Here is a 144,179-nt window from a genome sequence, read left to right on the forward strand (position 1 = left end):
CCTCAAATCGGCAGTCTGCAGCCTCCTCACTCACTGCAGACCTGGACAAAATCACAGACTTGTCTAATAAGTGGAACATGTCTTTCAATCCTGAAAGATCTCACACTCTCACTATGTCTCTCCGAAAAGACCGACTGGACAACCCTCCCATCTACTTTCTGAACAATCCTCTCCAATAAGTTCTGTCACTCAAGCTTTTGGGTCTCACTATCTGCCATGATCTTTCTTGGGAAAACCACATTTCCAAACTGGCATCCAACGCCTCCGTCGTGCGAAGTCCTTCCTTGGCACACCTGAGCTCCTCACCACAAATAAGGCTTTCATCCGCAGCTCAATGGAATAATGCTCTCCCCTCTGGGCCGGTGCTCCTATCTCACACCTAGCTCGGCTTCACGCTGTTTAAACCAAAGCTTTCAGAATCATTGGAATCTCCCACGATGAAGCTAACTCCGAGGGCCTTTCACTCACTCACCGAAGGCAGGTTGGTGGTCTTTCTGTCTTCTACCGACTCCTCTCCGGCCTTGCTCCCCCAGCTCTACCTGTACTCTGTCCCCCAAATATTCCTACAGGTCGCACAAGATCTGCCAGCAACCCTCTTATGGTGAAAGTGACAAAATCAAGACTCTCTGCTCACCTTCACTCTTTCATTCCTCTTTTCTCCCACCTCTGGAACAAACTCCCTCACTCTCTTCAATCCCACTCCACCCTCCAGGTCTTTAAAACAGCTGTTCACCACCATCTCTTATCTACCCCCATCCAAAACCTTGATATTTTCTACCCCCGTTAATTAACCCCAGATCCACTTTTTTAAATACAAACTTCTTTCCTGGAAGTCCTAGCAGTGTCCATGTGTTTTGTACCCCCCCCCCCACCCCCCCCCCCCCACCATCCCATTCCCCCTCCCCCCAAGCCTTCTCCCTCCCATAGATCTCCCGATGTCCTTGTTCTCTACTGTTGTACTTGTGTGCTTCCCTCTCTCTCCCCATCTTGTCTCCCGCTCCCTTTATCATATGTTTTATGTGTCAGTTTGTTTTTATGTGATTAATGTTTATGGTACACTTTCCTGGGAAAACCTCATTTCAAACCTGGCCTGCAAAGCCTGTCGCCGACGGGGCATCCTCCGTCCTCCACTTTTTTGAAATACCAACTTCCTTCCTGGAAGTCCTTGCAGTGTCCTTGTGTTTTATACTTCTCCCACACCTCCCACTCTTCCCACGCGTCCTCCCCCCAAGCCCTCTCCCTCCCACAGATCTCCCGATGTCCCTGCTCTCAAATGTTGTGTTTGTGTGCTTCCCCTTCTCTCCCCATCTTGTCTACGGCTCCCCTTATTATATACTTTGTGTATCTGTTTGATTTTTTTGTGTGATAAATGTTAGCTCTTTCACGAGCCTCGATTCTGTACACACACACACAAAAAAAATATTAGCTCTTACACGAGCCTCGATCTTGTATACAAAAAAAATAAAAATGTTAGCTCTTACACGAGCCTCGATCTTGTATACAAAAAAAATAAATAAGTAAGAGACGACCATTTTTTCCGAGCTTACGGAGAAGCAGCATTAGAGTTTAACGCGATACAAAGGAAAGCAACTGCCTCAAAGTTATGATCTTTGACTGATCGTATCTCCAAACTGGCTATCTCCAAAGCAAATCACTGATTATTTTTTTTGTGAATACGAACAAAGCCTGAAGAAAAGAGGACAACAATGCCTGGAAGAACAACCTCACCAAGAAAATGGGATAAGTAAAGAAAGCACAACTTAATTGAATCATGAAAGGAGTTGGTGCCTCGTAAATGCATCAGCGGAAGAAAGGCTTCCCAAAAAGGTTATATCAAAGGAAGTATCAATGTGGAAAGCATTAACAACTGGTACACTCATTTTCAGAATATTCTTGGCAGCCCAGCGATGATAAACGACGAGCAGGAGGAAAGCAAAACTGTCTTAGAAGACCTTGCCATTAAGATTGATCATTTCGACATTGAAAAATATCATAAAGCAAATCAGAAGGAAAGAGTTGTGGGGAAGATGGTAATTAAACAACCAGAACTTAAACAGCGTGATGTCGATACTACCATTATCGACTTTTAGAATGCAGCACTAATTGAAGAAGATAGGCCTAAATAATGGTTAATCTTAAATATAATTCCCATTCCACCAAAGCCAGTCGACAACTGGGCATTGTACAAAGTCCTTCCTTGGCACACCTGAACCCCTAACCACCAATAAGGCCTTCAAATGCAGCATGATGGAGTACTGCTCTTCCCTCTTGGCTGGGGCCACCTGACTCGTATCTTGTTCTGCTTGACCCCCGGTAGCCACACCCCCGGACAGACATATTACCTACGGAGAATATTATAATGATTTTCCCACTCTTCTTTCCCTTTCTCTCTCCTTTCCCCGGAGATGAGCAAGGTTAGAACGAGAAATAATAATACAAATAGGACAAGAAAGATCAATCAGAGATTGCAGACCCTCGCCAGGACGTGTTTGTGTGGTCTATTTTGTGTGGTGTTTATTAGCTGCTGTGTATGTGTGGTTTATTGATGACGTAGAATTATGTTCAATCCAAAATGGTTGCCAAACCACGTGACCGATGATGTTATCAATTAAATTCTCCCATACAATTTTTGTGTAGCTCATGCTTAAGAAATTTCAAACTGATCGGATCAAGCGATCTACTTGTTTAATTTTGAAGTCATAATGAAGGCACCGATGACATCATCATGAATATAGAAGAGTGAAGGTGAGCAGAGAGTTCCCCATGTGGTGTACTGGACAATGAGCCATGTTTCAATTTTTTCCATGGAGCGGTTTCAAAGAGAAAAGGTGCAAAAAAAATTCGGTTTTTCCAAGATGGTGCCCTACCATGTGACCTATGACGTCAGAATTATCACTGAAGATTACACAAGAGGAGGCGCTCCTATGGTGAAAATTTCGTATTAATAGGACCAATGGTTGCAGAGAAATGCATACTCAAGTTCTGTGCTGACAAACAAGCAGATAGACAGACAGACAGACAGACAGACAAACAAACGGACCCAAATGCAATAACCTCTTCTCTTCCGGCGAGGATAAAAATGGTCCTGTCAACATAGTACGTGCAAGGGAAGGAAGCCAAGGGGAATTAAGTGAGACGTACAACGAAGTGAAAAGAAGTGAAGGCCACAAGGTAACAGTGACCTTTCCTCAGAGCCGGAGCAAAGAATGAGATACATTCAGCTACATTCAGCTGTTACTTGTGGAAAATATTTAGTTTGCTAATATATCTCATTCTTCAATATCTATATTTCTCAACATTTTTTACATGGAACCTTGTACTCATTTGCACAATATAATCTAAACATCTGAGGACATTATCGAGGCACATGGCCACCACCTCCCTCATCACAGATAAGTCATTGACCTTTCAGTGTTATCGCACGTCTCACCGAGCCGAGCAAGGAGGCGCTCTCCATCGTTGCACCTGTTCATCAACGGACTCACCTCTCATCCAATATTATCACTCTCGTTCCCATTTCAATCCTCTGTTCTGGTTGTTGATTTAAACTTCTGCAAATCCACTTGACCAATGCCGACTAACTCTGTTGACAGATGAGAGAAGCCGGTGGAAATATTTTCCCTGTGAAATCATCATAGTTTGTTCTGCAGTCCATGCTTTTTCCTGTACAACTTTCTAATGTGGCAGTTCTCTATCATTTCTTTTTTTAAGCCTCCTCTGACAGGACAAGGGGAGGCTTAAACCTGGTGTAGTGTTTGTTTCTACAATTAGTCCCCCAGCTTTTAATGGTATCTCAGAGTTTCTTAGAAGTACCAAACCACCATTTAGGGTTTTTTTCATCCTCCATTTTTTTCTGCCAATTTCTGAGTTGAATCTCGGAGCTGGCTGGAACTTTTGGAATGAAACTTTGCATCAATAATGGGAATAAAAAGTATGTAGGGTTGACATTTTTTTACCTTTACCTCATTTTAAGGTCATGGCCTAATTATAGACAATTTAATTTTTCTGCCAATTTCTGAGTTGAATGTCAGAGCCAGTTGGGACTGTCGGAATGAAACTTTGCATCAATAATGGGAATAAAAAGTATGCGTGGTTTACGTTTTTTTACCTTTACCTCATTTTAAGGTCATGGCCTAATTATAGACAATTTAATTTTTCTGCCAATTTCTGAGTTGAATGTCAGAGCCAGTTGGGACTGTCGGAATGAAACTTTGCATCAATAATGGGAATAAAAAGTATGCGTGGTTGACGTTTTTTTACCTTGACCGCATTTTCAGGTCATGGCCTAATTATAGACAATTTAATTTTTCTGCCAATTTCTGAGTTGAATGTCAGAGCCAGTTGGGACTGTCGGAATGAAACTTTGCATCAATAATGGGAATAAAAAGTATGCGTGGTTGACGTTTTTTTACCTTGACCGCATTTTCAGGTCATGGCCTAATTATAGACAATTTAATTTTTCTGCCAATTTCTGAGTTGAATGTCAGAGCCAGTTGGGACTGTCGGAATGAAACTTTGCATCAATAATGGGAATAAAAAGTATGCGTGGTTGACTTTTTTTTACCTTGACCGCATTTTCAGGTCATGGCCTAATTATAGACAATTTAATTTTTCTGCCAATTTCTGAGTTGAATCTCAGAGCCGGCTGGGACTTTCGGAATGAAACTTTGCATTTGCATCTAAGAATCGATACAAAAAGTATATGGGGCTGACATTTTTTTTACCTTGACCTAATTTTAAGGTCATGACCTAATTATAGACAATTGAATTTTTCTGCCAATTTCTGAGTTGAATCTTGAAGTCGGCTGGGACTTTCTGAATGAAACTTTGCATCAATAATGGGAATAAAAAGTGTGGGGTTGACCTTTTTACCTTGACCTAATTTTAAGGGCATGACCTAATTATGGAAGATTTAACATTTTTCACAATAACTGGACTATAGATTTTTTTTAATCATAACTTGACTAAACACGAAACACTTTTTTTATGATAACTTGAATAATTTTCCTCTGATTTTCATGGTATTGAGTTTTATGGATCGATTGTAGATGCGGACACATTTTTCCTGAATATTGTTAGGGTTAGGCCATCATTATCATATGGCGATCATATCATATCATATCATAGATCATATGGCGGTCCAAAACGAATATGGTCATCATTGGTCCCGGGTGTCGGAGGAAAATCTACCCTTGGCTTTGGCCTTGGCTCTGATCGCAGATATCTAGTTTCATTTGTTCATTCGAGATCTGCCTGTTCCTCACACCATTTGAATAAGAACCTCCTTCATCCTTTGACTTTTTTCAAATGCCTCCATAGTTGAATACTAGAAAATGCATTGGAATGAAAATTGCCCAAATCCCTATTCACTGTAAAGTGTTACTAAGAAATTGTGTACACTTTTCAATTTCACCAAAGTAAAAGGAAAAATTTTTTTAAAAATGAGTTGCATTTTGCAATTAAGGGTATTGGGCATTAAAATTTCTCAAAGCAGTTAATGATTTAGGCTTGGTAAAGAAAAGGTAGTGAAATACTTTTGTAATACATAATAAATGCCAAGAGTTAAATTAAATTGTGTTGAAAATGAAAAGACTTTTCGTTCTTTTTTTTCTTTACAAGATCGAGGCTCATGGAAGAGCTCATTGAAGTGCAAATGAATTGAAGTGAATTGCAAATGAATCAAATGAAATGACAGTGAAGCAATAGCTGGGCACTATCAGCAAGGGGATTAATGAATAGGAAAAGAGGAGACAGAGGAGGGGAGGAAACAGCAAAGCATTGGGAGAGGTAGGGTAAATGGGGTAAAAGAGAAAAGAAAGATCATGGTTAGTGATGGCCAATGACATTGGATGATAGTACACTGAAGCCCTGAAAACAACAGCTTCTAGAAAACAATTCCCCAGATGGGAAAAGCGATCAATTAAAGAGTAGGGTTGTGCAGTCAAATTGGATTTTGAAGATTTAACTAGGTAGGGTTACTGGAAAAACGTATACTCTCTGGATTTCCTGTGGATGGTCAGATTGTTGAGAAAGCAGAGGGAGCAAGATGTAAGAAGAAGAAGGGAAAACATAGAGAGGCCACCAACCTGCCTGTGACCTGAGAGCAAAATATTTAGCTGTTTTTGGAGGGTTTTTACAGTGTTGCCCCTAGGGAAATGCTGTCTGGAAGAGCGTTTGTCTGTCCGTCCTGTATGTATGTATGTATGTATGTATGTATGTATGTATGTATGTATGTATGTATTTATGTATGTATGTGTGGATGTACGCATGTCCCTTCCACCACCATTTTGTGCATTTATTCCCTTTAGAATTCGTTTGCTCTGCAACCGTTGGTCCAACTGACACGACATTTTCACCAAAGGAGCGCCTCCTGCTGTAGAATTGTTGCATGATAATTATGATGTCATAGGTCATGTGGTAGGGCGCCATCATGGAAAAACCGAAAACAACTTTGCACCTTTTCTTTTCGAAATCGCTTCATGGAAAAAAATTGGAACATGGCTCATTGTCCAGTACTCTGCATGGGGAACGTGTATTCATGATGATGTCACCAGTCCCTTCATTATGACATCATAATTGGACAAGTAGAACGCTTGATCCGATCAGTTTGAAATTTATTGAGCGTGATCTACACAAAAATTGTATTTGAGAATTAAATTGATGGCGTTATCGCTCACGTGGTTCGGCAGCCAAACTTTTGTGCGGCGTATGCTGTCGGGCAATGCCATCTGGAACAGCGTTTGTCTATCCATCTGGAATATGTATGTATGTATGTCCCTCACAAACATCCACCAATCAGAGCTAAGGATCTGGTCACAGAAGGGGGACAGAAGATCCTCAACTCAGCAGATCCAAGCCTGGCTGCGCCATTTCTCGACTATCGGTCTTGTTTTCTAGTTGCTCTTTTTTGACAAGGCAGCTTGCTGATTTTTTTTTTTCCTCATTGATCTCGCCCTGAAGGGGATGGGAGACTATTGGAATACCCCTGTGTGTGTATGTTTGTGTGTGTGTGTGTGTGTGTGTGTGTGTGTGTGTGCATGTGTGTGTGTGTGCCTGCCATTTTGTCCTGTGTTCACATCTATATATTTTTGCTTTAAATATTTTTTTTGTGTGTAACCGCTTGTCCGATCGATGCGAAACCTAAAACATAGGAGGGCCTCCCCATGGACAATATTTTTTTTGCTAACTCTGATGCCATAGGTCACATGGTATGGTAGTGCGGGGATGATGTTTTGATATATGGGCCATAATAGTAGTTGGCCATATTAGTCGCGTATTTGGTTAAGAATGTTTTTGTTCAGAATAAACGTGTGTGGCCAGACGATGCGCTCTACAAATGTCGATGTAGTTGAACACTAAGTTCAAAGGGCTGACAAGATGGCCTCGACCATAGAGGTATGCACACTCACCTGTAAGCTGTCTAGCCTGGGTTTGAATCCAGACCCAGCTATAAACTGTCATCCCGGTGTTTCATAGGCAGGGTGATTCATCAATGGGTGTGCCGTCCCTCAGAAGGTCGTTAAATGGCCATCCCTTCTGTCAGCATTCGTTGGTGGACGTTAAAGTGTCCTTCGCGAAGAGTAGATGAGCTATCACTGACACCATGGCTAAATTTAAAATTCCTGTCCCAACCAGCAAAGGGCATTGTATCAGTGGCAAAGCCACACCCTCAGCCAATAATGCTGCATTGTGCCAAATATGAACAAAGAAGTGTTTAAAAATGGGAATTGATGAATAAAATGTTGAAGAACTCCTTCCGGTTTCTGGTTTCATGGTCGTAGTTGCTTCTCTTGGTCTTCTGAGTGATCTGCTTCCAAAAAAAGCTAAGTAATCGTTCTGGATCATTCTGTGTTGCCATCTATTTTGTGTTCTCTGTTTATGCCGGATTTTCTTCATATTGTGCGCTGGCTCTCGTGTATTTTGTCATGCTCATTCTAGTTATCTTAATGCAGCATCTCGGGCTCATATAGTTATGAGCCTACCCATTATTTTTATGGTGTAGCCCATAAGGCAATGCTGTCTAGAACAGCTTTTGTCTGTCTGTATGTCCCCACAAACGTAAACCAATCCGACCTGAGGATCTGGTCACATGACAGGAGGACAGCATTTAGTAACCATTACAGCTGCATATTTTGCTAAAAGGAAATATAATAACCTTCTGTGGAACGTTTTGGGGTCCCAGCGGGTGTCGTAAGGTATGTCGGAGGTTTCAGAAATTCCTCAATACAATTATGATTTTGAAATGCGATCGACACGGACCTTGCTCCCGAATCCGGAAGTGAACAGATGATGATGGTTTGCTGGTTTGATATCTCAATACAATCGTGATTTTACATTATATTTTGAGATATTAATGTTATAGTATTAATTTGTGATTGGACTGATGAATGATGCTGTTTGGAATGAAAATATAGAGAACCTGCTTTCAATGTCTGATGTTTGACTGAAGGTGGCACAGGAATGTGGAATTTATTGGTTCATCGTTTGCCATTTGCCGGTTTTTTAGCGGAGTCATTCACGAACCGGCGGTCCATGCCTGAAGTCAAAAAAATTTAATACTTTTTTTTTTCATTTGATAGTTGTCGGTTTGTTCCTTTTGTTTCGTCCCCGCTTATGTCATCCGATGTGTCTTTCTACTGCTCCTCATGATCTCACTCTCACATCTACTCTGCTGTCGGTGTTTCCCCCTTTCCATTTTTTTTCCATTTAATTGTGCTCTAGCTCTTCTACGACAACAATGTACATACAATTGTTTTTATTGTTCTTCAACCTTTTTGACATTAGCTATGTCTTTTCACTGTGGGCAGAGTCAGTCTCAGTCTCAGTCTCTCTCTCAGTCTCTCTGTCTGTCTGTGTGTCTGTCTGTCTGTCTGTCTGTCTGTCTCTCTCTCTCTCTCTCTCTCTCTCTCTCTCTCTCTCTCTCTCTCTCTCTCTCTCTCTCTTCGTCACCTTGAAACTGTAGAGGCTACAGCCCATCATCATCATCATCTTGTCTATGGAAGTGAAGGTAGTCCTGTGAAGCTAAGTCTGTTGGACTTCTACATAACATTTGTATAATGATAAAGAACCTTTTTCTCTTACTCTACCTTAAGTCACTTGTCTTATCTTATTCGCGTTGCTCTTATTCTCTTTGCTCACAGATTCATCAATATTTGTACAAAAACTCACCTAACCAGCTAACATCAAATGGGTGAGAGTAAAAATGTGAAAAGAGAATAGAGGGCAAACAAAAATAAGTGATTGATAAAATAAGTGATAAATAAGGCAATTGTGTGTGTGTGTGTGTGTGTGTGTGTGTGTACGTTTGAAAATCACTGAAAAAAATCATGGTTGGGCCGATCTCCACCAAATTATGCATATGTGTTGGTAGTTCACAGTGTCAGGTAATGGGCACACCCTCTGCGAGTGGTGGGGTAATCATTTTTGGCCATATACATGCCACAGTGCAAGTGGTTTACTGACCCCTGCTGCAGACAGGGGGCATTATTAGCCACGGCACAAAATATATATTTGCCACACTTCCCCCACTATCCTCCCTGGCTGTAGATGCTTCTAGTTCATGAAAAAGCAAGACAAGAGAAATGCAAAATCAAACTAGAATGGCACTTGGTAGAGTGCATAATCTCGCCTCGCGCACTCATTACGAACAACATCATCAACTGAACACTGCTATTGTGGTCTATGCACCCTGTTACGTCACATACATTGCCATTATCTGCAGCTTTGTTGATAATTATTGATTGATTATTAAGATATATAACAACCACTTTTGTACATACGAAAGCTAAATTGCATAAATTAAGGTGAATATGAAAAAAATCTCAAAGTGTATTCCCAATGGATATTCGATCATATGTATGAAGTTTTGCATCGATCTGTTCAGCGGTTACGTTTTTATGGAGAAGAAGAATTTTTACTTTTATTTTAAATCCAATATGGCCACCACACCATATGACCGGTGATGTGATAAATTAATTTTTTCACTGACATTGGGTCATAGATCAGATATATGAAGTTTCCGTTTTTTCGGGTAAGGATTTGAATTCAACCAATTACAGCTGGAATACCACTTCACCAATGACATCATCGTTATCACCCAATATACCTCCATGGAGAGTTGATGACATATGCCAAGTTAAAAATGTATTCGTTGAGTGGTTTCGGAGAGGTCCAATTTTTTTCCTTTAATCCAATATGACTGCCATAATACGTGACCTATGACGTTAGTGCTATCAAGAAAATATTCTGCATGTGGTGTCTCTCCTATGTTTGAAGTTTTCCATCGATTGGACAAGCGGTTGCAGATTTAAAAAAAATTAAAGCGAAGATATATGGACATGGACATACACAGACACACAGACAGGGGCGTTGCAATAGTCAGGCAACCCCTTCGGGCGAGATGAATAAAGTAATCGAGTAGTTATGTCATGATCAAGTTAGCTAGTGTTTAGATACCAGTGATGTGAAAATTAAATTAAGAAATTCTGACAAACAATTATCAAATGGTGACATAATATATGAGGTAAATGCATATTCGATCAGGATTCCATAAAATTCTAGCTGGGCACTATAAGCAAGGGGATGAATGATCAGGATTCCGGTTGCATCACGCCGAAGGTGCTGATATGCTGCTGATCTGGTTTTATATTTTATTTTTTATTTTTTTGGATACAAGATCGAGGCTTGTGTAAGAGCTAACATTAATGAGAAAAAAACAAACGGACACATAAGTAGTGTAATAATGTTGGTTCTGGGACACCCCAAATCCCCATTCACTTCCATGTTAATTTTTCCCCTCCCTCATTGCCCCTAAGCACCTCTATTTCTCTCACCCTGTTCTTTACGAACCTTCTAACCTTTTGACATGCTATCCTTATTCATTAGACCACTTAAACAATGGTCCTTCTGTGTGAACCTGTGATTCTTCTGACCTTATAGACCTTTTAACCTTTTACTCTTAATATCATCTGGTGAATCATCTTTGACCCACTCAAACAACGACCCTACAAATATTTGTTTTCCCTTATAGACCTATAATCCTTCTTCTACATATCATCTGGCAGATTATCTTTGACCCACTCAAACATTGACCCATTCACTTACATGTTAATTTTCTTCTCACCTCTTTACGAAACTTTTAGCCTTTTGACACTCAAACAATGATTCCCCCTTGGTCTTATGGTACTCTTACTATCAATGATCCCGAGTAGACCACTCAAACATCGATCCTACAAATATTTGTTTATGATCCTAACAATGATCCTAACAACTCAAAAATATTTTCATCTTTTTTACCCAACTCACCGGTATTTAAATTAATTCTCTTATTTGTTTTGTGAACTTTTTTACCAGTTGCCTTTTCAATTATACCTATTTGATATTTTTCACATTCATTAAGGATGTCATACTTAAACCTCGAACCTTTTTTTAATTAATGAAAGAAATGACATGTTGCTTAACTTTACAAGAAATGACGCGTTGGGAATTTCTCATTGTCTTATTTCCTGTTTCCTCGAAATGTTAAAGCTGAGTTCTGTTCCCGAAAATACATTTTGGACATTATAAAAGTCGTGTTGCCGTGCTGTTTTTATCATTACGAACCGAAGAACATGAGCATCAACATGTCTTATTTCACTCTCTACTGTGATGAAGAATACTCACCAGGGTACGTTTCATTCAGAATTAAACTGTTAATGTGAGCTTTGTATGTGATTAATTTAAATTTATATGACTCATGATATATTTTTTTATTACAGCAATTCAGGTTTTCAAAATGACCTGGTCTTGGCAGAGTTTCAAGTTGTTCCACAAGAGGTTTACAATGAATTGAACACGGGTTGGAACAAATTAAATGTTTCACCGTTCTTAGAAGATAACCACCATCGGAGTTTGTCTCAGGTAATTCATTATTCATTTCTCTGATGGCACCATTAAATGGGAGCTGACATTTATTTATTCATTGTGTATCTTTTGTGTATTGTGTATCATTGTGTATACATACAATGTATCTTTTAGGAGAAATTATTGACGTTTTTTCTTTCTTTCTTTTCTAACAGAATACAACACCTGTTGAGATCGATGACCACACCTATGAGTGTGATACCCTACATTTTTATCTCGACCACTTGAACTCAAAGCTCGATTTTTTAGAGGTATGTATCCCCATATTCTCATATCCTTGTGTGTGTGTGTGTGTGTGTGTGTGTGTGTATGTATGTATGTGTGTGTATGTATGTGTATGTGTGTATGTGTGTGTATGTGTGTATGTGTGTGTATGTGTGTATGTATGTGTGTATGTATGTATGTGTGTATGTATGTATGTGTGTGTATGTATGTATGTGTGTGTATGTATGTGTATGTGTGTATGTGTGTGTATGTGTGTATGTGTGTATGTGTGTATGTATGTATGTGTGTGTGTATGTATGTATGTGTGTGTATGTGTATGTATGTGTATGTGTGTGGGGTACACCGTTTAGAATGGGTACACCAAAAATATATCATTCATATTTTTCTCTCCCCCTTGTCTCAAACAGAAAGAAATACAAGACCTAAAGAAGGCATCTGGAGAAATTACCTTTGAATTGAGCGAGGGAGAAATTGATGAATTGTGCTGGGAAGAAGTTGAATGTGTAATACCTCAAGGAAAATGTTTTAGTAATATGAAGATTTTAATGTTTTCACTATTATTTATATATATTTGTTTTGTTTACAATTATTTAATTATTAATTACAAAAAGAGAATAAAGGAGGAGGGAATGGGGAGATGCACCCCTGCCAAAGACCCTTCACCCCCCTCATCCCACCCCTCCCCTCCCCTTGTGTGTGGGGAAGGTGGGGGTGGGATGAGGGGGGTGAAGGGTCAAGGGTGGGGGTGCACGGAGGGTGGGGGATGATGGGTGTGGTCTGTGTGGGCGGGGTCTGTGTGGGCGGGGTCTGTGTGGGCGTGGCTTATGATTTTTTATTTATTTAATTTTTTTTTTTTTTTTACCACTAATTAAATTAGCTAATCTGGGTGGGGTGAATAGAAATGTTGTTTAATGAATTATTAGCTTTGTTTTTTGTAATTCTTGTGAATAAAATGCCCCTAATATTTCTTCCCCATTCATATCATTTAATTTGTAAGTCCAAGGAACTGTATCCATTACATCAATGATTTTAAATAATTCACGAGTCCATTTTTGTGTATAACCTTTTTCAAAATGGCTTTTCCATTTGTATATTCTAACCATATCACCAACTTTGAACTTGGGTTTTTTCAAATTAATCTCCATTTCATATTTTAATTTTGTAAATGTTTCTGATGGTTTTGATTTTGTTGATGAATGAACTGTATTATTGTAATTATCAACAATATTCTGGATTAAATACACCCATTGTTGAGAACCGAGTTGTGTGAATTTTTTATATAATTTTTCTTTTAAAGTACGATTAAAACGCTCAATAACAACTGCCTTTCCTTCATTAAAGGTGCTGTATAATTAAATTCCTCCCCCTTAAGAAATTTCATAAATATTTTGTTATAGAACTCTGTTCCCTCATCAGTCCATAACTTCGTTGGTTTCCTTTTATCCCTATGAAATATTAGCTTAAAGGCTAACATTAACGTATTACCTCTCTTGTTTTTCAACGGAACAACCCAGGCAAATCTACTCCTCAAATCAATAACGGTTAAAGCATACCTGTATCCCCTGTCATTATTCAATTCAATTAAATCAGCGGACCATATGTGGTCGGTGTATTTAGAATAAACTTTCCTTCTTTTAAACTTTGTGATTATAGGTTTGTGTAATTCATTAGCCAAAAGCTCCTCAGTCTTGATGACATCATTGGAGTCTAATAGTTTTTTGAGGGTGAATAACCAAGACCAAGTTTCAATTTGACACATCATTTTTTTAACAATAAACCGATCAACTTTCTCTCTCAATGTAGGATTTTGTATCAAAGGCAAATTATATAACATTTCTCTGTCTGCTTCATGTTTTTCATCCAATGTAGTGGTTTTCCCATAAGCAATATCATGCTTCATACACACTTCATCAACCCTATTTATAGGTTTAGACCAAGGTTTAGGATTGTCAGCCTCATCTAATCTTTTATCTAGGTTTGTTCCAGGACCACAGAACGAATATCCAGGTAGATGTAGTTCCCCAGGAATTCCAGTTGTTGTAAATTTACTTCCTGACAGAAACCTTTGTATGTCTCCTCCTCTTTTAGGAGAGATGAATTGGCACTTTTTAGAGCCACACACTTGACATATTCCTTTTTGATAAACTCTATTATTTTTAGCTTTAACATAAGAGATATTTTTAGATTTAGTTTTCTTTTTACATTTGAGACAATAACTCATATTTATTTATCAGAAAAATTCCGACAGAGGATCAAAACCTTTTTGGTTTTCAACATATACATTTCTATCTTAATTTTTAAAACATAAAGAATCCTAAGGAATGCCTTCACTCTCTCCTCCATTTATTTACAAATAAAACTAACTAAAGTCAATAACACCAACATCATCAACCACATAATCTTTTCCTTCTTCTTCTTCTTCTTCACCACTTTCTCATTTAAATCTCCTCCCTGAAAGTGAAGACATTGACGTCGTTATTCTTGAAAATAATATTTCCATTAGACTTTTCATTTCTTTATTTTCCTCCTCAGTGCGTTGTTTGATTTATTTGCTGTAATACCTTCAATCTTTTACGAATCTCACTGATTTCCATCTTTTTATATTTTTCCTCCCTCTCTCTTTGCTCCCTTTCCTCCCTCTCTTCCTTCTCTCTTTTCTCCCTTTCCTCCTTCTCCTTTTTCTCCCTTCCCTCCCTCTCCTTTTTTCCCTCTCTTCCTTCTCTCTTTTCTCCCTTTCCTCCCTCTCCTTTTTCTCCCTCTCCTCCTTCTCCTTTTTCTCCCTCTCCTCCCTCTCCTTTTTCTCCCTTTCCTCCTTCTCCTTTTTCTCCCTTTCCTCCTTCTTTTTCTCCCTTTCCTCCTTCTCCTCCTTCTATCTTTCCTCCTTCTCTTCTTCAACTCCTTCCTCATCCCTTGCTACCCTTGAGCTTGAGCCCCAAAGAATATTATACATATACTCATCTGGATTTTGAGATATTCTTGTATCTATAATTATTTTTCTCATAATAGGATACCAATAAGATTTGTTGATGATTTCTAAAAGAGTTTTATATTTCATAACTTTGAGAAGTTCATTTTTATTTAATACTTTAAACAAGTCTCTATTTGTGGGTTTAACAATATCAGTATAAGGCCAGTTTTTTATGACAAAATTCCCATGTATATGCTACAAATCATAAGGTATGTAATACCGAGCACCCTTTTCTTGTAGGTATCCTTGAATACAAAAATTATAATTCTCTTGTAGTCTTCTTCCTGCCATTTATGTATCAGAAATATATGTGAGATTAATATTATGACAGGTAATACCACCCCATCTTCCCACTACCAAATCGGTTTGTATTCCTCGGCTTTCTATCCTTATCTCATTACCTTCCTTCTTTGTCATGCTAACCATCGCTATACTATCATATATTTTTCTTTTCTTAAAACCATGTATTTGTTGTTTATTAATTGTACTTCCACATAAATCCTTATCCTCACCAAGTGGATAATATTCTTCTTTACGAGACATTCAAATCATGTAGGTCTTCTATGTTCATTGAAAAAGACCAATTATACCCTAAATCAGGCATATCATACCCCCATTTATTAATTCGCATATTAACTATATGTCCTTCTTTATAAAATTCAATTGTAAGCAGGTAGTTAAATTCAATGAAGAAAGGTGTATGGTCAGTATAACCAGGTGTTGTGGTTGTAAATTTTACTTGTTTAACAAAATGTGCTGTTTTCTTTAAAAATATATATTGTGATAAATCACTAAATCTAATTAAGTCATTCGCATCTGTAGGGTTTGGATAATTGATTAATTTATAAGTATTCTTCATATTAATATTTTTACTTACACTATATTTTTGTCGTTCAGCCTGTGCCTTTGTATAATAATTTGATAAATCAATATCCTGAGAGGATTTTTCAAAGATAGAACCATCTTTTCCAACATAAGTCATTTATATTAGATTTAAAATGATATCATAAAAATTTTCATTATTGTTGAGTTGAAATAATACATATAAACATAATTGACCACAACATTTAGAATTAATTTCTTGAACTTGAAACGTTTGATAAACACCATTCTGTAAGAATTGTATTACTTCAACAGGTGGTGGCATACCATAACTATCAAAATAATATTTATCCTGACTATTATGAATACAAACCCAATGACAACCATTCTGTGTGTCTAAATTCATAATAATATTCTTTGTATTCTTATTTATATTGTTGCGGATATGGGATTTGGCCTCCATATCCGCTTGTAAATATTCCCCTATTTCCCCAATACTCCCCAACTATCCCCAATCCCCCATTCCCTAGTCCCATTGTCTGTAAACAACACTCTGTAGAACCGACCTTCCCCTTTTTCCCCCATTAACTGTCGTGCCCAGGTTCACCGCATCTCACGTAGACAACTATAGGACCTCTTGCTAGTTATTCTTAGTCAATGGCAGTTAAGGACTCGTTTCCATTAATTCTGACTCTTCGTTGCACCAGAATGTGATTGTATGGCACCAGTAGCGAGTTTAGGACCTCCCCATACCTCCTCCCATCTTCCTCATGAAACAATAACAACAACAACAACTACAACCACAGCGGGGGCGGCGCGGCCGCGGTGCGGGGAGTGTGCGTCCTCACACCGGCTTGGTTAGCCGCCATTGCCATGTGCGCCCACGGGGTTACCACGAAGGGGCTGGCTGTCAGCTCGTCAAGGGCGGAGCCCGGTAACCCCCGCACCCAATAAGAAGCAACGGGCCGATTCCATCTGGGGCGGAGCTAACGAGCCGAGGGCGTGTCACTCCCCGCCGGATATACGCAGCGACTTACCGGACGTGACGTCAGATGCGCCCCGAGCTTGAAGTAGAACCAGTCGCGACCTCCGAGCGCTGAGAGACCTCCCTGCATCTTTCGGACCGTGTGGATCCTGTCCCTGAGCCAAGAGTGCACCTTGTGCTGTCCACCGACTACCTGCCCTTCCTTGCCATCAATCCCCGTGTGAGTCAGTCTTGTCCCGTTTATCTGTCGTCTGTCAGGGTTACTATAAGACCGTATTTAAGTGCCTATCTTCCTATGCTGTCTCTCTTGTCCTTGTAATCTAACGTTCCGAAGTATTATAACCTCCTCCGGAGGTCTTGAGAACTGTACCCCTGGTGTCGTGTCATTTTAACCCAGCCGTTGTGTCCTTTCCTCAATTGATTTAGCGTAGCGCGACTCGGCCAACGTTCGAGTATAATCGGGTAAACTGTGCAGACGCGGTCATACCAAACCGCTCGGTAAACCAACATCCACAACCGCGTCTGTAACATTTGGTGTCGAGGAGTTGGATTCGGACCTGGGACTAAATTTGTTAGGCCCAAATTTTGGAACACCAATTGTACCATTAGGGTAACATTTTGGTGTCGGGAAGTGGAATTCGATCCGGAGCGCGTTTCACGCGCTCGAAATTATAACGGCGAAATTTGATTTTGTTTTACGAAAATAAAAACCCGAATTTTGAAAGTCGCGCTATGGCAGACCAAGACGGCTGGGTTCCGGTAGTAGGGAGTGAGGCAGGGTCGATCCAGGACCAAAATGAGGGACAAGAGGAGAGCGAAGCAGTGAGGGTAGCAGATTCGCAAAATAGCGTCGTCACGCACGGGGTAGCAGACGCACAAAACGGCGCCTCGCACATGGCCACGGCGACCGCGCCCGCGACCGTGGTAGCGCCGCTGGTGGATTCGAACCTTTTCCTCCTGCAAATGAAGGCCCTTATGGAACAAATGGGAGACCAAATGGTGGGAATGAGGGCTGATAGTGAGCGGTTGGGAAACCAAATGGGGGTAATGGGAAACCAAATGGGGGTAATGGGGAACCGGATGGATGCTCAGAGTGAGCAATTGGGAGTAATGAGGGACGAAGCGAGGAGTACCGGTGAGGGGTTAGACAACGGGATAAAAGAGGTGAAAAATGGGTTAATGGGGGTAGAAAACAGAATGGCCGCTCAAGAGAATCAAATGGAAGGGATGCAAAAGGGGTTAGAGGGGTTAGAAAACAGGATGGAAGGCAAATTGAGGGACATGAGGGACCAAGCGGAAAGGGAAGTTAAACAAATGGGGCAGCAGATAGAGGGGGTCAGAATGGGGGTAGAGACCAAACTGGATGCTCACAGGGAGGAAATGGAGCAGATGAGGGTGGCATCTGGGCAGGAGATGCAAGTGATGGGAGCGGAGATCAGAAGAGGTGTGAGTGAGGAGGTCGGAGGAGTGCGCGAGGAGGTGAGGCACTGTAAGGAGCACATGGAGAAGGAGGTGAGAAAGGGGACTGTAAAATTGCAAGGGGGCATAGAGGACCTGACGCAGGAGGTGGAACAGCTGACGGAGGGACAAAAAGGACTAACGGAGCAGGTTCAAAGGAACACTGCGGTATTAGGAGGGTTAAAGGCGACACAGAAAGAACTAAAAGATGACTTGATAGCGACGAAGAGGGAATGTCAGATGGTACGTGAGGGACTGACAACGAGGTTGGACGAGGTGGTAGAGGTAATGGAGACGAAGGACCGGCAGGTGAGGACGCACATGGAAACGGTCAAGGTAGCCTTGGAGGACGAGCTTGAGGAGACGTACCGGGAAATAAAAGAGGTGAAGCAGAAATTAGAAGAAGTGGAAGAAGGGGTGAGCGAAATTAAGAAGCGACGGAGAGGGGATAAGAAAGAGATAAAAGAGGAGATAAAAGAATTGGTCCAAAGTCTGTGTTTGGATCGTGATGATGTGCTCATTAACCGGATGAGGGATTCGCAGGTGATGGAGGAGAAGCGAAGAGGAAGAGGACCCGGTGTAAGTGGTGACCAATATGGTCGTGCGTATGATGCGCCAGGGGATTTAAGAAGCTTGGGGGTCGAGATGGACCCGGGTGTTCGTGAGAGGCCGTTGGTGAAGTGTGCGACAGGGCAGGTGTGCGAAAAAGGAGGTGTGCGAGAAAGTCCGACTCTGGGGTGTGTGAGGAAAAAGTGCGTGCCAAGGAGTGAGGGTGCTGGCAAGAGTGAGTCGGTCGTAGCGCATGTGCGAGGGAGCACATGGAAGCGCGGTGTGGTAAGTGTTACAGAGGGTGTGACGGGAGAGTGTGCGCAAGAGTGTGCGCGAGAAAGGTGTGTGACGGACAGGTGCATGGGGAAAGAGTGCGCTGTCAAAGGCAAGGAAGAATGCACGCCTGTGGTGAGTGTTACAGAGGGTGTAACGAAAGAGTGTGCGCGAGAGGATGCGCGAGAAAGGTGTGTAACGGACGGGTGCATGAGGAAAGAGTGCGCTGTCGGGAGTAAGGGTGAGTGCGTTGTCAAGAGTGGAGGTGAGAGTAGTGAGAGTGACAAGGAGCGTGAGTTGGTTGTGACAGGTGAGCGAGGATGCACACCTGGAATGGTAGAGCGTGAGTGGGAATGCACGCTGGAATTGGTAGTGAGGCACGTGGTTGGGTGTGCGAATGAGAGCACACCTGTGATTGTCACAGAGGAGGTGACCGAGGAGGGGGCGCGAAGAGGTGTGTTGGTGAGGTGTGCGACCAACGAATGTGTGCCAAAGTGTTCGGTGGTCAGGTGTGTGACCAAGGCTGTGAGTGGAATGAGGGTACCTGGGTGTGTTAGAGAAGGTACGACGGGGAGCATGGAAACGGTTGGATGTGTGAGCAAGGAACGGGCTGCGGGGTGTAAGCATGCAGGTGAAGCATCGACGTTAAACGGAGCAGCGGTTAGAACGACTTATAGCCGAATCGGGCCCTCGGTGCGTGCCGGGCCTCGCGTGGAACGGCCGCGTCCAGGCTCCACTAGGTGGAGCGGGCAGCTGGATAGGAAGGGTCGTCATGGCGACCACTTTTTGTTGAGGCATTCCGGCAGGTCGAGATCGGGACATTGGATGGCTCCGTGCCGAGATGGTGCGTGGGACCTCGGCCCGGGTAAACCTCCTTCCCTGCACCGAATGCGGGACGTATCCAGCCGCTGGCACCAAACAACCCGCATTCATTGCTCGGCTTTACGAAGCCGGGCTTTGGACAGGAATTGGCGCACCGAGAGGCATTAGTGAGTAGACTGTGTGATGAGGTTAGTGTTTTGGACCCAAAATTAGAAAAAAACAAAATTTGATGATTGGCAAAGGATTGGCAGTAATGATTGGCAGATGATGGGTAGTGATTGGCAAATTTTTGATTTGTTGAAATTTGATGTTCAAAATTGGTAGTGGGAGATGCCCGATGTGGTGGGATGGCAACTCTGTCATCCCTCACAAAAGTGGGGCAAATGCGCTATAGCTTATGGGGTGTATGGCAGTGAAAACTAGCCCGGGTGGGTTAGGATATTGTTAGGGATCTAGAGATTGACCTTAGGTAACGTTAAGTTTAGTTAGTGACTGGTACCTGTAGTGGGGACGCAGGTAGATTAGTGTGGATTATAATGACGAGGGAGCGCAATAGTTTAAAGGGACGACTGGGAAGCGCAAGTTTCAGAGGGGAGTAGTTAGATGAGATGATGCTGTGTGAGAACTGGACAGGTGTGTGGAGCAGTGTATGAGTAGTGAGTGTGTGGATCAGCGTGAATGCGCTTGGGGAGAGAAGGGTGCAGGCAGCACCAAGAGTGAGAGCACAGGTGTGCAAGTACAGGTGTGTGGAGAGAGTTGGAGTAAGTGGTACGGAGTGGTGTGCATGGTGCGAAGGTGTGAATGGGGGAAGAGTGGACCCCCATCACGGATACCCGGGGCGGGTAGTGTAAGTGTTAGGTAGAGGGTATAGGTAAATTGTGGTTGGATATTGGCATTTGTGGTGCGGTTGCAGAATGGTATTGCGGATGGGTGCATTAGTGTTGTGGAAATGGCTGGGCGTGTAGCCTGTTAGTGTGTGTAGTTGGTTGGGCACTCCACCACTGTGAGGATGTCGGCCAGGTGAGGCCGCAGGTGGGCTCTGGGAGCCGTTAGTGTCAGTGGGGCCCGAGGATCCGGAGGACGGACCCGGGTAGCCCAGTGCCAGAGAGGGCACCGAGTGGGGAGAGCGCCAGAGGGCCTTCCCCAGGTAGTTAGGTTAGGGTAGGGAGCAGGTAAGCTCGGAGGCAACTGCAGTGGTGGGGGTGTGCAGGTGGGTAGACCCGCTGGGAGAGGTACACGCCACAGCCCAGAAATTGTGCGAGGGCACCGGGAGATGAATCGGGGGAGTGAGACCCCAAATTGAAAAGCACCACAGTTTGGTCAATGGGAATTGGTTTTTAGAACCCATAGTGTAAGAGGGCCAATGGTTTGGCAGGAGAAAGACCCCGGGTAATGTAAAGTTGTTAAAGTCATTTAGGAAATAGTTAGGATTGATGAACCTGTCGCACCATACGCAGCCACTTACCTGAGGTGATGATGATGACTCCACACCTGTGTTTTCTTTGTTCTGTTGCAGGAAATGAGAATTGCCGTGAGGATTTGTGAGACGCATCACGACGTGGATGAGACATTGGGGTGATTCCATCTCTCCCTCCTTAGGAGGGACTGATGATGAATTGGTAATGGCAAATTTTGATGTTCAGTTGGAGATGGCAAATTTTGATGGGAGTTGAAAATGGCAAATTTGATTGGTTAGGAGGGAGAGAAGACGAATTTGGTTTATGGGAGGAACGGGGAAGACAGTAGGGACGTTTGTTGATTTGTAAAATAGATGTTTATGGGTAGTGTTGTGTTTTGTGGATACAGTAAGGGGTAAGGGAGGGGCCATGTAGGTTACCTGGTGGGGGGGGGGGGCGTACGGTAGGAACGTACCTGTCTCACCTGGTTCCCATGTGCCCCTAGTGTGCATTACCTAATGTTGCGTGCACTTTTGCGCCCTTACCACCTTACTCACTTGTCTGCTTCTTTTGTCTCCCACCTCCGAGGATCTGGCTTTGGGGCAGAGAGAGAGGAGAGAGAGGTGCTGGCTCCGCAGTTGTGGGCCTGCACTTTCGCTGCTTGCTGCCGGGATCGATACACCATATGGACCGCAATTTTTGTGGCCGCCCACCATGGACCGCAGTTCTTTTGCGGCCAAGCACCACCCGTGGATGGACCTCTGGGTCAACGTGGCACCTATGCCATACAGGTGAACCACTAATAGTTGGCCCCCTGACGGCCACAATCTAGAAATGGACGCGGTTGGCGCCTTTCTTTATTTTTGAAGGGAGCCAGAACACCAAGTGCACCACACGAAGGCAAGACCAGCGGCAGAACATCGGCCGGCTGCGACACCACACCATGATTATTAAACATTTTATTGGTGCACCGGATGGTGCTGACTGTGTGATGGGGTGGTGCTTTTGGTGCTTGGAAGGGGTGCTCTGCACATTATTAAAGGCCGTAAGGCCACAGAGCACTCGTGGGTTGGTGTATCGATGCTGGCATGCGTGCTCTCTCTATGCATAACATCTGCATGTGTTCCTCCGAAAACAGGTCCTGGATCGTAGTGTAAATATCAGTGTAGTATTGTAAATAATGCTCCCTACCGGCTGTATGTTTAGTTTGCGAATTCTTTCCGCGATTCGGTTATCCTGTGGGTGTGTTTCTGTGAGAAGGGTGCAACGTCGCAGGGGGACATATTTACTCATTTGTGAATATCTGTAAAACTGTCGCACTCAGGGTAGAGTTAATAGTAGAGGGAACTACATCTGAGTGCCACACTAAAATAGGTAAAAATTTATCGGGTCGGGACGCCCCGAGGGTAGAGAAGGGTGCAATGTTGCGGATATGGGATTTGGCCTCCATATCCGCTTGTAAATATTCCCCTATTTCCCCAATACTCCCCAACTATCCCCAATCCCCCATTCCCTAGTCCCATTGTCTGTAAACAACACTCTGTAGAACCGACCTTCCCCTTTTTCCCCCATTAACTGTCGTGCCCAGGTTCACCGCATCTCACGTAGACAACTATAGGACCTCTTGCTAGTTATTCTTAGTCTATGGCAGTTAAGGACTCGTTTCCATTAATTCTGACTCTTCGTTGCACCAGAATGTGATTGTATGGCACCAGTAGCGAGTTTAGGACCTCCCCATACCTCCTCCCATCTTCCTCATGAAACAATAACAACAACAACAACTACAACCACAGCGGGGGCGGCGCGGCCGCGGTGCGGGGAGTGTGCGTCCTCACACCGGCTTGGTTAGCCGCCATTGCCATGTGCGCCCACGGGGTTACCACGAAGGGGCTGGCTGTCAGCTCCTCGTCAAGGGCGGAGCCCGGTAACCCCCGCACCCAATAAGAAGCAACGGGCCGATTCCATCTGGGGCGGAGCTAACGAGCCGAGGGCGTGTCACTCCCCACCGGATATACGCAGCGACTTACCGGACGTGACGTCAGATGCGCCCCGAGCTTGAAGAAGAACCAGTCGCGACCTCCGAGCGCTGAGAGACCTCCCTGCATCTTTCGGACTGTGTGGATCCTGTCCCTGAGCCAAGAGTGCACCTTGTGCTGTCCACCGACTACCTGCCCTTCCTTGCCATCAATCCCCGTGTGAGTCAGTCTTGTCCCGTTTATCTGTCGTCTGTCGGGGTTACTATAAGACCGTATTTAAGTGCCTATCTTCCTATGCTGTCTCTCTTGTCCTTGTAATCTAACGTTCCGAAGTATTATAACCTCCTCCGGAGGTCTTGAGAACTGTACCCCTGGTGTCGTGTCATTTTAACCCAGCCGTTGTGTCCTTTCCTCAATTGATTTAGCGTAGCGTGACTCGGCCAACGTTCGAGTATAATCGGGTAAACTGTGCAGACGCAGTCATACCAAACCGCTCGGTAAACCAACATCCACAACCGCGTCTGTAACAATATGTATTAATTCATCTCTCATACAAATAACCACATTATCAATTTTTAGTGTTTTACAATACTTAGCTAGTTCTATATTTGACGTTGTATTCTTTCCAAATTGTTTAAACCATTTATCCATTTATTTATGAGAAAGATACAATCCATTACCCCGTTTAGTTAGTTTAACACCTGCTTGAGTGATAGAGGAAGAGCATATCTCCAACCAACAATCTAGCTTTATCAGGTAGACTTTCAAGTTTTTGAGCAAAATCTACAATTACACCACTTCCACTAATTTGTTTCTCCAACTCCTTGTTATGTCTTTCCAATTCTTTTTGAGCTTTTAGTTGTGCCTTCCTTTCGTTAGCAGTTTTTACCGCTGCTGAAATACCACCAGTCAATGCTCCCGCCGCACTTAAACCAGCAAATAAAGGAATTAGAAACGGGAGAAATCCTCCTCTTGACTCGTCTATTGAATATTTCTTTAACATAGGTTTCGTCATTTTAATTTTAAGTGAACCAGTATCATTTAGTGTTTTTACTTGTGTGTGTGTGAGTAAAACATCAATTCTTACAGCTCCTTTTCTTTGAATTGTATTAACATTAATAATACAAGGCTTTTGATTTTGAATACAAGATGTTAATTTATTAAGATTGATTTGATTAACATATACCCCAACCATTTATTTATGAGAAAAAACCTATGTGATATTAATCATAACACCATTATCTGTATTAATCTGTAATTCTGTTTCCTCCAAAAGCAAACAATATGCATTAACCTCTTCACTCTCCCCTCTTTCAATGTATAGAGAAGTATCCACTCTATTAGACTTTATAGTTTCCTTTTGAGAACTCAGGTCAATTGCGTAGATTGTATAAAGTTTTTGAAACCCAACCATATCCAAAATAGGATCATTATTACCGTTGCTTTCACACACCTTTTGGTAAGACTTGTAGGCTTCCGCATAATCATTTTTTTCCCAATCAATTTCCAATCTATCTCGCGGATAAAATGTGCCATCAAGAGAAACCCGAAGTTGTTTCACCTTAGCATTATCACTCAGCGCATTATTCTTATTAGTACCGTCCTCTCCATCTGGTTTTTAAAAAATGAGCCAGAGGTATCGTGGCTTTCCTTGAAGAACACCCAAATTCCAAGTGTAGGTAGTGTGTTCCAGTTTAACGTGTTGACATCTTCTTTTAAGGTATGATACATTTAGCGGTTTCTTTGAGTTAAGTCTTCTATTTAACATCTCTTCCGTTTTAAGATTAGGAGTATATTCACTGATATACCAACACAAATCATTAATAACAAATTTATTGTTGTCTCCAAAAGCATTTTCAACCCCAAAAAGCAACCTATTTACATTATCATTCCTTTGTAGTTGAAATCTAATTTTAAGACCATACAAAACTTTGTCATAATCGCAAAATCCAAATATTCCTTTCAGAGGTACTGCTACGGTAAAACTATTCTCTGGTTTTGTGTCATCATTATACATTGCCTTCCTTTGACTATAACCAGGGTCTGTGTTTGTACCCGTTGACATATCAGGAATAAAACCTTCAACAGCTCCCTTACCCATTCTATCACTAAACGAATATAGTGTAAATTTCATCATTTCAGATGTAGCAGAGACATAATCAACCGCCTCAACCTCTTGTGTTCCAATATACAGGCGGACACTATCAAACATTTTCCAGAAGAAATCATTTACGAGTGTAGCATTAGTATTATTCGCAGCCTTAGTGAATTTAAATTTACACAGCAATAAACTATCAGCTATATTCAAGTAAGTTTGTTGATTATTTATTTCAAAACTTTTTGTTCCGTTTGAATTCCAGTCTGTTCCTGTTATAGCATTTACCTTAAAATAGTCTTCCTTTTTCATGGAGTTTGAAATGATAATTGTATCATCCAAATCATAGATACTATCAATCGCTTCCATACTTGTATTTATATAGCATTAAAATTGTTGAAACCCTGACCCAAGTATTTTAATGATTTTTTGTCGTTCTTGTGAAGATAGTTGAGTTTTACCTTTTTTATTTCTTTGATTGCTTGTAATTTATGAGACTCCTTTTGAGCATCTTTTATACTCTTTATAGCACCCGCAACTGAACCCATGGCAGAAGCAGTTGAACCAATTAGGTCTTTATGTTTAAGGATGGTTGAACCAATACCCATTAGAGTATCAATTATCCCATCTCCTTTATTTCGAAATTGATGACCTACACCTCGTTGTCTCTTAGGTTTATAGTATCCTCTCCCAAGAAACATACCTTCACCCTTATAGTATGGTGAAAGGTACATGCCCTCCCCTGTAATTATTTTATATTTTCCCAACTCGTGTTTTCTCACAATAACCATTATTTATTTATTGAAAAACTTCACGTAGGTGAATTCTGATGGATATAATTTCATCATTAAAGGATATCATACGATTATCTTGGTCGGTTATCCTAAAATTTACTCTGTATATGGTTTTTCCTGACACAGGTAAATAGACAAGATTTTTTGGTTCCATATTAAATTTATAACCAATCGGGGTTGAGTATGCACTGAATGAAAATATTGTATTTGTTCTTATTCCATCGTTATAAGCACCATCAATCAAATCACAATGAATTAATACTGAATTTATACCGGAGGATATTTGGATAATATTATCACTGTAAAATGTCCCGTTATTTTCAATCTTTTTTGAAGAGAAACCCAATAGCTCTCTAAACGAATTTTCAATCGTGAAATCAACTTTATAATTATTTTTAAGTTTAATAGTTGATTTTGAAGTGTGTTTTTGAATATCTATTACCATATTTTTTGGTTCATCACCTTTTTCTTTCATAAGGCGAGAGACTTCAGAAGATATTTGAGAAATCTCTTAAGTTCCGGGTGAAACGGTTATAGTTTTATATTCACTTCCTGGATTATAACTAAACTTGTTGTTTTTCTCTGTGATATTAAAAAGTGTATTATAAGTTTCCATCGACAATAAAGAAGCCTCATATGAGACAAGGGGGTCAAGTTGTAGTGGGTAAGGGAATGAAGCTGTGTAATCACTCGTTGTGAAATTAAAACTAAGAATTGTGCTTCTCATCTTATTTAATATCTAATAAAATATCTTTGTATTGACATTTATTAATTATTTTCATATTCATCAACTGATCTAAAATGGCGGATGCTTCATTAAAACAATTGTTGTTTCCAGCCTTCTTACTACCTAACAACAATAATAACCTATTAACTAATTGTGATGGGTCATTTGGAAGAAAGCTAACACCCGAACCAAGCTTACTTAAAGCATCAATAATATGTTTCTCCTTCTCATTCTTCTTACTTTTACCAGCAACAGAAACTCTATAATCAAGTGCATTTAGTAAATCAATATATACCCTATCTTCCTCTCTTTCCATATCAAGTGGTTCCTCAAAATATTTTGAACCGCTGAATCCGGAGTTTGTTAGAAGAAACATTAATCTTGGAGTTAATTCAACATTTGGTTGAGCAGACCTTAAGAACACCAATTTATCATTAAATATCAATAACTTTTCTTTCACAAGATGGAACTGTGCTGGTTCTTCTGTTGGAATGAGACCTGCTCTGGTTTTTGAACCCGCCGAATACTCATTGTTTTGAAGAGCTTCCACAACATAATTAGGGGGTTGATTTACCTCCTCAAGTTTCCGAAATAATCCCTCGTCATCATATTTTAATTCTCCAAGTTCTTGCTCTGTCATTTGACTAAAATCTTTGATCATTTGAAGTTTTTTTGGAGTACATTCTACTGTGGGAACTGTAGGTGAGTGTTGAGTTTTCAAAAGTGGTTTAAAGAATTTCTCTTGTTTTCTTTCAAAGACTTCTTCGCCAGTCAGTTTTTGTCTCCGTTTCTTCTTTATCCCTTCCTGTTGTTTAACAACTTTTGAAACTAATTGTTGATGTTCCTTAAACTTTCTTGCTCTTTCTTCGGCATTCATTTAGTATTGAAAAATATCATTTAATGAATTGTAAAGGTCAATGGGAAAATTTTCCTTTTCTTCATCATTATAGTAAATGTGTTGAAATAAATCCTTTTCTTTAAATATTTCATCAAATTCTTTATTGGTATTAATACGAGTTGTTATTTCTTCTTCACTAATACTTGTATCTCTGCTTTTCATACGTTTGCGTTGAGTCTCCTCATCGATATCAAAACCGAATGATAAAATCTTAACTCCATCACCACACAATTGTTTAATAATTTGTCTCATTCCTTCAGGATTAGTTTCTAAAATCCCAAGACCATTAGATTTTACTTTATTTAACTCACTCTTACAATGTGAATATTTTGTAGAACCAAGAGAGACCTCCTCAAATATTTGACCTTCGTTCCTCAATCGCATATGTTCCTCCATTGAAATGTAGAAATAATCTTTCCCTTCTACTTCTCCTGGTCGCTTTGCTCTGGTTGTAGTACTCACAAAACGAATCATAGGGTGTTTTTAAAAAAAAACTTACAATCTTTTCATTTTTACTATTCAAGAGTTTAGATTTATGAAAGTTCTTTCCTGAAGCAGATTTACCCACAAGATTAATAATAATAGTTATCATTTATATATGTAATTATGTTTAAAATAAAAATACATCCTTTAATATCTCATCTTGTTTCACAACAATATATTTATATTTTCCAATTGTGTGTTTCATATAATTTTCAAATTCTTTTTTATTACATAACGTAGAGCAATTATCTCTCCAAAAATTATTTACATCTATTGAATTTAACTTAAATAAAATAAAAGTATTGGCATTGTTTCTTATTGAGTGTCGAGGGAGTTGAAAATATGACTGACTAAGATATATACAATTACAAGAAGAATGTCTCCCTCTTGTATAGTAGCTGTCCATTACTCTTTGGTTTCTCTCATTAACACAATCATCAAAGATGACGAGGTTCTTTTTTGATTTATCTAAATCTTGAGGTGAAGGTATATCATCCGTATTATCACTGAGAATACAAGTTATGGGTTTTGGTTTCGATTTTGATTTCTGTGTATCACAAAATAATTGTATTATATCTTCAATATTATAATCATTTAGTTTGTTTTGAAGTTTAAATAAACCGATAATGTCTTCCTTTGTAAGACCTGCATTAAAACCCTGTGAGAGTAGTTGATACTCGGGTTGAAAACTAGACTTTGTAAAAATTATTAAATTATCATAATCTAAAAAATTAGGACCAAGGAGCATCTTTAAAAGTAAACAGGTTTTTCCACATCCGCTTGAACCAACTATTAGACATCTCAATGAATTTGGAATGTTTTTATGGTTATTAAATTTTATCTTATTTTCCCAAACGGGTAAAAAATCATTCATTTATATATTTGGAAAACAAGTCATCTAACTTTTTTTGAGCTATTTTAGAAACTCTATATTTTATCCTGAGTTCGGGTTTAATTTCAAAATAATTCATTATTTTATTTATATAGTATCTTGTATTAACATTTCCATTAAAATTATTTTGAATAATAAATATCATTAAACCCTTATACATTTCCTCAATACAAATAGTCTCTTCCCTTGAAAGAAATGGTGTATTATCATCACAATACTTAACATTCATCTCTCTTATTAATCTTGTAAAGTAATTCATTTTTGGTTCTAATTTAAAAGAGTTATATATATTTATATATTTTTTATTATCATTAATTAAAATTAAATCACAGAAAATACATTGTTTATATGAACCCTCATTATTAAGCCCTATTCTATCACAAGCCGGACAATTCTCTAATTTATCATATGGAGAGTCTGGAAATTCTAAATATCCTTCAGAACTTATCATATTTATATGGTAAATTTTTACTTAAACTAAACGCAAGTTTATTCATTAATAAATACAATGTTTCAAAGCACAAAAGACAAATTTCAATCAATCTCTACTTCAGTGAAAGATATAGAAAAATATGTCAAAGATGTTAAATTGAACAAAGATAAATATGGAAATTTTTGGGTAAAACCAGTTATGGAAAATAACATGAGCCCCTCTATTTCATTTAAAGGAAGAGCTCTAACTATACCTGGAAAGACATCCATTAAAGTAAATCTAACAAAAGTTTCTCCTTTACTCCTGGCAATTTATTCAAAGCTTGAAAAAGTGATCGATCGCGATACTTTGAAAAAGAATGATAAGACCATCAACAATACTCGTGGAGAAATTTGTATTTACTTTAATAATCCAAAGGGTGTAGATCTAAGTAAAATGAATGCCGTTAATATTTCTGGTGAAATGTCATTTCGTTCTATGATAGTTAGAGATTATTTAAAGTTAACTTTTGATATTAAAAATGTAGAGATTGAATCTGTTAATGAAAGAAAATATATAGATATTGATGGGAATATTTTTCCTGCTAATTAAATATGAGTCATTACAGCAGTGAAGATTTTACCATTTTATTGAACTCGGACAATAGTGATGATAGTATTTCATTGAACTCGGACGATGGTGATGATAGTGTTTCATTGAACTCAGATGATAGTTATGATGCTAATAGTTTGTGCTCAAATGATAGTTATGAGAGTAGCTTTATTGATGACTCTGAGTATGATTCTGAGTATTCATGTGATAGTTATGACTCAGATGATTCTGAGTGAAAAAGTGTTTTAGTTTAAGTATAGTTTCATATATAAAAAGCCTGTAAAAAGGCACTTTCTTCTATAAGTGTTTTACTTTAAGCACAGTTTCATCTTTAAAAAAGCCTCTAAAAAGGTGTTTTACTTTAAGTATAATTTTGCTATATAAATATGATCAAAGCAACGTATTGCGACGTTTGTGAACAAGAATATAAACAATACAAAAGACACCTTAAAGCTAACAAACACACATTTAATCTACTTCACCTACTATCTCCTATTCAGAAGGAAACAAAACACTGTTCTGCCTGTAATATAAATATCCTCAAGAAAGGCTTCGAAATACATCTTAAAACAAATCAACATTTATCAAATTTTATCACAACTAAAAACTCTGATGGTGCATTCAAAGGACATATTAAAATAAGAGTCTTTAACTTCAAACTTTAACACAAACTTCAAACACTCTTACAATGTCTCTCCGAAAGGACCGACTGGACAACCCTCCCATCTACTTTCTCAACAATCCTCTCCAAGAAGTTCTGTCGCTCAAGCTTTTGGGTCTCACTATCTGCCATGATCTTTCTTGGGAAAACCACATTTCCAAGCTGGCCTCCAAAGCCAGTCGCCGACTGGGCATCCTCCGTCGTGCGAAGTCCTTCCTTGGCACACCTGAGCTCCTCACCACATACAAGGCTTTCATCTGCAGCTCAATGGAATACTGTTCCCCCCTCTGGGCTGGTGCTCCTGCCTCACACCTTGCTCGGCTTCACGCTGTTGAGGCCAAAGCTTTCAGAATCATTGGAATCTCCTGCGATATAGTCAACGCCGAGGGCCTTTCACTCACTCACCGCAGGCAGGTTGGTGGTCTTTCTGTCTTCTACCGACTCCTCTCCGGCCTTGCTCCCCCAGCTCTCTCTGTGCTCTGTCCCCCCAATATTCCTTCAGGTCGCACAAGATCTGCCTGCAACCCTCTTATGGTTAAACTGCCAAAGTCTAGGCTCTCTGCTCACCTTCACTCTTTCATTCCCCTTTTCTCCCGCCTCTGGAACAAACTCCCCCACTCCCTTCAATCCCACTCCTCCCTCCAGGTCTTTAAAACAGCTGTTCACCACCATCTCTTATCGTCCCCCATCGAAAACCTTGATCTTTTCTACCCCCGGTAATTCACCCCAGAGTCCTTGCAGTGTTCATATGTTTTAATCCTCTCCCACCTCCCCCCAAGTCCTCCCGATGTCCCTGCTCTCAAATGTTGTGTTTGTGTCCTTCCCCCTCTTCCCCCTCTCTTTTGTGTCCTTCCCCCTCTCTCCCCATCTTGTCTGCCGCTCCCCTTGTTTTTTGTGTTTTGTGTGTCGGTTTGTCTTTTTGTGTGATTAATGTTAGCACTTTCACGAGCCTCGATCTTGTATACAAAAAAAAAAAAAAAAAAAAAAAAAAAAAACCTCCTGAACCAGAGTCTAAAGTTGATGCTGTAGAAATAGTTAAACCTGCTGTTCAAACGTTGATTGAAAAAACACTAAAAGAAATGAAACCACTTAAATTTTATATGGGAGTAAAATTAGAAATGACAAAGGACGAAGGAGTTATAGATACACCATACATGAGAACTGAGCCACACTTTATATCTTCATATCAAGATTTTAAAACATCAGGAGTCTATGATGAACTTATTAAACAAGAGCAAGATGTGGATAATTCAATCGTAGGAAGTGGATTCAATATAGGAAAAATTATTTGCATAGACATTCATATTCTTAAATCAGATCCTCTAAAAGCTTCTTCTTACATTGATTTACCCAGTGTTATCAAAAATAGAAAAGCAGTTATCAATATCAAAAATAAAGACAATAAATGTTTTCTCTGGTCTATTCTAGCACACTTACATCCTCCACATTTTCATGATGAAAGAGTATCTCATTATAAAAATATGAGAATACATTAAATACGAAAGATCTAAAGTTTCCGATGACTTTAAATGATATTCCTAAATTTGAAAAGTTGAATAATTTATCAGTTAATGTTTATGGTCTAACAGAAACAAACAACATTCAGGTTTTAAAGCTTTCTGACAATTGTAAACAAACTCATATTAATCTTCCATATTTTAATTCAGACGAAAATTCACATTATACATACATCAAAGATATTACAAAATTAATAAAACCACAAGTATGTAAAAGAACAAATAAAATATATATTTGTATGCGTTGTCTTAACTTCTTCCATACACAAGAAAGATTAGATAAACATTCAAATTATTGTGGTGAACATAAATCAACGGTAATCAACATGCCTAAAAAAGGCTCAAAGATCACATTCAAAGATGAAAAGAAAACAATAGAACATCCATTTGTTATATATGCTGATTTTGAAAGTATTCTAGAAAAAATGGATACTGCTTCTCCAGATCCAAAAGAATCATACACAAATAAATATCAAAAACATACTCCTTGTGGTTTTTGTTATTATATCAAATCATCCGTTGGTGATAAATATAACAAGTTAGAGGTGTATAGAGGCTCAAATACCCCAGAGGAGTTTGTGAAACGACTAGAAAAAGACTGTGTCCGATTAACCAAGATAATGAGAGAAACCAATAAACCAATGTCCTTAACAAGTAAAGAAAAAAGAGAATTTAGACAGCCATAGGTTGACTGTCATATTTGTGAGAAGAAAATTGGTAAAGGTCTAAAGGTTAGAGACCATTGTCATCTCACTGGTAAATATAGAGGTCCGGCTCATCAAAGTTGTAATATTAATTATCAACTCCCCTCTTTCATTCCTGTATTTATTCATAACAACGCTCATTATGATACACATCTATTTATCAAGGAACTCTCAAAGACTTCTGGAAGTATCTCAGCAATTCCAAACACGGATCAGAAATACATTTCATTCACAAAAACAATTCACACATCTCCTATTACTCATATCAGATTTCTTGATACATTTAAATTCATGGCAAGTCCATTGGCTAACTTGGTTCAAAATCTAAAAGAGTTTCCATGTCTTTCAGAGTATTTTTTAGATAAAGATTTTCTAACACAAAAGGGAATTTACCCCTATGACTATATGGACTCATTTGAGAGATTCAATGAAACACAACTTCCTTCAAAAGAAAATTTCTATAACAAATTAAACAACAGTCATATATCTGATAAAGATTATGTACACGCACAAAATGTTTGGAAAAAATATAACATCAAGAATCTTGGCGAGTATCACGATTTGTATCTCAAAACTGATGTGCTTTTATTGGCCGATGTATTTGAAGCCTTTAGATCTGTTTGTCGCACTGGATATGGATTGGATCCTGCTCACTACTACACAGCACCTGGATTGGCCTGGAGTGCGATGTTGAAAATGACAAAACAAGCTTTGGATTTGATAACCGATGTTGATATGCTTTTGATGATTGAAAAGGCAAAAAGAGGTGGAATTTCACAAGTCTGCTCGAGTAGATACGCAAAAGCAAATAACAAATATCTTCCAAATTATGATTCAACGAAAGAGTTCTTACTTGATGTACTATGACGCGAACAACCTGTATGGCTGGGCAATGTATCAGGCTCTTCCTTATGGAAAACTTAGATGGGTAAAGGAAAAAGACTACAAAAAGGTTTTACAAGATGTATGTATCTCCACACAAAAAGAATTGGATAAAGAAAAAGTTGGTTATTATTTTGAAGTTGCTTTGAAATATCCAGAGGAACTTCATAACCTACACAAAGATCTCCCATTTGCTTGTGAAAAGGAAAGTCCAAAGAAGGAGTGGTTAAGTGATTGATTATCAACAATCATTTAATATAGGTGAATCAACAGAAAAATTACTTACTACATTATATAACAAGAAAAATTATGTTCTACACCAAAGAAATTTGCGACAATATTTATCAAAAGGTCTAAGAGTAGAGAAGATCCATAGGGTTCTAAAGTTCAATCAAAGTCATTGGTTAAAGGGGTACATTGATTTTAATACACAAAGAAGAACAGAGTCAAAAACAGATTTTGAGAAAGAATTTTATAAATTGATGAATAATGCGGTCTTTGGTAAGACCATGGAGAATGTGAGGAAAAGACAAAATATCAGACTAGCAACATCTTGGGAACAAGCATCAAAATTAATTAATAGACTGAGTTTTACTAGAGCTGAGGTCTTTACTGAGAACTTTTGTGTGATCCATTTGGTTAAAGAGAGTATTGAAATGGACAAACCTATTTATATTGGAACATCAATTCTTGATTTATCAAAGTCATTAATGTATGATTACTTTTATAATAACTTGAGGAAGAAATATCAAAATGATGTTAATCTACTTTATATGGATACAGATAGTTTTATTTTGCAAATTAATACTGATGATGTTTATTCAGACATGAAAAAGGACATTAATATCTATGACACTAGTAATTACAGTCCAGAGAGTGAGTTGTTCTCTTCTAAAAATAAAAAGGTGATTGGAAAGTTTAAGGATGAATTAGGAGGAAATGTCATGAGTGAATTTGTGGGATTGAGGTCTAAGGCTTATGCTTATAAATACATTGTGAATAACGTTGAAAAGACTGATAAGAAGTTAAAAGGTGTAAAGAAAAATGTTATTAAAGAAACAATAAACTTTAAGGATTATTATAACTGTTTAACAACAAAGAAAGAAGAGTTTAGAAAGATTAATGGAATAAGAAGTTATAAACATAAATTATATTCAGAAGAGGTGAATAAGAAAGCATTGGGGGCTTTTGATGATAAGAGGTTTATTTTAGAAAATGGAATTGATAGTCTCCCTTATGGTTATATAAGTATATAAGTGATAAGTTAAAAAGAGGGGTTAGGGATTTTAACGGGCTACCGCCGCCTTTTTACTATTATATAAATGATAGAACCAAGTACCAACCAGACTAAAGAGTGGAGGTGTAATCAACCTTGGTATATTAATGGTAAACATAACGAATGTGAAAAATATCAAATAGGTATAATTGAAAAGACAACTGGTAAAAAAATTTACAAAACAAATAAGAGAATTAATTTAAATACCGGTGAATTGGGTAAAAAAGATGAAAATATTTTTGAGTGGACGGAAAACTTTGATGGTTGTGTTACATATTTATGTGAATGTATGTGAATTACTATTCAGGGCTTTGCTTATCAATGTGTGGTCGATTAAAGGTTGTTGTGATTAAAGGGTCAGGAGCCCTTCTGAGAAAAAGGAGACCGGAAACGGAAGAAGAAAAGACACGAGGTCCTGGAGACGCGACGATTCTTCTTCTTCCTCGCCGAGCTCGGACGCGAGCGGGATCGATTGAGCAACGTAAGAGAATCGGCGTTTAAAAGCCCGTCTGGCGAGAGGAGTTACTGGGACGTGTAACTACCCTTTGACACATCAAGTCACTGTGGGTTCATGCATGGAACCAAGCAGCTGGCACAGTTCGCCTCCCCGTCTACAAGGCCGCGTACGGGTCGCACCTTGGGCCGCGCGCGCTGGGCAAGCCGCGTGTTGCTTTGCCTGCTTTGCTTTACCCGCTTGGCTTGGCCAGGAGGTGCGCGCTGCAGCCGTTGTTCCCGGTACGGGACGTGCCCGGTGAAAGCACGTCAGGAAGGGTCCGTTCAACCGCCCACGTGCGGAGATCGAACTACAGGCGTACGGAGACATTGAGAGAGACATTGACCATGGAGGGAGTCGGGAGTGGGGCTCACGTGAGGAATGTATAAGATGGCCATCTTAGAGTTATTATAGATGAGTTTACATCTTTGTACTATTGATTGCTGATTGTGGATGGTTGTTGATTGCTCGGGGAATATATCATTGATTATTCCGGATCCTTGGTGTGGGGTTTCTTATTGATTGGAATTCATATTGATTGCGTTACGAAAGCGCAGAAATAATAGATCTTTCTGGCGGAGTTCCTCTCACGGTCCGGGGGTCACCGAGACCAGGTAGTCACCGGGAGGACCACGTAACAGAATTGGGGGCTCGTCCAAATTACGATTTGCGGATTCGCAATTGGGTCTACGTCCGGGATCTAAAATGGTATAAAATAATAAAATAATATTTTTATTAATTAAAATTTATTAATTAAGTATTAATTGGTAAATTTTGGGGGAAATTGGGGTAAAGTCTTGGGTGAAGGTTAACAGGTGTTAACGATAGGCACCATGGCGTTTGTGGCACAGAACTTTGCGGTAACACCGAGTGAGGCACAGTTCCGAGCGTTACTAAAGTTGGACCTCTTGAAATTGGCCAAACATTTTAACTTGGAGGTCCGAACTAATTTGAGGAAGGCAGAGTTGCAGACCACGGTGATACAGTCTATGGTGGGATTAGGAACATGGGACGAGTTAGCCTGGCAGTGGCTACCCGAAGAACCAGAAGACGTTGAGCTCCGGAAACTGGAGTTCCAATTACGGAGCCAGGAACGGATCAAAGAAGAAGAAAGGAAAGCAGAAGAGAGGAGAGAAGAGAAACAAGCAGAGGAAAGGAGAGTGGAACGAGAACTCCAGGAAAGGTTAGCAGAAGAAGAAAGGAAAGCAGAAAAGGAAAGAGCAGAAGAAGAAAGGAAAGCAGAAAAGGAAAGAGCAGAAGAAGAAAGGAAAGCAGAAAAGGAAAGAGCAGAAGAAGAAAGGAAAGCAGAAAAGGAAAGAGCAGAAGAAGAAAGGAAAGCAGAAGAGAGGAGAGAAGAGAAACAAGCAGAGGAAAGGAGAGTGGAACGAGAACTCCAGGAAAGGTTAGAAGGAAGAAAAGCAGAGGAGAGGAGAGCTGCAAGGGACCTCGAAGCAGAGAGAAAAGCGGAAAGGGAATTAAAGGAACGTGACATGGAGCTTCAGCAAGAAATTAAATTCAAGGAGCTGGAGTTAATGAGAGAACGGGGAGAGGGACCACCCTTGCTGACGGGGTCGACACCTAGCCAGAACACCTGGGATGTGGGCAGACATGTGAGGCTGGTTCCACCCTTCAGTGAAAAGGAAGTCGCTAAATTTTTTCCACACTTTGAGAAAGTGGATCGACAGTTAAACTGGCCGGAGGAGGCCTGGACCATACTAGTGCAAAGTGTGCTGGTGGGAAAAGCTCAAGAGATTTATTCGGCGCTACCAATGGACCAATGTGCAGATTATGAGGTATTGAAGAAGCACATCCTCAAAGCCTATGAGTTGGTTCCGGAAGCTTACCGGCAAAAATTCAGGAATGCCAGGAAGAGGGAGAGTGAGACCCATGTGGAGTTTGCCAGAGTGAAAGAAAATATGTTTGATCGGTGGTGTGAGTCAAAAGGAGTCGGGAACGACTTCGAAGCATTGCATGACCTGATGCTGGTGGAGGAATTTCAACAATGTGTCCACGAGGACATCAAAGTGTACCTGCAGGAAAAGAAAGTACCGAAGTTGTGGGACGCAGCCACCCTGGCAGATGATTATGCCTTAACACACCGGATAGGGGTCCACGAACCTAACTCCTCGCCTAGATCTCCGCAGGGGAGGTGGGGAACAGCAGGTGCAGAGAACGACAATACATGGCGGCGGCCTCGAGAGGATTATGGGGACAACGAGGATACCCCACCTGTTCGAAATCAGAGGGCTGCGGGCCCAAGACAAACTTATTTTTCGGGGGGCCCGAGGCAGACCACGAGTTTTTCCTCCGGGCCTACTTGCGCTGTTTGCAAGAAACCTGGACACTTGATGTCCAGTTGTTACCTCATGAAAAGGGAAGACCCAGAGCGGAGTCCGACTAGTACAACTCCGAATGCGATGGCAAACGTAGGAAATCGCCCACAGAAGAGTTACCAACCATTTATTTATGAGGGGTTGGTCTCACTCAAGGGAGACTTGACTAACCCAAGACCGGTTAGGGTGTTGAGGGACACAGGAGCCCATCAATCCTTAATGCTTGAAGGCATTTTGCCATTGTCAAAGAGTACCGCAACTGGTGATAGTGTTCGGTTACAAGGGATCGGTGGCTGTGTTAGTGCCCCACTTCATGTCATCCATTTGGAACCCGATTTGGTGTCAGGACCGGTCACCGTCGGTTTACAAGTTTCGCTTCCTGTAGAGGGAGTATCTGTGATTATCGGAAATGATTTGGCCGGGGGGCAAATTTATGGTAACCCGAGGGTTGCTAAAGAGCACAGCAGGGAAAATAACATCCCACCAGCTCGGGATGGCGACAAAAGTTCCAAGTTATTTGTAGGGGGACTGAACTTCAACACAGAGGAAGAAGTTCTGACCTCTGTCTTCAACAGATATGGGCCGCTGGTGGAAGTGCGGGTGGTAAAAGACAGGGAAACGCAACGGTCAAGAGGGTTCGGCTTTGTCACGTTTGCAAGCACAAGAGACGCCAGAGAGGCAGAGAAGAATTGGAATGGTAAGGATTTGGAGGGTCGGACCATAACAGTAAGGAAGGCATTTCGTAGGCGTCGAGAGGTCTACAGAAGAGGACCACTTGGCAGGAGTTTTGGGGTTGGCAGCAGCCGATATTACTATGGAGGCTCCCAGAGTTACGGCACCTCCCGAAAGAATGAATGTCAGAGCACTGGCCGAGAAGGAGACCGCCAGTCAGGTAACGGCTGGGACAAGGGGTCCCACCATAACTGTTAGGAGTCTGGAGAAGTTGAAGCACTATATACGGGGGAGCCGCCGAGCCGAGGCTCCTACACGGACTAACCGTGAACGCCACGTTCTTAAAGGCATCCAGGTAGTGAATTCTGGACATTCTGGACCTTGTCTGCTCTACTGGACTAATTTTGCACCATCTCTATGGCTCCGACCTCACCCTCTCTGACCACTTAGCCATCACTCTGACCATCAACATCCCCGCCCCAACACCAAGGCATTATCGCACAATCAACTTCCGTAAGCTAAACGCTCTTTCACCTACCTCATTCTCATCCACCCTCTCTGAAAAAATGTCCACTTCTCCCTTCATTGACCTCCACACCCCTTCCGACCTCACTGACTACTACAACCACACTCTCTCCTCCTGCCTTGACCAGCTTGCGCCTGTAAAAACCAAAACAGTTTCTTTCACCCATTCTGCTCCCTGGTTTACCCCTGAACTCCACCTGATGAAAACTCGTGCTCGCCAACTTGAAAGACTCCGCAATAAAACGGGTCTCACAGTTCACTCCCAAGCCTACAAGGACCACATACAACACTACAAAGATGCCCTCTCCCGCGCCCGCTCTGCCTACTACTCTCAAATTATCCACTCTGGCTCCGGAAACCCAAAAGCACTCTTCTCGACAATAAACAAACTCCTCCGCCCCCTGAACACCACCACCCAGTCATTCACAGTAGACAACTGCATCTCCTTCCTCTCTTTCTTCCAACGCAAAATTGACAACATCTACAACAGCTTGACCACCGCCGCACCCGCTCCCCCTCCAACCACCTGCCCCCCCTTGTCCTGCCATCCCCTGTCTCGGTTCTCCCCAATCTCTCCTACTGACCTCTCTGAACTCCTCATAGGAATGAAAACTGCCACCTGCACTCTTGACCCCATCCCCTCCAGCTTTGTCAAAGCCTCCCTCCCTGCTCTCTCTCCACTTATCATTGCAACAATAAACTCCTCCCTGTCTACAGGCATCGTCCCACCTTCCCTCAAAATTGCTGCTGTTACCCCCATTCTAAAAAAACCTGGTCTAAACCCTGACACCCTAAACAACTTCAGACCCATCTCCAACCTACCCTTTCTGTCAAAAGTTTTGGAACGCGCTGTAGCCACTCAACTCAAACATCATCTCTCTGCCAATAACTTGTATGAAACATTCCAATCCGGATTCCGCTCCAACCACAGTACTGAAACTGCTCTCCTCAAAATCACCAACGACCTTCTCCTCTCCTCTGACGCTGGCAACCTCAACATTCTCGTCCTCCTCGACCTCAGCGCTGCCTTTGACACCATCGATCACACTATCCTCCTCACCCGACTTGAATCCACCTTTAACGTCACCGGCACTGCCCTCTCTTGGATTAAATCATACCTCTCTGACAGATGCCAGTTCATCTCCATCAATAACTGCAAATCCCCCACTGCTCCCCTCCCCCAAGGTGTCCCCCAAGGTTCAGTTCTTGGCCCCCTCCTCTTCATCCTTTACCTGTCCCCGCTCGGTCACTTAATCCGCCGTCATGGTCTCCAATTCCACTGCTTCGCCGATGACATCCAGCTTTTCATCTCCACCAAGTCCGTCTCCACCGACACCCACTCTATCCTGACAAACTGCATCACTGAAATAAAATCCTGGCTTCAAATCAACTTCCTCAAGCTTAACTGTGATAAATCTGAAATAATCATCATTGGCCCAAAAACGCTCACAAAATCCACCCATAACTTTGCCCTCAACATCGACGGTATCCCAGTATCCACCTCCCCTCACATCCGGAATCTTGGCGTCATCTTTGACCAAACCCTTTCCTTCGACAAATACACTAAACAGATCACAAAGTCAGCCTTCTTTCACCTGAAAAACATTGCCCGTCTCCGCTCATCCCTCTCCTCCACGGCTGCAGAAACCCTCATCCACGCCTTCATCACCTCCCGTCTGGACTACTGCAATAGCCTCCTCTATGGTTCACCCTCAAAAATCACCAATAAACTCCAATACATTCAGAACTCCGCTGCCCGTCTACTCACTCATTCCCGGACCCGTGACCACATCACCCCCGTCCTTTACAAGCTTCACTGGCTCCCCATCCCCCAGAGAATCCAGTACAAAATCCTCCTCTTGACATACAAAGCCCTCCATAACCTGGCCCCATCCTACCTGGCTGACCTCCTCTCCAGACACACTCCCACCCGCAACCTCCGCTCTGCTGGTACCAACCTCCTGACCCCCTCCATCCGGACCAAATTCAGATCCTGGGGGGACAGGGCCTTCTCCATCGCTGCTCCCACCCTCTGGAACTCACTACCTCACACCATCAGAGACTCCTCCTCACTCACCACATTCAAAACATCACTAAAGACCCACCTGTTCAACGCTGCATTCAACATTCAACCCACAGCATTTAACCCCTGACTATCTCTTCTCCTTCTCCCTCCTTTTGCTTTAAATATTTCCCTATTGATTCTTGTCTTGTCTTTTTGATTCTTGTCTTATATATATGCCGTATATCGCTGCTGTTTGTTTTCTTGATTCTTGTCTTTTTGCAATTGTTGTTTTCATGTATTGTTATGCATTATGTTTTCCACTCTGTCAAAGCGCCTTTGGGCTTCTGGAAAAGCGCTATACAAAATAAATGAATTATTATTATTATTATTATTAAATCTATTACGTAGTATGCAAATATGTTTGGATTACTCCCACCCCAACGTCATTTAACACATGTATTCACCAGACATGCACAAGCCATACGTAAGCAAACACATCAGGTAGATCAATGTCCCATCTGGGACAAATGCGTGTTATGGGGTACATCATTGCGACCATGCTGTAGTTTATTAGCCCCCGATGGACTTTGTCCGAAACGGGAGCTTATGGATTGGGTCTCATCCATCCGTCCGAAACCATGTCTCCGGGGCGTATGGACCGATTTTGTTCAAACTTGCCACAGGCACAACACATGATGGCATACACGTGCACCTCACTTTCTTTTGCGAACTGATCAAAGATGGCCGACTGGTCTACTGGCGGCCATTTTAGTTGTAAAAAAAACCGATGTTGAACACGTCCTCAACCATTTCTCGGGCATGCATGTACCGATCTTGTTCAAACGTCGCACACAGATAAAGAATTATGGCTTACATATGCACACCATTGTTTTTCGAGATCAGATCAAATATGGCCAAATGGCGGCAATTTTGTTACGTAAACATGTCTCCAAACATTTGTTGGACATGCATGTACCGATTTTGTTCAAACTTGGCACACAGATAACGAATGATAGCTTACATATGCACACCATTTCTTTTCGACTTCAGATCCAATATGGCCAAATGGCGGCAATTTTGTTATATAAACATGTCTCCAAACATATGTTGGACATGCATGTACCGATCTTGTTCAAACTTCGCACACAGATAAAGAATGATGGCTTACATATGGCCGCCATTGTTTTTCGAGATCAGATCCAATATGGCCAAATGGCGGCAATTTTGTTACGTAAACATGTCTCCAAACATTTGTTGGACATGCATGTACCGATATTGTTCAAACTTGGCACACAGATAGCGAATGATGGCTTACATATGCACGCCATTTTTTTTCGACTTCAGATCCAATATGGCCAAATGGCGGCAATTTTGTTATGTAAACATGTCTTCAAACATTTGTTGGACATGCATGTACCGATCTTGTTAAAACTTGGCACACAGATAATGAATGATGGCTTACATATGCACGCCATTGTTTTTCGAGATCAGATCCAATATGGTCAAATGGCGGCAATTTTGTTACGTAAACATGTCTCCAAACATATGTTGGACATGCATGTACCGATCTTGTTCAAACTTGGCACACAGATAATGAATGATGGCTTACATATGCACGCCATTGTTTTTCGAGATCAGATCCAATATGGCCAAATGGCGACCATTTTGTAACGTAAACATGTCCCCAAACATTTGTTGGACATGCATGTACCAATTTTGTTCAAACTTGGCACAAAGACAATACATGATTATACATATGCAGAAGATTTTGTTTTGTAATCTGACCAAAGATGGACGACTGACAGCCTTTAACTCCGTACAACAAAATAACTAAAACCAGGAGGGCTATGACATTTTATGTCATTTTCTTGTTTAAGTTGAGAATGCAGAAATGTTTATTATTTAAATGTTTTGTTATATATAGTTTATCGTATTATTCTTGGCTTTGTCTGCTCGAACAGGTACAGTGCTTTTCTCTGTCTTTAGTAAATGTTACCCTCAAATAATGAGATCTTTGAAAGCGAAATATTACCATTACCGGCTTGAGAAGCCACGGCCATGAAAAGAGTAGGTGTAAGTTTGGTGGCTTGGATATCTGGCCTGGAAATGCTTTGATCTCGGACAGCATGAGCGAATTATGCTAACTGAGTAAGGAACTGTGCAGTTGCACGGGTGGGGATCGAGAAGTGGAGGTATCCCATTAGCTACAGTGTTGTCATGGTTGGAGTCTTGGAGGTCGCCAGTTTGAACCCCCAGATGAGTCATAGCAGGGATTTTTAAAAGGTACGTGCTGGTTACTCGCTTGGTGCTCAGAATCTGAAAAGATAAAGCATGGACAAGCAGCCATTAGGTTGGTCATAAGCAGCCATTAGCAGCCATTAGGCTTTCATTGGTCGAAGCGCTTTGTAATGGGACTCATATTATGATTAGCTGTCCCCCATCATACTGAGGCTGGTAGGATGGCCTAGAGGTATGTACGTTTCTAAGTTGTCTCACCTGGGTTCGAATCCCGACCCAGCTGTAAACTGTCATCCCTGTGACTCACAGTGCATGGTGGTTCGACATCAATGAGTGAGTCGGCCCTCTGATTGACATTAAGCTGGCCATCCTGTCTGCTGCCATTATAGTTGGTGGATGATAAAGATCCCACGATGGTTATGCAGGTGAGCTCAATGTTGTTGTTGTTGTTGTTGTTGTTGCTCAATCTTTGGAATAAGTCACCTTCCTTGAGGTTCCTGACCTGTGTTTGTCTGTGTTTATCTCATGCATGAATATAGTTTTGCATGCATGAATAATGCATGATGCATGCATTATATAATTATATAATGTGTTACATGATGTGTTACATGATGCATTATACATGTGTTACATGATGCATTATATAAGAATATATAATGCATGAATTCCTGTGTTTATCTCATATGAGACACAACGTCTGCTGGTCGTATATAGTTTTTGTCTGATGTTAATTGTCTAGAGGCGGACTGTTCGATAAGAGCATGCTACCAAATGAGCTTGAAGTAAATGTAAAAAACTTCAATAATAAATAGATAAAAATTGACAGGAAACAGTAATTCATATGTTGAACTTGCGCCATGCAACTCCACTCGTGCCAGAAGTAGAAAATGACAGAGGATATTGACATGAAATGATCACACTGTGCATCTGAAGTGGCTGGCATGATCGTTCCTATGATAGATATAAGTAGGCCATGTGAAGTTGTCAGAGAAAAGTGCCGTCATCTCCTTAAAACGTCAATGGCGGATAATAGGGAAACACAACAGGTGCTCCTGGCAACTTTGCATGACGTTACAAAGCATAACTCTCCTGTGATTTGCCAACTCACCAGGAACAGTAGAATTCTGTAAATGGAACACACACTTCCACCATCATGCTGGGAACTCACAAATACACTGAGTGTCTTGCCAATATTTGCGCAAGCTATCCCTGTGTGAAAATGTTGTGGACGGATTCGGACGAAATGTGGCAGAGATGTAATGTATGTGACAAGGACGAAATGATTGGATTTTGGTGAATATCCGGATCCGGATACTGGAATTTTAAAGTGATTTTTCACCATTAGGAGATAGGGCCAAAACTATATATATATATATTGTTGCGGATCTCTACATCGGCCTTCTTCCCCTTAAGAAGGGGGGGGGGGGATTAGTCCCCTTGTTCGTGACTGACCGACGTGAGTCCTGACGCTGCACAGCTCCCTCCGGAGAGGCAGGAGCGCAACCCCGTTCGCGACCGCGGACATATGGTAATTGCCGAGCGGTTTAGCAACCGCGGCACGAACTATTAACAAGGACTGACCCGATCCTTAACGTTGGCCAAATCGTGCCACAGGTATTCAATGAGGGAAATCACTAAAGCGACCGAATGTGAAGAAGAAGAACGTAGGAAGAACAAATATGATTTATTACCACTATTTATACACTCAAAAGTAACCAAGGAGGAAGAAGGATAAGAAAATAAATGGAAGAAGAAGAAGACACAGTGCACACTAGCTTATTTAAACAGGCTTAACTTATACCCAGGGACAACATGAAAGACAGACGACAATCACACTTACACGGGGGATGATGACAGGAATGGCAGGAGGTGGATGGCTGGTGGGAGAGGAAGGTTCAGCTCGGACCGGAGCATGGTCGGGCCAGGAGGGAGCAGCCGCCGCCCTGGTCTTGATCGGTCTCGCACGGCGCGTTCCTTCGCGGCTGGTGTAACTGCCGTCGAAGCCAAAAGCTGCTGTGGTTAAAGCTGCTGCGTGCTGGTGCGTCGCGTGCTCTCCAAGGACTTCATTCATGCGTCGCGTGCTCTCCCAGGGCTCATCTCTCATATCTCACCTCCGGTGGGGGCGTCCCGCCACGGGTTATATTGACCACACCCCCGAACTTTCGTGAACCTCCCCGATCATTCTCTTTCCGCCCTTTCAAACCAAACCCCCGAGCCTTGGTTGGTCACTCGGGCTCTCCTGGCTCCACCCTTTGATGACGAGGTGGAGACACGCCTTTCTTCTCCGCCCCGACCGCGTGCTCAATGGAGGCAAATGCAGCCAACCGCCCAATGCAGTTGGCAATAGTGATGCCACAAACCCCATCCAAAGTTACTGGCACTTTGAAGATGCCATGGGGGCGTCGGAGGGACCTATCTTATTTAATTGATGCAACGCAATGAATTAGTGGACCACAGAGCCTTATACTGACATATATTAAGGACATAACTACCGAGGGGAAATCTATGATTTGCTACGTGTGTGCGATGGATTAACTAAGGGCGACCTTTGACCTTGATACTACAGAGGGTGATATTTACAACAAGTTTTACATCAAAGTACACACACAATTCCCATATCCTCAACACTGCACCCTCCTTCCTTACGGGACGTCCCGGCCCGAAAATTTTAACTTTAGTGTGACACATAGGTGTAGTAACCCTCTACAATTAACCTGACCCTGAGTGCGACAATTTTAAAACACAAATAAATATGTCCCGCTAATTGCGTTGCACCCTGCCTAACAGTTTCACACCCACAGCTAACCGAATTGCAGAATTAATTCTCAAACTAACATTTACGGTGGGGGAGCATTATTTACATTGACATTATTTTGACTATTTACAAAACTCAACCCAGGACCTGTGATTGTTCTTTTGAGGAAACAAAAAAAGAAATTCCTGTTGGGAGGGAGGAGACAGCACTCATTGCATCGACGCACCAGTACCATAAAGAGCGCCAAAACCCACCAAACGCACCATTCGGTGCAATAGTCACCAGTTCATTAATCATCATACACAAAAAAACAACTGGTGGTGGTCTTCTTCTTCGGCTCCCTCTGCTGGCCGTTTTTCTTCTTGATGTCGTCCTTCAATTCTTTTCTTCTTGCTGGTGGCCTATTTGGACATAAAAAAAGGAAATGCACAAAGCGTGTCCATTTTTATTTAGGGCCGCAGGGGCCAACTAAGGGTGGTCCACCTGTTTGGCGTAGTTGCCACCTTTCCGAGGTCCGCAAGCAAGATCCTGGGCTATCGTGGCCGGTTCCAGCAGAGGTGCCAGGCCCCAAAACGTGGGGTCCATAAAGTGGTGCTTGGCCGCAGAACGGCGGTCCATAAGTGGTGCATCAATGCAATGCATGCCGGTTGCGGGAGTTCTGGCACACAATGGCGGACTCCCGCACGCTCCCCTCGGTGCCCAGAGAGCACAGTCCACGGGTGGGAGACAGGGGAACAGAAGACAGGTGAGCGAGGGGTAAGGTCACAAGGGTACACAATACACATCAATAAAGGCAATGCAAGGTGGGGTGCGTCTGGAGACCGAGTGGATAAAAGCTCGTCCCTACCGTACGTCACCCCCCCCCCCCTTGTTACCTACCCTACCCTTGCCCTTACCCCATATTTACAACAATTTACACATTTACAAATTCGTCGCTACCGTCACGTCTTCCCCATATCTCCCATATACCAAATTCGTCACCACAATCCCTCTGACCAAAATTTGCCATCACCAATTCATCATCAATCCTCATAAGGAGGGAGACATGGAACAACAAAACACAATGTCACACCCACGTCATGATGCATCCCACAATCCAAACATTTGCACAAAAATAATAAAAATAACATGGCATGGTGTGGCGTTCTGTCGCCTCAGGTGAGTGGATGTAGATCAGGGGCGGGCAACCCCCGGCCCGCGGGCCACATCCGGCCCGCGAAGGCTTAGCGTCCGGCCCGCCACCCTGCTAGGCTTTATTATTGCAATCCGGCCCGCGGACCTCCCAGTAAAACTCATATCATTTGTAAATGTAAGAGTTTATATTTAGCCGGTCTGAATTCAAGAAAGGGACATTTTGTCTTCAGCACCGTCCTCTTCCGGAAGACATGCGCACGGGGAACTGTCTTGCCTAGACACCGCCTGCTTGCTGATAGGCGGTCTTTTCAAATCAGCCGGCATGTGATACGGACGTCCTTCCGATTCAGTCAGCTTGCGACAAACGTTGGTGTCTGGGACAAATAACTTGCAACAAAGAGGTAAGCGACGCAGAGTTCTCTAAACCTATTTCAATTTTCACTTTCTTTCAATTTGCTTTGTTTTGTTTGTTAGAACATGTTATTATCTTTCATTTGCTGCGTTTAAATAATTTTATTCTCCCTTTTTATTTGTAAAAATAAAAATATAACGAACTTTCTATTTGTAAAGAAAAAAAATATATAACGAACTTTCTGTTTGTAAAAGAAAAAAGAAATTGACGAACTTTTGTTTAAAAGGAAAACGAAATTGACGAACTTTTGTTTAAAAGGAAAACGAACTCTTTAAAAAAAAAAGTATGCAGACTGATTCATTTCCTGTATTTCAGTTTTACGGTGAAACTGTGTCATATTCAGCGTTGGCCACGTGCGCGCAAAATAAATACATTCATCTGTACAATTCGTCTTCCGAGATTTTTTGTGCCCCAGATTGCTTGATGTTACATCATTTATTCATTGCTGATATACCTAATTTTCTTCCTTTTCAGCTCATCATGTCTGCGACCCAGCGTGTTAAGAAGAGGAAAGTGGACCTCGAGCGTCGGATCTTCAACCCTGAGTGGGAGAAGTACTTCTTCATCGAGCGCTTTGGACAGGCCTCCACCACCTCCACCTCCACCACTCCACCTCCACCTCCACCTTTGGACAGGCCTCATATGCTTGAAGACTTTGGCTGTCCTAAAAGAGTACAACGTGCGCCGCCACTGGGAGACAGAGCACCGCTCGTCAAACTTCACGTCGGTGTCTGCCACCGAAAGGAAGGACGCCATGGTTAGACTATCAGGCAACTTGGAGAAACAAACTTCACTCTTCCGCAAGCAGAATACTGAGGCCGAAAAGGTGACGCGCGCCAGTTATGAAGTCTCCCGCATCCTTGCTCGCCGAATGAAGCCATTCGCGGATGGGGACTTCATCAAGGAATGCCTCCTCGCTGTAGTGGACTCCGTCTGTCCAGAGCAGCGTTCCGCCTTTGAGAACGTGAGCCTTTCGTCCCGCACCGTTCGTCGCCGCATCGAGGATATGTCGGAAAACGTGCACGACTCACTCAAAACACGCAGCTCAAATTTCGTCGCCTTTTCCCTCGCTCTGGATGAGAGCACCGACACAAAGGACACGGCCCAGCTGTCCGTTTTCATCCGTGGCGTCACCGCTGACTTTCAAGTGTGTGAGGAATTCCTCCAGCTTGTCCCGCTGCGCGACACCACCACTGGGAAAGACATCTGCGACGCCGTGCTTCTGTGTGTTGATCAGCACTCCCTGGACCTCTCCCGTCTTGTGTGTGTGACGACCGACGGTGCCCCGGCGATGGTTGGTGAGAAGAAGGGCGCCGCTTCGCTGCTAGTGCGTCACTGTGCAGCCGCCGGATACACTCAGCCCATTAACAAGATGCACTGCATCATCCACCAAGAGTCCCTGTGCGCTAAGTCTGCCAACCTCGTTGGTGTCATGTCTGTCGTGGTGAAGGTCGTCAACTCCATCCTCTCCCGCAGCCTTAACCATCGTCAGTTCCAGGCACTGATGGACGAGGTGAACGTGCACTACAACGACCTGCTCTACTTCTGTGAGGTACGCTGGCTGAGTCGTGGGGCCATGCTGTCTCGGGTGTGCGACCTACAGCAGGAGATTGCCACCTTTCTACGTCAGAAGAACCTTCCCCACGCTGATCAATTCTCTGATCCGCGGTGGCTAGCTCGCCTGGCCCTGCTCACGGACATCACGGCGCACCTGAACACCCTCAACATAAAGCTGCAAGGCAAAGACATTCTCGTGACAGACATGTACGCGCACATCACTGCCTTCGAGGTTAAACTGCGCTTGTGGGAGGCTCAATTGGCTTCTGGTCAGTTTGTGCATTTTCCTCGCCTTGCTGCATGTGCCCCTGACGATGTGGACCTGGGCACTTGCGTTAGTGTCGTCAACTCTCTACGTGAGGAATTTGCTTCCCGTTTTGCAGGAGTCAGGGTGCTGGCTGCGGACTTCAAGCTTTTCACTGCTCCCTTTGACTTCCCCGTGGAAGACGCCCCTGCCTCCTTACAGATGGAGTTGGTGGAGCTGCAGTGCAACGATGAAATGAAGGCGAAGTTCCGCACCTCTTCTCCATTGTCCTTCTTCCGCGACACCGTTCTCCCTTCTAACAATTTTCAAAAATACATTGCCCATGTCCAACGCATTGTGGCCATGTTCGGCAGCACCTACTGCTGTGAACAGCTCTTCTCGAAAATGAAGTACACGAAGTCTCACCTTCGCTCCCAACTCTCGGACCGCCACCTCAATGACATTCTTCTGTTGTCTACCTCAACCATCGAGCCAGACATGGAAATACTTCTTCATGGCAAACAGCACCAGCAGTCTCATTGATTTGTAGAGTGTTCAATGCAATTTTTGTACAATCTATTCATGTAAACAAAATATAGTAATTCTGAGATTTCGTTTTTCACTCCGGCCCGCGATCTCCTTCCAAAAGTCTCATCTGGCCCTCACTCTGAAAAGGTTGCCCGCCCCTGATGTAGATGGTGCGAGGAGATTCCAATCCTATCTACCTTCTAAATGACATTAACACACTTTACACTACCCGGGGTCTTTCCCTGCCAAACCATTGGCCATCTTACTCTCTATGCAGTTATAAGAACCAAATTCCCATTGACCAAACTGTGGTGCTTCATCAATTTGGGGTCTCACTCCCCCGATTCAACTCCCTGTGCCTTTGCACAATTTCAGGACTGGGTCATGTGGCTCTCCCAGCAGGTCTACCCACCTGCGCACCTCCACCACTGTAGTTGCCTCCGAGCTTACCTGCTCCTTAACCTAACCTATCTAACTGGGGAAGGCCCTCTGGCGCTCTCCCCACTCGGTGCCCTCTCTGGCACTGGGCTACCCGGGTCCGTCCTCTGGATCCTCGGGCCCCATCCACAACTCTAACGGCTCCCAGAGCCCACCTGCGGCCTCACCTGGCCAACATCCTCACAGTGGCGGAGTGCCCATTCAACTACACACACTAACAGGCCACACGCCCAGCCATTTCCACGTCACTAATGCACCCATCCAAACACCATTCTTCCACCACGCACCACAGATGCAAATATCCAACCACAATTTACCTGTACCCTCTACCTAACGCTTAAACTACCCTCCCCGGGTATTCGTGACAGGGGTCCACTTTTCCCCCATTCACACCTTCGCACCATCCACTCCACTCCACAGTTTCCACCATACTCACTCCACACCATCCATTCCATACTCCATATATTCCATACTCCATGTATTCCACACAACCATTCTCCATACACCTGTGCCATCACTCGTACAGCTGGTGCTCCCTGCACCCTCCTTCCTCCAAAGCTCCTTCAATCACTCCATACAATGCACAATCACAATTGTTCCTCATGCACTGCTCCATACACTTTCACGCACAATACAACTCACACTTTCCACGATACGCTACTGAATACACTTGTACACACACACACGGCATCATCTGACCTAACTGGTTTCCTGCTAAAACTCGCGCTTCCCCGTCGCCCCTTATATTATCGCACTCCCTCGTCATTATAATCCAACTACCCTCTCTATGTCCCCACTACCTGTCCAATGTCGCTACTTAAATCTTCAGTTACCTATGGTCAATCTCTAGGTCCCTACACATTATCCTAACCCTCCCGGGCTAGTTTTCACTGCCATAAACCCGATAGCTATTGCTCATGTGCCCCATTTGTGAGGGACGGTGGATTTGCCATCCCACCACATCGGGCATCTTCCACTATAAATTTTGCTCTCAAATTTCAACCAATCACAAATTCCCTATCCCAAAATTTCGAATCCAAAAACACTATCATCATCACAGTCCACTATATCTGAGCCTCGGTGCGTCGTCACATCATTAAAACTCGGCTTCGCAAAGCCGAGCAATGAATTCAGGTGGTTTGTTGCCTGCAGTTGGATCCGTCCGGCATTCACGATTCTGGGGAGGAGGCATGCTCGGGCCGAGATTCCACGCATCATCGCGGCGCGGAACCTTGCGGTCTCCGGCCCGATGACCGAGGCTCGCCCGGTCGGAACCCCGTCCCCGCCAGGGGGCGAAGGTCCGACCCGGCTCCCCTCCCCCGGAATCGCGCCAATCGCCGCTCTGACGCGGCTCCGACCATTCAGTGCGGGGCCCGACCCGAATCGTGCGCGACGCTCCGAAGCGGGGCGACACAGCATCGATCCGCGCAAAGCTTCGCATCCAACAAAGCGTGATCCGCGCGAAGCTTCGCATCCAACAAAGCGCGCCATGCACCGAGCACCCGCGTCGGCTATCCGTCACCCTAAACGCTACCCCGTTCAACGTCGATGCCTTACTCGCATGCTCACACACATACGCGACCCTTTCCACACTCACCAAGCCCGGCGTTCCAACGCCGCCCGTACATTCCACACACTCCGTCCATTCCACCAACGCACTCCCTGTTACACACCACACCTCCCGCGCATCCTTCTTGCGCACACTCGTCGTTCGCACACTTCATTCCACACCTCTCCTCCGTTACGTTCTCCGTAACACTCACCATGGGCGTGCACTCTTGCATCCACCCACTAACGTGCTCCGATGTGCCCTCCCGCACACGCGCCACAACCAACTCAGGTGTGCTTTCTCGCACACTTCGCCGTTCATCCCAAATGTGCATCCTTGCACCCGCTCCACCACCAACCCACTCTCCGTGTCACACTCCGTACACTCTGTTTCACACAGACCCTCCAACGTGCATTCGCTCTCGCACTCGGTATCACTCCCATACTTTATAACACGCTCACTCTTTGACGCACACTTTTGCCTCACACGCGTGCCATTTCCACTCACACAGCGCCCAACGGACCTTCCACAAACGCCCGCGGTACGCTGGGACCCCAAGCGCGCGAAAATCTTTTTCGTGCCAAACATCCTCCTGCAAAACCTCTTAGCACCATATACCGCCTTACTCACCTTTGGGATCCTTTTCTCCACGAGCACCTGCAAATCTTTATAAGGATTAGCAAGTACGGCATCAGGATTTGAGCACAGACCTCGTACATATTCCATTTCATCCTCCAATTCCCGGGCTACCTCCGTCGTCTTTTGAATTTCAACTATACCCACCACTACTTTGTCTTTATTCACCTCAACGACCGCTGGCTTTAATAAAATTTTCTCTCCTACCTCAGCGGTCGCCGGCTTCCCTATACCCCGGGTCGCGATGTCTACCCCGGTCCAAGTACCTGTGCTTTTCTCCACTTCGCCCAACCAGCGCTCCTCGAGTCGCGTTACCTCCTCGTGCACCCGTGTGCTCCTCCCGCTCAACCTGCGGTCAACCTCCCTCTCGGCTTCCCTCACCTCATATGCGGCTTGCCCCGTCGCCAACCCCTCATTAATTTCTTTGGCTTGGCCAATTATGCCCCTCAATTTGTCCCCTAATCTGCTTCCGACTCCCTCCAATTTGCTTCCTAAGTTATTGGTGTTGGCCCTTACTTCTTCCCTCATTGGCATTGCATCCATCTTTTCCACCTCCTTACTCAATCCCCCGAATTTGGTTTTCCAATCATTTCCCATTGGCTCTCTATTGGCTCTCATTTCTGCCCGTGATTTGTCCCCCTCTATTCTATTACAACACCCTTCAATTAGATTTCCCAATTTTTCTCTCCGAGCCCTCGTTTCGTCCCTCATTCTGCTTTCCAACCCTTCAATTTGGCTTCCCATTTTTTCGGTCAATTCACACCTGCTCCCCCTTACCTCATCCCTTATTTCTTTCATTTCCCTGCTTCTTTTTTCGTTGTCGCACTTCGACTCCGCCATATATTCACTGAACCGTGCCATGAACTGCTGCATGTCAAAGCCCGCTGGTACAGCGGGCTCGGCTACCGCGCGCTCGTGCGAGGCGCCATTTTGTGCGCCTGAACCCTCGTGCGCGAGGGCGCCATTTTGTGTACCTGATACCCCCTCAACCACATCTTCATTGCTCTCCTCCTCCATCATTACTCCCACCTCTTCCCTGGGGTCCTGGGTCGACTCTAACCCTTCTATCTCTCCCACCGGCACCCGATCGCCTTGACCATCCATGGCACGATTTTAAATTTAGGATGTTATAAAATAAAATTTTGGGCCACTCGTAATTTGAGCGCGCTAAGCGCGCTTCGGGTCCGAATCCGGCACTCCTGACACCAATTGTTGCGGATCTCTACGTCGGCCTTCTTCCCCTTAAGAAGGAGGGGGATTAGTCCCGTTGTTCGTGACTGACCGACGTGAGTCCTGACGCTGCACAGCTCCCTCCGGAGAGGCAGGAGCGCAACCCCGTTCGCGACCGCGGACAGATGGTAATTGCCGAGTGGTTTAGCAACCGCGGCACGAACTATTAACAAGGACTGACCCGATCCTTAACGTTGGCCAAATCGTGCCACAGGTATTCAATGAGGGAAATCACTAAAGCGACCGAATGTGAAGAAGAAGAACATAGGAAGAACAAATATGATTTATTACCATTATTTATACACTCAAAAGTAACCAAGGAGGAAGAAGGATAAGAAAATAAATGGAAGAAGAAGAAGACACAGTGCACACTAGCTTATTTAAACAGGCTTAACTTATACCCAGGGACAACATGAAAGACAGACGACAATCACACTTACACGGGGGATGATGACAGGAATGGCAGGAGGTGGATGGCTGGTGGGAGAGGAAGGTTCAGCTCGGACCGGAGCACGGTCGGGCCAGGAGGGAGCAGCCGCCGCCCTGGTCTTGATCGGTCTCGCACGGTGCGTTCCTTCGCGGCTGGTGTAACTGCTGTCGAAGCCAAAAGCTGCTGTGGTTAAAGCTGCTGCGTGCTGGTGCGTCGCATGCTGTCCAAGGACTTCGTTCATGTGTCGCGTGCTCTCCCAGGGCTCATCTCTCGGATCTCATCTCCGGTGGGGGCGTCCCGCCGCGGGTTATATTGACCACACCCCCGAACCTTCGCGAACCTCCCCGATTGTTCTCTTTCCGCCCTTTCAAGCCAAACCCCCGAGCCTTGGTTGGTCGCTCGGGCTCTCCTGGCTCCACCCTTTGATGACGAGGTGGAGACACGCCTTTCTTCTCCGCCCGACCGCGTGCTCAATGGAGGCAAATGCAGCCAACCGCCCAATGCAGTTGGCAATAGTGATGCCACAAACCCCATCCAAAGTTACTGGCACTTTGAAGATGCCATGGGGGCGTCGGAGGGACCTATCTTATTTAATTGATGCAACGCAATGAATTAGTGGACCACAGAGCGTTATACTGACATATATTAAGGACATAACTACCGAGGGGAAATCTATGATTTGCTACGTGTGTGCGATGGATTAACTAAAGGCGACCTTTGACCTTGATACTGCAGAGGGTGATATTTACAACAAGTTTTACATCAAATTACACACACAATTCCCAAATCCTCAACAATATATATTATATATATATATAATGTCCACGAACTTACTGAACTTTTCTTACTGAAGGGTGAACTTACTTTTCAAGATGACTTAGAACCAAAATTTCATTGGAATTATGTTGAAATTATTCTAGATTTTGTTAATGTGACCTTTAAAAGAAACAAAAACCACATTTGACATTTCAAAGCAAATAAATTGATCCTTGAAAGTGATGTAAACTGATATCAAACTCAATTCACGGACAGTACTGTGTTAAACTTCTGTACGTTTTCCAGAAGTATCTCTTTATTTTGCACATTAGCCAAAAAAAATTTCAACAAAAAAAAAAGCTAAATTAGGACTGGGATTACGGACAGTAAAATTACAGTTCAGTACTTCGTGTAACCCCCACGAGCATTCAGGAGAGCACGTACACGTCGAGGCATGCTGTTCACGAGATTTGCCAAGGTTTGGACAGGAATCGCTTGCCATGCTGTGACAATAGCCTGCTGCAATTCACGCACAGAGGTCAGCTGCTGGTGCAAGTTGTCGATTTGACGCGTTAATTCTGCCCACAAGTTCTCTATCGGATTCATATCCGGGGACATGGCAGGCCACTCCATATGCTTTACAGCACGGTCAGCAAGAAAGTGTTGGATCATGCGAGCACGATGAGGCCGTGCATTGTCATCTTGGAAGACAAAGTTTCCTCGAAAGGCTGCATGAGCAAATGGAAGCAATGTTTCTTCCAGAATGACCCTGTACTTGAACTGGTTCAGGTTTCCATTCAGAACAACCAGGTCAGTTTTGCCCTCTGCATGAAAAGCAGCCCAAACGGTCACCACACCACCTCCAGCTTGGACTCTTGGCACTATACAATCTTCGTTGTGGGCTTCATGCACTTGTCTGCGCACTCGGATGCGGCCATCTTGATGATAGACCAGAAATCTAGACTCGTCACTGAAGGTCACATGATTCCAGTGTCCTGGCTGCCATTGACGGTGCTCTCTGGCCCACTGCAATCGGCGCTGGCTGTGTTGTCTGGTCAGGCATGGCTTTCTCAGGGGATGCCTGGCACGATAGCCTGCTTGAACCAGTCGTTGGTTGACTAGCCTTCTGGATACAGGCACATGTGTCAGTTGCTGCCACTCAGCCCTAAGCCGATTAGCTGACTTGGTACGGCCATTGCAGACTAACCGGTGCAGCTGGCGATCATCTCTCCTTGTGGTTCTGCGTGGACGTCCTGGCCTCGGTATTGGAGTAGGGACACCCCTCTGAGCATTTCGTTTCAGGATCTTTGACACCTGACCTTGAGTGATGCCACACTGCCAAGCAATAGCACGCTGTTTCATGCCAGAATTTTGTAAAGCCACCACTCCATGACAAACAGCATTGTCAAGTTGACGGGCCATCTCCAGAGGAAGCGGCAATAACTTTTGTAGACGTGCAGCAGTTGTTTTCCACTAATACAGAACGCAACAACCCTTATTTACCCGATTGTGAAGCCAATCGTCAAATGTACCTGTCCTTACATTTTGTCACGCCACCTGTGATATAATCCTGTTATTGACTTCTTGCTGCGAAAGACAATCAGTGACATGGTTCTTTCAACAAAGATATCACCGAAGGGTAAAAGAAACTCACCAGATTGATATACTGAGTTCAGAAAGTAAACCCAAGTCAAGGAAAAAAAAAAATTCCATATTAAATGCCAAGTCTGTCTATATATATATATATATATATATATATATATATATATATATATATATATATATATATATATATATATATATATATATATATATATATATATATATATATATATATATATCAGGATATCTCACAAAGTTATGGACAGATTCGGACTAAACTTGGTGGATAGATCGGGTGTGTGACAAAACCGAATCGTTTGGATTTTGGTGAATATCTGAATATGGATTCGGATGTGAGAATTATTTAATTTTTAAGTGATTCTTCACCATTGAGTGATAGGACAAAAAGCGATATATAACATGGGATTTAAAGAAGTTATGGACGAGTTGTGAATAAACTTGGTGGATGAGTTGGTTAGGTGACAAGAACAAGTGGATTCGATTTTGGTTCAGGTCCGAATCCAGATTCGGTGGGATACAAAATGCGAACTGTTTAGCCTGGCGGTGGTATGCGCTCTACCGAGTGCCCTCCTAGTCTTTTCTTTGCTGAACTTGTCTTTTTAACAGAATGAATGAAAAATCCACAATTAACAAAGCCATTGTGAATAGGACACCAGCTGTGTGAACAAAAATGAATGGCAGAATGAAGGGATTCATTTTTATTAGGACTGTTTATTTGTGCCCACCTGTCATCTGAGGATCCTTATATTTGTCTTCATTCAGGTATTAAATTGACACAAGGAGGCTCACATGTGATTACAAAGGGAGATCCAAAAATCCTTGTCATGATAGTCAACGAAACATCTTTATATGTTTTTACCTGGATGAACCGAGCAATCTTTACTCGCCAATTAACCAAACTCCATTGGCCATCCCAAAAGTTTGTCATTTTCTGTCCTTTATATGAAAACAGTTTGTATCATATGGGGAAACGTACTGATTTTGTACTTGATTAACACCATTCCATTAGGGGCACAGCTGGTGGAATACGCTTCCACAGCTTGTTGCGTCTACATCGCTGCGATTACCGGTTGTGATGGGATGAGATAGATTCACAGATGAGGGAAGAAGCATGGCAGAAGATAAAACTGTGTATACAGCTTCCTTTGGGCACCAGTGGCATTGGAGCATCATATCACTTCTGGACCCAGGGGACCTGACTTTATGTGCCAGGTCTGACCCAAGCCTTCGCTTTACTATGACAGACATCTTGCCTGCTGGGTGTGTTTGCCCACACAACGAATCATTCTGGCATCTCTCAAAAGCGTAAAAGATCCGCTGCAGGGGAGACGTGGATGAAACTTTTTTGCATAAAAACACCAAACATCTAATTTGTTTCTCAAAATTTCTGCACTTCCTTTTTACCAGAGCAACTGCCGAAACACAGTTCACGCGGTGCCCGAGGTGGAGAAGCAACTGTCGGCGCGTTTGTTGCAAGTGCTTCGTTTGTTATCCACAGCAACACATTTCGGCACATGCGTCGTCAAGAGCTTTGCCTTGGGCGGAGGTTCCATTTGTGTGGAAACATGACAACAGCCAAGATGTTCTGCTTGGAGATCAAAACGGCAGACAAGCCATGGTTGACACGGTGTTATGATTCGAGGATGTCACAAACGTACTCACGTCTCGGATAATTGCCCCGCAGGTGACTTGAGCGCTGATGAAGATATAACGTGGCCCGTTGTTTTCCTATACCCGAGGTCGCAAACAAAATCTATTTCACAACACCAATTCCCTTGCAAATTGTGGCGAATTTTTTCGCTTGGACGAATCTTTTGGGCAAATTTGGGAGAAAAAAAATTGGCGAATTTGAAAACAAAAAAAATGTTTTTGGCGAATTTGGAAAAAAAAACGTTTTTGGCGAATTTGAAAACACGAATCCTTTGGGCAAATTTGGGAGAATTTTTTTGGCGAATTTGAAAGAAAAACCTTTTTTTTGGGGAATTAGAAAAAAAAAATTGGCAAATTTGAAAACACGAATCTTTTGGGCAAATTTGGGAGAGAAAAAATTGAGGAATTTGAAAAAAGGAAAAAAATTTTGGCGAATTTGAAAACACGAATCTTTTGGGCAAATTTGGGAGAGAAAAAATTGGTGAATTAAAAAAAAAAAAAAAAATGGCGAATTTGAAAACACGAATCTTTTGGGCAAATTTGGGAGAGAAAAAATTGGTGAATTAAAAAAAAAATTTTTTGCGAATTTGAAAAAATAATTCTTTTTGCCGAATTTGAAAAAAAACATATTTTTTGGGCGAATTTGGGGGGAAAAATTTTTTTGGGACGGATTTCTTTGGTGGTCTAAATCAATAGCCCTCTCACAGTTGACTTTCATCAACGCGCACGTATTACCACGTCGTGCAGTGAATACCTTAGAAATATTAAAGAAGAGTAATCATTGAACAGACGGAGACGAGATATAAACCTTGATTTCTGGACGGTCCATTCCGTCTGCATGGGCTACTCCCTCAAAATGGTGGACTGTAAGCAACGACCCCATTATTGCGAGACGGATGACCGATCATACCCGCAAGGAGCAATCGCCGAATCGGTGTCCAATAATGGCAGAGCACCCGTATGTTCGAGGCGTCCCTGGACGCAGATCGATGACAGGCAACGAATTAATGCAGATTGCTCCAGAAGGAGCCCGATTGCAGGAGCCGCCGAGTAAAGGAGGAGTGAGGGTGAGCGCGCACCTTGGCTCGGATTCTCATTATCATTTCATGAAGATGTCCCGAGGAGAGCGGTTCGCACGGCGGCGGTGGCGCTGAGAGACGAAGGTGACTGCCGTGCCGCAGATCCCCGGGAGTGCGCGTTCGAGCATACCGGCCGTGATTATCAGAATGTTTGCGCCGATCGCCCCGCTCGGTTCCGAGCCTCTCCAAGTTCAAGGCACCGCTGTTCATTTGCAGAAAGCCCATGGCGGTTCCTCACACGCGTTAGGCAAGCGGGGACGTGCGTACACAACAGGGTATCATATTGTTGCGTTAAAGTAAAATGTTGCAAAAAAAAATATATTACCTTGGAAATAACGTTTTCATTCGTATGAAATGCATTTTTGTCAAGTTGTCGTTTCCGTTAGTGTTCCCATCTTAACCCAAAACACCAGGATGGCTCCCTCATCATGATGTGTAGGTCAAATGATGAGCATCAAATTCCATTTCCCTTGTGCATTTGTCCTTTGTCTACTAATGCCCCATGGTAATGCATGTAAAGGTACACTGATATCTACTGATGTGGTTGTCCTGCAGGTGTGATATATGTAACAAGCTGTCCATGAGTCTTCCCAGGTATAGCCAACAATACCGGACCTCGTGTGGCTATATATTCCTCGAAAGACGTGCGGACGGACGGATTTGGACCGGTGTCATTGGGAATACCTGGGTCAGATCACAGATTATTGGAACATAACTCAAAACAAACAACCAATCATGTAGACTTTGTTAAATGTGAAAGGATTTACTGATCTATGCTCATTTCCCTCCCTCATCAGAACGCTCGTCTCCACCATAAACGAAGCGGCTGATTAACGATTTTAGCTCCCAATGTAAATAATGTATGAATTATCAGTGAGTTTATGAATGCACGACAGGCAGTACCTGCACTACCATATATTCCCAACCACTGGCAGGTAGCAAATTAATACGGATGAGCAACGGTCACGATACGCTTCGTGTCGCCTATTTGTTGTGGAAATGCTTCGGCCATCTAACTCTACCCTCGCCTTTTGTCTTTACCATTGTGATCGACTCACTCAGCTTGGTGCAAACAGCAGGGCGGAAATGATATCACTCTCTGGGGGAAGCAGGAGGGGAAGGGCAAAGGAAGAGGGGCAGAGGATGGCGGAATGTGGGGGTGATATGTTATTTGCATGCACCTTAAACTAGATAAAGAACACGTCGGATTCTTGCTTTGTTCATGCTCCAGCAAAGTAAATACCTTTTCAACTTTTGCAATGGCATAACTTGCAGAATGTGACCTTTCCCCAAATGTATTGATAATTCAACAAAAATTGAGATGATTAACTGGAAAGAGTTCATTTGCTTGCGTTGTACCTGCATTTCCACTATTAGTAGGCGTATGTACCTGCAAAAAAAAATTTTTGTATACAAGATCGAGTCTCGTGTAAGAGCGAACATTAATCACACAAAAAAACGGACACACAAAACATACAATAAAGGGAGCGGGAGACAAGATTGGGGAGAGAGAGGGAAGCACACAAGTGCAACAGCAGAAAACAGGGACATCGGGAGATCTGTGGGAGGGAGAGGGCTTGGGGGGAGGAGGCTCAGCAGGATTGCAAACCGATTATTCTTAATTGCAGGAGTTTCTTCAAATCATTATTATTTAACATCAGTATTGTTACTATTGCCATTATTCCGCCATATTTGTCACACATCTTTGTCAGAAACCATACCATTGATAAACGTTAAACTTCACAAGGTCGTTCCATGTCACGAGATCTCGAGGCAGGACTTTATACATCACAAAGAAGAGGAAATGATGCAGATGTTTCAAATAATGAAGGTTAGTCTCTTTATTTTGAACAGAACTTCTCTTTTCACTTTCCTTGGGAAGATTAATGCCTCTCCCCGGGTGATGCCTCGAGCAGATGGTTGAAGTTATTGTTGCGGGGATGGAGGATAATATCCACTTTTCTTTTAAGACAATCTATTCTTGGAATTCCTGGGCTCAACCTTTGGGACGTGGCATATCGGACCAGGAAAATGTCTTGTTCCTCTGACTCACATTCAGCATTCATCTCTGCTCGAAATCAATAGGTTTTTATAGTCTTGAGTCAAAAGTATCTCCAACAACTTCTCTCACTCCACCTTTCCTTCGCTTTTCTGCTCTGAAGATACCATAGCTGTCTTTCTGACTGACGAAGCAACTCTTTCTGGTTCTCTTTCCTCCTCTAATTCCACATTGGAACTCTTAATATTCCAACACCCCCTGATGCACACCTTACCAATCCTATGTCTCTCCATAATTCCATATCATCTCTTTTCATACAATAACAAGACCGAAAGTATAACATTGTCGTATCTGGGATTGTTTGATACTTATGTTGAAGAGTATAGTATGACCTTGGTGGAGATACCAGTTAGAAAATAATGTAAGTATTAAATTATTTTGAAGTACTCTAAGTTGCTGAACTGTCTGTCACCATGGAAGAGAAGAGATTGCATTGAGACAATGGTTTATTCTATGTTTTGAGTCAACAACGAACCAACCATACACCGCTTCAATATAGATACTTTACAAGAACGACAAAGGGATTGCAGTTTTACCATTATATTTACTATATTATTAGTATTAATGCTATTATTATTATTATTATTACGAAAACAATACTTTTGTATTAAGAAACCTGGGTTAATTTGTCTGAGTCAGCCTGAAGGTGAGCCGTGAAGGCATGAAGCCTAAGGCCTTTACGTACTGTGTCGTTCGAAGACCCGTAGCACCTATAATTTTGATATTTGATGGTCATTTTAACAATCGGTTTGTTTGTGTTTCACACTGAATGAAAAACGTTAAGGTAGAGCATGGCGATTGTGATATACGACAGGTTCGACGATATGTCCGGCCTGAACGGCATAGGAATCAAAATGGCGGTGTGCAGAGTCAGCCGTCGTACGCTGTGATGACATCACAGACATAATCACATCACCTCTGTCATGTGACCAGATCTTCAGCTCTGATTGGTGTACGTTTGAGGGGACATACATACATACATATATACGGACAGACAAACACTGCCCGAGACGGCTTTTCCCTATGGGCTACGCCACAATAAAGTAAATCTCCCTCTGGGCACAAACTAGGTGTATGGACTAGATGACATTCCTCCTCGTATCTTGGAGAAGAGTGCTTTAAAACTTGCACCTGTGCTTGCTCATTTATTTTGCTCTTTCCTGGAATCATGAATTAGAACAGACTATTCTAAAGAAGGGTGATCATTCAAGCACTTCCAACTATTGTCCTATTGCTCTGACTTCCACTATTTCTAAAGTTTTTGAACGTCTTGTCATTTTCGGCAAGCATCTTGCATCTCACAGTCTTCTCTCTGATCATCAGTATGGCTTTTGAAAGCCGAGACCTACCGGTCATATCCTTTCCTATATTACAGATGACTGCTCTTCTTCTCCAAGAGACTTTGGGGAATCCTTAGTTGTAGGCCTTGATATCTCAAAAGCCTTTGACAGAGTTTGAGATCGGGGTCTTATATCCTAGCTTCCCTCTTTCGGCTTTCCTCCTTCACTCTGCTCTCTCATATCGAGATTTCTCTCCGACCGCTCTATCTTCCGTAATTGTTGATGGATGGTTCAACATGTTCCTTATTCCCTATCAACAGAGGTGTCCCTCAGCGTTCCGCTCTGTCTCAAACACTCTTCCTTCTTTTTATCAATGATCTTCTTTCTTATATGAATAACCAAACACATTCGTATGCTGACGACTCAACATTATATTCCTTGACGTTTTTCAGGTCTGCTCCATCTTCTCTTGCTCGATATATCTCGATTGATCACAATTCCCACAATAAATTCGGATTTGGACTGAATTTCGCAGTGGAGCATAGGTAATCAATTGAATGCTTCTCAAACTCAATTCCTTCCCATTTTCCTGTCTAAAACTCTTCTCAACTTTCCCATCTCCTTTGAAGGTTCTATAATTTTCCACTCAAAACAGTAAACCTACTTTTTATTTTATGACTCAATACATTAAACATACAGTCATGGCCAAAAATATTGGCACCCTTGCACTTTTTTCAAATAATGCACCATTTCTTCGAGTTGTAATTAAAAAGTATTTTGGTATCCACATATGTATTTCCTTGGTTTGCAGTGGAACAAAACAAAAAAAGCTGAAAAAATTAACAAATCTTAGCTTATTCCACACAAAAATCCTAAAATGGCCCGGACAATATTATTGGCACCTTTTAGAAGTTGTTAGAAACAATTAGATTTCAAGCAGGTGATTCTCCTTTATTTGGAATTGAAATCACCTGTGGTGAGTTCCAGGTGCCTGCAAAATAAAAATCACTCATTCAACCAGTTTGAATGGAAAAAGGAGTTATTCTGCTGTTTTGTGTCACTGTGTGTACCGCAATATGCATGGAGAAAAGAAAGAAAACCAGAGAATTGTCTGAGGAGGTCAGACACAAGATTGTAGCCAAGCATGGACAATCTCAAGACTACAAGTCCATCTCCAGAGACTTTGATGTTCCTGTGTCCACCGTACCCAATGTTATCAGGAAGTTTAAGGCCAATGACACTGTAGCCAACCTCCCTGGACGTGGCCGCAAGAGAAAACTTGATCGAAGATTGCAGTGAAGGATTGTTCGAATGGTGCAGAAAGCACCTCGATCAACTGCCAAACAGATTCAAGCTGACCTTCAGATACAAGATACGACAGATTCAACTTGCACCATCCGTCGCTAACTGAATGAAAGGGGATTCTATGGTAGGAGACCCAGGAGGGCCCCACTGCTGAGAGAGAGGAATAAGAAAGCCCAACTGTAGTTCACGAAAACAAACCTTAACAATCCAAAATCCTTCTGGGAGAATGTCATGTGGACAGATGAGACCAAATTAGAGATTTTTGTTAAAGCACATCATCTCTATGTTTACAGAAAACAAAATGAAGCCTTCATAGAAAAGAATACCTTCCCTACAGTAAAACATGGAGGAGGTTAAGTGACGTTTTGGGGTTGCTGTGCTGCCTCTAGCACTGGGTGCCTTGAATGTGTGCATGGCATCATGAAATCATGAGATTACCAAGGCATTTTGGAGCTCAATGTTCAACCCAGTGTCAGAAAGCTGGGTCTCCATCGTAGGTCATGGGTCTTGCAGCAGGAGAATGACCCGAAACACACTTCAAAAAGCACCCAGGAATGGTTCAAGACAAAACGCTGGACTGTTCTGAAGTGGCCAGCAATGAGTCCAGAACTAAGTCCCATTGATAATCTGTGGGGAGATCTGAAAACAGCAGTTGGGAGAAGGCACCCTTCAAATCTGGGAGAAATGGAGCAGTTTGCACACGAAGAGTGGGCCAAACTGCCAGTAGAGAGGTGTAGGAAGCTCATCCATGGCTACAGGAAGCGCTTGACTGCAGTTATTTTGTCCAAAGTCTGTTCTACCAAATATTAAGTCTAGGGTGTCAATAATTTTGTCAATGCCATTTCTTTTTATTTTCTGATTTAAAAGGATATATTAAGTTCTGAATCAAAAGCAAAGGTTCTGTAATATTAACAGTGAAATCAAGAATTGTGGAGACCAAATACTTTAGTCAATTTCAACTTATTTTTCGAGAAAATTGTGAGTTATTTGAAAAAAGTGCAAGGGTGCCAATATTTTTGGCCACGACTGTACTTGATGTTATTGTAACATCAAATCTATCTTGAAAACCTCCCATTGTACAAATGGCTAAGTTTGCCTCGAAGAAACTGGGAGTCCTGTTCAGATTTTGAAGATTCTTTTTGTCTGAGCAGTTGCTCCGATTATATAAAGGATTGATTTGTCCTTGTATAAAGAACTGCTCTCACATCTGGGGAGGTTCGAGCTCGACATATTTACTTGACAAAGTCGAGTCTAAAGCAATTTGACTTCTCAATTCTCCCAATCTGACCTCTAAACTGAAGTTGCTTGAAGTAGGCCGTAACGTCGGCTCTCTTTCCCTTTCCTACAGATACTGCTTTGGTTGGCTGCTTGTACATCTCCGCCATTAGCTAGACCACGAAATACTCAGCAAGCCACGACAACACATGATTCACGACATCACATATTTATTGTAGCCATTGGCTACTCAAGGGTGGCCCGTTATGATGTTTGTTTCTTTCCCTTCACTACTAAGCTCTGGAACTCTTCATCTTCTCATGTCTTTCCTAACAGGTATAACCTAGCTTTCCCTTTTCAAAAGGCAGGATTTACAGTTCTTCAAAAACTCTTGGATTGTTTTTCCTTCTCTTCACTTCTCTATTTCTTCCTTATTTGCTTTCATTGAATGTGTGGCCTTGATGGGAATGATAGTCAGTGATTGGAGCCTTTAACGGGATCAGGGGCCACAGCCTCAGACTATACAAGAATACAAGTCCTCATCGAGGACGCAGCACACCTTCGCACCTTATAGTGGTACATGTATATCTGACAATTAAATAAGTAAATCAATATAAATAAATAATTCAAGTTGCTATGTACGTCGTGGTGATGGTTAAATGTATTCTTCTTCTTCATGGCTAACCTTTATAGAAGGTGAGGCTAAATTGTATCAATCTTCTGCCTTGCCTTGACCACAATACTCCTCCACTTTCCTCTGTACTACGCCAATTCTCTACGCTCTCCAACTGCCCTCGCCTTATTGATATCGCTCCTCACGCAATCTTCCCATCTCAAACACGGTCTCCCTCTATTCCTCCAATCTCGCTCTGTCATTCTATCCACGCTCTTTGTCATTCTCTCTTCCTGCAGCAAGTGTCCAACCCACTTCAGCCGACTTTTTACCAATTCCCTGTCAAGCTCATTCGCACACCAATCTCCTCCCTTAGTTCATCCATCCTCCTTCGATCCACCCTCTTCAATCCTGCAATCCTCCTTACCCAGTTTTTCTCACAGATCTGTAGCCTCTGTTGTTGTCTCTCTGTCAGTGCCATGCTGAACCAGAATTCTTCCCTTCGTTCCCTCCTACATACCTTCCACCAAACTATCTTCTGCTTTTGGCACTCCCATCTCTATCAGTGTCGCCATCACTATCTCTCTCGTGACAGTGTCACATGCCTTTTCAAGTTCCACAAATCCTAATGATATTTTATCTTGCATTTTTACCCCCATCAATAACCATGATCTTTTCTACACCCACTAACCCTCCCCAAGCCCACCTCTTCCCAAATTTCCAGTTTTTCCTTCCTGAGACTTTTCTTCTGTATCCATCTTGTTAACCCTGTACATCTTTCCCTACCCCCATTTTTCCCCATATCCATTATTTGTCCAAGTCCTCCTCTATCCTGTCCCTCAACCCTGGTGCTGGTGTGGTTTCCCCTCTATTTCTACTGTTTCTTTTGTTCTGTTAGGGTTAAGGTTAGTTCTACTTCCTCCGCGAGCCTCAACTTTGTTTAAAAAAACAACTACAACCTCTTCTCCACCAACTGTCTCAGCATCAATATCCCATCCAATGTCTTCTACCCTTTCTAAACCCATTGTTCATTGCCTATCTCCCTCTTCACACTCTTCCTTACCCTCCCGTCCAGAATCCCCTCCAGTGCCTTCATTAATAAAACCTTCATGGTAAACTGTATATAAATACATAATTCAAGGTGGTATGTCGTGGAGTTGGTCAAGTGTATATAAATTAATATGTTGTTGTTGTTGTTGTTGTTGTTGTTGTTGTTGTTGTTGTTGTATAGCCCCGGACAGTTCTCTTGAACAAGCCCATGGGACGGAGAGAGCAGATTTATCTCCCATGAGCGACCCAGAGATCTAGCATAGTGTACCCCCTCCTTCATGAATTCGGGGCAACGACAGAGTTAGAGAGAGGGGGAGAGAGAGAGAGACAAGAGGGAAAGGGCCGGTCCATGGGGACCGATTGGCACTCTGACCATGACCGCTCTGCCCTGACAAATTCGGGCAGCAGGGAACAATGGAGAAGATTTGGCCCCCGACTTGTGTTGGGTGGTACAACCACCACGAAGTGACGTCCCCGATAGTTGCAAATAAATAAATAATTAAAGGTGGTATGTTGGTAGCGCAGATGGTAAAGTGTATAAAAATAAAAATAAAACACCTTTAGAGGCCATTTTTCCCCGCAAGCGGGGGGTTGGCCTTTTTCGGGAACCGTGGTTGTTGTTGTTTTTTGGTCCCCTTTTTGAAGCAATGTTTTACGGCTGGATGCCCTTCCTGACGCCAACCCTTTTTGCCGCCTTTAGCGACAAGCAGGGAATTACCAGTGAGCTGGTACTCAATTAGCCGACCTCGGAAGGATGACAGGCTGAGTCAACCCCCCTGGTGTTAATTCAGCGATCGACCGGGATTACGAACCCAGGATCCCTGGGATCCTAAGCCGGCATGACAGGCTGAGTCAACCCCCCTGGTGTTAATTCAGCGATCGACCGGGATTACGAACCCAGGATCCCTGGGATCCTAAGCCGGCACCCTAGCCGCTAGCCCAACACCAGGGCTTGTATAGTATATATAAATGTATATAAAGTGTATATAAATAATAATTCAATCATGAGTGTTTCAAACAGTCCAATGACTGGAAAACGGCTTGCCCAAACAGATGACTGACTCCTGATAACATCACCAGTCTATTCGAGTTGTGGCCTGATAACGCGATGGTCATGTACAATGCAGTACATTATAAACAGATTTTTGGAATAACAATGGGTTATCTGGTGTCTGCAGTGATATCTATTAAGGTAATGAAAAAGTGGGAACGTTAAATATTTGGAAGTAACAAGGAGAAAAAGATGAAAAATGTCAAAGCCCCCATGATTTTAGTAATTTTGCTGTACGGAGTTAAAGGCTGCCAGTCGGTCATATTTGGTCAGATTACAAAAAAAAATCTTCGGCTTTTGTATACTCGAATATATTGTCTTTGTGCCAAGTTTGAACAAAATCGGTCCAGGCATGTCCGAGAAATGGTTGGGGACAAGTTTAAGTAACAAAATGGATGCCAGTCGGCCATGTTTGATTACATCACGAAACAAAATAATGCCCATATGTATGCCATCAAGTATTGTGCTTATGCTAGGTTTGAACAAAATCGGTCCATACATCTCCGAGATATGGTTGCGGACGCACGCACGACACTACGGGCGGACAAGACCCAATCCATAACCCCCGTTTCAGAGGTCGACTGTGGAGGCTTGTGTGCTCCTGTGACCTGCAGAGTTATACTGGTGGGAGCCTAGATCCTAGGTCGACTGGGGAGGCTTGCGTGCTCCTGTGACCTGGAGAGCTATACTGGTGGCAGCCTAGATCCTGGGAGATCGACTGTGGAGGCTTGTGTGCTGCTGTGACCTGGAGAGTTATACTGGTGGGAGCCTCGATCCTGAGAGATCGACTGTGGAGGCTTGCGTGCTCCTGTGACCTGGAGAGTTATACTGGTGGGAGCCTCGATCCTGAGAGGTCGACTGGGGAGGCTTGCGTGCTCCTGTGACCTGTAGAGTTACACTGGTGGGAGCCTAGATCCTGGGAGTGCGACTGTGGTGGCTTGCGTGCTCCTGTGACCTGGAGAGTTATACTGGTGGGAGCCTCGATCCTGAGAGGTCGACCGGGGAGGCTAGCGTGCTCCTGTGACCTGGAGAGATATACTGGTGGCAGCCTAGATCCTGGGAGTGCGACTGTGGAGGCTTGTGTGCTCCTGTGACCTGGAGAGTTATACTGGTGAGAGCCGAGATCCTGGGAGGTCGACTGGGAAGGCTTGCATACTCCTGTGACCTGGAGAGTTATACTGGTGAGCGCCGAGATCCTGGGAGGTCGACTGGGGAGGCTTGCATGCTCCTGTGACCTGGAGAGTTTTACTGGTGAGAGCCTAGATCCTGGGAGGTCGACTGTGGAGGCTTGTGTGCTCCTGTGACCTGGAGAGTTATACTGGTGAGAGCCTAGATCTTGGGAGTGCGACTGGGGAGGCTTGCGTGCTCCTGTGACCTGGAGAGTTATAGTGGTGAGAGCCTAGATCCTACGAGTGCGACTGGGGAGGCTTGCATGCTCCTGTGACCTGGAGAGTTATACTGGTGGGAGCCTATATCCTGGGAGGTCGACTGGAGAGGCTTGCATGCTCCTGTGACCTGGAGAGTTATACTGGTGGGAGCCTAGATCCTGGGAGGTCGACTGGGGAGGCTTGCGTGCTCCTGTGACCTGTAGAGTTATACTGGTGGGAGCCTAGATCCTGGGAGGTCTTACCTAGTCAGGTAGGTCAATGGGTAGGATTCAAGCTAATAGTTACGTAGTTGGGGGAAGGAAAGTTATTTTTTATGCCTGGCCTAGTCAACTCCACCTTCACAGTGGTCCTGTGAAAACGTTTTTCCTTGTTTCAGGACTAAGTGAATGGCACAAGCCATTCACTACACTAGGTGAATGTCACGTGGTCAACACGATGTTGACCACGTCCTCAACCATTTCTCGGACATACATTTACTGATTGTGTTCAAAGTTGGCACACAGAAAAAGAATGATGGGTTACATATGCATGTCATTTTTTCCGAGATCAGATCCAAGATGGCCGACTGGAGGCCATTTTGTTACTTAAACTTGCCCCAAACCATTTATCGACCTGCATGGACCGATTTTGTTCAAACTTGGCGCAAAGACAATACATGGAGAGTATACATATGCAGAAGATTTTGTTTTGTAATCTGATCCAAGATGGCCGACTGACAGCCTTTAACTCCGTACAGCAAAATTAGTAAAACCACTGGGGCGCTATGACATTTTATATCTTTTTATTCTTTTTTTCATTGTGATTTGTGGTGATTTGGTGCATGCCCTGATTTCCATTGTGCATCTCGTAATTGCAATGATTTTCTCTTTTAATTCAGACAAGAGTTAGTTTATGTCAGAAATGTACATTATCTTTATGTGTCATGATATATACTCTACCTTTCCACGCACATTGATGTGGGTACGGTGATGAAAAGTTAAGCCAAAAAGATGGCAAACTGAATCGACAAATTTTTTTTTTTTTTTTTTTTTTGTATACAAGATCGAGGCTCGTGAAAGAGCGAACATTAATCACACAGAAAGACAAACCGACACATAAAACATATAACATAGGGAGCGGTAGACAAGATGGGGAGAGAGGGGGAAGGACACAAACACAACATTTGAGAGCAGGGACCGAGAGACATGGAGACATCGAGAGATCTGAGAGAGGGCGAGGGCTTTGGGGGTGGGGGGGGGGGGCGTGGGAAGGGGGCGGTGGGAGAGGTATAAAACATATGGACACTGCCAGGACTTCCAGGAAAGAAGTTGGAATTTCAAACAAGGTGGATCTGGGGTGAATTAGCGGGGGTAGAAAAGATCAAGGTTTTGGATGGGGGAAGATAAGAGATGGTGGTGAACAGCTGTTTTAAAGACCTGGAGGGAGGAGTGGGATTGAAGGGAGTGAGGGAGTTTGTTCCAGAGGCGGGAGAAAAGAGGAATGAAAGAGTGAAGGTGAGCAGAGAGCCGAGATTTCGGCAGTTTAACCATCAGAGGGTTGCTGGCAGATCTTGTGCGACCTGTAGGAATATTTGGGGGACAGAGCACAGAGAGAGCTGGGGGTGCAAGGCCGGAGAGGGGTCGGTAGAAGACAGAAAGACCACCTACCTGCCTGCGGTGAGTGAGTGAAAGGCCCTCAGAGATAGCTTCATCGCGGGAGATTCCAATAATTCTGAAAGCTTTGGTTTCAACAGCGTGAAGCCGAGCTAGGTGTGAGGCAGGAGCACCGGCCCATAGGGGAGAACAGTATTCCATTGAGCTGCGGATGAAAGCCTTGTATGTGGTGAGGAGCTCAGGTGTGCCGAGGAAGGACTTCGCACGACGGAGGATGCCCAGTCGGCGACTGGCTTTGGAGGCCAGCTTGGAAATGTGGTTTTCCCAAGAAAGATCATGGCAGATAGTGAGACCCAAAATCTTGAGCGACAGAACTTCTTGGAGAGGATTGTTGAGAAAGTAGATGGGAGGGTTGTCCAGTCGATCTTTTCGGAGAGACATCGTAAGAGTGTGAGATTTATCAGGATTGAAAGACATGTTCCATTTGTTTGACCAGTCTGTGATTTTGTCCAGGTCTTCAGAGAGTGAGGAGGCAGCAGACTGCCGATCTGAGGGAAGAGGAATGGAGCGGCAGAGAGTGGAGTCATCAGCAAAGAGATAGAGAGGATTTTCGAGAGAGTCAGAGAGATCATTGATGAAGACCAGAAAAAGCACGGGGCCCAGAACACTGCCTTGGGGAACTCCAGCCTGAACAGGAAGAGGAGATGAGAGAAACCCATTCAGGGCCACACGTTGACGACGACTAGAGAGGAAGTCCGCCAGCCATGCGTGGAGATTTCCATGGATACCAAAGGAGGAGAGTTTGGTGAGCAGAGCGGGGTGCCAGACCGTGTCGAAGGCACGTGATATGTCGAGGGAGACAGCTCTAATTTCCTGTTTGGCATTGAGGACCTCCATCCATTGTTGAGACAGCAGAAGCAGCATGTCCAGAGTAGAGTGACCTGGTCTGAAACCAAATTGATGATCAGAGATCAAGCCATTGGAGAAGAGGAAAGATTTCATATCCGAAGCAATGATGGATTCCATGACTTTGCTGATAATTGGGAGAAGGCTGATTGGTCTGTAGTTGCTAGGATCTGTTTTTGCACCTTTTTTGTGCAAAGCGGTGATGTTGGCTGATTTCCAAGCAGATGGCAGTTGACCTTGAGCAAAAGAGAGGGTGAAGAGAACAGAGAGAGGGTGAGATAGAGCAGCAGAGCAGGATTTTAGGACCCGTGGGCTGATGCCGTCGGGTCCAGTTGCAGAATCAGAGTCGAGGGTTGACAGAAACTTTTCCAAATGAAATATTACGAACACTAAAATCCAATTTTGAACACAAACGGTTAATTTTAGTGGTAGGCCACATTTCTGTTCCAAGACTGGAGGCACAAAACGTAGTCTCCTGATAACTGTGACCTCAGCACTTCACATTTTACATTACCGTTTTTTTAAAAACGAATTTCCTCATATGAATACTTTTGCTTACCAATTCTGCTTTGTTTGTGAATTTTCTTCTTCCGCTCAACCATACTCCTCTTCTCGTAGATCTGTAAATGAACATCGGTGTACTTGGAGATGAGTTTCTGCTATAGGTTGTGTCAAATGGGAAGCAGAAAGTCTCTGTTTTAAACACAATGCCTTTTCCAAGAGTAACTTGTTACCTCCGCCACCAAAGGTGGATGGAGATTTTGTTTTCACTCCTGTCTGTCTGTTCGTCAGTTTGTGAACAAAATATCTCAAAAAGTTGTGTTCGGATTTGGACGAAACCTGGTGGACCGGTTCGGTGTCTGGCAAGGATAAATAGGTTAGATTTTGGTGAAGATCTGAATATGGATTCGGATAGGACAATTATTTAATTTTTTAGTGATTCTTCACCATTGGGAGACAGGATCAAAAACGATCCATAACAGGGTATCTCAAAAAGTTATGGATGGATTTGGACGAAACTTGTTGGACAGGTTGTGTGTGTGACAAGGAAAAATCGATTCGATTTTGGTGAAGATCTGAATATGGATTCGGATATGAGAATTATTTAATTTTTTAAGTGATTCTTCACCATTGAGTGACATGGCCAACTAGGCGGAGGTATGCTCTCTACTGAGTGCCGTTCTAGTTGATGTTATTTTCTTCCATACGAGACTACCATCTGTTACCTGAAACCTTGTTTGATACCTTGATGAGACAGCCTCCTTCCCTGTGTTCCTTTAGTTATGTCTATCCAGCTGGTCGCAAAACGTTGCTGTTATTGTTAAGCTCCAGAGAGTTCTGCTCGAACAGACCCATAGCTCGGAGATAGCCGATCGATCTCGCGGGAGTGACCCAGAGATTCCTCACACTAAAGATGGTGTAATCTGGCCTTCATAAAGCCATGGCCACGATGGAGAGAGGGAGAGAAAGTGGGCAGGAGAGAGAGAGAGAGAGGAGACAGACAAGAGGGAGTGTGCCAGTCCATGGGGACCGGGCAGCAGGGAAGGATCCGGGCAACAGGGAAGGATCCGGGCAACAGGGAAGGATCCGGGCAACAGGGAAGGATCCGGGCAACAGGGAAGGATCCGGGCAACAGGGAAGGATCTGGGCAGCAGTGAAGAGTGTGGAAGGTTTGGCCCCTGACTTGCATTGGGGGGTACAAGTACATCATATAACCACCAAAAAGAGACATCCCCAATAGTTGCAAACATTGCTGTTGGCATTTATTACTTCTCAAAACACATCAGCTACAAGCCTCACAGTTTTGAGATGATGCTATAAGCCCTTGGCAACATAAGAGTTATTTACATCATATGAGTCATTGGACACATGCCATGTTAACTGGTGCAGTTTAGGTGATGTGAAAAACTTCTCGAATAATCCACCAATAACAACAACACGATTTATACACTTGTAATGGCAGTTCCTCAATACATTCCTTCATCTTCTTCTTTCAACTGAGCCTGTAGCAATGACGATAGTGGGGATGGCAATGGAATTTACCTGGCATAAATTCATTTATCAGTGTCAATTGATGCATGTTGCTATTATTCACCTGGTCGGATTAAAACAGTAAAAGTTTAGAATTGAAAGAAGCTGGACCTACTTGTGGGTAGAGCCAAAGTTTTGGTGAGATTCCGCTCGCCTTGGTTACAGCAGAATTTGAAGTGAAGAAGCTTGAGAGTCGCCACATGGCCGACCTCCACCATTGGTAAAGGGACATGGTCTGTGGACCATAATGCGGGCATCACGTGATGGTTGCAAACGGCGTTGAAGAGGTGTTATAGCAAGGCAACATGCTATACGTGGCACAAATACACTACATGGCCAAGAGGATGCGGACACCCCTTCTAATTAGTGGATTCGGCTATTTCAGTCACACCCATTGCTGACAGGTACATATAATGAGGGACACAGCCAAGCAATCTCCATAGACAAACATTGGCAGTGGAATGGGCCGTACTGAAGAGCTCAGTGACTTTCAACGTGGCACCGTCATAGGATGCCACCTTTTCAACAAGTCAGTTCATCAAATGTCTGCCCTGCTAGAGCTACCCCGGTCAACTGTAAGTGATTGTGAAGTGGAAACGTCTAGGAGCAACAACAGCTCAGCCTCGAAGTTGTAGGCCACACAAGCTCACAGAATGGGACCGCCATGTACTGAAGCTCGTAGTGCATAAAAATCGACTGTCCTCGGTTGCAACATTCACTACCGAGTTCCATACTGCCTCTGGGAGCAATGTCAGCACAACAACTGTTCATCGGGAGCTTCATGAAATGGGTTTCCATGGCCGAGCAGCCGCACACGAGCCTAAGATCACCATGCGCAATGCCGAGCGTCAGCTTGAGTGGTATAAAGCTTGCCGCCATTGGACTCTGGAGCAGTGGAAACGCGTTCTCTTGAGTGGTGAATCACGCTTCACCATCTGGCAGTCCGACGGACGAATCTGGGTTTGGCGGATGCCAGGAGAACGCTACCTGCCCGAATGCATAGTGCCAACTGTAAAGTTTGGTAGAGGAGGAATAATGGTCTGGGGCTGTTTTTCATGGTTTGGGCTCGGCCCCATAGTTCCAGTGAAGGAACATCTTAACGCTACAGCCTACAGCATACAATGACATTCTCGACGATTGTGTGCTTCCAACTTTGTTGCAACAGTTTGAGGAAGGCCCTTTCCCATTTCAGCATGAAAATGCCCCCCGTGCACAAGGCGAAGTCCATACAGAAATGGTTTGTCGAGATCGGTGTGGGAGAACTTGACTGGCCTGCACAGAGCCCTGACCTCAACCCTATTGGACACCTTTGGGATGAATTGGAATGCTGACTGCGAGCCAGGCCTAATCACCCAACATCCGACCTCACGAATGATCTTGTGGCTGAATGGAAGCAAATCCCGGCAGCAATGTTCCAACATCTCGTGGAAAGCCTTCCCAGAAGAGTGGAGCTGTTATAGCAGCAAAGGGGGAGGGGGGAAACCAAGTCCATATTAATGCCCATGATCTGATCAAAGATGGCCGATTGGTCGACTGGCAGTCATTTTAGTTGTAAAAAAAACCCGATATTGAATACATCCTCAACCATTTCATGGACATGCATTAACCGATTTTGTTCAAAGTTGGCACAAAGACAACACAAAGACAATACAAAGAAAATGACAGTATATACTGTATATGCAGAAGATTTTGTTTTGTAATCTGACCAAAGATTGCCGTGTAACAGCCTTCAACTCCGTACAGCAAAATTGCAGAAACCACAGGAGGGGGGAGCGGGGGGGGGGGGGGGCTATGACATTTTATTATTAGTCTTTTTCTTCTTCTTCATATTAATATCTATTATTTGTGTTTCTAGAAGTTGGATAACTTTCAGTAACATGGTTCAGTTTGAAAATAAATGTCCAAGTTGTACAATTATGAACCTATGGGATATTTTGCTGCGGGTTAGCCTGCGAGTATAAAAGGTGTTTGAGAAGGCTTAATTGCTTAGTGATTGCTTTTTATATCAGTCTGTCCCACGAGCCAGCCACATGTCTGTGATGAACCATCATTCTGCCATCATCTCTGAGGAATGCTTCTAGATAGTGACTTGGAATAATGGCTTAATTCCCCCCTATTGTCATAGATATCAGGAGCTCTTGGATTCATTACTACGGTGCTCAGCAGAATGCAGAAAAAGGCCTTGAGGTTTGTAATGGCCTAAATGCTCATTTTATTTCCTGGTTTAATGGCAATTGATCATCTTCTTTTTGTTGTTCTTACAACTTCACCTAGATTTAAAGGTGTCCTAGCCTAAGGTTTTTTTTTGGAAATAAACGGATTTCTAGGGCCTCCAAGTGCTGGTTGTTCTGCACCACTATGCTATTCGCAGATCTGGCTGTTTGTAGTGAAAGAGCTGTTCCTTTCTCCACGGTCTGGTATTGGTTCAAGTCCCACAGTTGCTCACTTTCACCAATATGCACTCTTTGCACTTGACAAGCATGATGGGTGATGCATCTGCCAAGCATTCTCACCATGAGTTGAGAGGAGACATTTGCCCTGCAGTGGACTGAAATAGGCTATTTAGAGGTTAATTAAAGGGTTAATTAGGTAGATATTTCATAATCAATGTTAGAACAAGATGTTTTGTTTCACTTTGCTTAGCAGCACCTGGATTGTCTGTATAGTGATGCTCCCTGTCACCATGTGTCTGTCTTCTCCCCCCTTTATCCCTATGTATTGTTGTAGTTTTAGGAACTGGCCTGAAAGCAATGGCACCCAACATACAGGTCCCGCAGCATAGTTATTTCCATAATGTAAGGTCAGAGTAGTCCTCCATAATGTAAGGTTAGAGTAGTCCCTTTACGACTCAGTAAAGAGTACGACTTTACGGTCAGAGTACGACTCCTTCCCTAGTGTGGGGCTGCTTAACTGATGAATTGTGCCTTTTCCCTTAAAAGCATGAAACTTGGCACATGGCTAGAATACCCCAAAAGAAAGATTTTTAGTCCAGGGGGCATCTCCAATTTCACCCCATATGGCGGCCATCTTGAAATTCAAGATGGCCATCATACAAGACCTGTTTTGATGAATATCTCCATAATTAGAACAGCTATCTAAATGGTTGCAGTGCCTACACCTACATTTTTATGGTCTAGGAATCCAATGGTAACATAAAATATTAAGCAGTCATATGAAAATATTAATTTTGCATAGTATCATGCATACTGGGAATGCATATAAATACTCTTAACAGGTTGGCATTCTTCAGTGATTAAAAGTGTCTATGACATCGCAGACTGTAACTGTGCCATCTTGTGGTTTTCTAGTCTTTGCTGCATTCTCCATCACATGCGCAGAGAGAAGTACAGGGAAGTGCAGCTTTCTTACACCGGCAACGACCAGTACATCCTTTTTTGCACCCACACTTAACAAGTTCATTGCAGATCTTTGCAGCCTCTGGAAGTGTTTGTTGTCCATATTGGTTTGAACTGGCCAGCAGACGTTTTTTGCCAACCCCATTCAGTGGGGCTTGGTAGATCAGGCTTAGCATGCAATGCTTGTCCCCAGCATAGTGCGCCTTGGTATACTGCCCGCTTTACGTGCTGCACAAGGGCATCATTAGTTGGTGGAATTGATTCCACAGGTCTGCCCTTCTTTGCAAACAGTTTCTTTCGTACAATGTTAATGTCAGTAGCAGTACTTGTGCGATCATACAACAGAATAACAAATCTCTCAATGACGTTCATGCAGGTTTCAGTTATCTCTGTGCTCTGGTGGCAAATTTCTGCTAGTACCTCTGTGAGCTCAGGGAATGATTCCCACACATTCCATGCAGTTACCTTTCCACGCCCATTAAACGCTGAAGAAGTGTCACACCCTGTTAGTGCATGAAACATGGGGAGGGCTTTAGATTTCTCAGGGCCAAGAGCTGTGGCTATATCATGTGCAGAGATAAATCGCATGTTCTTGCCTGTCCCAAATTGTAACCATATCATCACTGAAAGCTTCTGGGATGCTGTAACTGCAAGCACGACAACATCTGTGTCCACAGTTTGTATGAGGACCTTAATATGCCCTCTCTGTGTTGCATCAGCAGCATGTAGGAACATCCGACCATCTCTCTCTTCCTGAGTGCAGGGGGAGAGTGATTCTATATCAATGCATGGTGGAGCAGTAAGAACCTCTGTATCAAGTGTGACAACTAGCTCCTTGCGCTGGTCTTCAAATGATTTAATTGTTTCATTGGAAAGGAAGCTGAAGAGTTCACGCTTGTTTTCATCAACTCGAAGAAAGTTCTGCCAGTGTCCAGGAATTGCAACTGAGGTATCTACTCGTCGGCGAACCCCCTTGCCACGCTTTTCACGGGTCATGCTCTTAAGGCTGTCGGGTAGGTAACGGTCCCACACCAGATCAAGTCGGGTTGCAGATTTGTACTGTGAGAAAACAAATGGGATGAAGACCTTTTCGGCATATTCGCCAAATGTTTTGACTGTGCCAACATCGGGCTTTAGCTTTTGAACAATTACTGCCCCGTCAAGTATGACACATGTCACCTCTGGCATCTGTGTGCTTGATGGTGAAAGTTCCTCTAAGCAGTCCAAAAGGTCGCTCTTTGTATCAGGTCGAAGCTTCCCATCCTTGGACAGAGATGGAGGGAAAGATTGATTTTCATGACGGAAAAATTCATCCAGGTTTCCCTCGCGGGTTTGACAGGCAATATAGAGGCGCGAAAACAGTTGAACATCACTCTTCAATGAGGCTACCTTGTGTTTATCTGTCAGCTGGTCTGTTACTGATGAGCTGCCAAACAGAGGTAACTTTTTGCGTGGGACGACATCATTCAAAGGCTTTGAGCGTTCAATCAGCCTCTCTTGCACAAATGACTCCAGAGCCTCCTTTCCCACTTTCTGCACGTCTTTCACACTTTGTACGACTGATGCACTTGCTATATCCTTTGTGTCAAGGACCAAAAGGTCAGCGGTTTCTTCAAGAAATGGATTACCTAGCTCCTCGATAACTGATACAAGTGATCTGACATGTTTGTCAAAGGTCATCTGGGTGCTTTTATTCTGATCATGATGCAGTGATGGCGCTTTGCTTTCATGTTGCTCCTGTGCAGTCTCAAACTCATCAATCACCCTTCTTGAGACCTCTGGACCTGCAACCATCCATCTTTGCAGAGCATGGGCATTGTCCAGCAGACCCACAGCTCCTCCATCTCCCTTGATACGTGCATTGTTCTGTTCATGTGCATGATCTGTAGCAATTGAAGAAAATTTGCGTTGGGTCTTTTGTACCATGAACATGCCAGCTCAGAAATTATCCAGAACTTTAGGGTGTGTCTTGTGCAAGTCCATCATATCACGCAAATGGACTGTGACCCATCTTGCATAGTGCGTATGGTCAAGAGCAAAGAACCACGGAAGAAGCTCCCATAAAGCATCTAAGTACATTTCAAAGTCAGCCTCCCTCAATGAGTGCACAAAGGTCAGGATGCTGTTCTCCAATGCCATCGTGAGACTCCAGTATTGGAACTGTGGGTGTTCCTTAGTCATTTTGCCACACCAATCAGTAAATGAAAGTTTCGTCTCAGCTTCTATTGCATAGTCATTGTATGCCCGATGCTGCAGTATGTGCAAGGCTGCAGCTGTCACCTGATGGGCATTGCGCGAGCGTGAAACATGTGCAGCTCGCAGGAAAGAATCTGCACTTCCCGCTGAGGCAATATTGGCTTGCACCAATGCTTCTACCCAGCCGCTTCCAGATAACCAGTCACCCGATGTCTTCAGTGCAGTCATTTCAAAGTGCATACCCATTGTTGAGAACCGAGTTGTGTGAATTTTTTTATATAGTTTCTCTTTCAAAGTGCGATTAAAATGCTCAATAACAACTGCCTTTCCTTCATTAAAGGTGCTGTATAATTTGATATCCTCCTGTATAATCTGGATTTCAAGATGGCTGCCATATACTATTGAATATTTTATGTTGCCATTGGATTCCTAGACCATAAAAATGTAGGTGTAGGCACTGCAACCATTTAGATAGCTGTTCTAATTATGGAGATATTCATCAAAATAGGTCTTGTATGACGGCCATCTTGGATTTCAAGATGGCCGCCATATGGGGTGAAATTGGGGATGCCCCCTGGACTAAAAATCTTTCTTTTCGGGTATTCTAGCCATGTGCCAAGTTTCATGCTTTTAAGGGAAAAGGCACAATCGATCCGAATTTTTTAGCTAAGCCGCCCAGCTTCCCCTCGTTATTATTGAGGGTACTTCCCCTCGTGTAGTGGGTTAGAATGTGATACATTGTGTTGGTGAGGGTTGGAGAGGGTGTTCCCCTTTTTATTTCCATTTCTTAGGGATAGTTGTATTTCTTTAAGAGTAACTCGGGTGCTCATTTGCATAATCGTGCCAAAAGTGCGTTTGAATCGCGCGCAAAAACCCAACCGTCACCCTACATTACTCCCCATAATCTTCTCTTTACACCACCCATAAGTACACCACAATTAGTGATAATTGAATACACGTTTTTATTTACACTGAGGTTCTATGCACATGTTACTTTCCATGACATTAAGACATGAAACACAGTTCCCATTGCTCCATGACCCCAAAACACCACAACCTGCTAACCACGACGTTGCCTCAACCACATCCACGAACTACCCACCTTCCTCCTTCATTATCACCGGATCTACACCACCATGGATGCGTGTCACACCTTGGAAGCATGGGGAGGGTAGTGCAGAGAGCAGCGACAAGGTTGCTTTTCAACCTTGAACAAGCAGGCGCTAGTTGGCCATTAGCGACCTGTGGATCCTTAATTGCTCCGTCCACCCCCTGCAAGTAATTAAGCACTCCCAGAATTTGCCCCTGTGCCTCTGAGCATCAAGAGACGCTGGCCCATGTTAATAATGGAGGTCCATCACGTGTCACGGCTGAATGACCGACTGAACCAAAACTTGATGGAGAGGTGTGGCGAGGGTGTGGCTAAGTGAAGGTGTTCCAATCAACATTCGAGATTTGACCAACATCTCGTTTTGATCCACTTTTAAGCCCCCCTCTCCCCCAACCCACTAAGGGAATATAAAGGCCCCACAGGTGAAAGTTCATTGAGCTAATTCTTGGCTTTGGTCCTACATTGGCAGAGGATTGGTGCTTGTCCTGTGTGCTTCGCAAGTGGGGATTGACACTCGAGTGGTGGCATCGACGTTGGCAGGCTCTCTGGCAAGACAACCAGGTGATATAGATGAGGCAGAAAGTCCAGTGACGCAGCTAGTGGACATGGGCACGTGTTAGGGTTTACAAGACCAAGGTGTATAAGGGCGGAAAGTGAATAAATAAGGGAGAGTGAAAGGACAGAGAAAGAAAATACAGTAAAGAATGAAGAACAAAGAACGAATGTTGTGGTGAGAAATGAATTGGACAAAGTGGAAAGCGTACTCAGCACAGCCTTTTATAGAAGCCGCACAGCCTCAAAACCCTCCGTTGCTGAAGCCTAGTGCCACACGCCCCCTCTACCCCCCACACCCCTTTCCTGCTCGCCCCCTCCCGTCCATAGGAGGGTCTTTCTTTGGCCTGTACATTGGTACAACATACTTTCGCAGGCGTTCACAAAATCTGCTTGAAGAGGTTTTGAGCCGCCCGTGAAGAGAATGGGCTCGTGACAGTCTCGGGTTTCAGCGCAATATTCTGTCTCAGGTGTTCATGAAGCGGTTTGAAGTGGTTTCAGGGGCTGTGAGGAAAATGTGTTCGTGTGTGAGGAAAATGTGCAGCAGGTGGCTTGTAGAAAATAATGCAGAATAGGAAAATGACACATGGGATTTCTAACTCCACAATCGCAATGCAAGTCTATCAACAAGACTTTAGACAGTTAAACTAAAAAGTATAACTCTGAAATCTCTGCTTTATTTATGTGAGGATCTCTTTACGACTCCTTAAACCACAATATATTTACTGTATATTTACAATATATTGTCGCGCAACTGCCGAAAGTAATATCTGGCGGTCGCGGATAGCCGATCACGAGGCTTTAACTCCGAGGCGGAAGCTCAATAGCGGATTCCAAAATCGAATCTAAGCGCGCGGAATGGAGGGAAACAGCGCAAGTCCCTGCAGCCTTAGCTATCAAATCAATCAGGAAACTGCATTCAGGTATATACAGAAAATAATACAATGGTTTATTAACGGTTCTGAGAACAAAGAAATGTGATGCTCTAAACCCCCTATATGGAGTACTCCCACTCGACAGAGTTATTAAACAAACCACAGGGCAGACGACAAAATGAACAAAGAGGGTGTGTGTGTGTGCGTTCTTAGCTTTGCTCGCTCGGGAGCATGGCGTGGAGATAGTGCAGGTCTCGGACAGCTAGGCCCTGACACGTGGGCGGGAGGGGTCTCCCCGGCGCGACTCGCTCGCCAGCCCCAGTCCTCTCGCACCGCAACTCTCAAACGCTCGCCCCGTCCGAAGGACCACCGTTTCTGGGGCTGTCGTCTCTGCCCGGTGCTTTGGAGATCGTGAGTGGTTGGCGATAGTACGCACGAGGCCACGAATACGGCCACCAATGGGGCGAACCTCGGCACAACAGCCGCCCACACAAACACGTGATCCGATCGCAGGGAAGATGGAGGGAACGAAGGCAGGAAGGAACGAGAGGGGAAAATGTCCAGTACACTCTATCACGACTGAATTCTCTCAGCTCCCCCAAATGGCGTCGGCTCTGCCTCGTGTCCAACTCCGAACTCTTCTTCCTCTCCTTCGTGTCGTCACTTCCCTCACGCACCGTCCCGCCCTCTCGTGACGTCCATTCGTCCGCCCACCCCCATGACGTCAAAAGATCCACCCCCTTCTCATTGTGTCTCGGCAGGGTGTGTCTCAGCCTGCCCGTTTTGGTGGGTGTTGTTTCATTGATGTGAAACGGAAGGGAATTAATTAATGTAGGTGCGCTAGGGGCATGAATTCCTACTGTCTAGGTGCGGTGCCAAAAGGGACATTGGATTGACCACAGGGGTGGGAAAACACACAAAGTTACCCTTATCACCCTGACTACTTAGCACTTCCTGTCCCCGTACAGGAAATACATACGCAATTATCCCGGCGTACGCCTACACATACTAACTTAAAGGTACATAGTGGGTTCTAGCTATCGCGACATCCCGAAGCATGTTACCGACTCAGATCTACTCTGCTCTACATATTGCTCTACCAAATTCGTAACAATACATATATATATATATATATATATATATATATATATATATACATATATATATATATATATATATATATATATATATATATATATATATATATATATATATATATATATATATATATATATATTTCTATTGTTGCGGTTTTGAGAACCCACACTTGTAAATATAACATCATTAAAGGTTAAAGGTAGCACCCCATAGATAGGCCACAAGCAACACGTAGGTCACCATAGAACGTCAGTTATTTCTTAGTATGTGTTAGATAAGGCCATTCCCAATAGTTGCATCTGCATTGCATCAAACAAATAAGAGTAGGCCCTTCCGTTCATTTTGGCAGCCTCCCTTCCAAGCGACGCCATTAAGCGCTCCCCAGTCTGTGCCCCATGGCCCCTCCCAATTGGTTACGCGCCTTTGCCAGCAGCGTTCGCAACCTCCCTGGGCTTCCGCCCAAACCAGCCCAGAACCCCACGAGGTAAGGCCCGAAAAGGGGGGCGGAGTGCCAGGATGGAGGTGCGGCCACGTCAACCAGCCATCAGGGTGGGGCCGGTAAGCCATAACCAGCCAACCAGGGTTGGAGTGAGATCGCCGCAGGCATGGGTTTGGGCTTCCAGAGCGTTCGCTGGCTTGGTTATAAAAGCGCGCATGCAAAGCACTTCGAGAGGACTTGGAAGGACCGATGCGATTGCAAAAGACTCGTGAGGAAGGTGCAGTGTGATAAGAACTTACGGAGCAGCGCTCATTGTGAAAGGACGTCGGGGAGAGAGAGGCGCTTGACCTGGGACGTGCGCTTTACGAGAGAACTGAAGCCAAAGATTGGTATTGGAAGGAATTGCGCTTTACAAGAGGGCTGACCGGGTGAGCACGCGGCACGCATTGCCAAGAACTGCAGCGTGCAGGACATTGGGGAGGGGGCGCTTGGAGCGAGTAAGACCGGTAGCGCGAGTACAAAAGCGCCGGTACACAAATTACGTACGCCGATAGCCCAAGCTTACCTTCCCCCGTCACGATAATTGTCTGCTCGCGCTACGCTACACGGAGAGCTGCCTGCCGGGTTCCATCATCTGGTACGAGCCGGACCGGAGCCTGGACACCATCGCCGGACTTTCCACCCTACCATCTGCATCCCCGTGTGAGTCTGAAGTCTGAGACCGAATCTGAGAGCGATCGGGCCCGTGTCCAGGGAATAGAATAAGACTGTCTAAGACTGCCCTGTGTACTTTTCCTTCCTCTTTCTTTCTTGTACATTCTTTCGTTTCCTCTTCTTCTTTGTACATTTGTTAATAAATTGCCTTGTTCTTTCTGGTTTCTCCTTAATCCGATCATCCTAGTCTTTTCTCCATTGGGTAAACGCGGCACGATTCGGAACCGCTTAGAATCGGGTCTAGTCTTGGTTAACAGCTCGGATCGCGGATTGCTATCCGCTCGGCAATCTTCCATCAATATCTGTGATTCGGGCAGGAGTTATTCCCTCGTTTCCGGTCAGCGTTAGTACTTAGGTAGTAGCGAATCCCTAGGCCTAAAAACCCTACCTAACGCTGCCCGGGAAGGATGTTATAACCCCCAGGATCGTGTTGGCCAGATAAGAGACAAGGGGATTAACCCCCTCTTGATAAGGGGAGAGCCGACGTCGGAGATCTGTAACAATTGGTGTCTGGGAGTGGGATTTGGGACCCGAACCAAATTTTTTTTCTTTTGGACAAAATTTGGTCAAAATTACGAACGGCCGAAATTTTTATTAACACCTAAATTTTAAATCGTGCCATGGATAGCCAAGGCGATCGGATGCCGGTGGGGGTAGATGAGGAGGAATTAGAGGCAATCCCATCAGACCCCCGGGAAGAAGTGGGACAATTGGAAGAGATGGAGGAGGAAATTAATGAGGATGCAGCAGTAGGGGTGGCAGGCGAACAAAATGGCGGCACCTCGCACATGGCGACGAGGGCCGCGCCCACTGCACAAATGGGGTGGGGGGGGGGTAGACATGCTTCATGGGGTGGGGGGTGATAGGAAAAGCAAGCCTTCATGGCGCAAATCAAGGCAAACTTCGAGGTGCAAAGTAAAGAAATAGATGAAAAAATGGCTAATCAAATGGAAGAAATGAAGGCTCAGGGTGAGCGATTGGAAAACAAATTGGACACCCAAAGTGATAAGTCCACTCGGGAAATAAAAGGGTTAGAAAACAAAATGGGAGAGCAATTGGGAAACCAAATTGTGGGATTGAGAGACAGGCTAAGTAAATTTGGAAACAGAATGGGTGACCGCATACAAAAATCTGGGGGGAACATAGACCACATGTCGAGCGGGAAAGGCACAATGGTATGCGACGGGGTAGCGCGGCTTGAGGAGCGCGGGTTAAGCGAGGGGGAGCAAAGCACAGCCAGGTGGACTGGGGTAGAAATCGCGACACGGGGGATAGAGAAGCCGACGACCGCCGAAGTAGAAAAGAAAATTTCATTAGCGCCAGCGGTCGTTGAGGAAAAAGAAAATGGAATAATTATAGTGGAAATTGGGGGGTTTTTTTTTTTTTTTTTTTTTTTGTATACTGAATTGAGGCTCGTGAAAGAGCTAACATTTATTTCACAAACAAATCAACCAGACAAACAAAATATATAAAAAGAGGGGAGCGGAAGACAAGATGGGGAGAGAAGGGGAAGCACACAACCACAACATTTGAGAGCAGGGAGAAGTGTGGGAGGGAGAAGGCTTGGGGGGAGGAGGCGTGGGAAGGGGGGGGGGGGGGGAGAGGTATAAAACACAAGGGGACCAAAATTAGCGGGGGTAGCAAAGATCAAGGTTTTGGATGGGGGAGGATAAGAGATGGTGGTGAACAACTGTTTTAAAGACCTCGAGGGTGGAGTGGGATTGAAGAGAGTGAGGGAGTTTGTTCCAGAGGCGGGAGAAAAGAGGAATGAAGGAGTGAAGGTGAGCAGAAAGTCTTGATTTTGGCAGTTTAACCATAAGAGGGTTGCAGGCAGATCTTGTGCGACCTGTAGGAATATTTGGGGGACAGAGCCCAGAGAGAGCTGGGGGGGCAAGGCCAGAGAGGAGTCGGTAGAAGACGGAAAGACCACCAACCTGCCTGCGGTGAGTGAGTGAAAGGCCCTTGGAGTTAGCTTCATCGCGGGAGATTCTAATGATTCTGAACGCTTTGGTTTCAACAGCGTGAAGACGAGCTAGGTGTGAGGCATGAGCACCAGACCAGAGGGGAGAGCAGTATTCCATAGAGCTGTGGATGAAAGCCTTGTATGTGGTGAGGAGCTCAGGTGTGCCAAGGAAGGACTTCGCACGACGGAGGATGCCCAGTCGGCGACTGGCTTTGGAGGCCAGATTTGAAATGTGGTTTTCCCAGGAAAGATCATGGCAAATAGTGAGACCCAAAAGCTTGAGTGACAGAACTTCTTGTAGAGGATTATTCAGAAAGTGGATGGGAGGGTTGTCCAGGCGGTCTTTTCGGAGAGACATCGTAAGAGTGTGAGATTTATCAGGATTGAAAGACATGTTCCATTTGTTTGCCCAGTCTGTGATTTTGTCCAGGTCTGCAGAGAGTGAGGAGGCTGCAGACTGCTGATCTGAGGGATGAGGAATGGAGCGACAGAGAGTAGAGTCGTCAGCAAAGAGATAGAGAGGATTTTCAAGAGAGTCAGAGAGATCATTGATGAAGACCAGAAAAAGCACTTGGCCCAGAATACTACCTTGGGGAACTCCAGCCTGAACAGGAAGAGGAGATGAGAGAAACCCATTCAGCGCCACACGTTGACTATGACCAGAGAGGACGTCCGCCAGCCATGCGTGGAAATTTCCATGGATACCAAAGGAGGAGAGTTTGGTGAGCAGAGCAGGGTGCCAGACCGTATCGAAGGCACGTGAAATGTCAAGGGAGACAGCTCTAATTTCCTGTTTGGCGTTGAGGACCTCCATCCATTGTTGAGAAAGCAGAAGCAGCATGTCCAGAGTAGAGTGACCAGGTCTGAAACCAAATTGATAATCAGAGATCAAGCCATTGGAGAAGAGGAAAGATTTCATATCTGAAGCAATGATGGATTCCATGACTTTGCTGATAATTGGGAGAAGGCTGATTGGTCTGTAGTTGCTAGGATCTGTTTTTGCACCTTTTTTGTGCAAAGCAGTGATGTTGGCTGATTTCCAAGCAGATGTCAGATGACCTTGAGCAAAAGAGAGGGTGAAGAGAACAGAAAGAGGGAGTGAAAGAGCGGAAGAACATGATTTTAGGACCCGTGGGCTGATGCCGTCAGGACCAGTTGCAGAATCAGAGTCGAGGGTTGACAGAAACTTTTCCACCTTGTCAGGAGGAAAGGAAACAGTCCAGGAGCAGCTGGGTACGACTGGGTACGGTGGGTACAGAGAGGGATGGGTTTGGGACACAAGATTTAGAGGCAAACACAGAGTTGAGGCATTCAGCTTTTTCACGTGCGGAGTCAGCCGTTAAGCCGTTTGAGGTGAGGGAGGGGATGGAGGGGGAACAAACACCAGAAACAGATTTGACCAGACGCCACCAGGATTTGGAAGAGGGAGACAGATAAGAGAGTTCGGTCTTGAGAACGGTGAGATATTGTTTCCTGGCTCTCCTGAGGGTGGACGAAGGGGGGTTGAAGCGACGGCGGACTTAGAAAAGCAATCGCGGGGTGGAAAAGATGGAATATGTGCAAAGTCCTTGTTCGCATCATGAGGCCGTACTTCCTAACCAAAATGAAAGTTTGCAGCTGCATGTGGAGAGGAGGATCCCGAAGGTAAGCAGGATTGTATATGGCGCGAAAAGGTTTTCCGCGAAAGGATTTTTCACGCGCTTGGGATCCCGGCATCACCCGTGCGCTCGTAGCAGGTCCGTGGTGCGCTGTGTGAGAGCGAATGGTGCGCGTGTGCGAACGGCGCCGAATGCGAGTGTGCAACAGAGTGTGGAAGTGAGAGTGAGTGTGATACAGAGAGTGAGATGGATGAAGAGAGTGTGCGAGGATGCACACCAGAGCGTGTTGAGGAGCGTGTGTAGGGATGCACACCAGAGCATGTGATTGGGTGTGCAGCAGGGGATTGCACACCCATGGGTAGGTGTGCGCTGATTGGGTATGTGCAAGAGTGCACACCCATGGAGGTTACGGAGTACGTAATGGGGGAGAGTACACGAGAGGAGTGCGTGGAAGGAAGGTGTGCAACAGAGGGGTGTGTGATGATGGGGTGTGCGAGTAGAATGAGTGCGCAAGAATGTGCGCGAGAGTGTGTAAGAAAGGAATGTGCACAAGAGCGTGCGGTGGCAGAATTGACGAAATGTGTGGAGTGTATGAGAGGTGCTGGAGCGCCGCGTTCTGTGAGTATGGGAAGAGTCGCGTGTGGATATGAGAATGCGACTCGAGCATCGACGCTGACCGGGGCAGCGCTTAGGCCGACGTATAGCCGACGCGAGCTCTCGGGGCGTGGTGTTCTTTGTGTGCTGCGGGGGCCGGCGGGGATCGTTGCCGCGGTGCTCTCGCAAGGAGCGCCGTGCACGATTCGGGCCGGGCTCCGCCCTGTATGGTCGGTGCCGCGTCGTAGCGGCGAGCGGCACGATTCCGGGGGAGAAAGGCCAGGTCGGACCTTCGCCCCCTGGCGGGCGCGGTGCTCCGACCGGGGGAGGTTGGGTCATCGGGCCGGAGACCGCAAGGCTCCGCGTCGGGATGGCATCTGGATCCTCGGTCCAAGTATGCCTCCTCCTCAGAATCGAAAATGCCGGACGGACCCAACCAACAGGAGACTGACCATCACATGCATTGCTCGGTTTTGCAAAGCCGAGCAGTGAAAATGCATTCCCGCACCGAGAGGCTCAAGTTTAATGGACAACTAGTAGTGGTAGTGATAGGAATGGTAGTTGTACCATTCATATTTGGGCACATGAGCTATAGGATTATGGGGTTTGGCGGTGAGAACTAGCCAGGGCGGGCAAGGATAATTGATAGGACTTAGAAATGACCATAGGAGACCAGATTTAAGTAGAGACATTGTACAAGTAGTGGGGACGCAGAGAGATTAGTGGATGATAACGACGAGGGATGTGCTTAGTGTAAAGGGAAGACGGGGAGAGCACAAGTATTAGAGGGAAGGAGTTAGCTAGATGATGCTGTGTGTGTGTAATTGTGGGAACCACCGTGTGCATGGGCTTGAAATGAGGCATTGTGAATGGGAGTATTGGTGGTGCTGGTGATGAAATGAGGCAATGCTCGAGAATGTGTGTGTGTGTGTGTGTGTGTGTGTGTGTGTGTGTGTGTGTGTGTGTGTGTGTGTGTGTGTGTGTGTGTGTGTGTGTGTGTGTGTGTGTGTGTGTGTGTGTGTGAAAGTGTATGAGTAGAGTATTGAGGATGTGTGGAATGGCGATGAGTGCATTGACTTGCATCGGGTGCAAGTGGGAAACAGGAATGAGAGAACAAGAGTGTGCAGGAGAGCTTGGTGGTATGGAATAAATGGTGTGGAGTGAGTCGTGTGGAATAAGTGGTGTGGAGTGCATGGTGCGAAGGATTGGATGGGGGGAGGATGGACCCCTTCACGAATACCCGGGGAGGGTAGTTTAAAGTTAGGTAGAGGGAGTAGGTAAATTTGTTGGATATGGACATCTGTGGTGCATGTAGTAGCAATGAAGTGCTTAGAGGGGTGCATAAGTGAAGTGGAACGGCTGGGCGTGTGAGCCTGTTAGTGCATGTGGTTAAATGAGCACTACGCCACTGGTAGTCTGTCGGCCAGGTGAGGCCGCAGGTAGACTCTGGGAGCCAGGTAGAGTTCAGTAGTGTTCAGCGGGGCCCGAGGATCCGAGAAGGAGGACCCGGGTAGCCCAATGCCAGAGGGGGCATAGAGGGGGTAAGTGCCAGGGAGGGCCTTCCCCAAGTTAGGGTAGTCGCAGGAGCTAGGCAAGCTCGGGTGGCGACTCCAGTGGCGGAGATGCGCAAGTAGGTAGACCTGCTAATAGAGCCACACGAGCCAGCCCTGAAATTGTGCGAGGGCACAGTGAGAAAAATGGGGGGGGGGGGGGGGGTGAGACCCCAAATTGGTAGAGCACCACAGTATGGTCAATGGGAATTGGTTTTTAGAACCGCATAGTGTAAAGATGGCCAATGGATTGGCAGGGCAAGACCAAGTAGGGTAGTTTTGGCAGGCAGGGTAGTTTAAAGTACTAATGTCAATTAGAAGGATAGTTAGGAGGAAAATCTCTTCGCACCATCCGCATCCACTCACCGAGGTGATAGGACTCCACACCAGGTTTTGTGAACGATTTGGCATATAAGACGCATCATGACGGAGTTTGACATTGTGTGTGATTCCATCCCTTCCTTCTTGGGAGTTAGGGGACGAATTCGGAATTAGGGGAGATATGGTGGACGACGGACAAAGACGGATTTGTAAATTGTGTAAATACGGGGAAGGGCAAGGGTATGGTAGGCTGACATGGGGGGTGACGAACGAGTAGGGACGAGCTTGCTCAGCTCGCTCTCCCGCACCCTTCATGTCACATTACCTCATATTGATGTGTACCCTTGCGCCCTTGCCCCCCGCTAACCTCTGCTTTGTCTTCCTTCCCCACTCATGGACCATGGTCTTTTGTGCGAGGGGAGTGTGCAGGTGTCCTGAGTTGTGCGGCCGCACTCTGCACTGCACCCTGCTGCCTGCCTGCACTGATACATCATATGGACCACATGTTCTGTGGCCTGGCACCTTTGCTGGGACAGACCATTGCTGCCAGCAGCATCTGGCTTGCGGACCACTGTGTTTTAAGTGGCATCAATGCCATGCAGGCGGACCACGTTACGCTGGCCCTGCTGGCCAAATAAAAAAGCAGACGCGGTTTGTGCCTTTTTTATTAATTAACCTTTGGTGTGCCCGAACAAAGATGGTAAACTTTTACGAGGGCACACCGAAGAACAGCAAGTAAGAAGATACAGCCAAGATCGATCGGCCCAGCAGTCAAGACAAGGACAAGACATCATCCTTTATAACTTTGAAATGTTCTTGGTGCATTGGTCATGGTGCTTTTTGTGCATTTTGTTTATTATGGTGCATTTATTGTACATATGGGTGTATGGTGTATTGGTGCAGTGCAGTGCAATTGGTATTTCCTCTTTTCAAAATCTCTCTTCTTTTTCCCACAAAAGACAGGTCCTGGGTTGTAGTTGTAAATAATTAGTAGCATCTTGTAAATAGCATGCTCCCCACCGGCTTAAATGTATAGTTTGAAAACCATTCCGTAATTCGGTTAATTGTGGGCGTGAGTCAGTTAGGTAGGACACAACGCAGCAGGTGGGACATATCTAGTGTTAAAACTGTCGCACTCAGGGTGAGGTTAAATGTAGAGGGAAACCACACCTAAGTGTCACATGTAGTTGTAAAAGTAGTCCTGCCCCAGGTTTCGCCTCGGGACGAGCCTGGCAAAAGGAGGGGTGCAGTGTTGCGGTTTTGAGAACCCATGCTTGTAAATATAACATCATTAAAGGTTAAAGGTAGCACCCCATAGATAGGCCACAAGCAACACGTAGGTCACCATAGGACGTCAGTTATTTCTTAGTATGTGTTAGATAAGTTCGTTCCCAATAGTTGCATCTGCGTTGCGTCAAACAAATAAGAGTAGGCCCTTCTGTTCATTTTGGCAGCCTCCCTTCCAAGCAACGCCATTAAGCGCTCCCCAGTCTGTGCCCCATGGCCCCTCCCAATTGGTTACGCGCCTTTGCCAGCAGCGTTCGCAACCTCGCTGGGCTTCCGCCCAAACCAGCCCAGAAACCCATGAGGTAAGGCCCGAAAAGGGGGCGGAGCGCCAGGATGAAGGTGCGGCCACGTCAACCAGCCATCAGGGCGGGGCCGGTAAGCCATAACCAGCCAACCAGGGCTGGAGTGAGATCGCCGACAGGCATGGTTTTGGGCTTCCAGAGCATTCGCTGGCTTGGTTATAAAAGTGCTCACGCAAAGCCCTTCGAGAGGACTTGGAAGGACCGATGCGATTGCAAAGGACTCGTGAGGAAGGTGCAGTGTGATAAGAACTTACGGAGCAGCGCTCATTGCGAAAGGACGTCGGGGAGAGAGAGGCGCTTGACCTGGGATGTGCGCTTTACGAGAGAACTGAAGCCAAAGATTGGTATTGGAAGGAATTGCGCTTTACGAGAGGGCTGACCGGGCGAGCGCGTGGCACGCATTGCCAAGAACTGCAGCGTGCAGGACATTGGGGAGGGGGCGCTTGGAGCAAGTAAACCCGGTAGCGCGAGTACAAAAGCGCCGGTACACAAATTACGTATGCCGATAGCCCAAGCTTACCTTCCCCCGTAATGATAATTGTCCGCTCGCGCTATGCTACACGGAGAGCTGCCTGCCGGGTTCCATCATCTGGTACGAGCCGGACTGGAGCCTGGACACCATCGCCGGACCTTCCACCCTACCATCTGCATCCCCGTGTGAGTCTGAAGTCTGAGACCGAATCTGAGAGTGATCGGGCCCGTGTCCAGGGAATAGAATAAGACTGTCTAAGACTGCCCTGTGTACTTTTCCTTCCTCTTTCTTTCTTGCACATTCTTTCGTTTCCTCTTCTTCTTTGTACATTTGTTAATAAATTGCCTTGTTCTTTCTGGTTTCTCCTTAATCCGATCGTCCTAGTCTTTTCTCCATTGGGTAAACATGGCACGATTCGGAACCGCTTAGAATCGGGTCTAGTCTTGGTTAACAGCTCGGATCGCGGATCGCTATCCGCTCGGCAATCTTCCACCAATATCTGTGATTCGGGCGGGAGTTATTGCCTCGTTTCCGGTCAGCGTTAGTACTTAGGTAGTAGTGAATCCCTAGGCCTAAAAACCCTACCTAACACTGCCCGGGAAGGACGTTATAACCCCCAGGATCGCGTCGGCCAGATAAGAGACAAGGAGATTAACCCCCTCTTGATAAGGGGAGAGCCGACGTCGGAGATCCGTAACAATATATATATATATATATATATGTTGTTATGTTTGTAGGGGGTCGTGATACTTTAGTGCAGGTAGAATGTGTAGGTAGGTGCTCCGTATGTCATGTAGAAACCTTGATGTAAATAAGTCAGCTCCGTGTGCTCAGTTTAAGTGTATCTTTGTCCCCATGGGAGGAGTGGGGCATGTTAATTAGCTCAGGGATTATGGGTAATTTGTCCCCTATATGTCGTTACCTCTGTAATATATTTCCTATGTCCCTTTTGGCACCACACCATAGACACATAACCAAGCCACGCAATCGACTCCCCATTAAGCTCACTAATTAAAAAGCCACCAGAAACCCAGATGAAGCACGAGTGCTGATTACCCTGACTGCAAAGAGACACAGAACAGGCAAGGCTGAGAGCCGTGCCCCGAAGAGCCATGATTGGGCGGGGGGATTTGATTGGCACAAGCCCGGGTATGATGGGACTTGCTGATACGAGCAGAGATGGACTACAAAGAGGTGGCACACGCTGATTGGTGAAGAATATCAGAATGACGTCGGAGTGGCGTGTGCAAAATAGTTGAGCTGCGGACATTTTTCCTGCTCGTTCTGAATGCCATAGCCAAAGGTTGTGCGTCGACGCTTCTCTCCTTTCTTACTGTTCCGGACCTCGTCACGAACGGCAGTGTTCCGAGACCTTGCTGGTGGTTGGGAGGTGGAAGAGTTGCAAACGGAGAGCTGCAGTTTACGTGCAGAGATAGTGAGGACAGGCACGGCTGGTGTCGCGAGTTGCATGCCTGCTGATCGCTTCGCGCGACCGCATGAACGAGGGCGCCTTGAGGCCTGGTTCCGTGCATAGAATTCGCGCCAAGGTGAGTGTTCCTGCGCACGGACCTCCGGGGCCCGTTCGCGGACTGACGAGAGACACGAGCCTATTGAGCTAAGTGCCACAAAGAACCCTATTTTTTTGTCCCCCGTCGCACCGTGGAGCGAAAGGGGGACTATGGTTTTCCTCTCCGTCCGTGTGTGCGTCCGTGCATGCATGCGTGCGTGCGTAAGTGAAGGACCGAATTCTAATTTGGTGTGTGGGTGCAACTCGGCATATGGAAGAACCATATTGAAAATTAGGTCGCCACGTCAAAATCCAAGATGGCCGCCGCCATGTATGTCTGACGCCATGTATGTCTGAACCTTGTGAGCGGAATATCTTGAAAAATAAGTGAAGTGCCAACTTCTAATCTGGTGTGTGGGTGTATCCAGGCATGAGGAAGAACACTATTGAAAATTGGGTCGCCACGTCAAAATCCAAGATGGCCGCGACCATATATATGTCTGAACCTTGTGAGCGAAATATCTTGAAAAATAAACGAACTACTAACTTCTAATCTGGTTTGTGGGTGTATCTACGCATAAGGGAGAACGCTATTGAAAATTGGGTCACCACATCAAAATCCAAGATGGCTACCTTGCGTCTTCCCACTTTGTCAACTCACATCACTTCACCGACGGGGGACCTATGCGTAACGCTTGTTCCAGTTATTTTATCCTTCGTCTGTTTTCAAGTCTATCTGTGGGGACGTCCCAATTTAGGAATCATTGTTTTATTTCGCCGTTTTTTTTATTTTGTACCGGCAATTTCTTTAATAAACCCGGTATTTTTGAACAGTTTAATTCCATTTTTGTTTGAGTTAATTTATTGCAGGGTTGAGGACTGCCAGTGGGATCCGAAAAGGTAAGCTTCAGCTCTCCCCCCCTCCCCCCCACTTCCCCCGCATGTAGTAACTCCGCCATTGGACTGAACGCTTCGGAGTTAAAGCTCATTTGGCCATCTGTGTTACCCTGAGGTGTTCACCAAGGGTATTCACATGACAATATATATACAGTGCATTCAGAAAGTATTCAGACCCCTTCACTTTTTTCACATTTTGTTATGTTGCAGCCTTATGCTGAAATCGTTTAAATTCATTTTTTCCCTCATCAATCTACACTCAATACCCCATAATGACAAAGAGAAAACAGGATTTTAGAAAGTTTTGCAAATTTATTAAAAAGAAAAAACTGAAATATCACATTGACATAAGTATTCATACCCTTTGCTTGGAGACCACCAGTGGTAAATTCAATTGATTGGACGTGATTTGGAAAGGCACACACCTGTCTATATAAGGTCTCACAGCTGACAATGCATATCAGAGCAAAAACCAAGCCATGAGGTCGAAGGAACTGTCTGCAGAGCTCAGAGACAGCACAGATCTGGGGAAGCCTACAAAAAAAATTCTGCTGCATTGAAGGTTCTCAAGAGCACAGTGGCCTCCATCTATCTATAATTCCACTAATCTCTGTGTGTGTGTATGTTTGTTTGTGACCGCTGTTTCTCGACAACCACGGGTCCGATATACTTTAAACTTGCCAGGTATATTGCTGGGGACCCGAGGATGTGCCTTTTCAAGGTTTCATATTAATCGGACAAGTAGTTACCGAGCTATGGCGATTTAGCCGTTCGCCGTTCGCTTTGGCGTTGCGAATGAACCAAACCATTTCATGTAAATAGAGGGGGGGTTCTGTGGTCGTTGCGAATGGACCAAACCATTTCATGTAAATAGAGGGGGGGGGGGATTGTCACTGTACTCGCAAGCCGTTCGCCGTTCGCTTTGGCGTTGCGAATGGACCAAACCATTTCATGTAAATAGAGGGGGGGGGATATAATTTTAGATATATATATAGTACGGGCATATATATAGTACGGGCATGCCCTAGTAATTCTTAAATGGAAGAAGTTTGGAACAACCAGGACTCTTCCTAGAGCTGGCCACCCGGCCAAACTGAGCAATTGGGGGAGAAGTGCCTTGGTAAGATAGGTGACCAAGAACCCGATGCTCACTCTGGCTGAGCTCCAGAAATCCTGTGTGGAGATGGGAGAAACTTCCAGAGGGACAACCATCACTGCAACACTCCATCGATCTGGGCTTTATGGCAGAGTGGCCAGACGGAAGCCTCTCCTCAGTGAAAGACACATGAAAGCCTGCTTGGTGTTTGCAAAAAAGCACCTAAAGGACTCTCAGACTGTGAGAAACAAGATGTTGTTGTCTGATGAAACCAACATTGAACTGCTTGGCTTCCGCCTGGCCGCTATTGTGGGGTATATAGATTACAGTATATCTTCATTCAGTTCTGTAAGTAAAACTTACCTCACAGATGTCGGGATTCCTCCAAATTTCTTTGTTTAATGTTATAAGCAGCATTAACGACTGTTTAAAAAGCTAATCATATGTGTTTGTGGTTTATAATATTTTACAAGCCCAGCTATGCAGCTGTTAGACTTCCTGTCTTGTTTTTTTTTAACTTTAACAGCTTTCGGAAAATTGCATAGGTTGGATGTTTTTCTGTGCTTGTATTAAGGACACTACTCGGGTAATGTGTCATGTTTCTTTGTGCAGCTTTGTAACCTTTCATCGCTCGGGAGGTTATGGTGTGTGTCATCATATTGTTGCGAATATGGAATTTGGCCTCCATATCCGCTTGTAAATATTCCCCTATTTTCTCCAATACTCCCCAACTTTCCCCAATCCCCCATTCCCTAGTCCCATTGCATGTAAATAACAATCAGTAGAGCCGACCTTCCCCTTATTCCCCCATTAAATGTCGTGCCCAGGTCCACCGCACCACACGTAGCCAACTTTCGGACATCTTCCTAGTTATTCTTAATCTATGTCAGTTAAGGCCTCGTTTCCATTAATTATGACTCTTCGTTGCACCAGAATGTGATTATATGGCATCAGTAGTGAGTTTAGGACCTTTCCCATACCTCCTCCCATCTTCTTCCCCAAACAACAACAATAACAACAACTACAACAACAATTACAACAACAACAGAGGGGATGGCGGCGGAGCGGGGGAGGATGCGTCCTCACACCGGCTCGATTAGCTCCAGACCATGCGCTCCACGGGGTTACCCCGAAGGGGCTGGCTGTCAGCTCCTCGTCGGGGGCGGAGCCAGTAACCCCCCCCGCACGCACCCAATGAGAAGCAACGTGCCGATTCCACGAGGCGGAGCTAACGAGCCGAGGGCGTGTCACTCCCCGCCGGATATACGCGGCCACGCGCCGGATGTGACGTCAGATTCGCCCCCAGCTGGAGAAAGACGGACCTGCGAGCGCTGAAACAGATGCGCCTGAGTTTGGAGAGGCCTGAGAAAGAACGTCACCTCTGAGCGCTGCGACGAGACCTCCCCGCATCTCTGGACCGAACCGTGTACCCTGCTTTGAGCCAAGAGTGCACCTTGAGCCATCGCTATCTGCCTTTCCTAGCCATCAAACCCCGTGTGTCAGCGTTGTCCCGTTTATCTGTCGTCTGTCTAGGGTTAATATAAGAGTGTGTCTAAGTGCCTGTCTTTCTATGCTGTCCCTCTTGTAGTTGTAATCTAACCTTCCGCCTTAATATAACCTCCTCCGGAGGTCTTGAGAACTGAACCCCTGGTGTCGTATTGTGTCATTATAACCCAGCCGGGTGTCTTCTTTTTCTTATTGAGCCAGCGTAGCGCGACTTCGTCAACGTCGAGTATAGTCGGGTAATTTGTGCGGACACGACGGCCATTCCGCTCGGCCCACCTTAACATCAAAGTCGTGTCTGTAACAATTGGTGTCGAGGAGTGGAATTCGAACCCGGGACTAAATTTATTAGGCCCAAATTTTGGGAGGGAAAATCGATTCGGAGCGCGTACTGCGCTCGACGAAATTATAACGAAAAAAAAAAATTGGATTTGTTTTACGAAACTCGAATTTTGCAAGTCGCGCTATGGCGGATCAAGACAGCTGGGGTCCGGTAAAGGAGAGTGAGGTAGGGTCGATCCAGGACCAAAATGAGGGACAGGAGGAGAGCGAAGCAGTGAGGGCGGCAGGTTCGCAAAATAGCGCCGTCACGCACGAAGAAGCGGGCGCGCAAAATGGCGCCTCGCTGGTCACCGTGCCCGCGACCGAAGTAGCGCCGCTGGGAAGATTGGAACTTTTTTTTATACAAATGACGGCCCTTATGGAAAAGAATAGTGAGCGATTGGAAAACCAAATGGGGGTAATGGGGAACCGGATGGATGCTCAGAGTGAGCAATTGGGGGTAATGAGGGACGAAGCGAGGGCTCAGAGTGAGCAAATGGGGGTAATGAGGGACGAAGCGAGGGGTACCAGTGAGGGGTTAGACAATAATTTTGAGGAGTTAGACAAGAAATTTGGGAAGATAGACAATAATTTTGAGGGGTTAGACAACGGGATAAAAGAAGTGAAAAATGGGTTAATGGGGGTAGAAAATAGAATGGCTGCCCAGGAGAATCAGATAGAGGGAGTGAAAAATGGGTTAGAGGGGTTAGAAAACAGTATGGAAGGCAAATTGAGGGACATGAGGGACCAAGCGGAAAGGGAAGTTAAACAAATGGAGCAGCAGATAGAGGGGGTCAGAATGGGGGTAGAAACCAAACTGGATGCTCACAGGGAGGAAATGGAGCAGATGAGGGTGGCATCTGGGCAGGAGATGCAAGTGATGGGAGAGGAGATCAGAAGAGGAGTGAGTGAGGAGGTCGGAGGAGTGCGCGAGGAGGTGAGGCACTGTAAGGAGCGCATGGAGAAAGAGGTGAGAAAGGGGACTGTAAAGTTACAAGGGGGCATAGAGGACCTGACGCAGGAGGTGGAGCAGCTGACGGTGGGACAGACGGAGTTAGTGGAGCAGGTTCAAAGGAACACTGCGGTATTAGGAGGGTTGAAAGCGACACAAAACGACATAAAAAACGACTTGATAGCGACAAAGAGGGAATGTCAGATGGTACGTGAGGGACTGACAACGAGGTTGGACGAGGTGATAGAGGTAATGGAGACGAAGGACCGGCAGGTGAGGACGCACATGGAAACGATCAAGGTAGCCTTGGAGGACGAGCTTGAGGAGACGTACCGGGGAATAAAAGAGGTGAGGCACAAATTAGAAGAAGTGGAAGAAGGGGTGAGCGAAATTAAGAAGCGACGGAGAGGAGATAACAAGGAGATAAAAGAGGAGATAAAAGAATTGGTCCAAAGTCTGTGTTTGGATCGTGATGTGCTCATTAACCGGATGAGGGATTCGCAGGTGATGGAGGAGAAGCGAAGAGGAAGAGGACCCGGTGTAAGTGGTGACCAATATGGTCGTGCGTATGATGCGCCAGGGGATTTAAGAAGCTTGGGGGTCGAGATGGACCCGGGTGTTCGTGAAAGGCCGTTGGTGAGGTGTGCGACAGGTCTGGTGTGCGAAAAAGGAGGTGAGCGAGAAAGTCCGACTCTGGGGTGTGTGAGGAAAAAGTGCGTGCCAAGGAGTGAGTGTGCTGGCGAGAGTGAGTCGGTCGTAGCGCGTGTGCGAGGGAGCACGTGGAAGCGCGGGGTGGTGAGTGTTACAGAGGGTGTAACGGGAGAGTGTGCGCGAGAAAGGTGTGAGACGGGCAGGTGCACGAGGAAAGAGTGCGCTGTCAAGAGTAAGGGTGAGTGCGCTGTCAAGAATGGAGGTGAGAGTAGTGAGAGTGACATGGAGCGTGAGTTAGTTGTGACAGGTGAGCGAGGATGTACACCTGGGATGGAAGGATGCACACCTGGAATGGTAGAGCGTGAGTGGGAATGCACGCTGGAGTTGGTGGTGAGGCACGTGGTTGGGTGTGCGAATGAGAGCACACCTGTGATTGTCACAGAGGAGGTGACCGAGGAGGGGGCGCGAAGAGGTGTATTGGTGAGGTGTGCGAGCGACGAATGTGTGCCAAAGTGTTCGGTGGTCAGGTGTGTGACCAAGGCTGTGAGTGGAATGAGTGTACCTGGGTGTGTAAGGAAAGGTACGAGGAGCATGGGCACGGCTGGATGTGTGAGCAAGGAACGGGCTGCGGGGTGTAAGCGTCCAGGTGAAGCATCGACGTTACACGGGTTAGAGGTTAGAGCGACTTTTAGCCGAAGCAGGCCCTCGGTGCGTGCCGGGCCTCGCTTTGAACGGCCGCGTCCAGGCTCCACTAGGCGGAGCTGGCAGCCCGATAGAAAGGGTCGTCATGGCGACCACTTTTTGGTGAGACGTGCCGGCAGGTCGAGATCGGGGCATTGGATGGCTCCGTGCCGAGATGGTGCGTGGGATCTCGGCCCGGGTAAGCCCCCGTCCCTGCCCCGACTGCCGGACGCATCCAGCCGCTGGCACAAAACAACCAGCATCCATTGCTTGGCTTTACGAAGCCGGGCTTTGGACAGGGATTGGCGCACCGAGAGGTATTAGTGAGTAGACTGGGTGATGAGGTTAGTGTTTTGGACCCAAAATTAGAGAAAAACAAAATTTGATGATTGGCAAGGGATTGGCAGTAGTGATTGGCAGATGATGGGTAGTGATTGGCAAATTTTTGATTTGTTGAAATTTGACGTGCAAAATTGATAGTGAGAGACCCCCGATGTGGTGGGATGGCAAATCCACCATCCCTCACAGGGGGGGCAAAGGAGCAATAGCTTATGGGGTGTATGGCAGTGAAAACTAGCCCGGGTGGGTTAGGATATTGTGTGTAGGGATCTAGAGAAGATGACCTTAGGTAACGTTAAGGTTAGTTAGTGACTGATACCTGTAGTGGGGACGCAGGTAGATTAGTGTGGATTATAATGACGAGGGAGCGCAATAGTTAAAGGGACGACTGGGAAGCGCAAGTTTCAGAAGGGAGTAGTTAGCTGAGATGATGCTGTGTGTGTGAGGATTGAACAAGTGTGATTGCACAGGTGTGCAACTGGACAGGTGTGTGGAGCAGTGTATGAGTAGTGAGTGTTGTGGATCAGCGCGAATGCGCTTGGGGAGAGAAGGGTGCAGGTGGCACCAGGTGTGAGAGCACAGGTGTGCAGGTACAGGTGTGTGGAGAGAGTTGGAGTAAGTGGTACGGAGTGGTGCGAAGGTGTGGATGGGGGAAGAGTGGACCCCTTTCACGAGTACCCGGGGCGGGTAGTGTAAGTGTTAGGTAGAGGGTGCAGGTAAATTGTGGTTGGATATTGGCATTTGTGGTGCGGTTGCAGAATGGTGTTGTGAATGGGTGCATTAGTGTTGTGGAAATGGCTGGGCGTGTAGCCTGTTAGTGTGTGTAGTTGGTTGGGCACTCCACCACTGTGAGGATGTCGGCCAGGTGAGGCCGCAGGTGGGCTCTGGGAGCCGGTAGTTGTGAGTGGGTGCCTGAGGATCCCGGGTGTGGATCGGGCAGCCCAGTGCCAGAGAGGGCACGGAGTGGGGAGAGAGCCAGAGGGCCTTCCCCTGGTAGTTAGGTTAGGGTAAGGAGCAGGTAAGCTCGGAGGCAACTGCAGTGGTGGAGGTGTGCAGGTGGGTAGACCCACTGGGAGAGGTACACGTCGCAGCCCAGAAATTGTACGAGGGCACCGGGAGATGAATCGGGGGAGTGAGACCCCAAATTGAAAAGCACCACAGTTTGGCCAATGGGAATTGGTTTTTAGAACCCATAGTGTAAGAGGGCCAATGGTTTGGCCGGAGAAAGACCCCGGGTAGTGTAAAGTTGTTAAAGTCATTTAGGAAATAGTTAGGATTGATGAACCTGTCGCACCATACGCAGCCACTTACCTGTGGTGATGATGATGACTCCACACCTGTGTTTTCTTTGGTTGTGTTGCAGAAATGAGAATTGCTGTGAGGATTTGTGAGACGCATCACGACGTGGATGAGACATTGGGGTGATTCCATCTCTCCCTCCCTAGGAGGGACTGATGATGAATTGGTAATGGCAAATTTTGATGTTGAGTTGAAAATGGCAAATTTTGATGAGAGTTGAAAATGGCAAATTTGATTGGTTAGGAGGGAGAGAAGACGAATTTGGTATATGGGAGGAACGGGGAAGACAGTAGGGATGTTTGTTGATTTGTAAAGTAGATGTTTATGGGTAGTGTTGTGTTTTGTGGATACAGTAAGGGGTAAGGGAGGGGCCATGTAGGTTACCTGGTGGGGGGGGGGCGTACGATAGGAACGTACCTGTCTCACCTGGTTCCCATGTGCCCCCAGTGTGCATCACCTTACATTGCGTGCACTTTTGCGCCCTTACCACCTTACTCACTTGTTTCTTCTTTTGTCTCCCACCTCCGAGGATCTGGCTTTGGGGTAGAGAGAGAGGAAAGAGAGGTGCTGGCTGCGCAGTTGTGGGCCTGCACTTTCGCTGTTTGCTGCCGGGATCGATACACCATATGGACCGCAATGTTTGTGGCCACCCACAATGGACCGCAGTTCGTTGCGGCCAAGCACCACCCGGGGATGGACCTATGGGTCAACGTGGCACCTATGCCATAAAGGTGAACCACTGTTAACTAACACCAAGTGCACCACAAGAAGAGCAAGAGACACCTGCAGGGTTAGGGGTTGTCGAATTTATTTTTATTCCAATGAACAATGGTGACTGCACCGATTGGTGGTGGGGTGGTGCTTTTGATGCTCGGGAAGGGTGCTCTGCACGTTATTAAAGGCCGTCGGCCACAGAGCACTCGTGGGTTGGTGTATCGATGTTGGCAAGCGCGCTCTCTCTATGCATAACATCTGCATGTGTTCCTCCAAAAACAGGTCCTGGATCGTAGTGTAGATATCAGCGTAATCTTGTAAATAATGCTCCCTACCGGCTGTATGTGTAGTTTGCGAATTCTTTCCGGATTCGGTTATCCTGTGGGTGTGTTTCTGTGAGGAGAAGGGTGCAACGTCGCAGGGGGACATATTTACTCATTTGTGAATATCTGTAAAACTGTCGCACTCAGGGTAGAGTTAATAGTAGAGGGAACTACATTGCGTGCCACACTAAAGTAGGTAAAAATTTATCGGGTCGGGACGCCCCGAGGGTAGAGAAGGGTGCAATGTTGCGAATATGGAATTTGGCCTCCATATCCGCTTGTAAATATTCCCCTATTTTCTCCAATACTCCCCAACTTTCCCCAATCCCCCATTCCCTAGTCCCATTGCATGTAAATAACAATCAGTAGAGCCGACCTTCCCCTTATTCCCCCATTAAATGTCGTGCCCAGGTCCACCGCACCACACGTAGCCAACTTTCGGACATCTTCCTAGTTATTCTTAATCTATGTCAGTTAAGGCCTCGTTTCCATTAATTATGACTCTTCGTTGCACCAGAATGTGATTATATGGCATCAGTAGTGAGTTTAGGACCTTTCCCATACCTCCTCCCATCTTCTTCCCCAAACAACAACAATAACAACAACTACAACAACAATTACAACAACAACAGAGGGGATGGCGGCGGAGCGGGGGAGGATGCGTCCTCACACCGGCTCGATTAGCTCCAGACCATGCGCTCCACGGGGTTACCCCGAAGGGGCTGGCTGTCAGCTCCTCGTCGGGGGCGGAGCCAGTAACCCCCCCCGCACGCACCCAATGAGAAGCAACGTGCCGATTCCACGAGGCGGAGCTAACGAGCCGAGGGCGTGTCACTCCCCGCCGGATATACGCGGCCACGCGCCGGATGTGACGTCAGATTCGCCCCCAGCTGGAGAAAGACGGACCTGCGAGCGCTGAAACAGATGCGCCTGAGTTTGGAGAGGCCTGAGAAAGAACGTCACCTCTGAGCGCTGCGACGAGACCTCCCCGCATCTCTGGACCGAACCGTGTACCCTGCTTTGAGCCAAGAGTGCACCTTGAGCCATCGCTATCTGCCTTTCCTAGCCATCAAACCCCGTGTGAGTCAGCGTTGTCCCGTTTATCTGTCGTCTGTCTAGGGTTAATATAAGAGTGTGTCTAAGTGCCTGTCTTTCTATGCTGTCCCTCTTGTAGTTGTAATCTAACCTTCCGCCTTAATATAACCTCCTCCGGAGGTCTTGAGAACTGAACCCCTGGTGTCGTATTGTGTCATTATAACCCAGCCGGGTGTCTTCTTTTTCTTATTGAGCCAGCGTAGCGCGACTTCGTCAACGTCGAGTATAGTCGGGTAATTTGTGCGGACACGACGGCCATTCCGCTCGGCCCACCTTAACATCAAAGTCGTGTCTGTAACAATATGTCCAGAATCAGTTAAGGCCGGGTGAATGAGGTTGTGCTTTGATGGTGCTGCTCTGCCGGAATTGCGATTTTAGGCTTGTGGTGCGGGGCCATTCACACGATATTTTGCGCGGCAGTGATATTTTGGACATACATCATTTGGCGTTAGCAGTATGAGTCGAAACATTCATGCCTGACGAAACCTGACGAAAACATTCATGACATTTGGTTTTAGGAGTGGGCTTTATCCATCATTACTCCAGGAGGGAAAAATGCACTTTAGCACATTTGGCCAATTTTAAAATAAAAAGAGAATTATTTTTACTCTGTGGGGCAATGGTTGAGATAGATGGCATGCTTTGTGGCCAACATGATGCGGTTTTGAGCAGTGGGGAGGAGCAACAAATACAGCCCCAACAATTGCAAAAAAGACAAAATAAATACATAAAAAGAAATATCAAGAAACATATACCAACAACTGGGAGAATGATAAAAGAGCAGGAAAACAAAAAAAAGAATTGGACAGAGTGGGGATATACAAAGAAGGCTCATTGGAATAGCTACGAAGAGGTCAGCTCAACTGTGACGGCAAATGAATCAGAATAAATGTCCAAGATCAAGGACACCACACCAATTGATTTAAAAAGATGGCAGGACTGAGCCAGATGGACAGGTGTAGATTCTGCAAGACAGAAACAGAAAGTACTAGTCACCTGCTCTTGGGATGCAAAAAACTAAAACCTTTACACACAACGACACAACAACGTGCCTCACCCATACTTAGTGTCACTAAAAGGAGCCCCTTCATTACAGGCTTCGGGGCGTTGCACCAGGGGATACCATGACATTGATCCAAGCCAAATGGGCAGAAATTAATGTGATAAATGGGAAAATAGAATTGAAAGAACCAGTGTGAATTTAAATAGAACAATGGCCTTGAGTATTGTGGTGGTGGCATGGGTATTATCTCACAGCAGGATAAGCAGAGATAGATCGCCCATGGGACAGAGAAAAACGAATGTTGCGGTTTAGCGATACTAGGATGATAGTGGTGTTCTTTTTGAGGGCTTGGTGAAGATGACTTAGTCTTGGTAAAGACTTGTGATGGACTGCATCTGCAAAGAAGGAAATGTGCAATGAATTTCCAGAAACCAGAGTTGAGAAAATGCACGTTTTCTGCTGTGGGAAACAAGCAGAGGGTGACATTATGAGCAGAACCCTTCGCCGGAGTAAAAAGATTACCTTTCAGGCAGACGCTTCATAGTTTTACTCTGACGAAGGGTCCTGCCCAAAATGCACAATCTCAGCTTGTTTCCGCTGTGGGTAAACTTACTAAATTTCTCAAGCCCTCTTTGGAAAAATCTGTTATTACCTTGGTGACCGAAGATAGTCGTAAGGTTATGTTTTCACCCTTATCTGTTTGTCTGTGACCAGGATATCTCAAAACGTTATGGACAGATTCAGCCAAAACTTGGTGGACAGGTTGGGTGTGTGACACGGATGAATTGGTTAAATTTTGGTGAAGATCGGGATCCAGATCAGGATACGAGATTTAAAAAAAAGAAGTTTTTAAAGATTAATTTTAATTTTAATTGATTCTTCACCATTGGGAGATGGGGCCAAACTGAGAAAAACGATATATTTCAAAAGGTTTTGGACAGATTATGGCAAAATTGATGGATGAGTTGGGTAGTTGACAAAAACAAGCTGATTAGATTTTGGTTCAGGTTTGGATGCGGATGTGTTCTCGCGTTTTTATGTCACTGGATTTTTGCTTTCGGGTGATTGTGAATGTGAAATATTTTAACAAACCTTGCATATGACCAACTTTGGTTTTCCTGCTAAAATACATGTGTTTACCTTGAAAATGATGTTGTTCTTTTGGCATAAAATGTGTTTTTCAATGAGGAAAAAGCAGATTTACAGATCATATAGTCATGCATTTTGGTCTTAGAGTCAAGATGGACATATGTTTTGGAAAAAATTTCATCACTTTTCATGACCATATACGCACTTTGGTCATTGGATACATTACTTGTGTTAAGCTTCATAACGGTGTTATTTTTCACTTTTTTGGATAATAAAGGTGTTTGCAAGATGATAAAGGGTCTTTTGTATGATGGTGCGTTTTGTACTTGGCGCCAGCATGTAAGTAACCTGGATGCATATTGCATATTAGGATTTGGGGTCAACGTGAATAGGTATAACTTGGACACATTTCCATCAGCTGAAATGCACCTGTTCATCATTTTCTGAGTGTTTTCAGACAGTGCCTTCAGGAAGTAATCACACCCATTTCACACTTTCACAACTTTTCACTTTCACACCCAATCACACCCATCACAATCACACAAACACTTTCACATTTTGTTGTGTTACAACCTGAATTAAAAATGCATCAAATTGAGATTTTTTCTTTGGCACTGATCTGCACATCTGCACATTCCCATAATGTCCAAGTGGACTTGTTTAAATTACAAATTAATTAAAAATAAAAAGGTGAAATGTCTCGAGTCAATCGGTATTCAACCCCTTTGCTATGACACTCCAAATTGAGCTCAGGTGCATCCAATTTCCTTTTGATCGTTCCTGAGATGTCTATACAACGTGATTGGAGTTCACCCGTGGCCAATTCAATTGATTGGAAATGATTCAGAAAGAAAAACACCTTTCTATATAAGGTCCCACAGTTGACAGTGCATGTTGGAGCAGACACTCTACCATGCAGTCCAAGGAACTGTCTGCAGAACTCTGAGATAGAAATATGAGGAGGCTGGTGAAGGGTACAAAACAATTTATCGTGTTGAAAGTTCCAAAGAGCAGAGTGAGCTCGTTCGTTAGGAAATGGAAATAATACGGAAACACCCAGACTCTTCCTAGAGCTGGCTGTCCGACCAAACTGAGCAACTGGGCAAAGTAGGAACCTGGTCAGGAAGGTGACCAATAACCCAATGACCACTCTCACAGAACTACAGGGTTCCTTGGCTGAGATGGGAGAACCTGCCGGAAGGACAACAGTTTCTGTAGTCATTCACAAATCTAGGCTTTATGGGAGAGAGACCAGATGGAAGCCACTCCTGAGAAAAAGGCACATGACAGCCCACCTGGTGTTTGCAAAAAGGCTTGTGAAATACTCTGAGAGCATGAGGCAAAAGAATCTGTGATCTGATGAGATAAGATGAAAATTGAGTTATTTGCCCTGAATGCAAAGCGCTATGTCTAGCAGAAACCGAGCACAACTCATCAACTATTTAAGACCATCCCTACTGTGAAGCATGGTAGTGGCAGCATCATGCTATTGGGATGCTTTTCAGCAGCAGGGACTGAGACTTGTAAGGATAGAGGGAACAATGAATGGAGCCAAATATAGGAAAATCCTTGAGGAGAACTTGCTTCAGAATGCAAAAGACCTTAGACTCTGACAAAGATTTACATTCCAACAGGACTATCAATGACCACAAGCATACAGCCAAAGCAACACTGGAATGGATTCAGAACAAGAACGTGAAAGTCCTTGTGTGGCCCAGCGAAACCCCAAAGTTGAATTCCATTGTGAATCTGTGGAAATACTTGAAGATTGCTGTTCAGCGATGCTCCCCATCCAACTTGGGAGAGCGTGAGCAGACCTGCAAGGAAGAATAGGAGAAACTGCACTAATCCAGATGTGCAAGGCTGATACAAACATACCCAAGAAGACTCAAATCTGTAATTGCTGCCAATGGTGCTTCTACAAAGTATTAACTTAGGTGGCTGATTTCTTGTGTAAAGTAGAACGCCATTTGATAAAGAGCATACTTTCACCACACCGAACAGTTTACGTTTTGTATCCCACTGATAGGCCAGATCTGGATTCAGACCAGATCCAAAACCTAATCGCTTGTTCTTGTCACTTACCCAACTCATCCACCTATTTTTGTTACAAGTCATCCACAACTTTGAGATATGGTGCTATATCTCGTTTTTGCCCCTGTCCCTCAATGGTGAAGAATCACGTAAAAAAAAAAATTCAGATCCAGATCCTGATTTGGATCTTCACCAAAATGTAATAATTTCGTCCTTATGACATGCACAACAACTCCACCAAATTTTGTCCGAATCCATCCACAACATTTTATGATATCCTGTTCACACACAAACAGACAGACAGACAGACAGGGGTGAAAGCATAACCTCCATGCACCTTCTATGGCGGACGCAATTAGATATTCTGTATTTCATTTTCAAAAAAATTGTAAAAAATTCTAAAAGCACGTTTTCACTTCGTCATAATGGGGTATTTTGTGCAGATCGGTCATAAAAAATATCACTTGAATCCATTTTAAATTCATGCTGCACGAACAAGATGTGAAAAAGCCAAGGTGTGAATACTTTCTGAAGACACTGTATGTACCTGTTGTGTACAAAAGGAATTTATCATCAACTTGAGATACACGCTGTGGCTAAGATTAAGCATTTATAAAACTGGCATGATCACTACCCCTCGAGGCTGCTGTTAATTTTTTTTAAATATTTCTCCAAATGTACTGCCACGATCTCGTATCAAGCGGAAATTGCCAAATCCCAAGGTCCCATTTGCGTGCTGCAGTTGTCATAATCCAATACTCCATGCTATAATGTGACCAGGGCTCCAATTATCTTGGTAACTTGAGCCAGTGTTTACCCTGTGTTCTTCTATCAGAGGTAAATTTTGCACGCAATATCATCTCATTATCAGTGGGAGTACAGTGGCAGATCGCCTTGCTGCACAGGCATACCAACTGATGATCTCCATCAGCTACGAAATCAAGTCATGCAACCTGATCCGTTTTAAACCTTAAGATGCCAGGGGGGCATGTTCATTTGTGAATGTTGGGAGGAAAGGATTAACTGACACACACCATGATGGCCTTCAAATTAATGACCTTGTAAGTTGCACTTGTATTAATGAACCCAGCTATAGGATTGTACTCTGTTAGAGATATAGGACAATGGCAGTCAAAATCAAATGTGTTGTTCAGTCTCTCATGCATATAACTTATGGTTGACTTGTAATTTGGACCAATCCTCTCCAATCGATGAACAACACATGTTTCTTCCCTTTGCTCCCCGAAATGTGTCCTCCGAAACCCCTTTCACTTTTCTCTCATCTCCTCACATTTCTCCAACTCTTCCTTCTCTCCCATATGCTTCATACTTACCCCCTAAACTTGATGAGGCACCAAGGCACAGTTCGAGTTCCACAATAGCAAATGTTGCACGACCTGTTAGCAGCAAGGTCATCTCCACACGAACACATCGTCTCTGCCCTGATAATCACCAATTAGGAAGTGGGGTTGTAGTCAGGCAGGATAAATTAAAGAAAAGATGACAATTCTGACCCTTAATGTGACATGACCCTGACCTCTTGGGTATAAATATCGGTATTTAAAGACCTGAGCACGTCATGGAAGAGTATTTTTTTTATATACATATATATATATATACATATATGTATTTATATACATATACATATACAGACTTGGCATATAATATGGAATATTTTTTTTTCTTGACTTGGGTTTACTTTCTTAACTCAGTGTATCAATCTAGTGAGTTTATTTTACACTTTGGTGATTTATTTGTTAAAAGAACCATGTCACTGATTGTCTGTCGCAGCAAGAAGTCAACAACAGGATTATACCACAGGTGGCGTGGCAAAATGTACGGACAGGTGCATTTGATGATTGGCTTCACAGTCGGGTATACAAGGGTTGTTGCGTTCTGTATTAGTGGAAAACAACTGCTGCACGTCTCCAAAAGTTATTGCCGCTTCCTCTGGAGATGGTCCATCAACTCGACAATGCTGTTTTTCATGGAGTGGTGGCTTTACGAAATTACGGCATGAAACAGCGTGCTATTGCTCGGCAGTATGGCATCACTCAAGGTCAGGTGTCAAAGATCCTGAAACGAAATGCTCAGAGGGGTGTCCCTACTCCAATACCGAGGCCAGGACGTCCCCACAGAACCACAAGGAGGGATGATCGCCAGCTTCACCGGTTAGTCTGCAATGGCCGTACCAAGTCAGCTAATCGGCTGAGGGCTGAGTGGCAGCAACTGACAAATGTGCCTGTATCCAGAAGGCTAGTCGACCAACGACTGGTTCAAGCAGGCTATAGTGCCAGGCGTCCCCTGAGAAAGCCACGCCTGACCAGACAACACCGCCAGCGCCAATTGCAGTGGGCCAGAGAGCACCGTCAATGGCAGCCAGGACACTGGAATCACGTGATCTTCAGTGACGAGTCTAGATTTCTGGTCTATCGTCAAGATGGCCGCGTCTGAGTGCGCAGACAAGTGCATGAAGCCTACAACAAAGATTGTATAGTGCCAAGAGTCCAAGCTGTAGGTGGTGGGGTGACCGTTTGGGCTGCTTTTCATGCAGGGGGAAAAACTGACCTGGTTGTTCTGAATGGAAACCTGAACCAGTTCAAGTACAGGGCCATTCTGGAAGAAACATTGCTTCCATTTGCTCGTGCAGCCTTTTGAGGAAACTTTGTCTTCCAACATGACAATGCACGGCCTCATCGTGCTCGCATGATCCAACACTTTCTTGCTGACCGTGGTGTAGAGCATATGGAGTGGCCTGCCATGTCACCGGATATGAATCCGATAGTTAACTTGTGGGCAGAATTAACGCGTCAAATCGACAACTTGGACCAGCGGCCTGCCTCTGTGCATGAATTGCAGCAGACTATTGTCACTGCATGGCAAGCGAATCCTGTCCAAACCTTGGCAAATCTCGTGAACAGCATGCCTCGACGTGTACATGCTCTCCTGAATGCTCGTGGGGGTTACACGAAGTACTGAACTGTAATTTTACTGTCCATAATCCCAGTCATAATTTAACTTTTGTTTTTGTTTAAAAAAAATTTGGCTAATGTGCAAAATAAAGAGATACTTCTGGAAAACGTACAGAAGTTTAACACAGTACTGTCCATTAATTGAGTTTGATATCAGTTTACATCACTTTCAAGGATCAATTTATTTGTTTTGAAATGTCAAATGTGGTTTTTGTTTCTTTTAAAGGTCACATTAACAAAATCTAGAATAATTTCAACATAATTCCAATGAACTTTTGGTTCTAAGTCATCTTGAAAAGTAAGTTCACCCCCACAAAAAAAATTATTCCATATTAAATGCCAAGTCTGTATATATATATATATATATATATATATATATATATATATATATATATATATATATATATATATATATATATATATATATATGTATTTATATATACATACATGCATATATATATATATATATATATATATATATATATATATATATATATATATATATATATATATATATATATATATATATATATATATGTATTTATATATACATACATGCATATATATATATATATATATATATATATATATATATATATATATATATATATATATATATATATATAATCAACGACATAACAGCGTGAGGAGCGCTGTCCCGATCTCCTGTGGACCGAAGTCCAAGACCAAAGCGTCACCTCTGACCCGGAGGCCTCAGCCCGGCCACTCTGTCAACAGACAGAGATTTATTCATTGGTCCCCATTGGCTAAACATCAAGCAGAGCCGCCAATCCAGATTTTGGGCTTATTAACCTGTTTTGGGGCCACAGGAAAGGCCTGCCTTTTTTGCTTGTGAAAAAAGGTAAAAAGTCAAACATTTGAACAGCCTTGGACGTGCATCTTGACCCCATGGCCAAGGCACAACGTCAACAAGGCTGTCCCAATAACATTACACATGCGCCTCAACCCCAAGGGGGAAGCACATGGTCATTCAAACGCATGCATCATGCCCCCGGAGGGCCACAATGCATGGTCATACAATTGGGACCACTCCTCTTAATAGGAGTAAGACCCCTTAATCCACCAGCAGGGCATTACTCCTGCCAGGTCCGATTTGCATGCAGGTCTACCGCCTTGTTTTGGGGCCACAGGAAAGGCCTGCCTTTTTTGCTTGTGAAAAAAGGTAAAAAGTCAAACATTTGAACAGCCTTGGACGTGCACCTTGACCCCATGGCCAAGGCACAACGTCAACAAGGCTGTCCCAATAACATTACACATGCACCTCAACCCCAAGGGGGAAGCACATGGTCATTCAAACGCATGCATCATGCCCCCGGAGGGCCACAATGCATGGTCATACAATTGGGACCACTCCTCTTAATAGGAGTAAGACCCCTTAATCCACCAGCAGGGCATTACTCCTGCCAGGTCCGATTTGCATGCAGGTCTACCGCCTTGTTTTGGGGCCACAGGAAAGGCCTGCCTTTTTTGCTTGTGAAAAAAGGTAAAAAGTCAAACATTTGAACAGCCTTGGACGTGCACCTTGACCCCATGGCCAAGGCACAACGTCAACAAGGCTGTCCCAATAACATTACACATGCGCCTCAACCCCAAGGGGGAAGCACATGGTCATTCAAACGCATGCATCATGCCCCCGGAGGGCCACAATGCATGGTCATACAATTGGGACCACTCCTCTTAATAGGAGTAAGACCCCTTAATCCACCAGCAGGGCATTACTCCTGCCAGGTCCGATTTGCATGCAGGTCTACCGCCCCTCGTCAGGACGGCATACTGCAAAAAATCTAACCAATGAGGACCAAAATCGTCTATTAAGTTGATCAAGGCACCTCCTAGGTTTAATGGTGAGCACCAGCCACGAATTATGTCTCACACGGTAAATACCGCATAACCCGCAAGGAACCAACAGCCTGTCTGACACACAGACCATCGTTCCCGCCAGTGCAAACCAAAACCAGGGGGTGCGGTGCGATCGGCGGGGATAATAATCAACGACATAACAGCGTGACGAGCGCTGTCCCGATCTCCTGTGGACCGAAGTCCTAGACCAAAGCATCACCTCCGACCCGGAGGCCTCAGCCCGGCCACTCTGTGAACAGACAGAGATTTATTCATTGGTTCCCATTGGCTAAACATCAAGCAGCCAGATTCGTGGCTGGTGCTCACCATTAAAGCTAGGAGGTGCCTTGATCAACATATATATATACATACATACATACATACATATATGTAACTGAATTAACATATCAATGACTTTTACTAACTAATCTTACTATAATTCACCAAATGTCCGTCCGTCTGTCTGTCTGTTCCCAGGTACCGCAAAAACGGCTGAACCGATCGCAACGATATTTTGGGTGGGTAATCATAGGACCCCCTGGAGTAAAATAGGCTATATTGTTTTTCCAATTTTCCCAATTCTCCAATTTTCCAGTTTTTCCACACACGATGGAATAATATTTACCGATATGAAGTGATGTGGCTTTTGTTGAAATTCTACGTACCAGGAGAGAGTACAACAACCTACAACAAGGCGGCACAAGAGATGCTCAGTTCTATCCCTGAGGACCTGTCTAGAAGCGCATGGCTGGCGGCATCTTGGAAGCAGGTGTGGGAAATGGCCGGGCCCACCCGCATCCACCGCTACATCTGGGACCCAGGAGGTGGCATTGTAGGAGAAGATCTACCACGCCTGCAATGGACTTTGCTGAACCGTCTACGTACTCCTGACGAACTCTTCCTATATGAACAGGGCGGCTCCGAAGTAACACGGCAGCGTGTGCAAAGCGACTGAGAAACAGGTGTAGCGGACGCTTCCATGTTACAGATTCGGTGCGCACTCTTCACACATAAACGTGCGACTGAGAAAGACGTGCAGCGGCCGTTTCCGTTTTGCAGAATTCAATCTTTTTTCAAAATGGGTGCCATATACTGTTTAGATTTTGATGATTTGCGTGTGATATGATTCAACGGATGTTTATTTGAATCATTTAAAATAAAAAAAGCCTTCAATTTCTGATATTTTGCCTTTTCATTTGGGCTTTCTAATTGAAGCCCCACCCGCAGGGCGGGTAACATTGCTAGTATATATAACTAACGTCAACTGAATTAACATCTTTTTGATGTATGTTAGTGCTGCGGGATGGCTCTTCCGGACCTTCACAGACAGGGCGGACATACGTGGTGGTGACGTCACGGCATTTGCTCATTAGGTTGGAGCACCAAATTATACATAGTATTTTCACGACTCCCAACCACATCCATGTCGACTCCATGTAGTGGGTGGAAACAAGAGGTAATGTACTGTGTGGCAGGCGGTGCTTATCGTTCCTGGCAAGGTGCAGCAATGGCTGTATGGGACACCTTACTGGCGGTTCTCCACTTACAGTATGGAGTTGCATAATAACTGGTATATAAGGGAAAAGTTTTCAAAGTCACAAGCATGTGGGAAGCTTGCTGCGTTGCCCTGATGATGCCCCAATAAGGGCGAATACAGGACGGCAATTGTGAGCTTTTCATGCACTTGCGACGTTAACTGAATTAACATCTTTATGATGTACGCTAGTGCTGTGGGGTGGCCCTCCCAGAGCCCAGCAGACAGGGCGGACACACGCGGCGGTGACGTCACAACGCTCGCTCATTAGTTGGAGCACCAAATTATATGTACAGACGTGGCCAAAAATATTGGCACCCTTGCACTTTTTTTCAAATAACTCACAATTTCTCGAAAAATAAGTTGAAATGACAAAAGTATTTGGTCTCCAAAATTCTTGATTTCACTGTTAATATTACAGAACCTTTGTTTTTGATTCAGAACTTAAAATAGCCTTTTAAATCAGAAAAGAAAAAGAAATGCCATTGACAAAATTATTGACACCGTAGACTTAATATTTGGAAGCACAGGCTTTGGACAAAATAACTGCAGTCAAGCATTTCCTATATCCATTAATGAGCTTCGTACACCTCTCTACTGGCAGTTTGGCCCACTGTTCTTGTGCAAACTGCTCCAGTTCTCCCAGATTTGAAGCATGCCTTTTCCCAACTGCTGTTTTCAAATCTCCCCATGGGTGTTCAATGGGATTTAGATCTGGACTCATTGCTGGCCAATTCAGAACAGTCCAGAATTTTGTCTTGAACCATTCCTGGGTGCTTTTTGAAGTGTGTTTGGGGTCATTGTCCTGCTGCAAGACACATGACCTATGACGGAGACCGAGCTTTCTGACACTGGGTTGAATATTGCGCTCCAAAATGCCAAGGTAATCTCCTGATTTCATGATGCCATGCACACATTCAAGGCACCCACTGCCAGAGGCAGCACAGCAACCCCTAAACATCACTGAACCTCCTCCATGGTTGACTGTAGGGAAGGTGTTCTTTTCTTTGAAGGCTTCATTTTGTTTTCTGTAAACATAGAGATGATGTGCTTTACAAAAAAGCTCTAATTTGGTCTCTTCTGTCCACAGGACATTCTCCCAGAAGGATTTTGGCTTGTTCAGGTTGTTTTGGCAAACTTCAGTTGGGCTTACTTAGAAGTGGGGTCCTCCTGGGTCTCCTACCATATAACCCCCTTTCATTGTGTTGGCGACGGATGGTGCAAGTTGAAACTGTCGTACCTTGTGTCTGAAGGTCAGCTTGAATCTGTTTGGCAGTTGATCAGATGCTTTCTCCACCATTCGAACAATCCTTCTCTGCAATATTCGACCAAGTTTTCTCTTACGGCCATGTACAGAGTGGTTGGCTACAGTGCCATGGACCTTAAACTTCCTGATAACATTGCATACAGTGGACACAGGAGCATCAAGGTCTCTGGAGATGGACTTGTAGCTTTGAGATTGTCCATGCTTGGCTACAATCTTGTGTCTGACCTCCTCAGACAATTCTCTGGTTTTCTTTCTTTTCTCCATGCTCATTGTGGTACACACAGTGACACACAACAGCAGAATGACTCCTTTTCTCCATTCAAACTGGTTGAATGAGTGATTTTTATATTGCAGGTACCTACTACTCACCACGGGTGAGTTCAATTCCAAAGTAAAGGAGAATCACCTGCTTGAAATCTAATTATTTCTAACAACTTCTAAAAGGTTCCCATAATATTGTCCAGGCCATTTTAGGATTTCTGTGTGAAATAAGCTAAGATTTTGTAATTTTTTCAGCTTTTTTGTTTGTTCCACTGCAAACCAAAGAAATGCACATGCATATATTGGTATACAGTATATTAGTGCTGTGCTGATATCGGCAATCAGAACAAGCTGAAACCGGATATTTGTTGGCAGATTACAATCAGTGTACGGTTCAGATGACCGATTGAAGTTGTACTGTACTCAATACAACCCCCAAACCTTGAGTAGCTTTCAACCTTGTTTAGAGCGAATATAAATAAACGAAATGAAGAAAACAACTACACCTATTACTTAGGAAACAGCTGCCAGTACAAAGAAAACCGCGACGGCTCGGACGATGTAACATGCGAAACGCGTTTGCGCTTCCTGACATCCTGGTAGAGTACGTCTTGACGTCATACGTTCCAGGCGTTTTTCAAAGTGTTAGTTAAATAATTTTTTTCACATTTCAAAGGTTGACTCACAGTATTCTGGCTCCCCGAGGAAAATGAGGAACATTTTACATGCAGTTTGTCAAATTACTGCTTCATTCGTTATAGTCCGTGGCCTGAGTAGGGTTTACATGCACCACCCCCACAACTTAACTTCCCGGGTATGTCCATGTACCCCCCACCGTAGGGGTTAGGAAAAACCATGTTAACAGAAAAAAAACTCATTCCCAAGGTACCTCCCACGCATATTCTGATGTTACCCCCCCCTGTGTCAGTGATTTCCGAAAATTAGGGGTAGGCGAAATTCAAATGGCCATAACTTTTTACCTAGTCATCCTGTGGTTGCATATGACCCCTCAAAATGTTTGTCCTGGGACACTCTATACAATGATATGTGTTATATGCAAATGAGGTCACTAATGAGGTCACCAGAGGTCAAACTATGAGGGAATGAGTTTTTTTTTCTGTTAACATGGTTTTTCCTAACCCCTAGGGTGGGGGGTACATGGACATACCCGGGAAGTTAAGTTGTGGGGGGGGGGGGGGGGTGCATGTAAACCCTACTCAGCCCACGGACTATTACACCACATGCTGTGACATGCTCTCACGCAATCTCACGTGATTTCGCCTTATTATGGCTTCCAGTTCCCCCTTGTTTTTTTTAAACAACGGGGAACTGGAATTCCAGTATTTTAAAATATTTTATCGAGTCGGTATTTTCCTTAATGTGGCTGTTTCATTCATTTTGCCCTATCGTCAGTCCTTTTACCCCCTGCATGAGTCCTTCCACATCCTTCACGTTCCCCATCCCTCCCGCCTGTCTGGCTTCGCCAAGTATATCTCTTCCCGAAAAGGCGCCATTTCCTTGCACATAGATTCACCATCTCACAATTCATTTCCCTGCTCATCGCGTCCATTCTTGTGCCCATCCCTTATTTTTCGCCGCCCATTCTCTCTCATCAACTCCATTCGTGATTTGAACAGGACCATAAAGAGCCCCATATCGAGCGGTGCTGGCACGTTACCCTGACTGTGGTACAAGTACAAGTTCCATGGATGCCGAATTTTCCTTGTTTTTGTTCTCCCCGCGCTAGCCTTGTGCATCGCCATACTTTACACACACATTTGCCTTGCCCTGGAATAGACTGTGCCCAATCTTTAACTCTCTAGGCCCAAGGTCAAGCTCAAGGTCACCCAAAATGTGAAAATTGTGACCGCAGCGTAAAGCCGGGGCGAGGAAGAGTGATATAGCGGAAGGATTCGACGGTTTAAATGAAGCCGCAATGAGGCGGATTTTCATTGGGACCTTCATCCTGATTTTGTTACCTCCGCCACCAAAGGTGGATGGAGGTTATGTTTTCACCCCTGTCTGTTTGTCCGTTTGTTACTTGCCGGAATATATTCCGGCAAGTATGTTGGTTGGTTGGTTTGTTACTTGCCAGAATAGATTCGCCGGAATAGATTTTTGGTGGTGAGGGGGCTTGAAGCCAGATTTTAATCTTACAGCCACCATGTTGGTGCTCGCCGTCACTGCAATGCGAAGTGAAAGACGCCTCAGAGCTGTCACATCCACAATCGCTATGTTGTATGTACTCCCGATATGTGTTTCCATCATTGTAAAAACTACCAAGTCAACAGTTAAAAGGATTTTGAGCCGATAGGTGTTACGGCCTTGGCAAGATCGATGGAGACAGCGATCTGTTAGCTTATACACCGCCCAAATAGCTATGTGGAATTCTCTCATGTAGGGATTAAACCCACGTCGTTTGAACTTTGGCAGAGGTCATTATTTACTTTTAATGATGTTTATATACGAATCAAAAAGAAGATAATTGGTTTTGGGTCGTCCTTTCCCCATATCTCGTGGGATTGTGCGTTGGAGAGATGACTGTGATGGCGGGGAGTGGTTGGCAAATCAAAAAAAAAAAAAGTACATTCCGGCAAGTCCTCAGTCTCTGACCGATTTTTCATTTGTTTGTCTGTTTGTTTGTTTGTGAACAAGATATCTCAAAAGGTTGTGGACGGATTCGGACGAAATTAGGCGGAGAGGTAATATATGTGACACGGACTAAATGATTAGATTTTGGGGAAGATCCGGATCTGGCTGGTAGAATTTTTAAAGTGATTCTTCACCATTGGGAGATAAGGCCAAAAACGATATATAGCAGGATATCTCAAAATGTTGTGGACGGATTTGGATGAAACTTGGTGGACAGGTTGGGTGTGTGACACGGAAGAATTTGTTCAATTTTGGTGACGATCCAGATCCGGATCCGGCTAGTAGAATTTTTAAAGTGATTCTTCACCATTGGGAGATAGGGCAAAAGCTGATACATAGCACGATATCTCAAAAATTTGGGTACGGATTTGGGCGAAACTTGGTGGACCAGTTGGGTGTGTGACAAGGACTAATCAATTCGATTTTGGTGAATATCTGAATATGGATTCGGATACGATAATTATTTAATTTTTAAGTGATTCTTCACCATTGAGAAATTGGACGAAAAGCGATTATATAACATGATGTTTAAAAAAGTTACTGGACGAGTTATGACTAAACTAGGTGGATGAGTTGATTAGGTGACAAGAACAAGCCGATTCGATTTTGGTTCAGTTCCGAATCCAGATCCGGACTATCATTGCGATACAAAACATAAACTGTTCAGCCTGGCGTAGGTATGCGCTCTACCCAGTGCTGTTCTAGTTAATTTGTGTTTTCATTAATTTATATATGTGGTTCACCTCTAGTGGAATCCATTGTTTGAATGTCCTTTTCGTTTGGACTCGTGTGTGGCAATGCTGTTAATTTAGCTCGGCAAACCATCTCTACCTCAAGCATTGTTCCAAGTCATCTGAAATGTCTGTTTCTATATTCATAAGCATGTTCGATTATTCTTGATGCATATCATGAACTTATGCCTGAGTCAGCATGTCATACTATTTGTCTGTCCTGTGCATATGAAACGCATTCAGAATTTTTTGACATCCCAGTCAACATAGAAATCATATTCACTGCAGTTTAATAGATAAATAATCCGACAGCACACATTACTATCTCAGTCCAATAAATGAGGGAGTTAGGAAAATAGTTGCACTTAATTAAGCGAAATTGTAATAAGCATGGTGCAGGAGTGGTCAGAAGAAAGACACACCTGAGAAAAAGCACATGACCGCATGCCTGGAGTTTTGAAAAAGGCACTTGAAAGACTCAAAACATGAGGCAAAATATACTGTGGTCTGATGAGATGAAAATTGAACTCTTTGGCCTGAATGCAAAGTGCTATGTCTGGCGGAAACAGAGCACAGCTCATCACCCATGTAACACCACCCCTACCGTGGAGCATGCTGGTGGCAGCATCATGCTATGGGGATGCTTTTCAGTGACAGGGACTGGGAGACTTGTAAGGATAGAGGGAACAATGCCATCCATGGTGTTGGCTGCATCATGCTATGGGAATGCTTTTCAGCAGCAAGTATTGGGAAACTTGCAAGGATAGAGGGAACAATTAATGGAGCCAAATACAGGCAAATAATTGAGGAGAACCTGCCTCAGAGTACCAAATACCTCAGAAAAGCACGAAAAATTATTTCCACTTTTAAAAAACATTCAGGGCAAAAAACACGGCTTATATACCAGGAAACACACCTACTGGCTGCAATTAATGAAAAATAAAGGATAAATATCCGCACCAAATATTTAATTCCTTCCTGGTTGGAGTAAAAAGCTGTTGACTGCACCTCATATACGTGTGTATGCTATTGTATAATTGGAATTGGAAGGTGGCAGCGATCGCTATAATGCAATCATTCTCCCATGAGTGCCTTGCAGCTCCGTTCACACAGGTGCGATGTGTTTCAGAGAACACTTATCATGTCTAGTTTGGATGTGCAAACTTTTAAATCTTTTTCCAATCCACCATTTTCACGTGACAACATTACTTTTTTAAGAGTGTGTATTGAACACTTTATATGCGATATTGGAAACTCCATATATAATTAAATTCCATGCCTAATTTCCTGTCTTTATTACTTTCGGTGGATAACTAATGGTGTGCAGTTCATTTCAGTCATTAAATGATGGACTTTTCAAAGCTTGATCAATGACATTTCATAATCAAGCTTTTGTTCAACAAAGTATGGAAATCCATGAACGCATTATAGTTACTGTGACCGCATAAGACACCTTCAGCGCCCTGTGATGCAGCTGTGCAGCACATGGAGACGATATTGAGAGGGAGACGTGTACTATAATTATTGATTGATTGTGTCATTAAAGTAAATAAATATTAATCGTAAAATAATTAATTTATTAATCAATTGATTAATAACATACCTAAACCACTAGTGTTTCAACATCAAACTGTAACTTTTTGAAAATTAATTAAATAATTAATTGATTAATCAATAAATAATTAATCGATTTGAGTGATGAATCAAGAAATCAAAAATATCCCTTATATCCAAATTACTTGGTCACTGTCGTGTCCGAATATCAGCTTTCTTGCTAAAAAGGTGCCTGAGATATTGCCCAGATGAGAAAGAAAATAAATGATTAATAATGAAAATAAATAAATAAATAATAATGCTTGAATAATTAAATTATCAATCAACTGGCTAATAGAACATTGTACCTAAACCACAACTTTCATCTGAATGTGTAACTTTAAAAAAATTAAGTTGCCAATAAATTAATTGAATAATTAAATAAATAATCGATTAATGAAGAAATCAAAAATACCCTTTACAGCCAAATCACTTGGTCATTGTCGTGTCCAAATATCAGCTTCCTATCTCAAAAGGTGTCTGAGATATTGCCCAGAGGAGAAAGAAAATAAATAAGTACTTCATAAATCGAAAATAATTAAATAATTAATCAATAAATTGATTAATCAAAAAATACACAATACTGTTTTTGCCAAAGCGCATGCTCACTATTGTGCCCCTTTGGTGCCCGGCGATGACGTCATGCAGCGCCTGTAGGTGGAATAGGAACAGGGCGGTGACAAAAATAATGTGATGAGCGGAGTCGTTTAAACATAACAGAAAAATAATCGAAAATGACTTAGGGATGTCAGATACACAGATGTGACCAGTCTGAAAACAATCTCCCCTGTGGAAAGCATGATATCTGATCAGCGAATCAAGGTTGCAGAACTTTAAAAACAGTTTGGTACTTCTGTTGGAAGCATTGAAACCATTGTCCATCAACATCTTGACATGTCAATGTCAGCGGCAACAACCTCCACCAGAGAGTGAAGTCCAGTAAATAATTGGTGTGGTGTTGATACTGAACTGGCGTGATGGACTAAATGGTCTCCTCCTGCGTCAAAGTTCCTTGTTCAGGTATATCTGAGTAAAGAGTTGCTGAAGCTCTTCGATGCTGATCCAGCCAAGTTTTTCATACCTGGTTCTGAGTGATGAGACTTGTGTTCACCATTTAGAATGTGACACCAAGAACGAATTGTTGCAGTGGAAGCACTGAGCATCTCCATCCCCGAGTAAGTTCTGCACACATTCTTCAGCTGGCATTATTATGGCCAGCATCTTCTGGGATTCAAACTGGGTGATGCTTATCGATTATATGCTGCACAAAATGACGATCACTGGTCAGTATTATACGGAATTGCTGGCCCGTCTGTCTGAAACCATCTGCGAATAATGGCAGGTGATGTTGATGTGTGGTGTTCTGCTGCTGCACAATGTGCCAGTTCACAAGGCCAGAATTGCACAGGACATCATTCGCCAGTGGTGACGAGTGAATAAGGGAGCAGTCTTTTGGTATCAGGGTATTGCTAGTTTGAAGAACTAATGGGCTAAGCACATTGAAATGAAGGGTGATTACATTGAGAACCAGATGGTATTCATAGAATACTTACCCTGCATAGTCAACTTGTTGCGAGCCAACTCTTCTGTTTTTGAACATTTTTTTCCTTGATCCAATATGGCTGCCAGACCACGTGAGCGATGACATCATAAATTTATATTCTCTAATATAATTGTTGCATAGATCACGCTCAATACATTTCAAACTGATCAGACTAAGCGTTGTCCCTGTCGAATTATGACGTCATAATTATGGCACCAATGGCGTTGTCGTTAACAATACCTATTCCCCATATGGAGATATTTACAGATGAGCCACGTTTCAGTTTTTTCCACGCAGCGGTTTTGGAGATATAGAGGTGCAACATTTTTCGGTTTTTACAAGATTTCACCTGTACCACATGACCTATGACGTCATGATTATCATTAAAATATTCTAAAGGAGGAGGCGCTCCTATGGTGAATATTTCGTGTCAATCAGACCAACAGTTTCTGAAAAAAATTAATAATGACCGGATGGATAAGTGTTGTATTTGTCGAATAACGACGTCATAACAAAGGCACCGATGACATAATCGTTAACATATCTTATTCCCCATGGGGAGTAGTTGACAATGAGCCAGGTCTCAATTTTTTCCATGGAGTGGTTTCAGAGATATAGAGGTGCGAAGTTTTTCCAAGATGGCGCCTGTACCACGTGACATATGACGTCATAATAATTATAAAAATATTCTACAGGAAGAGGCGCTCCTATGGTGAAAGTTTCATGTCAATCGGACCAAGAATTACAGAGAAAATGATTTTTTTAAATGCAGACACGTATGGCATACAGCACATGTACGGCACACGACACAAGGCACACGGCAAACGTACTCAACTGAATGCTTAACCCCGCTTGTCGCTTCGCGAGCGCAGAGTAACTAGAATGGCACTCAGTAGATTGGGTACCTCTGCCAAGCTGAACAGTTTACGTTTTATATCCCACTGACAGTTCGGATCTGCATCCAGACCTTAACCAAAATCTAATCTTGTGCTTGTCACCTACCCAACTCATCCACCAAGTTTTGCTATAACCTTTTTAGATATAGTTTTTGGATCGATCTCACAATGGTGAAGAATCACTTTTAAAATTATGGTATTGAGATCGGGATCCTCATCAAAATCTAATCAATTTGACCTTGTCACACACCAGACCTGTCCAACTTGCCCTTGCAACCCAAGGGCAAGTTGGACAGGTCTCAGCAGTCTCAGGTCTCAGAAAGATGGACGAACGGTGAAGGTGAAGAGGTCTCAGCAAGTTGGACGAACAACTTTGAATATCTCAGCATTCCCAGGACTTAAAGGTAATGGAGCATCACGTCATCTACTGGCGCCTCATCCCAAACCCAACTCAGACTACAGTTACGGCTTTCCATCTCAGCAACCGACTGACTAACAGCAAACTCCAGGTTTCCTTTTGTAGCAAACCAGTCAAGAATGAACCGTTCCCTAAGCACCATGAAGGCACTGTTTGTAGCCTCATGTTCTGCAAGCACCTAAAATGTGTCACAGGAAAGATCAAGACCAGGGTAAGCATCATCCGGAAAACGAGCAGGCACTGGCTCGGGATCAATCGCACATCAATCGCACCCTTCCCTTGTGTACTTTGCAGCGGAATACTGTTCTTTTGTTTGGGCAGAGAGCAGCCACGCAAAACACTTGGACACTGTCCTGAAAAATTTGATGTGCATAATCATGAGTACACTGAAATCAACACCCGTGCAGTGGCTCCCAGTCCAAGTCTAACATCGCACCCCATGATGTGCAAGAGAATGCTGAGAGTTTGATTGCATCAAAGTCAACTCAGAGCTTCCAATACATGAATACCTGCAGCATCTACCAAATATGCGACTCAAGTCACGTAAACCTTTCTGGGGCTCCGAAATGTTTTGAGTGATGCGTGTTTAACACAAAGGACAAGTGGTGCAATATCTGGACAGACAACTACATTGCTAACAAAGAACTGGTCAGTGATCCGAAAGAAGAGCCTCCAGGTTTTGACCTCCCACGGAAACAGTGATCTGCACTCAACAGGATCCGCACTCTCCATGAAAGGACAGATATCACACCACCTCCACAAATGGAATTTCAAAGACAGCTCGGCATGTGACTGTGGTCACCCAGATCAGACTATTCATCACATTGTGAATGAGAATCACCTGTGGAAATTTGACGAATGGTTTAGGGATATTCACCTAACAACAGACAGTGCCATGACTTGGCTGTCAAAATTAGACTTACATCTGTGAGCTGCAATTTGGCACACACGAGAGAGTGAGACAGAGACAGAGAGACTGACTTAAGAATTTTTTTAAATTCTCGTATCTGGATCCTGATCCCGATCTTCACCAAAATCTAATGAATTCATCATTGTCACACACCCAACCTGCCCACTAAATTTAGTCCAAATCCATTCCCAACTTTTTGAGATCCTGCTCGCAGACAGAAAAACAAACAGACAGGGGTAAACACATAACAATCATCACCTTCAGTGGCAGAGGTAATTATACACTAAGTTTTCTCTATTCACCCTAACATTCTTTTTCAGGTCGAATAGTAGGACTAGATTTAGGCAAGCGATCCATTAAAATTGCAAATGTGCTGGTGATTCTACGCAGCCTGCATTCTGTGAAGGTTAGCACAGAAAAAGAAAGGCTCCTTTTTAGGCCACAGGGCATGCAGTATATATGCGCTTAATTTTCAATTTTCGTGCAACAACGATGGGGGCAACTTAAAACTTTAATGCGTCTGCAGGAAATGTGTCACTGATTAAGAATATCCATGTCCCCATGCACAAGGAAGGGGTGCTCAGAAATTTATAACGAGCAGTTGATGAAAATGCATATTAACAAATGGTACATGAAGTGTATGATGGCTTCCTGGATTTTCAATCAGATTGTTCAGTGAACATGTTATTATCTGTTGGGCTTCATAAATTAATAACGTGCATTTATAATAATAATAATAATACTAAGAGTATTAATGATAAGAATATATTATTGTTATTATTATTATTATTATTATTAACATTTATGTGCTTAATCTCGTTTGAGCCATAAGCACCCCCACAAACCCACAAAGGATTTCTTTGTAACCAAGCGAATATTTCCTCACTTTTTTTTTCCGTGAAATTTATACTTACGATATCATAAAAGTATTGTTGCGGTTCTCTACGCCGGCCTTCTTTCCCTTACCAAGGGGGGATTAATCCCCTTGTCTTTACTGGGCCTGGCGGAACCGAGACTTATTACGTCCCTCCGGGACACACGTGGCGTAGGGTTTCGGGACTACTTTTCGCTCGTACCTAATTCCCCGCGCTGCCCTGGGAGCGAGGAAACAAGCCACACACGAACCACGTGTGGTTTGAGTACGCCGAGCGGATTGCGTACACGTGGTCCGCACAGTTACTTAGATATTGGAACCCGATTGGAGCGATCTTATTCGTCCCATGCTTAGTCAAATGGAGAAACCACAGAAACGGTCGAACCAGGAAGAAAGGAAGAACAAATGGGTTTAATTATTCCCACACGTATATACAGTTCAAGAATGAAGAGACACTGAGCAATCCTTAAGCAGTCTTAACTTATCCCTGGGACAACGGGCCCGTCTCACACTCACACAGGGAATTGCAGATGGGCAGGTGTTCCCCAACGCGTCGAGAGATGGCCCCCGTACGGCTCTCCACGGCCCCGGCACGTCCCGCGAAGATGGTGGCAGGCGAAGGCAGGGACTCGTAGCACATCTCTCATACAAGCAGATGATGGGGCGGAACGGCAGAGGGCGGACTTTAGCGCGGCTGGCGGTTGCTCACTCGCGCGTCTCAAATGCGCTATATTCGTTATAAGCACGTCTGGCTGCGCCCGTGTATCTGTACCATTCGCACACCCGGCCAACTCGTCTTCTTCGATACACTCCGAGCTGGTTAGCGCGCGCATTCTCGTGCAAGTGTGTCAAGTTCATCAGCTTTCACCGCTTATCAAGTTATTTCGCCAATCCTTTTGCCACAAGTCCTGCGTTCCTCTGCGAATCCTGGCGTGCAAGTCCTTCTCATTCAGTGTTCCCACGCTAGTCCTCTCGAGGGCTTTCGCGCAGCGGTTTTATAGCTACGCCCCCCGAACCTTCTGGAACTCACCCGAACCTTCTCACCACGCCCTCCGACGCCACGCCGCCGTCACCACCCTCGAGCTCTGATTGACGGCTCGTGCTTACCGTCAGCGCTTCCGTCGCTCCACTCTCGATTCCGTCCCGACCTTCCTAGGCCTGCCTCGTGTTAACTCGCCCAATGATCAACCAATGCTTAACAAACTGGATCGAGCCTAGGGTGGCTGGGAAATCGGTGGCAAGTAGGGCCTATTTTCCTGGCTCCTACTCAACGCAGAACTAACAAAGGAAAAGGACTAAGCTTACAAATACTAAGACATAACTATACTATCGCGAGGCTACATGTTGCTTGTGTGACTAACTATGGGGGGCAGACTTTAACCTTTATTAAACTCACTTGACAAACCCAAAACCGCAACAGTATATATAGCCTCACTATAGAGGCTACAAAGAGATATGAGGTGAATTTGAAGGAAACACACATGGAAGGCTGTTGTATGCACCTGCTTCGCCGATCCCCAGTTAACAGATTTGCAAAAGTTCCTGTAGTCTATGTCCGCCCCCTCCAATAATGGCTTTAAGTTTAATATCAAATCATTGACATTTATAATTCCCTGAATAACCATGATTCCAAAATTACAGTAAAATTGTACTTCTACAGCAAGTTGAACATGATACAAAGTCACTAACTTAATCTTCCACCAAATCATCATCATCATCATCATTCACATGTCCAATCTAACGTTACATAAGTTAATTTTAAAGTCTTTCTCAATGCATGGTGCATGAGTTTACACATACCTTGTCCTTGAGAAGTAGATTTCTTTGCAAATGACTTCTCTTTTCTTCTGATTTTACTGATGTCATAGAAGCGCTTGTAGCAATTGTAGTGGTAGCCAATGTTACTCGACGGCGAGGGCTGAGCCGCAATGCATGTAGCACTGTAGCAGTATCGTGAAAATCAATACCAAGCTTTGCTGCAATCTCGGTAACTATATCACTCTCTTTGCAGTCGTAATTCACCCATTTGCGAGCGAAATCGACAAATCGTTTCGACGATTCATTATTGAACACGATGAAGTTACTTTTTGTTGTAGAATCTACGTGCATACGCAAATTTTTGAAGAAAATGTGCGATCCGCCGTAGAACTGCATTCCGTGGGCGCCGCCATCTTTGGATCGCAGTGCAATGGCACGGCGACCGTGATTGGATTATTCTGGGAAACTACGTCATCGATTTCACTGAGCGTCAAATACGGTAACGCTGATTGGCCTATTTGATCACGTGCATCGACTGGTCAGCAAAATTTAATGTGACATTATTTACCGAAATTATTCGATTTTTACGCTTTTATGAGCAATTTTGAGGATTGGAGACACATTTTCTGAATGCTTATAATATTTTTGGAATTATTGATCAAGAATAAAGTTGCCCCCAGTAATGTTGCACGAAACAGAGAGTTAGACACGGACGTATTGTGGTCTATTTCAAGAGAGGAAACTGTCTAACAAAGTCATGTACACTGTGAGTGGTGTTTTCACACCGTTGGCTTTGAAGTGTTAACCCTGATGGTTTAATATTCTGGCTACAAAGGCAAAGTGAATTCTATTTACGGCTTCCTCATGTCAACAAATGAGTTGCGATGTGAAAGTAGACTAGAACAAGACAAAAAAATACCAAGAAATACCAACCACATATACCTCCGAAGACCCCAATTTTTCTAATGCCTTGAACAAACATTGGTACATCATGGGTGATTAACGTTGTGGTGAAGTTTCATCGAAATTGCGTGTGTAGTTTCTGAGAAGAAAGCAAATACCTATTTTGGGGGTCAACCCCCCCTCCCCCACCCCCCGTAGACCCCTAAAGGGGCAGATTTGTTTTTTTTAATGCCATGAACATACTTTGGTACATCACGGGTGGTAAAGGTTGTGGTCAAGTTTCATTGAAATCGTGTGTGTAGTTTCAGAGAAGAAAGCAAATACCTATTTTGGGGGGTCAACCTGGACCCACTTTGACCCCCCGTAGGCACCCATAGACTTCGATTTTCTTAGTGCTGTGTACAAACTTCGGTACGTTGCGGGTGATGAAGGTTTTGGTCAAGTTTCATCGAAATAGTGTGCGTCGTTTCAGAGGAAAAAGAATAATTCCTATTTTTGGGGGTCAAACCTGGATCCACTTTGACCCCAGTAAACCCCTTAGAACCTGATTTTTTTTTTAATGCCGTGAACAAACTTTAGTCACAACACAACAAATATAATTTGTGCCAAGTTTGGTCACAATCCCTTGAGTAGTTTCTGAGAAGAAGTTGCAAGTGTTTATGGATGGCCTGACAGACGGACGGACGGATTGACTGACGGACGGACGGACGGACGGATTGACTGACGGACGGACGGACGGATTGACTGACGGACGGACGGACGACGCGCCATCGCATAAGCTCACCTGAACTTTGTTCCAGATGATCTAAAAAAAACTCAGTGGTGTAATGGTTAGAAACCTGACTCAGAAACTAAGAAACCGGACAAACTCATACATAAAACTAAAAACGGTAAGTGCGGTTTCCTTTCTTGATGCTCACAATTTGAAAAGATAGAGCACGAACAAAGTACTATAAGTTGGCAATACTAGCACAGGCTTCCATGGGTATAATGGCCTTTTCCTGCATTAAAGTTCCTTTTAAAGGAAACTCATATTATTATTGTAACTAATGTACAAGAACAAACACACAGTCCTGGAAAAAGGTGATTTATCCTCAAGATAATCCAACCACAGTCAAAAGCAATGGCAAATGTTTGCCGAGGGAAAATCCAATGTGCTTTCCCTTAAAAATATACATTGCTCTCCATAAGTATTGGAACAGTGAAGTCGAATTTGTTATTATTGCTATGTCTATATAATAAAAGGCCATGTCTGTTTGTGGTGTCGTTAGGTATACAAATCCGTATGCGCCTACTTCGAGGTCTTAATGGTGCACAACTAGGGGTAGTTTTATATGGGGAATCCAATGGCAGTCTTTAAAATTACTGAAATCGCACCCCCCGTGCTCGAACTAAAAAAAAAACCCCAAAAAGGCGGGACCACGAAATATTTGACCTTTCTAGAAAGGTCAATTTTTTTTACCCTTTTTCTATTGGATAATTTAAATAGTCTCCGCCCCTCCTAATAATCCTATATAAGCCGTGGCGTTACTTCAACATTCATTTTAATAGCGAACGTTTTCGCCATGTTTCTTCATTATTATTATTATTCCTGTTTCTCCGATTTATTCATTTTTTTTTTTATTCCGATTTATTCCTACCTTCGAAAATCTCCGATGTATTCCTATTTTATAAGTAAAGCGAAAGTTTTCCATAAAAAACTAGCGTTTTCCACACCTCTTCCCATTATCAAACGAAAAGCGACAGTTTTCCCTACTACGTTGCCACCCAAAAAGAGGCCAAATTTCGGAAAGTCGACTGCAGCCCTCCATATGCAGACACGAAGAGAACTGAAGCACGGACAGATACGGAACATCAGCAGGAACTTCAAACTCTGGCACGCAGGCGATCAGCTCTTATAGACCAAGAGACACTCGAGGAAAGACAGTCACGACTCCAAGAAAACGCTGCCAGACGAAGAGCTGAAAGACAGCAGGAAGCACGAGAACAGAGGCAGTCTCGCCTCCAAGAACAGGTCTTCCGACAGTCAACTCGACAGCAGGAGGAAACTCCAGATGAACGTCAGACAAGGCGTCAAAGAGATAGGACAAGTCATGCTGGGGTAAGATCTCGAACATTCACCACGCGACAGTGGTACCAAGGTGCTTTCAACTATGATCCAAGCCATGATTATGCATCACACGAATTAGTTTATGAGCAACAATTAGCTGTTGTTGCTCATGCACGTTTCCACTTCACAATGACAGCACTTGCAGTTGACCGGGGCAGCTCTAGCAGGGCAGAAATTTGACGAACTGACTTGTTGGAAAGGTGGCATCCTATGACGGTGCCATGTGGAAAGCCACTGAGCTCTTCAGTACGGCCCATTCTACTGCCAATGTTTGTCTATGGAGATTGCATGGCTGTGTGCTTCTTCCTCTTCCTCATCTTCTTCCTCTTCCTCTTCTTCCTCATGGCTGTGTGCTTCTGTCTATGGAGATTGCATGGCTGTGTCATTATATGTACCTGTCAGCAGTGGGTGTAGCTGAAACAGCCGAATCCACTAATTAGAAGGGACGTCCGCATACTTTTGGCCATGTAGTGTATATTGATAGAAGTTAGTTGGAACGAATTGCCTAGTTCACGCAACAAGGGAATGAATGAATATTCGTAGAGAGAAGAGGGAAGGAAACAGCAACTTGCAAATGTATGGAGATAGATTAGAAGAGGATAGACTAGACGGATTTATGGAAAAAGGCCATGTATAAGCTTATTTGTGCATTTTTGCGTAAAAGTTGGGAACCTCACTTTTTTAACACTAGGGCATGCCCGTACTATATATATATCTAAAATTATATCCCCCCCCCCCCCCTCTATTTACATGAAATGGTTTGGTCCAAAGCGAACGGCTTCCGGAGTTTGGTAAAGAAATCGCCATCGCGTGCACAAACGCGCAGGAAAGCGAATGAATCGCAAATTCGTTTTTATTAGTTTTATATTAGTTTTAAAACATAGTTTAACGCCAACATAGTTTGCAAACGTGAAATAAATGAATACGCTCTCAAATGTGCCATCCGAGGCAGAGTGTGTACGCCACGTTCGGCACACGCGATAGTTCGCTGCTCTCTGATTGGTTGAATCGTTTTTTGGACATAGCTCGGTAAGTAATTGTCCGATTAATATGAAACCTTGAAAAGGCACATCCTCGGGTCCCCAGCAATATACCTGGCAAGTTAAAAGTATATCGGACCCGTGGTTGTCGAGAAACAGCGGTCACAGACAAACGTACAAACAGAGATTACTGGAATTATAGATAGACTAGGGCATGCCCGTACTATATATATGCCCGTACTATATATCTATCTAAAATTATATCCCCCCCCCTCTATTTACATGAAATGGTTTGGTCCATTCGCAACGCCAAAGCGAACGGCGAACGGCTTGCGAGTACAGTGACAATCCCCCCCCTCTATTTACATGAATGGTTTGGTCCATTCGCAACGACCACAGAACCCCCCCCCCCCCTCTATTTACATGCAATGGTTTGGTCCAAAGCGAACGGCTTCCGGAGTTTGGTAAAGAAATCGCCATCGCGTGCACAAACGCGCAGGAAAGCGAATGAATCGCAAATTCGTTTTTATTAGTTTTAAAACGTAGTTTAACGCCAACATAGTTTGCAAACGTGAAATAAATGAATACGCTCTCAAATGTGCCATCCGAGGCAGAGTGTGTCCGCCACGTTCGGCACACGCGATCGTTCGCTGCTCTCTGATTGGTTGAATCGTTTTTTGGACATAGCTCGGTAAGTAATTGTCCGATTAATTTCAAACCTTGAAAAGGCACATCCTCGGGTCCCCAGCAATATACCTGGCAAGTTAAAAGTATATCGGACCCGTGGTTGTCGAGAAACAGCGGTCACAGACAAACGTACAGACAGAGATTACTGGAATTATAGATAGATAATAATTAGGGTATGCTTATTTCGATTAACCCGGTTTCCAATCCAAATTTTGAGTTTTGAATTTTGAGAATTTTGAGAGTTCCTCTGTTGATTCAGCATGACATATGTTGTTCTCCAAGACTGGTAAACCAGAAGCAATGTCACCGACAAGTGATGCTCTTCATTTCCATTTGATGCGAGTACATCATCAAGCCATGGTATGGAGAAATGCTCATTGTGCCATACCTGACCTTCCTGCACCTGTGGAAATGCGATGGAAACGTGGTGATTCAGGACTAGAGCCTATTCTGATGTCACCGAGTCCAATCCCAGAAAGTTTCCTCGAGATGATTTGTTGTGCATGTCAGAAGCAATGCACGACTCAACGCTGAAACTGTCACTATTCAGAGTTAAGCTGCACATCAATGTGTGCATGTCAGCAACAGAGTGATGATCAAACCCCTTGTATGAATTTGATGTAGTTTGGCAAAACAACATGTGTGACATTCCTGAATGTTTGTGCTTCATGGCCATGTATACTTAATTTTAGAATAAATGGTGTATGAAACATTGTCTTATTAAAACCAATTCCCATTTTATAGTGTCCAATTTCAATATCAGTTTGAATGTCTCTTTCAATATGTCGCCAACCGTAATATAGACGAGACGGATTTTTGAAAAATAATGACTAAGGTGCATTTTGGGATAAAAGTTGTAAAGTTAAAGTAAAAGAGCTGCATGTGCATACATGATATATAAATGCTTGTTCAAATAAATTGTCCAAAAATGGCAATTTGGCGGCCATTTTGTTTATGCTAATTAGAAGGTCAAAAACTCAAAATTCGGCTTGGGGACCGGTTAATCGAATTCAGCATATCCTAATTATGTTAAAAAGTGAGGTTCCCAACTTTTACCCAAAAATGCACCTAACATTCACATTTCTCAGAAATCCGTCTAGTCTAGGATGGTAGAGGAGGAGTAATGAGGATGGAAAATATCTCAGACTATTGGCTGAATCTTGAATTTCTTTTAGTGTTGGGGGGCCAAAATCACTCAGATTTCAACTGTCATTCACTTTGATTCAGGTGTAAAAATGATGAGCTGAGGTCCAAACAATTTTCTTCCAGAAATCATCTCTCTCATGGCAGACTTCCTTTGGTAGCTTTTGAAGAGTTCTGCATGTTGCAATGGCCACACGAGATGCCTTTTGATGAAACATGGGTCCTTTGGTACCCACCTTGCATAATCGTACTGAATTCCAATTAAAAGTGAATAATTGTTTCGATACTTCCAACACTGACATCCATCCAATTATTTTACAATTTCACATATATTTTCAAAGGATTCTGGTTATACTCTGAGGATGAAGATTTGCAAAATTGTAATAGGACCGGTTATCCTCTGTGGAGCAAACGCTTGGCCCTTGAGAAAGGAAGGACGAGGTTGCTGAAAAGGAAGGAGGCTCAGATGATGAGAGGACTAATGGAGGTTAACAGGAGTAAGGGACATAAGCAAAAAGGCATGGGAAGCACATATGTGTTTGTTATTGCATGCGCTCAGGAAAGAGGGTAAAGTGGTCATAGAGGCCGATTAAATGGATGAAATTGGCAGGAGAAGGAGCAGACCAAAATTGAGGTGAAGGAGAGGGATATGAGAGAGGTAGGGATACAGAGACCGATGTGATGCTCAATATAGAGAGGCAGGTAGAAAACGAATGCAGCCAACCACAAAATAAGTTAGGATTAATTGGGGTCATTAAAGTAGTAGTGGTAGTAGTAGTAGTAGTAGTAGTAGTAGTAGTAGTAGTAGTAGTAGTAGTAGTAGTAGTAGTAGTATTATTATTATTGACTCCAAAATTAGCTGTTAATCAAAATATTTACTCGAGTGGCATAAGTTGTTTGCAATGTGCCACTTCCTTCTCATTTGATTTCACCTTTTGCCAAGTCTGATCTGGTGCTGAGCCCACCATACTGTAATTAATAACAGCAGCTGTTACTGGATGCAGGCATTCCCCAAGACACTGTCCTTGGGCCAACCATTTTCAGTTACTTCATCATTGACCTTTGCTCTAACAATATGTTTGCTGTGGATCTTTGTGAATAAATGGGTTTTATGATGATCTTACACTTACTACCATGTATAAAAACCTCCAACAATGAAGCAACACTCAGGCTTGGGCTGACAAGAAACATTAATGACTGAGAAGTGTCAGATTATAACTGTTCACACACACACACACACACACACACACACACACACACACACACACACACACGGACATACTAACAAGACAAACAGTTTACACAGCCACTGAGCTTTGGGGAAGTGCCATCAGTGCCGTCACTTCCCGGGATACTCTGGGAACCAGCAACGTCATAATAATGGCGCCGCTTTTCTTTCCGCACTCAGCGGGGCATTTCCTCCCCATGGATGCCAAACAAAGGGGATTGTCCATGCTCGATCCTTTCAAATGCTGAACGGCAAGCAAGGAAGCAGCACGTACCATTTTAAAAGTCTTAGGTATTACTCAACCCGGTCCAATCCAGATGGGTGTTTTTTAGGAGACACTGCATGGCCCCTTGGGGAGCTTATCCGCCCTTTGTCAGGTGTTGTTTTTAGTCCTAGCAGGATATCACAGTCACCCTCCACTAGCAAAGCCAATGAGTGGTGTCTGTTTAGTCGCCGTAACAACCCAACCATGCGACAGGTAGCACTGGGTTACTTGCATGTGACCAATGGCAGTCCCAAAAGACTGACCTGGCAGAGACTATATCCAACAAAAGAGCTCCACTTAAATGCTCATGACAAACATCTCAGAGTCTGCCCATTATACCATCCTGGTTCTTCCTCTTATTTTGCATTCACGACATGGCTGCAAGTAGCATCATTTACTGGAGGCATAGCTGTGCTGCTGATGCCCCATGTAAGTTAGAGCGGGAATTTGTCATTTGTTCAGGGTGCCATTGATAGCTCGTCTACTCTTCACAAAGGCCACCTTGCAACGTCTAAGGTCCACCAACTAATCCTAGCAGATGAGACGCCCAGTTGAAGGTCCATCCGAAGGAGGCACACAGATTGATGAATTGTCCTACCTGCGAAACACCAGGATGCCAGCTTGTAGCTGGGCCAAGATTTGAACCTAGGGTAGACAGCTCAGAAGCAATTGCGCATAACCTCGATGCCACCCAACCAACATCCTGCATAGTCATCATTGACCAGTAGCTCAGCTGCACCACCCACATTACCTTTGTGGCTTCAATTACTGGCCAAAACTAGAACCTGGAAATTGTTTTCAGTGGCTACAAAGCAATTCTTGCTGAAAAAAAGAAGAAAGCAGAACAGAAGATTCTCTTTAGCTGCTTCCAGAAGATTGAAAGGCCCCGAGCTGATGAACCGACAGCACCGACATCCAAAAGTTATTTTACAGCATAAAATACTTCTTGACCCCTAAACACCTCTCTACTATATAAAAAGGTTAGAGTCAGGGGTATGATGGATGACTCGCCACTCACTTTTGTGGTGACATCCAAAACAACACTTGGGAAACTCAATTGCATCCAGGTCAGAGCTGCCTGCTTCATTAACTCACAATCATCTATGAAATTCCATCCCTTGTCACACCTGGAATCTGTGCCTGAGGGAAAGCTATTTTCAGGATGCACTGCAGCAACTTACCCTTCCTGCTCCAACAACTGCTCCAAACCTCACGGTCTGTACCATAAGCATACAGAATCACAAGATGAGTACCCAGTATCACTTTGGGAACCATACCACCTCTAAGTTCCACTCCAGCTTACAGAACATTTTGATTTGGATATGTATCACTGCACTTTAATTTAGAGGCAAGGTCCACTACCAATCTTCTCAGAGAAACTTTGGATGGGCACTAAATGCTGCATATTAAAGTAGTGGTACTCACAATGCTTACATTATAATAAACTAGAGCTTCCAGGGAAGCAGAACTCAACTGAACTGACTGGTCACAGTTTTCCCCTGTAGAAGAATTGGTCTGCTTGTATCAAATATGGGTGTCCATGTCCTACTGATATCTCTCTGGAAGAAATGCTGATATGATATTTGGTTCTTTGTTCTTGGCCAATATTGGAGTCTTCAAATTCTACCCATATTATACTTGGTCGAGATGTGCTTTCCTGTCTGTAGTCAACATGTTTCAATATGCATGTAGTGCCATTGTTCAAACCATCTTTGTGTGGTAAGAGTCTCACACACCAAGTTTGATCAAAACCCATAAATATTTGTGGACATTCAAGTCTTAACGTCGTTTCGGAGCTGAAAACAATATGGCGGCCTATGGCGGCCATTTTGTGACGGATCGGGTTGGAATGCAATAGCAACCTACCTTGTGTCGTAAGGGTTAAACATTCTAAGTTTGATAAAAATCTGTTAATATTTGTGGACGCTAGAGTGTTAACGTCGTTTTCATGACCAAAAACAAAATGGTCGCCTAAGTCCGCCATTTTTCAACGGATTGGGCTGAAATGTAATACCAACCTGCTCCTTGGGGTAAGGATGCTGCATGTGAAGTTTGATCAGAATCGGTTGATATTTGTGGACGCTGGAGTGTTAACGTCGAAAAGTTAACGGACGACAGACGACGATGACAGACGACGGACGCCGGAGGGTTCAGTATGTGAAGAACTCAACTGGACAGTAGTCCAGTTGAGTTAACAAAACCAATAGCAATTGCCTCCATCCATTAGAGTGAATGTCATTCACACTGTAAATTGAGCTATTGTTCAAACACTCTGGTGTGTTGGCTACAGTCCTGGCTTTCCTATTCATCTGGCTTCACCTGTATTTGGCTATAGCATAGACTAGGTGTTTGGGGGTAACACACGAGTTTCCAAAAGGTTTGCTCATTTCAAGGGTCACATTGCATGCTGTTTATTGGGAGTATTGCATGGGATTCCTGGTGATTTGGCATGCAAAAGTGTGAGGGGTGTACATAAAACGCACACCAATCATTTATAGTGTATTACAAGCTGCAATTATTAGGTCTCTTCGGTCTTGGCAGTATTTGTGCCAGAGATTGATGCATTTATCGTCGCTTCTTGCTACAAATTCAGTTTTACACCTTTGTACGCAAAAACGTCAGTGGATACAAAGCTATAAAGTCGTGGGGTTGTTAAATATCCCTTAACCACGAGTACTTTATTGTTTAATTAGGACAACAACCCCATGTAAACCAATCCAATATGAAAATTGTACAAGTCATTTTTGGCAGTTTTGAGAAAGCACGTTGAGTTGACTTTTCTGCAGGCAATGGTGGAATGAAGCAAAGTATGGCACTGTGTTAGTCACGTTTTATTGCCTAGTAAATTAGGTTAGATGCACCGTAAAGTGGAGTGACTTTGAACGCCGGGGTGACTGAACACTTGTTACAAGGTTCATTCGGATAAATTATTTTCGCTAAAATGTGTTGTAGCTATTTTTTAAAAACTCTTAAACTATTCGAAGCCTCCCAATTAGTGTAAGACTTTGAATATCATCATTTGGTAGGTGTTCAAACCTGGTGAATTGGTAGGTGTTCAAACACGCCCCAAGCACGAGGTGACGTTGAAGGCCTACATTAAAATAATAATAATAATAATACCCATAAGCCCCAAATCTGATGATCACCAATTTGTGGTGTTAGAAAGGTCACACCCTGGAGAGGATTTATAACCAGTAATACCACACATTTATTAGTCCCCTACCGGTGTACACCGGAGGGGACTAAAGGTTTGCACGCCGTCCCTACGTCTGTACGTCTGTCAGTCCGTCAGTCCCTCCGTCCGTCAGTCCGTCAGTCTGTCAGTCTGTCAGTCCATCAGTCTGTCAGGCAAAGAACAGTTTTCCGGACTTTTTTTCTAAACGCTTAACGCTAATGATTTCAAACTTGGTACATCGTTTCCTCATGATAAGTTACAGATCAAGTTCGAACTTCACGACGTTTCGATCATTTTTTGACAAAGTTATGGCACTTTGAACTTTGGGAATTCTGATAATTCTGATGATCCTTAACTCAGTGCCATTTTAAGTTTTAATTTCCTTTAAAAAAGATTTTCTCTGCAATAATTATTGGACCGATTGAGATCAAATTTTCACCATTGGAGGGGCTCGGTCTGTAGAATATTTTAGTGGTAATTATGACGTCGCAGGTCACGTGGTTCGGCCGCCATATTGTTTTTCGTGAAAACACGAAAACCCCTTTTTATCTGCAACGGCTGAACAGATCAAGGCCAAACTTTGCAGGCAGAATCGCATACCCATGACGAACAAAAATGTCAGTGAGCATGACGTCATGCGTCACATGGTTTCAGAGTTATGACGTTTTTAAGCATGAACCTTTAAAACCGAGCTCCTCCCTCATTTTTGACCCAATCGAGGGGAAACTTCACAGATCTGTTCAGCATGTCAATGTACTAAAATGCCCTTTTGGAATTTGCGATAGGTCACGTGGTTTGGCAGATATCGTTAATTAAATGAAAATATAAAAAAAATGGATATCTCCTGTTTATTCTAGAGTTCTCCTCAAGCCGCATCGCGCGCCCTCAGCCTCGTCTCGCGATCCTGCGCTTTCCGGAGGGGCGGAGCCAAGCCGAGCAACATATATATATACACATCGATCATTGATCGTGAACCGGAAAATATAACAAATTACTGATATTTAGCGACTCAAAAGGTTCTTTATCAGCAACGTATTTTCTCGTGCTTCTGCTGACCTGTCTGCAAGGTGTATAAATCGAAGTCCCGAGTGCGAATCACAGGTGAGCCCGTCCTGAGGTAATTAGCGATTGGGAACGATTCAGAACCTGTGGGTAAATAACCCTTGGTAATTTCCCCAACAGTTTTCCGAACGACAGACTGCCGGGAGGGGACATGTATTGCAGCGCAATAGTCAGAATGCTTGTTTTGTTTAAGTTCTTCAAAATTGTAAAAAACTACAAAAAGTGTTCAATTTCACCCACTTCATGGCAACTTTATCGATATCACTACCAAAATCCCATGGTAAAAATACGATAGTATAAAAAGGGAAACATTTTATTCTTAAACTGGTTGAAAGATATCAAAATAGGTTATATATTTCGTAACAGCAAAGAAAAAAAAAATTTGGGAGTGTTCGAGGCAGCGGTCTGTTGCCTATACATCGCCCGGGTTCAATTATTTTTGTAATTTTATTTTCAAAAATGTCCACCGCTTTGATAAGAAACGACAATTACACTGATGTCGACTGTATCACCCTGGCTTGCAAACGAACAAGCATCGCATAATACCACTCGAAGTTGAGCAACAAAGTCATTAACATTGTACAATATGTGGCATTTGAATGTGGTATCACAACACCCAGAGACTCATGAACAGATAGGAATATTAAGCCATCATCTGCTCTATACAGATGATATCTCTATATTGAAAAACAGGAAATGACAGGACATCGTGATAAGCTGGGACAAACAAACCTTTTGAAGTTAAATGTTTTTGGCAAAAGCCATTTTTACTGTCTTTATATAATTTTCAGTGTCATTTGCAGACTTTATAACTTTTTGTTATTCATCCGTGTGGTGATTAGACTTTTATGGCTTGGAAATTGGTCTCTGTACAATCATCATTATAGTACAGGAGGGTCACCATTGTAATATTAACCTGCTGAGTTTTGCTTGACTGTGAGGAATTTAGTCACAGAAGAACTGGCATCTCTCATTAAATTGTACCACACACTGCAATATCAGTCTATCAAGAAGCGTTTTTTTTCTTCACAGGTGTGTCAGCAACTGTCAAACCTTCCTTCTAAATAATCTGTTCAGTAGCCAAGGATTGCATTTTTCATGCAGTCTGCATGAGACCGTATTTGATCCTGGACCAATGATGATGATGATGATGATTATGATGATGAGTGCAGCTATCAAAGAAACAATATATCTATAAAAAATAAAATAGAAAGTGTGTCAGTGTGTGTGTATGTCAATGGGTGTATGTATCCTTCAGAATTCTAAAACCATAAAACCGAGTGACCCGAAACTTTGCATTCTTACGAAGGGAACTCCAAGGGAGTGCATGAATGAAAACTGTGCGCTTGGGTAAATTTAAACACCCCTTTTGAAGATAACTAAGGGGGTGCAGATCATAAATACACAAAAAAAACCTTACCAAGATGCACAGATTACTCTCATGCACAGATTTATTCCATCTCATCTTCAGTTGTCATACCCTTCCTCCAGTCCATGATACACTGAAGCTTGTGGTGAGGCAGTTGCCATGAAACAACTTGCCTTATCCTCATGGAAGGCAAATCCAATGGAAGGCAATCTCATTTCCTTTCACAAAGCTCGGAACATGTGTATGTCTATCCTCAGGAGAGCCAGGAAACAATATTTCTAGACTCCCAAGACAAATCTCAAACCTGTCTCCCTCCTCCACATCCTGGTGGTATCTGGTCAAATCTGTTTCTGGTGTTTATTCCCCCTCCATCCCCTCCCTTACCTCAAATGGCTACACAGCTGACTACACACGTGAAAAACCCGAATGGCTCAACTCTGTGTTTGCCTCAAAATCTTGTGTCCCGAACCCATCTCTCTCTGTATCCACCTTACCCAGTCGAACCCAGCTACTCCTGGACTCTGGGCCCTTCTCTCCTGACAAGGTGGAGATGTTTCTGTCAAACCTCGACTCTGATTCTGCAACTGGACCAGACGGCATCAGCCCACGCCTCCTAAAATCCTGCTCTGCTGCTCTATCTCACCCCCTCTCTCTGTTCTCTTCACCCTCTCTTTTGCTCAAGGTCATCTGCCATCTGCTTGGAAATCAGCCAACATTACCACTTTACAAACATATGCTAAAACAGATCCTTGCAACTACAGACCAATCAGCCTGCTCCCAATCTTCAGCAAGGTCATGGAATCAATTATCGCATCTGAGAACAAATCCTTCCTATTCTCCAATGGCTTGACATCGGATCATCAATTTGGAATCATGACAGGTCTTTCTACTCTGGACATGCTGCTTCTGCTGTCTCAACAATGGATGGAGGTCCTCAATGACAAACAGGAAATCAGAGCTGTCTCCCTCGACATATCACGTGCCTTCGATACGGTCTGGCACCCAGCTCTGCTCACCAATCTCTCCTCCTATGGTATCCATGGAAATCTCCACGCTTGGCTTGCGGACTTCCTCTCTGGTCGTAGACAACGTGTGGCCCTGAATGGATTTCTCTCATCTCCCCTTCCTGTTCAGGCTGGAGTTCCCCAAGGTAGTGTCCTGGGCATCAGTGATCTCTCCGACTCTCTGGAATATCCTCTCTATCTCTTTGCAAATGTCTCCACTCTCTGCCGCTCCATACCTGATCCCTCAGATCGGCAGTCTGCAGCCTCCTCACGCTCTGCAGACCTGGACAAAATCACAGACTGGTCAAACAAGTGGAACATGTCCTTCAATCCTGACAAATCTCACACTCTCACCATGTCTCTCCGAAAAGACTGACTGGACAACCCTCCCATCTACTTTTTCAACAATCCTCTAAAAAAATTCTGTCACTCAAGCTTTTGGGTCTCACTATCTGCCATGATCTTTCCTGGGAAAACCACATTTCCAAGTTGGCCTCCAAAGCCAGTCGCCGACTGGGCATCCTCCATCGTGCGAAGTCCTTCCTTGGCACACCTGAGCTGCTCACCACTTACAAGGCTTTCATCCGCAGCTTACTGGAATACTGCTGTCCCCGCTGGGCTGGTGCTCCTGCCTCACACCTAGTTCAGCTTCATGCTGTTTAAACCTAAGCTTTCAGGATCATTGCTATCTCCTGCGATGGTTGTCCTGACTTATTCACTCGGTCACTCCTTATTTCTATTCTCCCCCCTTCTCCCCCTCCACTGCCCAGTCGGCAGGTTGATGGTCTTTCTGTCTTCTACCGACTCCTCTCCGGCCTAGCTCCCCCAGCTCTGTCTGTGCTCTGTCCCCAAAATATTCCTACAGGTCGCACTAGGTCTGTCAGCAACCCTCTTCTCGTGAAACTGCCAAAATCAAGACTCACTGCTCACCTTCACTCTTTCATTCCTCTTTTCTCCCACCTCTGGAGCAAACTCCCTCACTCTCTTCAATCCCACTCCTCCTTCCAGGTCTTTAAAACAGCTGTTCACCTCACCGCACCATCTCTTATCTTCCTCCATCCAAAACCTTGATCTTTTCTAACCCCCTTAATTCACCCCAGATCCACTTTTTTGAAATACCGACTTCTTTCCTGGAAGTCCTAGCAGTGTCCATGTGTTTTATACCTCTTTTTGTACCTCTCTTTATACCTTTTTATGTTTTATACCACCCATCGCCCCTTCCCATGCCTCCTCCCCCCAAGCCGTCTCCCTTCCACAGATCTCCCGATGTCCCTGTTCTCCACTGTTGTACTTGTGTGCTTCCCCCTCTCTCTCCCCATCTTTTTCTCCTGCTCTCTTTATTATATGTTTTCTGTGTCCGTTTGTTTTTTTGTGATTAATATTGGCTCTTACTTGAGCCTCGATCTTGTATACCAAAAAAAAAAGAAAAAAAAGAAGATGGTGTGCGTCATCTTGGTCAGCCCGCTGTCACTTCTCAGGAGTCTTAAGCTGCCATGTTGTTTTGGCCTGCTCAAAAATTCCTCGACTTGGAACAGGCAGCAACGGTTTCTGTACCATAATGCGCTCAAAATTGTTTTTGCACTTTCCTCACTCATCTCATCGAATGCCTGATCTTCATACCTATGAATTGCTGTATACATCGCTGTTGTAGGTGCTATAGATTTCAAATTAGGAGCTTGCAGAGATTTTATGCATAAAACGATGCGATTTTCCATGATGGCCTCTTCCGGACTAATTAAAGTATATAATCAAAATCTGTCTTCAGATTTTAGGATCGTAGCTCATGGAATAATTAAATGTCTAAATCTGAAGTGAAATCTGAAAAATTTAAGAATTTAGTGATTCTTATAGTTAACCAACGGTATTTACCTTAAGCAAGGCAATGCTGTTAGGGCTCACCTTCGTTTTACTATTCTCCCACTCTCTCCCTAACTCCTCCATCTCCCTCTCTCTCTCACTCTCACTTCCCCTCCCTCCTTCTCCATATTTCCATAAGAAAATGTAAAATTGCCAAAGCATTGCACTTCACTTTTTCTACTGTTCAGACAATTATTTTGAGTGAAGAAAAGATTAAGGAATGTGCCCAAAGTGTAACTTAATTGAGTGCAGCAAATATAATTTCGCAGTGGGCCGGGTTTTGCTGCGGGATCGCCGTGAAGGCTGTGAGCAGTGGGTGTGGCAACCATGGCTGAGTTCTCTGTGGGGAAATCCCTGGAGTTAAAAAGGCAAAATAAATTAAATGAAAGATAAAATTAAAAGAATGATTAATATAACAGGAGGATGAGAATGAGTAAAGCAAGTCATAATGGGAAGATCAGAACAAGTGAACTATGAGTTCAAGAGAGAAATGGAATTTGTTTTCAGGGCCTACAAAGCAATGCATGCTGAAAAAAAGAAGAAAGCAGTACAGAAGACTCTCTTTAGTTCCTTCCAGAAGATTGAAAGGCCTTGAGCTGATGAACCTACAGCATCGACATCCAAAAGTTATTTTACAGCATCAAAATCAACTCCATCTCCAGGAAGAAGCCAACATGTCCTCTCATGGAGTTGTCAGACATGGAGGAAGGGAAATTTTATCAACACCATGCAGCCTCACCCCACAGCAGGACGGCTGAGAGGTACGCACACTCACTATAAGCTGCAGTGATATAGGACTCAGACTCGAGTCCATTTTTGGGGGACTCGGACTCAAATCTTCAGGACTTGAACTCGGCCGGATTCCAGCTCGAGTTTCTGGCAAAATTTAGTGTCCAGTAAAACTTCAGCATTCGCAGATTTGCTTACCTCTGTAGTCTGTATACCTACCTATTGACCATTCGCAGGGTACAATGCTCCGCATATCCACAGGTTTTTTTTCCCACCGTCCCTCAGTCAGGGTTCGAAATTTGTTTCACACTGTTCTTTTTATTCCGGTTGTGCTCCATGCGGAATTTAAAAAGAAGGTAC

General features: G+C 44.2%; 1 long non-coding RNA gene across 1 annotated transcript; it reads left to right on the forward strand.

Moving 5' to 3' along the window:
* Window positions 1–11,648: 11,648 nt before the first annotated feature.
* On the forward strand, window positions 11,649–12,755 carry LOC137419491 (uncharacterized). Its single transcript, XR_013624473.1, has 4 exons — window positions 11,649–11,665; window positions 11,757–11,898; window positions 12,057–12,152; window positions 12,534–12,755. It is a non-coding gene; the product is annotated as an uncharacterized LOC137419491 (long non-coding RNA).
* Window positions 12,756–144,179: the final 131,424 nt, after the last annotated feature.

This window comes from Myxine glutinosa, chromosome 9, assembly GCF_964187855.1.
Source record: "Myxine glutinosa chromosome 9, kmMyxGlut1.1, whole genome shotgun sequence".
Taxonomy (NCBI): Eukaryota; Metazoa; Chordata; class Myxini; order Myxiniformes; family Myxinidae; genus Myxine; species Myxine glutinosa.